Source organism: Pan troglodytes, chromosome 7, assembly GCF_028858775.2.
Source record: "Pan troglodytes isolate AG18354 chromosome 7, NHGRI_mPanTro3-v2.0_pri, whole genome shotgun sequence".
NCBI classification, from domain to species: domain Eukaryota; kingdom Metazoa; phylum Chordata; class Mammalia; order Primates; family Hominidae; genus Pan; species Pan troglodytes.
Window position 1 is genome coordinate 19,799,435 of NC_072405.2, and position 112,389 is coordinate 19,911,823.

Sequence of the window (112,389 nt, forward strand, 5' to 3'; positions counted from 1 at the left end):
CCATGGTCATCTGCAGCTGCACGACTTAGGGTCCATGTTCCTTGGACGGGAAGAGACAGGCAGGAGTCGGAATGATGAACCAGCACACTGGGGCATTTTCTCACGTAGCCCAAGTGACCCCATGGTGTTCTTGAGCTTTGGAACCAGTCGCGTCCCCTTTGACACTGCACCCGGCTCCCAGTCTCTCAATCGTGTTGGCCCTCCGGCGATCTCCCGTTGGATGAATTGCTCCTGCTGAAACTCGAGTCCCCTTTGATTTGCGCTTCATTAATTATTCATGATTCAGGTGGGAAGGCCTGCTGACGACCCCCTGTGGCCGTTCTCTGAGCTTTCCTGTCACATCGTTTCCTTCCACGCTCTTTGGTTCCTTATGGTCCTGCTCCTTCTGCTGTCAGAGGAGCAGAGAGTTGATCTTATTGATTCTGGATACGGATACTTTCTAGGTGATCTGGATAATCCAGATAACGACCCTCAACAGCGGCGGAAAGGGAGCAGCCATTTGGTGTGTCTCAGAAAATCCCGCTCAGTTCCGAGGCCCCCTAGATGTGGAATCCTGCTCAGAGTTGTTCCCAGGTCAGAGAATGGAGAGAGCCTGTGCATGATGGGATCTCCCTGCCTAGATCTTTCAGTGAGTCTCTACCTCAGCTACTCTTAGGATCAGGGGGAGAACCACGGTGTCAGACATCCGGAAAGAAGACGGGATGAATGTTTTACCTCTGAAGTACATCCCAAATGTGGGAGTTGACTTCAGCTTTGCTGGGGTCTATTTGGCCAGGGAAACTCTGCCTGGTTCATTCGCACATCCGGAAGCCACTTCACGGGGGGCCGTCGCAACTGGAACCACACACTTGGCATCGGCGGTTGAGCCAAATGGGGACTCGTGGTGCAAGCAACGCTCCCCACGTGTTAGCGTGGGTGAGATTCGGTTGGCGGAATTTTACTAGGTGCGTGTTAGTAGAGTGGGGCTGAGGTTTTCTTGCTCCTGTGGTTGTATACGAAGTCAAAGGTCCTGCCCAGCCCTGCGGTCCCCTCAGTCAACTCTGTTTCGGAGACATAACGATTTGGATTGCCAACAAGTCAAGAAATGTTCAAGCCCTTGGATGTAGGGTAAAGAAAGGGAGATCAGACTGTCACTGTGTCTATGTAGAAGGGGAAGACATAAGAGACTCCATTTTGAAAAAGACCTGTACTTTAAACAATTGCTTTGCTGAGATGTTGATCATTTGTAGCTTTGCCGCGGCCCCTTTGACCCAACTTGGAGCTCACAAAAACCTGTGTTGTATAACATCGAGGCTTAAGGGATCTAGGGCTGTGCAGGGCGTGCCTTGTTAACCAAATGTTTACGAGCAGTATACTTGGTAAAAGTCATTGCCATTCTCTAGTCTCAATAAACCAGGGGCACAATGCACCGTGGAAAGCCACAGGGACCTCTGCCCTTGAAAGCAGGGTATTGTCCAAGGTTTCTCCCCATGTGACAGTCTGAAATATGGCCTCGTGGGATGGGAAAGACCTGACTGTCCCCCAGCCTGACACCCGTAATGGGTCTGTGCTGAGGTGGATTAGTCAAAGAGGAAAGCCTCTTGCAGTTGAGATGCAGGAAGGCCACTGTCTCCTGCTTGCCCCTGGGAACTGAATGTCTCGGTGTAAAGCCCGATCGTACATTTGTTCAACTCTGAGCTCGGAGAAAAGCTGCCCTGTGGCGGGAGGCGAGACGTGTTGGCAGTAATGCTGCCTTGTTATTCTTTACTCCGCTGAGATGTTTGGGTGGAGAGAAACATAAATCTGGCCTACGTGCATGTCCAGGCATAGTACCTTCCCTTGAACTTAGTCATGATATAGATTCTTTGGCTCACGTGTGTGTTTTTTTGTTTTTGTTTTTGTTTTTGTTGTTGTTGACCTTCTCCTTATTATCACCCTGCTCTCCTACTACATTCCTTTTTGCTGAAATAATGAAAATCATAATCAATAAAAACTGAGGGAACTCAGAGGCCGGTGCCGGTGCAGGTCCTTGGTGTGCTGAGTGCCGGTCCCCTGGACCCACTGTTGTCTCCCTATACTTTGTCTCTGTGTCTTATTTCTTCTCTCCGTCTCTCATCCCACCCGACTAGAAACACCCACAGGTGTGGAGGGGCAGGCCACCCCTTCACTCGGAAAATCAGTTAAACACAAACACGGAATGAGAGTCAAAAGACAATATGTCATCTTTTTGAGAATTTTATTCACTTCAAAACCAATTAAACACACACATGTACAAAGGCATTCCACAGCCCAGTTTTCGAGGCTGAGGAAAGACCCCGAGAGCGCTCTGCACAGCACGCTTCCCAGCGTCCGAAACACTGCTCTCAGGGCGGGGCACAGCGGAAGGGCTGCACCTCTCAGGGTTCCCTAACTTTTCCCTTATTCAGTCATCTAGAGAGCAAATACACAGTAATTCCCCAGTTTCCTATTGACGTCCCAGCGGAAGTCTGACTCCTGCGCGTCACGCAGTTTCTGAGGCAACGAATCTCTGGCACGGAAGCTTTTCCTGGCGCGTTTCCGGAGAACCACGCGAACTACAACGTCCCTCACCAGAATTCAATGAGGCAGAGTCCCTGCATCTGCTCCCTGCCTGGCCTGGGCTCCCACATCCACAGAAGCGCCACAGCCGGGGAGCTTCGGAGTCACCGCACAGAGTCTGCTCTCTGCTCTGCACTCCTCAGTCCCACAGTCCCCTCCAAGTCACGGGAGCTGGAGGCCAAGGAGCCCCTGCCACCTGCAGTCTCACTCCAGGTCAGAATCGCTGTCCTCTGAGGAGGAGGAAACCTGAAGGTCCTCATAGAGGACGCTCGGTGGGACACGAACACGGGGACCCTCAGACTTCTCTGACACATGAGGGCTCTGAGCGAGGAAGGCTCCCGGCTTCTCAGGAGAGTGAAATGAGGGGGCCGCCAGGAGGCTGGAGCTCCAGCGTCCGTTTTCCAGTCTCCGGAAGAGCACTGTGAGAGGCTGGGCCCCATCATGGCTGGCCGCTGGGTGATGGGACATGGTGCAGGCCTGGGCAGTAGGCAGGCAAGGTCTGCTGTGCGGAGGCTGCCGGTCGACGCTGGGCACCTGGGCGGGTGTCCTCCTGCCCATCTGGGGCGACGTACTTGGTCCAAGTTCGGTTGCGGCTGGCGGAGGTTGGAGATTCTCCGGGGCCCCCAGCTCACCTCCCTGGATGGCGCTTTCGGGGATCTGGAAGGGACCCAGTCTCGGTTTCTTGGGGAAGTTCAGGCAAGCCTGAATCCGAGCCTGGGCAGGTCTCTTGGCTCCTGGCCCGAAGCTGAGATTGGAGCCTAGGCCCAAGCTGTGTGTGGCGGCTGGCGGGCAGGGCTGTGAGGTCACCGCAGGACGTATGTCTTGTGCCTGGGGTCTGATGGCCTGGAGCAGGCCGTGGGTTTTGGAGGCAGCCTGGGGAACTTCTCGGCAGCCACCCTCAGGGCTGCTGTGTGTCGGCTTCACCACGAGGAGAGGCTCGGGGCCCTGCTGCCTGACTGCAGGCTGAGGGATGTCGGCCGCAGCCCCTGTCTGTCTTTCCTTTGGTCCAAGACTTGAGGAGGAGCTCAGACTGGCTTTTCTGAGGGGAGACGGCGAAGCCAAGACGGAGCCCCTGTCAGACGTTTCGGTAGCTGAGCGATCAGCGAGGACAGGGCCCAGGCGCGGCCTCTTACTGGTTGTGTGGACCGGCATTGGCCCGCTTGCAACCTGAAAGAGAGGAAACAACACAGGTTAGAAGTTCCTCCGCATGGAGCCAACGTGAAAATCAAGCACATCCAAAGACAAGGTGCACACGCCATGAAATTCTTAGTACAGTATCGACAGGCGGTCCTTGGAAGTAGGGACAGACCCTCCACTTGAGTGCTGATCAGGACAAGACACATGAAAGATGCGCTCTCGAGCTATGTGTAGCTGATCTAAGCACACCATTGTTCAAAAGATCGCGTCTTGGGCATTAACTGGATCAAAGCGCCTCCACTCAGCCTTCCATGAAGTGGAACGGACTGAGGCCCTTCCGAAGGCAGGTTGGTGGCTCAAGGGTACTCAGGACGTCTTCTCTGAACACATGCATGTTCCTGGGTTTAGCCTTCTCCACGTTTGGGGCCTCTGAGGGACTAATTTCCTCATGCCGCTAGGAACATGTTGTTGGCAGGCTTGCCATAATTGGACAGAAAGAAAGCAACAGGAAATACGGCATCTTCAGATGCCTTCGCCTGGAATCAAATTGACCTGGAAGGATCGTGGAGTCCCTGACCCCAAGAAGGCAAGAAAGAGGGGTTCCCCGATTTCCTCCCGCAGACGGGAAGCTGAAAGGAAATCAACCAGGGTGACCTAGAGGAGAAAAGGACCAGGGGCCCGGGGTGACACTCACCCTCAGATAATCAGAAGATTCCGTGGATCCTTTTCGATTCGGCAGCGGCTTCTCTGGAGGTTTCCCAGAAAATATGTGGAGGAGAGCCTTCCTCTGCGGGTCTTGTTGCCTGCAGAACAGAAAAAGGTCAGGCCGTGCCCCCTGGTTTTCCCCAGGAGACAGGGAGAACCCTGTGTGGGGCCCAGCCCCGTTCCGTGTTTTGTGATACAGAAATGGACATCTGGTGCCCTTTCCGCCTCTGCACCTTCCCTCACGTGCCAACCTTCCCGTCCCCCAGGTGGCCCTCTAGGCTTCCCAACTAAGGACTGTGATTTGGATTCCATCGCTTTTCCCCCTGTCGTGGGGAACCTGCACGAAGCGCCCCCGCCTCTCCCCGTCCCTGAATCTCCCAGAGCCAAAGGAGCTCCTGGGTGTGGAACCCCGGAGGACACGGAGCTCCGGCCTATTTCTCTGCAGCGTTCCTTCCCTGGCCCGGAGACGGAAAGGCACACGGTGTGCAGGTGCAGAGACACCATGTCCTTAGGAGGCAGTACCCTAAGAGTGGTGAAAACCCCTCCCACTGCTCACCTTGGTCTCTCTTCCTTCTCTCCCTTATCCTTGTTCAAGGGCCCCGGGTTGGCTTCAACCTGGGGCTTCCATGGTTTCAGGTTTTCCTTCCCTTCCTTTTTCCCCAAGGTCGCTGGAACCAGGGCTGCCTTCCAGCACTTCATGGGGCACCTGGTACTTCTGGCCGTGTGGCCAAAGGCCCCGCAGTTTTTGCACTTGAGCTGTGGGTGGAAAGGAAGTGATGTCGGTGAGTGAGCTGAAGCCACAGGCAGCGATCCCACGTCCACATTGGGACGGATTGTGAATTCAGAGCTGAATAAGGATTCCAAAGAGGGGACACCGGCATGGGGGCCGTTAAGTGCTGGGAGAGTTCGGATACGATGTTCCCTCCCAAAGCCCACGTGACGGAGGAACTCTGAAAGGAAGGACTCAAGGTTCCAAGGGGCACGACGGTGAACCCGAAGTCAACAACACAGCCAAACGTGGCTACACAGGACTCTAAGTAGAAAGGGAGGTTGCCCCCAAGAGTCTCTCAAGGGACCTATCGGGCCGGGGAGAAGGTCCCAAGCCACGCCCACCTTGGATGGGAAAAGCAACCTGGGTGGTGGTGACAGAGCTCTTTGGAATCCAACCCAGTCTCTGAGGACCGTGTGACACCCCCTCCCCCCGTCCCCACCCCCACCCCGATACCCAAGAGATCCAGGGCTAGACTTACCCTGGGATCTTCTTCATCGGGCGGGGGAGCCCTTGGCCCAACTGGGGCCCTCCGCTGCTTCTGGAGGGTCTGGGCTCTCACCAGCCTCTTGGCCCAAGATTTGGGGTCCCGACGTGCCATCATCTTCGTCGCCTGGGGGTTTTGTGACCGCCTTTTTCAGGGGTTGACTGTTGGGTCACCTGAAACACACACAAACACACACATGTCGATGGTTAAGCACATTGGATATTCACACACCCACAGGAAGCCACCTGCTAACTCCCTGCCGGTGTGGTCATGAGGAGACCTCACCACCAGTCGGTCAAATCTGTAGAACACAATGTGCTGTGTGCATCCTCGGATACTGTGTGTTCCTCTGCCATGACTACCTAGTCCAAGAGTAAACCGCACCTGCCACAGGGCCCGTGGCCTAGGTATGGGGAGTTGAGCTTTCAACCCCAAACAAGCAACTGATTCTGGAGACTGGACTTAGGTCTCTCACGATTCACTCCGGTAGAAGACACGGTGATTCTATCTCCCTTGACGGACAGAATGATCGAAGACACAGGGCATGGCTTGCGCCACCCTTTGGCAGGTCTGTTTGAAGTCAGGGATAAGGGATGCTTCCTGTGACAACTTGAATCGCTACTCTGGCCATTTCATTAGGCAACTTCCAAACACAAATTCATAGAGAGAAGTTACCTTCCTCTCTACCACACTAGCAGGTGATGGTCTTTCCTGTTCTACCTTTTGGCTTTAGCTCCAGCCCCTCTTTACTTATTTATTTTTTCTGGTATTTTACGCATACCACACGAATTCATCTGAACAAACGGGGAACAAGTGCCACATCGCATCGACGTCTTACACGGCTGAAGGGCAAACCACCCTTTTTTCCAAAGTCCTTTTTCCATTTACCCACCAATTCAGCATGCTGCAGTACATTTCTTTTCGCATTCCCATCTTGGTCTTATCCCACATGTGGAAACGGATATGTTTTCTCGTTTTCTGTTGCAAGAATTACTAGTAACGAGAACACATCCTTCCCCACCAGCAAGCCCCAGTGTGATCGGTTTCTTTCGGCCTCCTGTGTCTCTTCCCCCCACCCCCACACCCCTCAGGGATTGCGTGAAAAAAACAATAGTTCAGTGAAACTAACCTGAAATTACGCGTCTACTTGCTTTCCCCGGCTGGCGCTGAGATGGGCAGGTGCTGGAGCAGCCCCGCTGGAAGCGATGCAGCATCCAGGACGACGGAGGAAGGGGCGGAGAGGGACCTCTGCTTTCCAGGCTGCCTTTTATACTGCCTCTGGTCACCTGACATGGAACGTACCCTAACCTAATCAGTTACCTGTACCTTAATTGCAATTAACTTAATCCAATTACGTGACCTGGAAAGGTCTATCTGCACAGCCCACTCTAACATCATGTCCACTGCTGACAGACATTCTAAAACCTACGTGTACAGCTGCAAGCTTTGAAGAATAGATGCTCCCCGTCAGACATGTAACACTGGTGCCTGTACCCCTGTCTTCTTTTCCATCTTTTTGTTTTGTTTTGTTTTGTTTTGTTTTGTTTTAAAAAATGTGGTAAAATAGACACCTTTTAATTGGACCACATTTAGTCTATCTCGACGTGGGCCTCAGTGTCATCAAGGAGATTCTCCTTGACGTGCAGTCACGGCCATGATCCATCTTCAGAGCTTCTCTTTCTTCCCCAAGGTAAGTCTGTCAGCAGAGAACCCTGACCGCACCCTCATGTGTTTTCTCCTCCAGGAGGCGCTTGGAAACCACCGTGAATTGGACCGCACTGGGAAACACAGATGAGGAACGTCAACAACGCTTTGTCCTTCAGTGCCTGGCTCCTTTTTCAGCTCGTCTTGCGACTCCAGGCATTATGCCTGAAAAGTGTCCCGGACGCCTGTGAGGCTCTAATTCCCTGGGTCCCATTGCCATGTCTCTGGATTTGCGAAGATCCACCGCACCTTCTGTGGAACTCCCGTGTCGGTGAACTTTTGTGCCACGGCCCCTAATTCTGCCCATGGTCATCTGCAGCTGCACGACTTAGGGTCCATGTTCCTTGGACGGGAAGAGACAGGCAGGAGTCGGAATGATGAACCAGCACACTGGGGCATTTTCTCACGTAGCCCAAGTGACCCCATGGTGTTCTTGAGCTTTGGAACCAGTCGCGTCCCCTTTGACACTGCACCCGGCTCCCAGTCTCTCAATCGTGTTGGCCCTCCGGCGATCTCCCGTTGGATGAATTGCTCCTGCTGAAACTCGAGTCCCCTTTGATTTGCGCTTCATTAATTATTCATGATTCAGGTGGGAAGGCCTGCTGACGACCCCCTGTGGCCGTTCTCTGAGCTTTCCTGTCACATCGTTTCCTTCCACGCTCTTTGGTTCCTTATGGTCCTGCTCCTTCTGCTGTCAGAGGAGCAGAGAGTTGATCTTATTGATTCTGGATACGGATACTTTCTAGGTGATCTGGATAATCCAGATAACGACCCTCAACAGCGGCGGAAAGGGAGCAGCCATTTGGTGTGTCTCAGAAAATCCCGCTCAGTTCCGAGGCCCCCTAGATGTGGAATCCTGCTCAGAGTTGTTCCCAGGTCAGAGAATGGAGAGAGCCTGTGCATGATGGGATCTCCCTGCCTAGATCTTTCAGTGAGTCTCTACCTCAGCTACTCTTAGGATCAGGGGGAGAACCACGGTGTCAGACATCCGGAAAGAAGACGGGATGAATGTTTTACCTCTGAAGTACATCCCAAATGTGGGAGTTGACTTCAGCTTTGCTGGGGTCTATTTGGCCAGGGAAACTCTGCCTGGTTCATTCGCACATCCGGAAGCCACTTCACGGGGGGCCGTCGCAACTGGAACCACACACTTGGCATCGGCGGTTGAGCCAAATGGGGACTCGTGGTGCAAGCAACGCTCCCCACGTGTTAGCGTGGGTGAGATTCGGTTGGCGGAATTTTACTAGGTGCGTGTTAGTAGAGTGGGGCTGAGGTTTTCTTGCTCCTGTGGTTGTATACGAAGTCAAAGGTCCTGCCCAGCCCTGCGGTCCCCTCAGTCAACTCTGTTTCGGAGACATAACGATTTGGATTGCCAACAAGTCAAGAAATGTTCAAGCCCTTGGATGTAGGGTAAAGAAAGGGAGATCAGACTGTCACTGTGTCTATGTAGAAGGGGAAGACATAAGAGACTCCATTTTGAAAAAGACCTGTACTTTAAACAATTGCTTTGCTGAGATGTTGATCATTTGTAGCTTTGCCGCGGCCCCTTTGACCCAACTTGGAGCTCACAAAAACCTGTGTTGTATAACATCGAGGCTTAAGGGATCTAGGGCTGTGCAGGGCGTGCCTTGTTAACCAAATGTTTACGAGCAGTATACTTGGTAAAAGTCATTGCCATTCTCTAGTCTCAATAAACCAGGGGCACAATGCACCGTGGAAAGCCACAGGGACCTCTGCCCTTGAAAGCAGGGTATTGTCCAAGGTTTCTCCCCATGTGACAGTCTGAAATATGGCCTCGTGGGATGGGAAAGACCTGACTGTCCCCCAGCCTGACACCCGTAATGGGTCTGTGCTGAGGTGGATTAGTCAAAGAGGAAAGCCTCTTGCAGTTGAGATGCAGGAAGGCCACTGTCTCCTGCTTGCCCCTGGGAACTGAATGTCTCGGTGTAAAGCCCGATCGTACATTTGTTCAACTCTGAGCTCGGAGAAAAGCTGCCCTGTGGCGGGAGGCGAGACGTGTTGGCAGTAATGCTGCCTTGTTATTCTTTACTCCGCTGAGATGTTTGGGTGGAGAGAAACATAAATCTGGCCTACGTGCATGTCCAGGCATAGTACCTTCCCTTGAACTTAGTCATGATATAGATTCTTTGGCTCACGTGTGTGTTTTTTTGTTTTTGCTTTTGTTTTTGTTGTTGTTGACCTTCTCCTTATTATCACCCTGCTCTCCTACTACATTCCTTTTTGCTGAAATAATGAAAATCATAATCAATAAAAACTGAGGGAACTCAGAGGCCGGTGCCGGTGCAGGTCCTTGGTGTGCTGAGTGCCGGTCCCCTGGACCCACTGTTGTCTCCCTATACTTTGTCTCTGTGTCTTATTTCTTCTCTCCGTCTCTCATCCCACCCGACTAGAAACACCCACAGGTGTGGAGGGGCAGGCCACCCCTTCACTCGGAAAATCAGTTAAACACAAACACGGAATGAGAGTCAAAAGACAATATGTCATCTTTTTGAGAATTTTATTCACTTCAAAACCAATTAAACACACACATGTACAAAGGCATTCCACAGCCCAGTTTTCGAGGCTGAGGAAAGACCCCGAGAGCGCTCTGCACAGCACGCTTCCCAGCGTCCGAAACACTGCTCTCAGGGCGGGGCACAGCGGAAGGGCTGCACCTCTCAGGGTTCCCTAACTTTTCCCTTATTCAGTCATCTAGAGAGCAAATACACAGTAATTCCCCAGTTTCCTATTGACGTCCCAGCGGAAGTCTGACTCCTGCGCGTCACGCAGTTTCTGAGGCAACGAATCTCTGGCACGGAAGCTTTTCCTGGCGCGTTTCCGGAGAACCACGCGAACTACAACGTCCCTCACCAGAATTCAATGAGGCAGAGTCCCTGCATCTGCTCCCTGCCTGGCCTGGGCTCCCACATCCACAGAAGCGCCACAGCCGGGGAGCTTCGGAGTCACCGCACAGAGTCTGCTCTCTGCTCTGCACTCCTCAGTCCCACAGTCCCCTCCAAGTCACGGGAGCTGGAGGCCAAGGAGCCCCTGCCACCTGCAGTCTCACTCCAGGTCAGAATCGCTGTCCTCTGAGGAGGAGGAAACCTGAAGGTCCTCATAGAGGACGCTCGGTGGGACACGAACACGGGGACCCTCAGACTTCTCTGACACATGAGGGCTCTGAGCGAGGAAGGCTCCCGGCTTCTCAGGAGAGTGAAATGAGGGGGCCGCCAGGAGGCTGGAGCTCCAGCGTCCATTTTCCAGTCTCCGGAAGAGCACTGTGAGAGGCTGGGCCCCATCATGGCTGGCCGCTGGGTGATGGGACATGGTGCAGGCCTGGGCAGTAGGCAGGCAAGGTCTGCTGTGCGGAGGCTGCCGGTCGACGCTGGGCACCTGGGCGGGTGTCCTCCTGCCCATCTGGGGCGACGTACTTGGTCCAAGTTCGGTTGCGGCTGGCGGAGGTTGGAGATTCTCCGGGGCCCCCAGCTCACCTCCCTGGATGGCGCTTTCGGGGATCTGGAAGGGACCCAGTCTCGGTTTCTTGGGGAAGTTCAGGCAAGCCTGAATCCGAGCCTGGGCAGGTCTCTTGGCTCCTGGCCCGAAGCTGAGATTGGAGCCTAGGCCCAAGCTGTGTGTGGCGGCTGGCGGGCAGGGCTGTGAGGTCACCGCAGGACGTTTGTCCTGTGCCTGGGGTCTGATGGCCTGGAGCAGGCCGTGGGTTTTGGAGGCAGCCTGGGGAACTTCTCGGCAGCCACCCTCAGGGCTGCTGTGTGTCGGCTTCACCACGAGGAGAGGCTCGGGGCCCTGCTGCCTGACTGCAGGCTGAGGGATGTCGGCCGCAGCCCCTGTCTGTCTTTCCTTTGGTCCAAGACTTGAGGAGGAGCTCAGACTGGCTTTTCTGAGGGGAGACGGCGAAGCCAAGACGGAGCCCCTGTCAGACGTTTCGGTAGCTGAGCGATCAGCGAGGACAGGGCCCAGGCGCGGCCTCTTACTGGTTGTGTGGACCGGCATTGGCCCGCTTGCAACCTGAAAGAGAGGAAACAACACAGGTTAGAAGTTCCTCCGCATGGAGCCAACGTGAAAATCAAGCACATCCAAAGACAAGGTGCACACGCCATGAAATTCTTAGTACAGTATCGACAGGCGGTCCTTGGAAGTAGGGACAGACCCTCCACTTGAGTGCTGATCAGGACAAGACACATGAAAGATGCGCTCTCGAGCTATGTGTAGCTGATCTAAGCACACCATTGTTCAAAAGATCGCGTCTTGGGCATTAACTGGATCAAAGCGCCTCCACTCAGCCTTCCATGAAGTGGAACGGACTGAGGCCCTTCCGAAGGCAGGTTGGTGGCTCAAGGGTACTCAGGACGTCTTCTCTGAACACATGCATGTTCCTGGGTTTAGCCTTCTCCACGTTTGGGGCCTCTGAGGGACTAATTTCCTCATGCCGCTAGGAACATGTTGTTGGCAGGCTTGCCATAATTGGACAGAAAGAAAGCAACAGGAAATACGGCATCTTCAGATGCCTTCGCCTGGAATCAAATTGACCTGGAAGGATCGTGGAGTCCCTGACCCCAAGAAGGCAAGAAAGAGGGGTTCCCCGATTTCCTCCCGCAGACGGGAAGCTGAAAGGAAATCAACCAGGGTGACCTAGAGGAGAAAAGGACCAGGGGCCCGGGGTGACACTCACCCTCAGATAATCAGAAGATTCCGTGGATCCTTTTCGATTCGGCAGCGGCTTCTCTGGAGGTTTCCCAGAAAATATGTGGAGGAGAGCCTTCCTCTGCGGGTCTTGTTGCCTGCAGAACAGAAAAAGGTCAGGCCGTGCCCCCTGGTTTTCCCCAGGAGACAGGGAGAACCCTGTGTGGGGCCCAGCCCCGTTCCGTGTTTTGTGATACAGAAATGGACATCTGGTGCCCTTTCCGCCTCTGCACCTTCCCTCACGTGCCAACCTTCCCGTCCCCCAGGTGGCCCTCTAGGCTTCCCAACTAAGGACTGTGATTTGGATTCCATCGCTTTTCCCCCTGTCGTGGGGAACCTGCACGAAGCGCCCCCGCCTCTCCCCGTCCCTGAATCTCCCAGAGCCAAAGGAGCTCCTGGGTGTGGAACCCCGGAGGACACGGAGCTCCGGCCTATTTCTCTGCAGCGTTCCTTCCCTGGCCCGGAGACGGAAAGGCACACGGTGTGCAGGTGCAGAGACACCATGTCCTTAGGAGGCAGTACCCTAAGAGTGGTGAAAACCCCTCCCACTGCTCACCTTGGTCTCTCTTCCTTCTCTCCCTTATCCTTGTTCAAGGGCCCCGGGTTGGCTTCAACCTGGGGCTTCCATGGTTTCAGGTTTTCCTTCCCTTCCTTTTTCCCCAAGGTCGCTGGAACCAGGGCTGCCTTCCAGCACTTCATGGGGCACCTGGTACTTCTGGCCGTGTGGCCAAAGGCCCCGCAGTTTTTGCACTTGAGCTGTGGGTGGAAAGGAAGTGATGTCGGTGAGTGAGCTGAAGCCACAGGCAGCGATCCCACGTCCACATTGGGACGGATTGTGAATTCAGAGCTGAATAAGGATTCCAAAGAGGGGACACCGGCATGGGGGCCGTTAAGTGCTGGGAGAGTTCGGATACGATGTTCCCTCCCAAAGCCCACGTGACGGAGGAACTCTGAAAGGAAGGACTCAAGGTTCCAAGGGGCACGACGGTGAACCCGAAGTCAACAACACAGCCAAACGTGGCTACACAGGACTCTAAGTAGAAAGGGAGGTTGCCCCCAAGAGTCTCTCAAGGGACCTATCGGGCCGGGGAGAAGGTCCCAAGCCACGCCCACCTTGGATGGGAAAAGCAACCTGGGTGGTGGTGACAGAGCTCTTTGGAATCCAACCCAGTCTCTGAGGACCGTGTGACACCCCCTCCCCCCGTCCCCACCCCCACCCCGATACCCAAGAGATCCAGGGCTAGACTTACCCTGGGATCTTCTTCATCGGGCGGGGGAGCCCTTGGCCCAACTGGGGCCCTCCGCTGCTTCTGGAGGGTCTGGGCTCTCACCAGCCTCTTGGCCCAAGATTTGGGGTCCCGACGTGCCATCATCTTCGTCGCCTGGGGGTTTTGTGACCGCCTTTTTCAGGGGTTGACTGTTGGGTCACCTGAAACACACACAAACACACACATGTCGATGGTTAAGCACATTGGATATTCACACACCCACAGGAAGCCACCTGCTAACTCCCTGCCGGTGTGGTCATGAGGAGACCTCACCACCAGTCGGTCAAATCTGTAGAACACAATGTGCTGTGTGCATCCTCGGATACTGTGTGTTCCTCTGCCATGACTACCTAGTCCAAGAGTAAACCGCACCTGCCACAGGGCCCGTGGCCTAGGTATGGGGAGTTGAGCTTTCAACCCCAAACAAGCAACTGATTCTGGAGACTGGACTTAGGTCTCTCACGATTCACTCCGGTAGAAGACGCGGTGATTCTATCTCCCTTGACGGACAGAATGATCGAAGACACAGGGCATGGCTTGCGCCACCCTTTGGCAGGTCTGTTTGAAGTCAGGGATAAGGGATGCTTCCTGTGACAACTTGACTCGCTACTCTGGCCATTTCATTAGGCAACTTCCAAACACAAATTCATAGAGAGAAGTTACCTTCCTCTCTACCACACTAGCAGGTGATGGTCTTTCCTGTTCTACCTTTTGGCTTTAGCTCCAGCCCCTCTTTACTTATTTATTTTTTCTGGTATTTTACGCATACCACACGAATTCATCTGAACAAACGGGGAACAAGTGCCACATCGTATCGACGTCTTACACGGCTGAAGGGCAAACCACCCTTTTTTCCAAAGTCCTTTTTCCATTTACCCACCAATTCAGCATGCTGCAGTACATTTCTTTTCGCATTCCCATCTTGGTCTTATCCCACATGTGGAGACGGATATGTTTTCTCGTTTTCTGTTGCAAGAATTACTAGTAACGAGAACACATCCTTCCCCACCAGCAAGCCCCAGTGTGATCGGTTTCTTTCGGCCTCCTGTGTCTCTTCCCCCCACCCCCACACCCCTCAGGGATTGCGTGAAAAAAACAATAGTTCAGTGAAACTAACCTGAAATTACACGTCTACTTGCTTTCCCCGGCTGGCGCTGAGATGGGCAGGTGCTGGAGCAGCCCCGCTGGAAGCGATGCAGCATCCAGGACGACGGAGGAAGGGGCGGAGAGGGACCTCTGCTTTCCAGGCTGCCTTTTATACTGCCTCTGGTCACCTGACATGGAACGTACCCTAACCTAATCAGTTACCTGTACCTTAATTGCAATTAACTTAATCCAACTACGTGACCTGGAAAGGTCTATCTGCACAGCCCACTCTAACATCATGTCCACTGCTGACAGACATTCTAAAACCTACGTGTACAGCTGCAAGCTTTGAAGAATAGATGCTCCCCGTCAGACATGTAACACTGGTGCCTGTACCCCTGTCTTCTTTTCCATCTTTTTGTTTTGTTTTGTTTTGTTTTGTTTTAAAAAATGTGGTAAAATAGACACCTTTTAATTGGACCACATTTAGTCTATCTCGACGTGGGCCTCAGTGTCATCAAGGAGATTCTCCTTGACGTGCAGTCACGGCCATGATCCATCTTCAGAGCTTCTCTTTCTTCCCCAAGGTAAGTCTGTCAGCAGAGAACCCTGACCGCACCCTCATGTGTTTTCTCCTCCAGGAGGCGCTTGGAAACCACCGTGAATTGGACCGCACTGGGAAACACAGATGAGGAACGTCAACAACGCTTTGTCCTTCAGTGCCTGGCTCCTTTTTCAGCTCGTCTTGCGACTCCAGGCATTATGCCTGAAAAGTGTCCCGGACGCCTGTGAGGCTCTAATTCCCTGGGTCCCATTGCCATGTCTCTGGATTTGCGAAGATCCACCGCACCTTCTGTGGAACTCCCGTGTCGGTGAACTTTTGTGCCACGGCCCCTAATTCTGCCCATGGTCATCTGCAGCTGCACGACTTAGGGTCCATGTTCCTTGGACGGGAAGAGACAGGCAGGAGTCGGAATGATGAACCAGCACACTGGGGCATTTTCTCACGTAGCCCAAGTGACCCCATGGTGTTCTTGAGCTTTGGAACCAGTCGCGTCCCCTTTGACACTGCACCCGGCTCCCAGTCTCTCAATCGTGTTGGCCCTCCGGCGATCTCCCGTTGGATGAATTGCTCCTGCTGAAACTCGAGTCCCCTTTGATTTGCGCTTCATTAATTCTTCATGATTCAGGTGGGAAGCCCTGCTGACGACCCCCTGTGGCCGTTCTCTGAGCTTTCCTGTCACATCGTTTCCTTCCACGCTCTTTGGTTCCTTATGGTCCTGCTCCTTCTGCTGTCAGAGGAGCAGAGAGTTGATCTTATTGATTCTGGATACGGATACTTTCTAGGTGATCTGGATAATCCAGATAACGACCCTCAACAGCGGCGGAAAGGGAGCAGCCATTTGGTGTGTCTCAGAAAATCCCGCTCAGTTCCGAGGCCCCCTAGATGTGGAATCCTGCTCAGAGTTGTTCCCAGGTCAGAGAATGGAGAGAGCCTGTGCATGATGGGATCTCCCTGCCTAGATCTTTCAGTGAGTCTCTACCTCAGCTACTCTTAGGATCAGGGGGAGAACCACGGTGTCAGACATCCGGAAAGAAGACGGGATGAATGTTTTACCTCTGAAGTACATCCCAAATGTGGGAGTTGACTTCAGCTTTGCTGGGGTCTATTTGGCCAGGGAAACTCTGCCTGGTTCATTCGCACATCCGGAAGCCACTTCACGGGGGGCCGTCGCAACTGGAACCACACACTTGGCATCGGCGGTTGAGCCAAATGGGGACTCGTGGTGCAAGCAACGCTCCCCACGTGTTAGCGTGGGTGAGATTCGGTTGGCGGAATTTTACTAGGTGCGTGTTAGTAGAGTGGGGCTGAGGTTTTCTTGCTCCTGTGGTTGTATACGAAGTCAAAGGTCCTGCCCAGCCCTGCGGTCCCCTCAGTCAACTCTGTTTCGGAGACATAACGATTTGGATTGCCAACAAGTCAAGAAATGTTCAAGCCCTTGGATGTAGGGTAAAGAAAGGGAGATCAGACTGTCACTGTGTCTATGTAGAAGGGGAAGACATAAGAGACTCCATTTTGAAAAAGACCTGTACTTTAAACAATTGCTTTGCTGAGATGTTGATCATTTGTAGCTTTGCCGCGGCCCCTTTGACCCAACTTGGAGCTCACAAAAACCTGTGTTGTATAACATCGAGGCTTAAGGGATCTAGGGCTGTGCAGGGCGTGCCTTGTTAACCAAATGTTTACGAGCAGTATACTTGGTAAAAGTCATTGCCATTCTCTAGTCTCAATAAACCAGGGGCACAATGCACCGTGGAAAGCCACAGGGACCTCTGCCCTTGAAAGCAGGGTATTGTCCAAGGTTTCTCCCCATGTGACAGTCTGAAATATGGCCTCGTGGGATGGGAAAGACCTGACTGTCCCCCAGCCTGACACCCGTAATGGGTCTGTGCTGAGGTGGATTAGTCAAAGAGGAAAGCCTCTTGCAGTTGAGATGCAGGAAGGCCACTGTCTCCTGCTTGCCCCTGGGAACTGAATGTCTCGGTGTAAAGCCCGATCGTACATTTGTTCAACTCTGAGCTCGGAGAAAAGCTGCCCTGTGGCGGGAGGCGAGACGTGTTGGCAGTAATGCTGCCTTGTTATTCTTTACTCCGCTGAGATGTTTGGGTGGAGAGAAACATAAATCTGGCCTACGTGCATGTCCAGGCATAGTACCTTCCCTTGAACTTAGTCATGATATAGATTCTTTGGCTCACGTGTGTGTTTTTTTTTGTTTGTTTTTTTTGTTTTGTTGTTGTTGACCTTCTCCTTATTATCACCCTGCTCTCCTACTACATTCCTTTTTGCTGAAATAATGAAAATCATAATCAATAAAAACTGAGGGAACTCAGAGGCCGGTGCCGGTGCAGGTCCTTGGTGTGCTGAGTGCCGGTCCCCTGGACCCACTGTTGTCTCCCTATACTTTGTCTCTGTGTCTTATTTCTTCTCTCCGTCTCTCATCCCACCCGACTAGAAACACCCACAGGTGTGGAGGGGCAGGCCACCCCTTCACTCGGAAAATCAGTTAAACACAAACACGGAATGAGAGTCAAAAGACAATATGTCATCTTTTTGAGAATTTTATTCACTTCAAAACCAATTAAACACACACATGTACAAAGGCATTCCACAGCCCAGTTTTCGAGGCTGAGGAAAGACCCCGAGAGCGCTCTGCACAGCACGCTTCCCAGCGTCCGAAACACTGCTCTCAGGGCGGGGCACAGCGGAAGGGCTGCACCTCTCAGGGTTCCCTAACTTTTCCCTTATTCAGTCATCTAGAGAGCAAATACACAGTAATTCCCCAGTTTCCTATTGACGTCCCAGCGGAAGTCTGACTCCTGCGCGTCACGCAGTTTCTGAGGCAACGAATCTCTGGCACGGAAGCTTTTCCTGGCGCGTTTCCGGAGAACCACGCGAACTACAACGTCCCTCACCAGAATTCAATGAGGCAGAGTCCCTGCATCTGCTCCCTGCCTGGCCTGGGCTCCCACATCCACAGAAGCGCCACAGCCGGGGAGCTTCGGAGTCACCGCACAGAGTCTGCTCTCTGCTCTGCACTCCTCAGTCCCACAGTCCCCTCCAAGTCACGGGAGCTGGAGGCCAAGGAGCCCCTGCCACCTGCAGTCTCACTCCAGGTCAGAATCGCTGTCCTCTGAGGAGGAGGAAACCTGAAGGTCCTCATAGAGGACGCTCGGTGGGACACGAACACGGGGACCCTCAGACTTCTCTGACACATGAGGGCTCTGAGCGAGGAAGGCTCCCGGCTTCTCAGGAGAGTGAAATGAGGGGGCCGCCAGGAGGCTGGAGCTCCAGCGTCCGTTTTCCAGTCTCCGGAAGAGCACTGTGAGAGGCTGGGCCCCATCATGGCTGGCCGCTGGGTGATGGGACATGGTGCAGGCCTGGGCAGTAGGCAGGCAAGGTCTGCTGTGCGGAGGCTGCCGGTCGACGCTGGGCACCTGGGCGGGTGTCCTCCTGCCCATCTGGGGCGACGTACTTGGTCCAAGTTCGGTTGCGGCTGGCGGAGGTTGGAGATTCTCCGGGGCCCCCAGCTCACCTCCCTGGATGGCGCTTTCGGGGATCTGGAAGGGACCCAGTCTCGGTTTCTTGGGGAAGTTCAGGCAAGCCTGAATCCGAGCCTGGGCAGGTCTCTTGGCTCCTGGCCCGAAGCTGAGATTGGAGCCTAGGCCCAAGCTGTGTGTGGCGGCTGGCGGGCAGGGCTGTGAGGTCACCGCAGGACGTATGTCTTGTGCCTGGGGTCTGATGGCCTGGAGCAGGCCGTGGGTTTTGGAGGCAGCCTGGGGAACTTCTCGGCAGCCACCCTCAGGGCTGCTGTGTGTCGGCTTCACCACGAGGAGAGGCTCGGGGCCCTGCTGCCTGACTGCAGGCTGAGGGATGTCGGCCGCAGCCCCTGTCTGTCTTTCCTTTGGTCCAAGACTTGAGGAGGAGCTCAGACTGGCTTTTCTGAGGGGAGACGGCGAAGCCAAGACGGAGCCCCTGTCAGACGTTTCGGTAGCTGAGCGATCAGCGAGGACAGGGCCCAGGCGCGGCCTCTTACTGGTTGTGTGGACCGGCATTGGCCCGCTTGCAACCTGAAAGAGAGGAAACAACACAGGTTAGAAGTTCCTCCGCATGGAGCCAACGTGAAAATCAAGCACATCCAAAGACAAGGTGCACACGCCATGAAATTCTTAGTACAGTATCGACAGGCGGTCCTTGGAAGTAGGGACAGACCCTCCACCTGAGTGCTGATCAGGACAAGACACATGAAAGATGCGCTCTCGAGCTATGTGTAGCTGATCTAAGCACACCATTGTTCAAAAGATCGCGTCTTGGGCATTAACTGGATCAAAGCGCCTCCACTCAGCCTTCCATGAAGTGGAACGGACTGAGGCCCTTCCGAAGGCAGGTTGGTGGCTCAAGGGTACTCAGGACGTCTTCTCTGAACACATGCATGTTCCTGGGTTTAGCCTTCTCCACGTTTGGGGCCTCTGAGGGACTAATTTCCTCATGCCGCTAGGAACATGTTGTTGGCAGGCTTGCCATAATTGGACAGAAAGAAAGCAACAGGAAATACGGCATCTTCAGATGCCTTCGCCTGGAATCAAATTGACCTGGAAGGATCGTGGAGTCCCTGACCCCAAGAAGGCAAGAAAGAGGGGTTCCCCGATTTCCTCCCGCAGACGGGAAGCTGAAAGGAAATCAACCAGGGTGACCTAGAGGAGAAAAGGACCAGGGGCCCGGGGTGACACTCACCCTCAGATAATCAGAAGATTCCGTGGATCCTTTTCGATTCGGCAGCGGCTTCTCTGGAGGTTTCCCAGAAAATATGTGGAGGAGAGCCTTCCTCTGCGGGTCTTGTTGCCTGCAGAACAGAAAAAGGTCAGGCCGTGCCCCCTGGTTTTCCCCAGGAGACAGGGAGAACCCTGTGTGGGGCCCAGCCCCGTTCCGTGTTTTGTGATACAGAAATGGACATCTGGTGCCCTTTCCGCCTCTGCACCTTCCCTCACGTGCCAACCTTCCCGTCCCCCAGGTGGCCCTCTAGGCTTCCCAACTAAGGACTGTGATTTGGATTCCATCGCTTTTCCCCCTGTCGTGGGGAACCTGCACGAAGCGCCCCCGCCTCTCCCCGTCCCTGAATCTCCCAGAGCCAAAGGAGCTCCTGGGTGTGGAACCCCGGAGGACACGGAGCTCCGGCCTATTTCTCTGCAGCGTTCCTTCCCTGGCCCGGAGACGGAAAGGCACACGGTGTGCAGGTGCAGAGACACCATGTCCTTAGGAGGCAGTACCCTAAGAGTGGTGAAAACCCCTCCCACTGCTCACCTTGGTCTCTCTTCCTTCTCTCCCTTATCCTTGTTCAAGGGCCCCGGGTTGGCTTCAACCTGGGGCTTCCATGGTTTCAGGTTTTCCTTCCCTTCCTTTTTCCCCAAGGTCGCTGGAACCAGGGCTGCCTTCCAGCACTTCATGGGGCACCTGGTACTTCTGGCCGTGTGGCCAAAGGCCCCGCAGTTTTTGCACTTGAGCTGTGGGTGGAAAGGAAGTGATGTCGGTGAGTGAGCTGAAGCCACAGGCAGCGATCCCACGTCCACATTGGGACGGATTGTGAATTCAGAGCTGAATAAGGATTCCAAAGAGGGGACACCGGCATGGGGGCCGTTAAGTGCTGGGAGAGTTCGGATACGATGTTCCCTCCCAAAGCCCACGTGACGGAGGAACTCTGAAAGGAAGGACTCAAGGTTCCAAGGGGCACGACGGTGAACCCGAAGTCAACAACACAGCCAAACGTGGCTACACAGGACTCTAAGTAGAAAGGGAGGTTGCCCCCAAGAGTCTCTCAAGGGACCTATCGGGCCGGGGAGAAGGTCCCAAGCCACGCCCACCTTGGATGGGAAAAGCAACCTGGGTGGTGGTGACAGAGCTCTTTGGAATCCAACCCAGTCTCTGAGGACCGTGTGACACCCCCTACCCCCGTCCCCAACCCCACCCCGATACCCAAGAGATCCAGGGCTAGACTTACCCTGGGATCTTCTTCATCGGGCGGGGGAGCCCTTGGCCCAACTGGGGCCCTCCGCTGCTTCTGGAGGGTCTGGGCTCTCACCAGCCTCTTGGCCCAAGATTTGGGGTCCCGACGTGCCATCATCTTCGTCGCCTGGGGGTTTTGTGACCGCCTTTTTCAGGGGTTGACTGTTGGGTCACCTGAAACACACACAAACACACACATGTCGATGGTTAAGCACATTGGATATTCACACACCCACAGGAAGCCACCTGCTAACTCCCTGCCGGTGTGGTCATGAGGAGACCTCACCACCAGTCGGTCAAATCTGTAGAACACAATGTGCTGTGTGCATCCTCGGATACTGTGTGTTCCTCTGCCATGACTACCTAGTCCAAGAGTAAACCGCACCTGCCACAGGGCCCGTGGCCTAGGTATGGGGAGTTGAGCTTTCAACCCCAAACAAGCAACTGATTCTGGAGACTGGACTTAGGTCTCTCACGATTCACTCCGGTAGAAGACGCGGTGATTCTATCTCCCTTGACGGACAGAATGATCGAAGACACAGGGCATGGCTTGCGCCACCCTTTGGCAGGTCTGTTTGAAGTCAGGGATAAGGGATGCTTCCTGTGACAACTTGACTCGCTACTCTGGCCATTTCATTAGGCAACTTCCAAACACAAATTCATAGAGAGAAGTTACCTTCCTCTCTACCACACTAGCAGGTGATGGTCTTTCCTGTTCTACCTTTTGGCTTTAGCTCCAGCCCCTCTTTACTTATTTATTTTTTCTGGTATTTTACGCATACCACACGAATTCATCTGAACAAACGGGGAACAAGTGCCACATCGTATCGACGTCTTACACGGCTGAAGGGCAAACCACCCTTTTTTCCAAAGTCCTTTTTCCATTTACCCACCAATTCAGCATGCTGCAGTACATTTCTTTTCGCATTCCCATCTTGGTCTTATCCCACATGTGGAGACGGATATGTTTTCTCGTTTTCTGTTGCAAGAATTACTAGTAACGAGAACACATCCTTCCCCACCAGCAAGCCCCAGTGTGATCGGTTTCTTTCGGCCTCCTGTGTCTCTTCCCCCCACCCCCACACCCCTCAGGGATTGCGTGAAAAAAACAATAGTTCAGTGAAACTAACCTGAAATTACACGTCTACTTGCTTTCCCCGGCTGGCGCTGAGATGGGCAGGTGCTGGAGCAGCCCCGCTGGAAGCGATGCAGCATCCAGGACGACGGAGGAAGGGGCGGAGAGGGACCTCTGCTTTCCAGGCTGCCTTTTATACTGCCTCTGGTCACCTGACATGGAACGTACCCTAACCTAATCAGTTACCTGTACCTTAATTGCAATTAACTTAATCCAACTACGTGACCTGGAAAGGTCTATCTGCACAGCCCACTCTAACATCATGTCCACTGCTGACAGACATTCTAAAACCTACGTGTACAGCTGCAAGCTTTGAAGAATAGATGCTCCCCGTCAGACATGTAACACTGGTGCCTGTACCCCTGTCTTCTTTTCCATCTTTTTGTTTTGTTTTGTTTTGTTTTGTTTTGTTTTAAAAAATGTGGTAAAATAGACACCTTTTAATTGGACCACATTTAGTCTATCTCGACGTGGGCCTCAGTGTCATCAAGGAGATTCTCCTTGACGTGCAGTCACGGCCATGATCCATCTTCAGAGCTTCTCTTTCTTCCCCAAGGTAAGTCTGTCAGCAGAGAACCCTGACCGCACCCTCATGTGTTTTCTCCTCCAGGAGGCGCTTGGAAACCACCGTGAATTGGACCGCACTGGGAAACACAGATGAGGAACGTCAACAACGCTTTGTCCTTCAGTGCCTGGCTCCTTTTTCAGCTCGTCTTGCGACTCCAGGCATTATGCCTGAAAAGTGTCCCGGACGCCTGTGAGGCTCTAATTCCCTGGGTCCCATTGCCATGTCTCTGGATTTGCGAAGATCCACCGCACCTTCTGTGGAACTCCCGTGTCGGTGAACTTTTGTGCCACGGCCCCTAATTCTGCCCATGGTCATCTGCAGCTGCACGACTTAGGGTCCATGTTCCTTGGACGGGAAGAGACAGGCAGGAGTCGGAATGATGAACCAGCACACTGGGGCATTTTCTCACGTAGCCCAAGTGACCCCATGGTGTTCTTGAGCTTTGGAACCAGTCGCGTCCCCTTTGACACTGCACCCGGCTCCCAGTCTCTCAATCGTGTTGGCCCTCCGGCGATCTCCCGTTGGATGAATTGCTCCTGCTGAAACTCGAGTCCCCTTTGATTTGCGCTTCATTAATTATTCATGATTCAGGTGGGAAGGCCTGCTGACGACCCCCTGTGGCCGTTCTCTGAGCTTTCCTGTCACATCGTTTCCTTCCACGCTCTTTGGTTCCTTATGGTCCTGCTCCTTCTGCTGTCAGAGGAGCAGAGAGTTGATCTTATTGATTCTGGATACGGATACTTTCTAGGTGATCTGGATAATCCAGATAACGACCCTCAACAGCGGCGGAAAGGGAGCAGCCATTTGGTGTGTCTCAGAAAATCCCGCTCAGTTCCGAGGCCCCCTAGATGTGGAATCCTGCTCAGAGTTGTTCCCAGGTCAGAGAATGGAGAGAGCCTGTGCATGATGGGATCTCCCTGCCTAGATCTTTCAGTGAGTCTCTACCTCAGCTACTCTTAGGATCAGGGGGAGAACCACGGTGTCAGACATCCGGAAAGAAGACGGGATGAATGTTTTACCTCTGAAGTACATCCCAAATGTGGGAGTTGACTTCAGCTTTGCTGGGGTCTATTTGGCCAGGGAAACTCTGCCTGGTTCATTCGCACATCCGGAAGCCACTTCACGGGGGGCCGTCGCAACTGGAACCACACACTTGGCATCGGCGGTTGAGCCAAATGGGGACTCGTGGTGCAAGCAACGCTCCCCACGTGTTAGCGTGGGTGAGATTCGGTTGGCGGAATTTTACTAGGTGCGTGTTAGTAGAGTGGGGCTGAGGTTTTCTTGCTCCTGTGGTTGTATACGAAGTCAAAGGTCCTGCCCAGCCCTGCGGTCCCCTCAGTCAACTCTGTTTCGGAGACATAACGATTTGGATTGCCAACAAGTCAAGAAATGTTCAAGCCCTTGGATGTAGGGTAAAGAAAGGGAGATCAGACTGTCACTGTGTCTATGTAGAAGGGGAAGACATAAGAGACTCCATTTTGAAAAAGACCTGTACTTTAAACAATTGCTTTGCTGAGATGTTGATCATTTGTAGCTTTGCCGCGGCCCCTTTGACCCAACTTGGAGCTCACAAAAACCTGTGTTGTATAACATCGAGGCTTAAGGGATCTAGGGCTGTGCAGGGCGTGCCTTGTTAACCAAATGTTTACGAGCAGTATACTTGGTAAAAGTCATTGCCATTCTCTAGTCTCAATAAACCAGGGGCACAATGCACCGTGGAAAGCCACAGGGACCTCTGCCCTTGAAAGCAGGGTATTGTCCAAGGTTTCTCCCCATGTGACAGTCTGAAATATGGCCTCGTGGGATGGGAAAGACCTGACTGTCCCCCAGCCTGACACCCGTAATGGGTCTGTGCTGAGGTGGATTAGTCAAAGAGGAAAGCCTCTTGCAGTTGAGATGCAGGAAGGCCACTGTCTCCTGCTTGCCCCTGGGAACTGAATGTCTCGGTGTAAAGCCCGATCGTACATTTGTTCAACTCTGAGCTCGGAGAAAAGCTGCCCTGTGGCGGGAGGCGAGACGTGTTGGCAGTAATGCTGCCTTGTTATTCTTTACTCCGCTGAGATGTTTGGGTGGAGAGAAACATAAATCTGGCCTACGTGCATGTCCAGGCATAGTACCTTCCCTTGAACTTAGTCATGATATAGATTCTTTGGCTCACGTGTGTGTTTTTTTTTGTTTGTTTTTTTTGTTTTGTTGTTGTTGACCTTCTCCTTATTATCACCCTGCTCTCCTACTACATTCCTTTTTGCTGAAATAATGAAAATCATAATCAATAAAAACTGAGGGAACTCAGAGGCCGGTGCCGGTGCAGGTCCTTGGTGTGCTGAGTGCCGGTCCCCTGGACCCACTGTTGTCTCCCTATACTTTGTCTCTGTGTCTTATTTCTTCTCTCCGTCTCTCATCCCACCCGACTAGAAACACCCACAGGTGTGGAGGGGCAGGCCACCCCTTCACTCGGAAAATCAGTTAAACACAAACACGGAATGAGAGTCAAAAGACAATATGTCATCTTTTTGAGAATTTTATTCACTTCAAAACCAATTAAACACACACATGTACAAAGGCATTCCACAGCCCAGTTTTCGAGGCTGAGGAAAGACCCCGAGAGCGCTCTGCACAGCACGCTTCCCAGCGTCCGAAACACTGCTCTCAGGGCGGGGCACAGCGGAAGGGCTGCACCTCTCAGGGTTCCCTAACTTTTCCCTTATTCAGTCATCTAGAGAGCAAATACACAGTAATTCCCCAGTTTCCTATTGACGTCCCAGCGGAAGTCTGACTCCTGCGCGTCACGCAGTTTCTGAGGCAACGAATCTCTGGCACGGAAGCTTTTCCTGGCGCGTTTCCGGAGAACCACGCGAACTACAACGTCCCTCACCAGAATTCAATGAGGCAGAGTCCCTGCATCTGCTCCCTGCCTGGCCTGGGCTCCCACATCCACAGAAGCGCCACAGCCGGGGAGCTTCGGAGTCACCGCACAGAGTCTGCTCTCTGCTCTGCACTCCTCAGTCCCACAGTCCCCTCCAAGTCACGGGAGCTGGAGGCCAAGGAGCCCCTGCCACCTGCAGTCTCACTCCAGGTCAGAATCGCTGTCCTCTGAGGAGGAGGAAACCTGAAGGTCCTCATAGAGGACGCTCGGTGGGACACGAACACGGGGACCCTCAGACTTCTCTGACACATGAGGGCTCTGAGCGAGGAAGGCTCCCGGCTTCTCAGGAGAGTGAAATGAGGGGGCCGCCAGGAGGCTGGAGCTCCAGCGTCCGTTTTCCAGTCTCCGGAAGAGCACTGTGAGAGGCTGGGCCCCATCATGGCTGGCCGCTGGGTGATGGGACATGGTGCAGGCCTGGGCAGTAGGCAGGCAAGGTCTGCTGTGCGGAGGCTGCCGGTCGACGCTGGGCACCTGGGCGGGTGTCCTCCTGCCCATCTGGGGCGACGTACTTGGTCCAAGTTCGGTTGCGGCTGGCGGAGGTTGGAGATTCTCCGGGGCCCCCAGCTCACCTCCCTGGATGGCGCTTTCGGGGATCTGGAAGGGACCCAGTCTCGGTTTCTTGGGGAAGTTCAGGCAAGCCTGAATCCGAGCCTGGGCAGGTCTCTTGGCTCCTGGCCCGAAGCTGAGATTGGAGCCTAGGCCCAAGCTGTGTGTGGCGGCTGGCGGGCAGGGCTGTGAGGTCACCGCAGGACGTATGTCTTGTGCCTGGGGTCTGATGGCCTGGAGCAGGCCGTGGGTTTTGGAGGCAGCCTGGGGAACTTCTCGGCAGCCACCCTCAGGGCTGCTGTGTGTCGGCTTCACCACGAGGAGAGGCTCGGGGCCCTGCTGCCTGACTGCAGGCTGAGGGATGTCGGCCGCAGCCCCTGTCTGTCTTTCCTTTGGTCCAAGACTTGAGGAGGAGCTCAGACTGGCTTTTCTGAGGGGAGACGGCGAAGCCAAGACGGAGCCCCTGTCAGACGTTTCGGTAGCTGAGCGATCAGCGAGGACAGGGCCCAGGCGCGGCCTCTTACTGGTTGTGTGGACCGGCATTGGCCCGCTTGCAACCTGAAAGAGAGGAAACAACACAGGTTAGAAGTTCCTCCGCATGGAGCCAACGTGAAAATCAAGCACATCCAAAGACAAGGTGCACACGCCATGAAATTCTTAGTACAGTATCGACAGGCGGTCCTTGGAAGTAGGGACAGACCCTCCACTTGAGTGCTGATCAGGACAAGACACATGAAAGATGCGCTCTCGAGCTATGTGTAGCTGATCTAAGCACACCATTGTTCAAAAGATCGCGTCTTGGGCATTAACTGGATCAAAGCGCCTCCACTCAGCCTTCCATGAAGTGGAACGGACTGAGGCCCTTCCGAAGGCAGGTTGGTGGCTCAAGGGTACTCAGGACGTCTTCTCTGAACACATGCATGTTCCTGGGTTTAGCCTTCTCCACGTTTGGGGCCTCTGAGGGACTAATTTCCTCATGCCGCTAGGAACATGTTGTTGGCAGGCTTGCCATAATTGGACAGAAAGAAAGCAACAGGAAATACGGCATCTTCAGATGCCTTCGCCTGGAATCAAATTGACCTGGAAGGATCGTGGAGTCCCTGACCCCAAGAAGGCAAGAAAGAGGGGTTCCCCGATTTCCTCCCGCAGACGGGAAGCTGAAAGGAAATCAACCAGGGTGACCTAGAGGAGAAAAGGACCAGGGGCCCGGGGTGACACTCACCCTCAGATAATCAGAAGATTCCGTGGATCCTTTTCGATTCGGCAGCGGCTTCTCTGGAGGTTTCCCAGAAAATATGTGGAGGAGAGCCTTCCTCTGCGGGTCTTGTTGCCTGCAGAACAGAAAAAGGTCAGGCCGTGCCCCCTGGTTTTCCCCAGGAGACAGGGAGAACCCTGTGTGGGGCCCAGCCCCGTTCCGTGTTTTGTGATACAGAAATGGACATCTGGTGCCCTTTCCGCCTCTGCACCTTCCCTCACGTGCCAACCTTCCCGTCCCCCAGGTGGCCCTCTAGGCTTCCCAACTAAGGACTGTGATTTGGATTCCATCGCTTTTCCCCCTGTCGTGGGGAACCTGCACGAAGCGCCCCCGCCTCTCCCCGTCCCTGAATCTCCCAGAGCCAAAGGAGCTCCTGGGTGTGGAACCCCGGAGGACACGGAGCTCCGGCCTATTTCTCTGCAGCGTTCCTTCCCTGGCCCGGAGACGGAAAGGCACACGGTGTGCAGGTGCAGAGACACCATGTCCTTAGGAGGCAGTACCCTAAGAGTGGTGAAAACCCCTCCCACTGCTCACCTTGGTCTCTCTTCCTTCTCTCCCTTATCCTTGTTCAAGGGCCCCGGGTTGGCTTCAACCTGGGGCTTCCATGGTTTCAGGTTTTCCTTCCCTTCCTTTTTCCCCAAGGTCGCTGGAACCAGGGCTGCCTTCCAGCACTTCATGGGGCACCTGGTACTTCTGGCCGTGTGGCCAAAGGCCCCGCAGTTTTTGCACTTGAGCTGTGGGTGGAAAGGAAGTGATGTCGGTGAGTGAGCTGAAGCCACAGGCAGCGATCCCACGTCCACATTGGGACGGATTGTGAATTCAGAGCTGAATAAGGATTCCAAAGAGGGGACACCGGCATGGGGGCCGTTAAGTGCTGGGAGAGTTCGGATACGATGTTCCCTCCCAAAGCCCACGTGACGGAGGAACTCTGAAAGGAAGGACTCAAGGTTCCAAGGGGCACGACGGTGAACCCGAAGTCAACAACACAGCCAAACGTGGCTACACAGGACTCTAAGTAGAAAGGGAGGTTGCCCCCAAGAGTCTCTCAAGGGACCTATCGGGCCGGGGAGAAGGTCCCAAGCCACGCCCACCTTGGATGGGAAAAGCAACCTGGGTGGTGGTGACAGAGCTCTTTGGAATCCAACCCAGTCTCTGAGGACCGTGTGACACCCCCTACCCCCGTCCCCAACCCCACCCCGATACCCAAGAGATCCAGGGCTAGACTTACCCTGGGATCTTCTTCATCGGGCGGGGGAGCCCTTGGCCCAACTGGGGCCCTCCGCTGCTTCTGGAGGGTCTGGGCTCTCACCAGCCTCTTGGCCCAAGATTTGGGGTCCCGACGTGCCATCATCTTCGTCGCCTGGGGGTTTTGTGACCGCCTTTTTCAGGGGTTGACTGTTGGGTCACCTGAAACACACACAAACACACACATGTCGATGGTTAAGCACATTGGATATTCACACACCCACAGGAAGCCACCTGCTAACTCCCTGCCGGTGTGGTCATGAGGAGACCTCACCACCAGTCGGTCAAATCTGTAGAACACAATGTGCTGTGTGCATCCTCGGATACTGTGTGTTCCTCTGCCATGACTACCTAGTCCAAGAGTAAACCGCACCTGCCACAGGGCCCGTGGCCTAGGTATGGGGAGTTGAGCTTTCAACCCCAAACAAGCAACTGATTCTGGAGACTGGACTTAGGTCTCTCACGATTCACTCCGGTAGAAGACACGGTGATTCTATCTCCCTTGACGGACAGAATGATCGAAGACACAGGGCATGGCTTGCGCCACCCTTTGGCAGGTCTGTTTGAAGTCAGGGATAAGGGATGCTTCCTGTGACAACTTGAATCGCTACTCTGGCCATTTCATTAGGCAACTTCCAAACACAAATTCATAGAGAGAAGTTACCTTCCTCTCTACCACACTAGCAGGTGATGGTCTTTCCTGTTCTACCTTTTGGCTTTAGCTCCAGCCCCTCTTTACTTATTTATTTTTTCTGGTATTTTACGCATACCACACGAATTCATCTGAACAAACGGGGAACAAGTGCCACATCGCATCGACGTCTTACACGGCTGAAGGGCAAACCACCCTTTTTTCCAAAGTCCTTTTTCCATTTACCCACCAATTCAGCATGCTGCAGTACATTTCTTTTCGCATTCCCATCTTGGTCTTATCCCACATGTGGAAACGGATATGTTTTCTCGTTTTCTGTTGCAAGAATTACTAGTAACGAGAACACATCCTTCCCCACCAGCAAGCCCCAGTGTGATCGGTTTCTTTCGGCCTCCTGTGTCTCTTCCCCCCACCCCCACACCCCTCAGGGATTGCGTGAAAAAAACAATAGTTCAGTGAAACTAACCTGAAATTACGCGTCTACTTGCTTTCCCCGGCTGGCGCTGAGATGGGCAGGTGCTGGAGCAGCCCCGCTGGAAGCGATGCAGCATCCAGGACGACGGAGGAAGGGGCGGAGAGGGACCTCTGCTTTCCAGGCTGCCTTTTATACTGCCTCTGGTCACCTGACATGGAACGTACCCTAACCTAATCAGTTACCTGTACCTTAATTGCAATTAACTTAATCCAATTACGTGACCTGGAAAGGTCTATCTGCACAGCCCACTCTAACATCATGTCCACTGCTGACAGACATTCTAAAACCTACGTGTACAGCTGCAAGCTTTGAAGAATAGATGCTCCCCGTCAGACATGTAACACTGGTGCCTGTACCCCTGTCTTCTTTTCCATCTTTTTGTTTTGTTTTGTTTTGTTTTGTTTTAAAAAATGTGGTAAAATAGACACCTTTTAATTGGACCACATTTAGTCTATCTCGACGTGGGCCTCAGTGTCATCAAGGAGATTCTCCTTGACGTGCAGTCACGGCCATGATCCATCTTCAGAGCTTCTCTTTCTTCCCCAAGGTAAGTCTGTCAGCAGAGAACCCTGACCGCACCCTCATGTGTTTTCTCCTCCAGGAGGCGCTTGGAAACCACCGTGAATTGGACCGCACTGGGAAACACAGATGAGGAACGTCAACAACGCTTTGTCCTTCAGTGCCTGGCTCCTTTTTCAGCTCGTCTTGCGACTCCAGGCATTATGCCTGAAAAGTGTCCCGGACGCCTGTGAGGCTCTAATTCCCTGGGTCCCATTGCCATGTCTCTGGATTTGCGAAGATCCACCGCACCTTCTGTGGAACTCCCGTGTCGGTGAACTTTTGTGCCACGGCCCCTAATTCTGCCCATGGTCATCTGCAGCTGCACGACTTAGGGTCCATGTTCCTTGGACGGGAAGAGACAGGCAGGAGTCGGAATGATGAACCAGCACACTGGGGCATTTTCTCACGTAGCCCAAGTGACCCCATGGTGTTCTTGAGCTTTGGAACCAGTCGCGTCCCCTTTGACACTGCACCCGGCTCCCAGTCTCTCAATCGTGTTGGCCCTCCGGCGATCTCCCGTTGGATGAATTGCTCCTGCTGAAACTCGAGTCCCCTTTGATTTGCGCTTCATTAATTATTCATGATTCAGGTGGGAAGGCCTGCTGACGACCCCCTGTGGCCGTTCTCTGAGCTTTCCTGTCACATCGTTTCCTTCCACGCTCTTTGGTTCCTTATGGTCCTGCTCCTTCTGCTGTCAGAGGAGCAGAGAGTTGATCTTATTGATTCTGGATACGGATACTTTCTAGGTGATCTGGATAATCCAGATAACGACCCTCAACAGCGGCGGAAAGGGAGCAGCCATTTGGTGTGTCTCAGAAAATCCCGCTCAGTTCCGAGGCCCCCTAGATGTGGAATCCTGCTCAGAGTTGTTCCCAGGTCAGAGAATGGAGAGAGCCTGTGCATGATGGGATCTCCCTGCCTAGATCTTTCAGTGAGTCTCTACCTCAGCTACTCTTAGGATCAGGGGGAGAACCACGGTGTCAGACATCCGGAAAGAAGACGGGATGAATGTTTTACCTCTGAAGTACATCCCAAATGTGGGAGTTGACTTCAGCTTTGCTGGGGTCTATTTGGCCAGGGAAACTCTGCCTGGTTCATTCGCACATCCGGAAGCCACTTCACGGGGGGCCGTCGCAACTGGAACCACACACTTGGCATCGGCGGTTGAGCCAAATGGGGACTCGTGGTGCAAGCAACGCTCCCCACGTGTTAGCGTGGGTGAGATTCGGTTGGCGGAATTTTACTAGGTGCGTGTTAGTAGAGTGGGGCTGAGGTTTTCTTGCTCCTGTGGTTGTATACGAAGTCAAAGGTCCTGCCCAGCCCTGCGGTCCCCTCAGTCAACTCTGTTTCGGAGACATAACGATTTGGATTGCCAACAAGTCAAGAAATGTTCAAGCCCTTGGATGTAGGGTAAAGAAAGGGAGATCAGACTGTCACTGTGTCTATGTAGAAGGGGAAGACATAAGAGACTCCATTTTGAAAAAGACCTGTACTTTAAACAATTGCTTTGCTGAGATGTTGATCATTTGTAGCTTTGCCGCGGCCCCTTTGACCCAACTTGGAGCTCACAAAAACCTGTGTTGTATAACATCGAGGCTTAAGGGATCTAGGGCTGTGCAGGGCGTGCCTTGTTAACCAAATGTTTACGAGCAGTATACTTGGTAAAAGTCATTGCCATTCTCTAGTCTCAATAAACCAGGGGCACAATGCACCGTGGAAAGCCACAGGGACCTCTGCCCTTGAAAGCAGGGTATTGTCCAAGGTTTCTCCCCATGTGACAGTCTGAAATATGGCCTCGTGGGATGGGAAAGACCTGACTGTCCCCCAGCCTGACACCCGTAATGGGTCTGTGCTGAGGTGGATTAGTCAAAGAGGAAAGCCTCTTGCAGTTGAGATGCAGGAAGGCCACTGTCTCCTGCTTGCCCCTGGGAACTGAATGTCTCGGTGTAAAGCCCGATCGTACATTTGTTCAACTCTGAGCTCGGAGAAAAGCTGCCCTGTGGCGGGAGGCGAGACGTGTTGGCAGTAATGCTGCCTTGTTATTCTTTACTCCGCTGAGATGTTTGGGTGGAGAGAAACATAAATCTGGCCTACGTGCATGTCCAGGCATAGTACCTTCCCTTGAACTTAGTCATGATATAGATTCTTTGGCTCACGTGTGTGTTTTTTTGTTTTTGCTTTTGTTTTTGTTGTTGTTGACCTTCTCCTTATTATCACCCTGCTCTCCTACTACATTCCTTTTTGCTGAAATAATGAAAATCATAATCAATAAAAACTGAGGGAACTCAGAGGCCGGTGCCGGTGCAGGTCCTTGGTGTGCTGAGTGCCGGTCCCCTGGACCCACTGTTGTCTCCCTATACTTTGTCTCTGTGTCTTATTTCTTCTCTCCGTCTCTCATCCCACCCGACTAGAAACACCCACAGGTGTGGAGGGGCAGGCCACCCCTTCACTCGGAAAATCAGTTAAACACAAACACGGAATGAGAGTCAAAAGACAATATGTCATCTTTTTGAGAATTTTATTCACTTCAAAACCAATTAAACACACACATGTACAAAGGCATTCCACAGCCCAGTTTTCGAGGCTGAGGAAAGACCCCGAGAGCGCTCTGCACAGCACGCTTCCCAGCGTCCGAAACACTGCTCTCAGGGCGGGGCACAGCGGAAGGGCTGCACCTCTCAGGGTTCCCTAACTTTTCCCTTATTCAGTCATCTAGAGAGCAAATACACAGTAATTCCCCAGTTTCCTATTGACGTCCCAGCGGAAGTCTGACTCCTGCGCGTCACGCAGTTTCTGAGGCAACGAATCTCTGGCACGGAAGCTTTTCCTGGCGCGTTTCCGGAGAACCACGCGAACTACAACGTCCCTCACCAGAATTCAATGAGGCAGAGTCCCTGCATCTGCTCCCTGCCTGGCCTGGGCTCCCACATCCACAGAAGCGCCACAGCCGGGGAGCTTCGGAGTCACCGCACAGAGTCTGCTCTCTGCTCTGCACTCCTCAGTCCCACAGTCCCCTCCAAGTCACGGGAGCTGGAGGCCAAGGAGCCCCTGCCACCTGCAGTCTCACTCCAGGTCAGAATCGCTGTCCTCTGAGGAGGAGGAAACCTGAAGGTCCTCATAGAGGACGCTCGGTGGGACACGAACACGGGGACCCTCAGACTTCTCTGACACATGAGGGCTCTGAGCGAGGAAGGCTCCCGGCTTCTCAGGAGAGTGAAATGAGGGGGCCGCCAGGAGGCTGGAGCTCCAGCGTCCGTTTTCCAGTCTCCGGAAGAGCACTGTGAGAGGCTGGGCCCCATCATGGCTGGCCGCTGGGTGATGGGACATGGTGCAGGCCTGGGCAGTAGGCAGGCAAGGTCTGCTGTGCGGAGGCTGCCGGTCGACGCTGGGCACCTGGGCGGGTGTCCTCCTGCCCATCTGGGGCGACGTACTTGGTCCAAGTTCGGTTGCGGCTGGCGGAGGTTGGAGATTCTCCGGGGCCCCCAGCTCACCTCCCTGGATGGCGCTTTCGGGGATCTGGAAGGGACCCAGTCTCGGTTTCTTGGGGAAGTTCAGGCAAGCCTGAATCCGAGCCTGGGCAGGTCTCTTGGCTCCTGGCCCGAAGCTGAGATTGGAGCCTAGGCCCAAGCTGTGTGTGGCGGCTGGCGGGCAGGGCTGTGAGGTCACCGCAGGACGTTTGTCCTGTGCCTGGGGTCTGATGGCCTGGAGCAGGCCGTGGGTTTTGGAGGCAGCCTGGGGAACTTCTCGGCAGCCACCCTCAGGGCTGCTGTGTGTCGGCTTCACCACGAGGAGAGGCTCGGGGCCCTGCTGCCTGACTGCAGGCTGAGGGATGTCGGCCGCAGCCCCTGTCTGTCTTTCCTTTGGTCCAAGACTTGAGGAGGAGCTCAGACTGGCTTTTCTGAGGGGAGACGGCGAAGCCAAGACGGAGCCCCTGTCAGACGTTTCGGTAGCTGAGCGATCAGCGAGGACAGGGCCCAGGCGCGGCCTCTTACTGGTTGTGTGGACCGGCATTGGCCCGCTTGCAACCTGAAAGAGAGGAAACAACACAGGTTAGAAGTTCCTCCGCATGGAGCCAACGTGAAAATCAAGCACATCCAAAGACAAGGTGCACACGCCATGAAATTCTTAGTACAGTATCGACAGGCGGTCCTTGGAAGTAGGGACAGACCCTCCACTTGAGTGCTGATCAGGACAAGACACATGAAAGATGCGCTCTCGAGCTATGTGTAGCTGATCTAAGCACACCATTGTTCAAAAGATCGCGTCTTGGGCATTAACTGGATCAAAGCGCCTCCACTCAGCCTTCCATGAAGTGGAACGGACTGAGGCCCTTCCGAAGGCAGGTTGGTGGCTCAAGGGTACTCAGGACGTCTTCTCTGAACACATGCATGTTCCTGGGTTTAGCCTTCTCCACGTTTGGGGCCTCTGAGGGACTAATTTCCTCATGCCGCTAGGAACATGTTGTTGGCAGGCTTGCCATAATTGGACAGAAAGAAAGCAACAGGAAATACGGCATCTTCAGATGCCTTCGCCTGGAATCAAATTGACCTGGAAGGATCGTGGAGTCCCTGACCCCAAGAAGGCAAGAAAGAGGGGTTCCCCGATTTCCTCCCGCAGACGGGAAGCTGAAAGGAAATCAACCAGGGTGACCTAGAGGAGAAAAGGACCAGGGGCCCGGGGTGACACTCACCCTCAGATAATCAGAAGATTCCGTGGATCCTTTTCGATTCGGCAGCGGCTTCTCTGGAGGTTTCCCAGAAAATATGTGGAGGAGAGCCTTCCTCTGCGGGTCTTGTTGCCTGCAGAACAGAAAAAGGTCAGGCCGTGCCCCCTGGTTTTCCCCAGGAGACAGGGAGAACCCTGTGTGGGGCCCAGCCCCGTTCCGTGTTTTGTGATACAGAAATGGACATCTGGTGCCCTTTCCGCCTCTGCACCTTCCCTCACGTGCCAACCTTCCCGTCCCCCAGGTGGCCCTCTAGGCTTCCCAACTAAGGACTGTGATTTGGATTCCATCGCTTTTCCCCCTGTCGTGGGGAACCTGCACGAAGCGCCCCCGCCTCTCCCCGTCCCTGAATCTCCCAGAGCCAAAGGAGCTCCTGGGTGTGGAACCCCGGAGGACACGGAGCTCCGGCCTATTTCTCTGCAGCGTTCCTTCCCTGGCCCGGAGACGGAAAGGCACACGGTGTGCAGGTGCAGAGACACCATGTCCTTAGGAGGCAGTACCCTAAGAGTGGTGAAAACCCCTCCCACTGCTCACCTTGGTCTCTCTTCCTTCTCTCCCTTATCCTTGTTCAAGGGCCCCGGGTTGGCTTCAACCTGGGGCTTCCATGGTTTCAGGTTTTCCTTCCCTTCCTTTTTCCCCAAGGTCGCTGGAACCAGGGCTGCCTTCCAGCACTTCATGGGGCACCTGGTACTTCTGGCCGTGTGGCCAAAGGCCCCGCAGTTTTTGCACTTGAGCTGTGGGTGGAAAGGAAGTGATGTCGGTGAGTGAGCTGAAGCCACAGGCAGCGATCCCACGTCCACATTGGGACGGATTGTGAATTCAGAGCTGAATAAGGATTCCAAAGAGGGGACACCGGCATGGGGGCCGTTAAGTGCTGGGAGAGTTCGGATACGATGTTCCCTCCCAAAGCCCACGTGACGGAGGAACTCTGAAAGGAAGGACTCAAGGTTCCAAGGGGCACGACGGTGAACCCGAAGTCAACAACACAGCCAAACGTGGCTACACAGGACTCTAAGTAGAAAGGGAGGTTGCCCCCAAGAGTCTCTCAAGGGACCTATCGGGCCGGGGAGAAGGTCCCAAGCCACGCCCACCTTGGATGGGAAAAGCAACCTGGGTGGTGGTGACAGAGCTCTTTGGAATCCAACCCAGTCTCTGAGGACCGTGTGACACCCCCTCCCCCCGTCCCCACCCCCACCCCGATACCCAAGAGATCCAGGGCTAGACTTACCCTGGGATCTTCTTCATCGGGCGGGGGAGCCCTTGGCCCAACTGGGGCCCTCCGCTGCTTCTGGAGGGTCTGGGCTCTCACCAGCCTCTTGGCCCAAGATTTGGGGTCCCGACGTGCCATCATCTTCGTCGCCTGGGGGTTTTGTGACCGCCTTTTTCAGGGGTTGACTGTTGGGTCACCTGAAACACACACAAACACACACATGTCGATGGTTAAGCACATTGGATATTCACACACCCACAGGAAGCCACCTGCTAACTCCCTGCCGGTGTGGTCATGAGGAGACCTCACCACCAGTCGGTCAAATCTGTAGAACACAATGTGCTGTGTGCATCCTCGGATACTGTGTGTTCCTCTGCCATGACTACCTAGTCCAAGAGTAAACCGCACCTGCCACAGGGCCCGTGGCCTAGGTATGGGGAGTTGAGCTTTCAACCCCAAACAAGCAACTGATTCTGGAGACTGGACTTAGGTCTCTCACGATTCACTCCGGTAGAAGACACGGTGATTCTATCTCCCTTGACGGACAGAATGATCGAAGACACAGGGCATGGCTTGCGCCACCCTTTGGCAGGTCTGTTTGAAGTCAGGGATAAGGGATGCTTCCTGTGACAACTTGAATCGCTACTCTGGCCATTTCATTAGGCAACTTCCAAACACAAATTCATAGAGAGAAGTTACCTTCCTCTCTACCACACTAGCAGGTGATGGTCTTTCCTGTTCTACCTTTTGGCTTTAGCTCCAGCCCCTCTTTACTTATTTATTTTTTCTGGTATTTTACGCATACCACACGAATTCATCTGAACAAACGGGGAACAAGTGCCACATCGCATCGACGTCTTACACGGCTGAAGGGCAAACCACCCTTTTTTCCAAAGTCCTTTTTCCATTTACCCACCAATTCAGCATGCTGCAGTACATTTCTTTTCGCATTCCCATCTTGGTCTTATCCCACATGTGGAAACGGATATGTTTTCTCGTTTTCTGTTGCAAGAATTACTAGTAACGAGAACACATCCTTCCCCACCAGCAAGCCCCAGTGTGATCGGTTTCTTTCGGCCTCCTGTGTCTCTTCCCCCCACCCCCACACCCCTCAGGGATTGCGTGAAAAAAACAATAGTTCAGTGAAACTAACCTGAAATTACGCGTCTACTTGCTTTCCCCGGCTGGCGCTGAGATGGGCAGGTGCTGGAGCAGCCCCGCTGGAAGCGATGCAGCATCCAGGACGACGGAGGAAGGGGCGGAGAGGGACCTCTGCTTTCCAGGCTGCCTTTTATACTGCCTCTGGTCACCTGACATGGAACGTACCCTAACCTAATCAGTTACCTGTACCTTAATTGCAATTAACTTAATCCAATTACGTGACCTGGAAAGGTCTATCTGCACAGCCCACTCTAACATCATGTCCACTGCTGACAGACATTCTAAAACCTACGTGTACAGCTGCAAGCTTTGAAGAATAGATGCTCCCCGTCAGACATGTAACACTGGTGCCTGTACCCCTGTCTTCTTTTCCATCTTTTTGTTTTGTTTTGTTTTGTTTTGTTTTGTTTTAAAAAATGTGGTAAAATAGACACCTTTTAATTGGACCACATTTAGTCTATCTCGACGTGGGCCTCAGTGTCATCAAGGAGATTCTCCTTGACGTGCAGTCACGGCCATGATCCATCTTCAGAGCTTCTCTTTCTTCCCCAAGGTAAGTCTGTCAGCAGAGAACCCTGACCGCACCCTCATGTGTTTTCTCCTCCAGGAGGCGCTTGGAAACCACCGTGAATTGGACCGCACTGGGAAACACAGATGAGGAAAGTCAACAACGCTTTGTCCTTCAGTGCCTGGCTCCTTTTTCAGCTCGTCTTGCGACTCCAGGCATTATGCCTGAAAAGTGTCCCGGACGCCTGTGAGGCTCTAATTCCCTGGGTCCCATTGCCATGTCTCTGGATTTGCGAAGATCCACCGCACCTTCTGTGGAACTCCCGTGTCGGTGAACTTTTGTGCCACGGCCCCTAATTCTGCCCATGGTCATCTGCAGCTGCACGACTTAGGGTCCATGTTCCTTGGACGGGAAGAGACAGGCAGGAGTCGGAATGATGAACCAGCACACTGGGGCATTTTCTCACGTAGCCCAAGTGACCCCATGGTGTTCTTGAGCTTTGGAACCAGTCGCGTCCCCTTTGACACTGCACCCGGCTCCCAGTCTCTCAATCGTGTTGGCCCTCCGGCGATCTCCCGTTGGATGAATTGCTCCTGCTGAAACTCGAGTCCCCTTTGATTTGCGCTTCATTAATTATTCATGATTCAGGTGGGAAGGCCTGCTGACGACCCCCTGTGGCCGTTCTCTGAGCTTTCCTGTCACATCGTTTCCTTCCACGCTCTTTGGTTCCTTATGGTCCTGCTCCTTCTGCTGTCAGAGGAGCAGAGAGTTGATCTTATTGATTCTGGATACGGATACTTTCTAGGTGATCTGGATAATCCAGATAACGACCCTCAACAGCGGCGGAAAGGGAGCAGCCATTTGGTGTGTCTCAGAAAATCCCGCTCAGTTCCGAGGCCCCCTAGATGTGGAATCCTGCTCAGAGTTGTTCCCAGGTCAGAGAATGGAGAGAGCCTGTGCATGATGGGATCTCCCTGCCTAGATCTTTCAGTGAGTCTCTACCTCAGCTACTCTTAGGATCAGGGGGAGAACCACGGTGTCAGACATCCGGAAAGAAGACGGGATGAATGTTTTACCTCTGAAGTACATCCCAAATGTGGGAGTTGACTTCAGCTTTGCTGGGGTCTATTTGGCCAGGGAAACTCTGCCTGGTTCATTCGCACATCCGGAAGCCACTTCACGGGGGGCCGTCGCAACTGGAACCACACACTTGGCATCGGCGGTTGAGCCAAATGGGGACTCGTGGTGCAAGCAACGCTCCCCACGTGTTAGCGTGGGTGAGATTCGGTTGGCGGAATTTTACTAGGTGCGTGTTAGTAGAGTGGGGCTGAGGTTTTCTTGCTCCTGTGGTTGTATACGAAGTCAAAGGTCCTGCCCAGCCCTGCGGTCCCCTCAGTCAACTCTGTTTCGGAGACATAACGATTTGGATTGCCAACAAGTCAAGAAATGTTCAAGCCCTTGGATGTAGGGTAAAGAAAGGGAGATCAGACTGTCACTGTGTCTATGTAGAAGGGGAAGACATAAGAGACTCCATTTTGAAAAAGACCTGTACTTTAAACAATTGCTTTGCTGAGATGTTGATCATTTGTAGCTTTGCCGCGGCCCCTTTGACCCAACTTGGAGCTCACAAAAACCTGTGTTGTATAACATCGAGGCTTAAGGGATCTAGGGCTGTGCAGGGCGTGCCTTGTTAACCAAATGTTTACGAGCAGTATACTTGGTAAAAGTCATTGCCATTCTCTAGTCTCAATAAACCAGGGGCACAATGCACCGTGGAAAGCCACAGGGACCTCTGCCCTTGAAAGCAGGGTATTGTCCAAGGTTTCTCCCCATGTGACAGTCTGAAATATGGCCTCGTGGGATGGGAAAGACCTGACTGTCCCCCAGCCTGACACCCGTAATGGGTCTGTGCTGAGGTGGATTAGTCAAAGAGGAAAGCCTCTTGCAGTTGAGATGCAGGAAGGCCACTGTCTCCTGCTTGCCCCTGGGAACTGAATGTCTCGGTGTAAAGCCCGATCGTACATTTGTTCAACTCTGAGCTCGGAGAAAAGCTGCCCTGTGGCGGGAGGCGAGACGTGTTGGCAGTAATGCTGCCTTGTTATTCTTTACTCCGCTGAGATGTTTGGGTGGAGAGAAACATAAATCTGGCCTACGTGCATGTCCAGGCATAGTACCTTCCCTTGAACTTAGTCATGATATAGATTCTTTGGCTCACGTGTGTGTTTTTTTGTTTTTGCTTTTGTTTTTGTTGTTGTTGACCTTCTCCTTATTATCACCCTGCTCTCCTACTACATTCCTTTTTGCTGAAATAATGAAAATCATAATCAATAAAAACTGAGGGAACTCAGAGGCCGGTGCCGGTGCAGGTCCTTGGTGTGCTGAGTGCCGGTCCCCTGGACCCACTGTTGTCTCCCTATACTTTGTCTCTGTGTCTTATTTCTTCTCTCCGTCTCTCATCCCACCCGACTAGAAACACCCACAGGTGTGGAGGGGCAGGCCACCCCTTCACTCGGAAAATCAGTTAAACACAAACACGGAATGAGAGTCAAAAGACAATATGTCATCTTTTTGAGAATTTTATTCACTTCAAAACCAATTAAACACACACATGTACAAAGGCATTCCACAGCCCAGTTTTCGAGGCTGAGGAAAGACCCCGAGAGCGCTCTGCACAGCACGCTTCCCAGCGTCCGAAACACTGCTCTCAGGGCGGGGCACAGCGGAAGGGCTGCACCTCTCAGGGTTCCCTAACTTTTCCCTTATTCAGTCATCTAGAGAGCAAATACACAGTAATTCCCCAGTTTCCTATTGACGTCCCAGCGGAAGTCTGACTCCTGCGCGTCACGCAGTTTCTGAGGCAACGAATCTCTGGCACGGAAGCTTTTCCTGGCGCGTTTCCGGAGAACCACGCGAACTACAACGTCCCTCACCAGAATTCAATGAGGCAGAGTCCCTGCATCTGCTCCCTGCCTGGCCTGGGCTCCCACATCCACAGAAGCGCCACAGCCGGGGAGCTTCGGAGTCACCGCACAGAGTCTGCTCTCTGCTCTGCACTCCTCAGTCCCACAGTCCCCTCCAAGTCACGGGAGCTGGAGGCCAAGGAGCCCCTGCCACCTGCAGTCTCACTCCAGGTCAGAATCGCTGTCCTCTGAGGAGGAGGAAACCTGAAGGTCCTCATAGAGGACGCTCGGTGGGACACGAACACGGGGACCCTCAGACTTCTCTGACACATGAGGGCTCTGAGCGAGGAAGGCTCCCGGCTTCTCAGGAGAGTGAAATGAGGGGGCCGCCAGGAGGCTGGAGCTCCAGCGTCCGTTTTCCAGTCTCCGGAAGAGCACTGTGAGAGGCTGGGCCCCATCATGGCTGGCCGCTGGGTGATGGGACATGGTGCAGGCCTGGGCAGTAGGCAGGCAAGGTCTGCTGTGCGGAGGCTGCCGGTCGACGCTGGGCACCTGGGCGGGTGTCCTCCTGCCCATCTGGGGCGACGTACTTGGTCCAAGTTCGGTTGCGGCTGGCGGAGGTTGGAGATTCTCCGGGGCCCCCAGCTCACCTCCCTGGATGGCGCTTTCGGGGATCTGGAAGGGACCCAGCCTCGGTTTCTTGGGGAAGTTCAGGCAAGCCTGAATCCGAGCCTGGGCAGGTCTCTTGGCTCCTGGCCCGAAGCTGAGATTGGAGCCTAGGCCCAAGCTGTGTGTAGCGGCTGGCGGGCAGGGCTGTGAGGTCACCGCAGGACGTTTGTCCTGTGCCTGGGGTCTGATGGCCTGGAGCAGGCCGTGGGTTTTGGAGGCAGCCTGGGGAACTTCTCGGCAGCCACCCTCAGGGCTGCTGTGTGTCGGCTTCACCACGAGGAGAGGCTCGGGGCCCTGCTGCCTGACTGCAGGCTGAGGGATGTCGGCCGCAGCCCCTGTCTGTCTTTCCTTTGGTCCAAGACTTGAGGAGGAGCTCAGACTGGCTTTTCTGAGGGGAGACGGCGAAGCCAAGACGGAGCCCCTGTCAGACGTTTCGGTAGCTGAGCGATCAGCGAGGACAGGGCCCAGGCGCGGCCTCTTACTGGTTGTGTGGACCGGCATTGGCCCGCTTGCAACCTGAAAGAGAGGAAACAACACAGGTTAGAAGTTCCTCCGCATGGAGCCAACGTGAAAATCAAGCACATCCAAAGACAAGGTGCACACGCCATGAAATTCTTAGTACAGTATCGACAGGCGGTCCTTGGAAGTAGGGACAGACCCTCCACTTGAGTGCTGATCAGGACAAGACACATGAAAGATGCGCTCTCGAGCTATGTGTAGCTGATCTAAGCACACCATTGTTCAAAAGATCGCGTCTTGGGCATTAACTGGATCAAAGCGCCTCCACTCAGCCTTCCATGAAGTGGAACGGACTGAGACCCTTCCGAAGGCAGGTTGGTGGCTCAAGGGTACTCAGGACGTCTTCTCTGAACACATGCATGTTCCTGGGTTTAGCCTTCTCCACGTTTGGGGCCTCTGAGGGACTAATTTCCTCATGCCGCTAGGAACATGTTGTTGGCAGGCTTGCCATAATTGGACAGAAAGAAAGCAACAGGAAATACGGCATCTTCAGATGCCTTCGCCTGGAATCAAATTGACCTGGAAGGATCGTGGAGTCCCTGACCCCAAGAAGGCAAGAAAGAGGGGTTCCCCGATTTCCTCCCGCAGACGGGAAGCTGAAAGGAAATCAACCAGGGTGACCTAGAGGAGAAAAGGACCAGGGGCCCGGGGTGACACTCACCCTCAGATAATCAGAAGATTCCGTGGATCCTTTTCGATTCGGCAGCGGCTTCTCTGGAGGTTTCCCAGAAAATATGTGGAGGAGAGCCTTCCTCTGCGGGTCTTGTTGCCTGCAGAACAGAAAAAGGTCAGGCCGTGCCCCCTGGTTTTCCCCAGGAGACAGGGAGAACCCTGTGTGGGGCCCAGCCCCGTTCCGTGTTTTGTGATACAGAAATGGACATCTGGTGCCCTTTCCGCCTCTGCACCTTCCCTCACGTGCCAACCTTCCCGTCCCCCAGGTGGCCCTCTAGGCTTCCCAACTAAGGACTGTGATTTGGATTCCATCGCTTTTCCCCCTGTCGTGGGGAACCTGCACGAAGCGCCCCCGCCTCTCCCCGTCCCTGAATCTCCCAGAGCCAAAGGAGCTCCTGGGTGTGGAACCCCGGAGGACACGGAGCTCCGGCCTATTTCTCTGCAGCGTTCCTTCCCTGGCCCGGAGACGGAAAGGCACACGGTGTGCAGGTGCAGAGACACCATGTCCTTAGGAGGCAGTACCCTAAGAGTGGTGAAAACCCCTCCCACTGCTCACCTTGGTCTCTCTTCCTTCTCTCCCTTATCCTTGTTCAAGGGCCCCGGGTTGGCTTCAACCTGGGGCTTCCATGGTTTCAGGTTTTCCTTCCCTTCCTTTTTCCCCAAGGTCGCTGGAACCAGGGCTGCCTTCCAGCACTTCATGGGGCACCTGGTACTTCTGGCCGTGTGGCCAAAGGCCCCGCAGTTTTTGCACTTGAGCTGTGGGTGGAAAGGAAGTGATGTCGGTGAGTGAGCTGAAGCCACAGGCAGCGATCCCACGTCCACATTGGGACGGATTGTGAATTCAGAGCTGAATAAGGATTCCAAAGAGGGGACACCGGCATGGGGGCCGTTAAGTGCTGGGAGAGTTCGGATACGATGTTCCCTCCCAAAGCCCACGTGACGGAGGAACTCTGAAAGGAAGGACTCAAGGTTCCAAGGGGCACGACGGTGAACCCGAAGTCAACAACACAGCCAAACGTGGCTACACAGGACTCTAAGTAGAAAGGGAGGTTGCCCCCAAGAGTCTCTCAAGGGACCTATCGGGCCGGGGAGAAGGTCCCAAGCCACGCCCACCTTGGATGGGAAAAGCAACCTGGGTGGTGGTGACAGAGCTCTTTGGAATCCAACCCAGTCTCTGAGGACCGTGTGACACCCCCTCCCCCCGTCCCCACCCCCACCCCGATACCCAAGAGATCCAGGGCTAGACTTACCCTGGGATCTTCTTCATCGGGCGGGGGAGCCCTTGGCCCAACTGGGGCCCTCCGCTGCTTCTGGAGGGTCTGGGCTCTCACCAGTCTCTTGGCCCAAGATTTGGGGTCCCGACGTGCCATCATCTTCGTCGCCTGGGGGTTTTGTGACCGCCTTTTTCAGGGGTTGACTGTTGGGTCACCTGAAACACACACAAACACACACATGTCGATGGTTAAGCACATTGGATATTCACACACCCACAGGAAGCCACCTGCTAACTCCCTGCCGGTGTGGTCATGAGGAGACCTCACCACCAGTCGGTCAAATCTGTAGAACACAATGTGCTGTGTGCATCCTCGGATACTGTGTGTTCCTCTGCCATGACTACCTAGTCCAAGAGTAAACCGCACCTGCCACAGGGCCCGTGGCCTAGGTATGGGGAGTTGAGCTTTCAACCCCAAACAAGCAACTGATTCTGGAGACTGGACTTAGGTCTCTCACGATTCACTCCGGTAGAAGACACGGTGATTCTATCTCCCTTGACGGACAGAATGATCGAAGACACAGGGCATGGCTTGCGCCACCCTTTGGCAGGTCTGTTTGAAGTCAGGGATAAGGGATGCTTCCTGTGACAACTTGAATCGCTACTCTGGCCATTTCATTAGGCAACTTCCAAACACAAATTCATAGAGAGAAGTTACCTTCCTCTCTACCACACTAGCAGGTGATGGTCTTTCCTGTTCTACCTTTTGGCTTTAGCTCCAGCCCCTCTTTACTTATTTATTTTTTCTGGTATTTTACGCATACCACACGAATTCATCTGAACAAACGGGGAACAAGTGCCACATCGCATCGACGTCTTACACGGCTGAAGGGCAAACCACCCTTTTTTCCAAAGTCCTTTTTCCATTTACCCACCAATTCAGCATGCTGCAGTACATTTCTTTTCGCATTCCCATCTTGGTCTTATCCCACATGTGGAGACGGATATGTTTTCTCGTTTTCTGTTGCAAGAATTACTAGTAACGAGAACACATCCTTCCCCACCAGCAAGCCCCAGTGTGATCGGTTTCTTTCGGCCTCCTGTGTCTCTTCCCCCCACCCCCACACCCCTCAGGGATTGCGTGAAAAAAACAATAGTTCAGTGAAACTAACCTGAAATTACGCGTCTACTTGCTTTCCCCGGCTGGCGCTGAGATGGGCAGGTGCTGGAGCAGCCCCGCTGGAAGCGATGCAGCATCCAGGACGACGGAGGAAGGGGCGGAGAGGGACCTCTGCTTTCCAGGCTGCCTTTTATACTGCCTCTGGTCACCTGACATGGAACGTACCCTAACCTAATCAGTTACCTGTACCTTAATTGCAATTAACTTAATCCAATTACGTGACCTGGAAAGGTCTATCTGCACAGCCCACTCTAACATCATGTCCACTGCTGACAGACATTCTAAAACCTACGTGTACAGCTGCAAGCTTTGAAGAATAGATGCTCCCCGTCAGACATGTAACACTGGTGCCTGTACCCCTGTCTTCTTTTCCATCTTTTTGTTTTGTTTTGTTTTGTTTTGTTTTTAAAAAATGTGGTAAAATAGACACCTTTTAATTGGACCACATTTAGTCTATCTCGACGTGGGCCTCAGTGTCATCAAGGAGATTCTCCTTGACGTGCAGTCACGGCCATGATCCATCTTCAGAGCTTCTCTTTCTTCCCCAAGGTAAGTCTGTCAGCAGAGAACCCTGACCGCACCCTCATGTGTTTTCTCCTCCAGGAGGCGCTTGGAAACCACCGTGAATTGGACCGCACTGGGAAACACAGATGAGGAAAGTCAACAACGCTTTGTCCTTCAGTGCCTGGCTCCTTTTTCAGCTCGTCTTGCGACTCCAGGCATTATGCCTGAAAAGTGTCCCGGACGCCTGTGAGGCTCTAATTCCCTGGGTCCCATTGCCATGTCTCTGGATTTGCGAAGATCCACCGCACCTTCTGTGGAACTCCCGTGTCGGTGAACTTTTGTGCCACGGCCCCTAATTCTGCCCATGGTCATCTGCAGCTGCACGACTTAGGGTCCATGTTCCTTGGACGGGAAGAGACAGGCAGGAGTCGGAATGATGAACCAGCACACTGGGGCATTTTCTCACGTAGCCCAAGTGACCCCATGGTGTTCTTGAGCTTTGGAACCAGTCGCGTCCCCTTTGACACTGCACCCGGCTCCCAGTCTCTCAATCGTGTTGGCCCTCCGGCGATCTCCCGTTGGATGAATTGCTCCTGCTGAAACTCGAGTCCCCTTTGATTTGCGCTTCATTAATTATTCATGATTCAGGTGGGAAGGCCTGCTGACGACCCGCTGTGGCCGTTCTCTGAGCTTTCCTGTCACATCGTTTCCTTCCACGCTCTTTGGTTCCTTATGGTCCTGCTCCTTCTGCTGTCAGAGGAGCAGAGAGTTGATCTTATTGATTCTGGATACGGATACTTTCTAGGTGATCTGGATAATCCAGATAACGACCCTCAACAGCGGCGGAAAGGGAGCAGCCATTTGGTGTGTCTCAGAAAATCCCGCTCAGTTCCGAGGCCCCCTAGATGTGGAATCCTGCTCAGAGTTGTTCCCAGGTCAGAGAATGGAGAGAGCCTGTGAATGATGGGATCTCCCTGCCTAGATCTTTCAGTGAGTCTCTACCTCAGCTACTCTTAGGATCAGGGGGAGAACCACGGTGTCAGACATCCGGAAAGAAGACGGGATGAATGTTTTACCTCTGAAGTACATCCCAAATGTGGGAGTTGACTTCAGCTTTGCTGGGGTCTATTTGGCCAGGGAAACTCTGCCTGGTTCATTCGCACATCCGGAAGCCACTTCACGGGGGGCCGTCGCAACTGGAACCACACACTTGGCATCGGCGGTTGAGCCAAATGGGGACTCGTGGTGCAAGCAACGCTCCCCACGTGTTAGCGTGGGTGAGATTCGGTTGGCGGAATTTTACTAGGTGCGTGTTAGTAGAGTGGGGCTGAGGTTTTCTTGCTCCTGTGGTTGTATACGAAGTCAAAGGTCCTGCCCAGCCCTGCGGTCCCCTCAGTCAACTCTGTTTCGGAGACATAACGATTTGGATTGCCAACAAGTCAAGAAATGTTCAAGCCCTTGGATGTAGGGTAAAGAAAGGGAGATCAGACTGTCACTGTGTCTATGTAGAAGGGAAGACATAAGAGACTCCATTTTGAAAAAGACCTGTACTTTAAACAATTGCTTTGCTGAGATGTTGATCATTTGTAGCTTTGCCGCGGCCCCTTTGACCCAACTTGGAGCTCACAAAAACCTGTGTTGTATAACATCGAGGCTTAAGGGATCTAGGGCTGTGCAGGGCGTGCCTTGTTAACCAAATGTTTACGAGCAGTATACTTGGTAAAAGTCATTGCCATTCTCTAGTCTCAATAAACCAGGGGCACAATGCACCGTGGAAAGCCACAGGGACCTCTGCCCTTGAAAGCAGGGTATTGTCCAAGGTTTCTCCCCATGTGACAGTCTGAAATATGGCCTCGTGGGATGGGAAAGACCTGACTGTCCCCCAGCCTGACACCCGTAATGGGTCTGTGCTGAGGTGGATTAGTCAAAGAGGAAAGCCTCTTGCAGTTGAGATGCAGGAAGGCCACTGTCTCCTGCTTGCCCCTGGGAACTGAATGTCTCGGTGTAAAGCCCGATCGTACATTTGTTCAACTCTGAGCTCGGAGAAAAGCTGCCCTGTGGCGGGAGGCGAGACGTGTTGGCAGTAATGCTGCCTTGTTATTCTTTACTCCGCTGAGATGTTTGGGTGGAGAGAAACATAAATCTGGCCTACGTGCATGTCCAGGCATAGTACCTTCCCTTGAACTTAGTCATGATATAGATTCTTTGGCTCACGTGTGTGTTTTTTTTTTGTTTGTTTTTTGTTTTGTTGTTGTTGACCTTCTCCTTATTATCACCCTGCTCTCCTACTACATTCCTTTTTGCTGAAATAATGAAAATCATAATCAATAAAAACTGAGGGAACTCAGAGGCCGGTGCCGGTGCAGGTCCTTGGTGTGCTGAGTGCCGGTCCCCTGGACCCACTGTTGTCTCCCTATACTTTGTCTCTGTGTCTTATTTCTTCTCTCCGTCTCTCATCCCACCCGACTAGAAACACCCACAGGTGTGGAGGGGCAGGCCACCCCTTCACTCGGAAAATCAGTTAAACACAAACACGGAATGAGAGTCAAAAGACAATATGTCATCTTTTTGAGAATTTTATTCACTTCAAAACCAATTAAACACACACATGTACAAAGGCATTCCACAGCCCAGTTTTCGAGGCTGAGGAAAGACCCCGAGAGCGCTCTGCACAGCACGCTTCCCAGCGTCCGAAACACTGCTCTCAGGGCGGGGCACAGCGGAAGGGCTGCACCTCTCAGGGTTCCCTAACTTTTCCCTTATTCAGTCATCTAGAGAGCAAATACACAGTAATTCCCCAGTTTCCTATTGACGTCCCAGCGGAAGTCTGACTCCTGCGCGTCACGCAGTTTCTGAGGCAACGAATCTCTGGCACGGAAGCTTTTCCTGGCGCGTTTCCGGAGAACCACGCGAACTACAACGTCCCTCACCAGAATTCAATGAGGCAGAGTCCCTGCATCTGCTCCCTGCCTGGCCTGGGCTCCCACATCCACAGAAGCGCCACAGCCGGGGAGCTTCGGAGTCACCGCACAGAGTCTGCTCTCTGCTCTGCACTCCTCAGTCCCACAGTCCCCTCCAAGTCACGGGAGCTGGAGGCCAAGGAGCCCCTGCCACCTGCAGTCTCACTCCAGGTCAGAATCGCTGTCCTCTGAGGAGGAGGAAACCTGAAGGTCCTCATAGAGGACGCTGGGTGGGACACGAACACGGGGACCCTCAGACTTCTCTGACACATGAGGGCTCTGAGCGAGGAAGGCTCCCGGCTTCTCAGGAGAGTGAAATGAGGGGGCCGCCAGGAGGCTGGAGCTCCAGCGTCCGTTTTCCAGTCTCCGGAAGAGCACTGTGAGAGGCTGGGCCCCATCATGGCTGGCCGCTGGGTGATGGGACATGGTGCAGGCCTGGGCAGTAGGCAGGCAAGGTCTGCTGTGCGGAGGCTGCCGGTCGACGCTGGGCACCTGGGCGGGTGTCCTCCTGCCCATCTGGGGCGACGTACTTGGTCCAAGTTCGGTTGCGGCTGGCGGAGGTTGGAGATTCTCCGGGGCCCCCAGCTCACCTCCCTGGATGGCGCTTTCGGGGATCTGGAAGGGACCCAGCCTCGGTTTCTTGGGGAAGTTCAGGCAAGCCTGAATCCGAGCCTGGGCAGGTCTCTTGGCTCCTGGCCCGAAGCTGAGATTGGAGCCTAGGCCCAAGCTGTGTGTAGCGGCTGGCGGGCAGGGCTGTGAGGTCACCGCAGGACGTTTGTCCTGTGCCTGGGGTCTGATGGCCTGGAGCAGGCCGTGGGTTTTGGAGGCAGCCTGGGGAACTTCTCGGCAGCCACCCTCAGGGCTGCTGTGTGTCGGCTTCACCACGAGGAGAGGCTCGGGGCCCTGCTGCCTGACTGCAGGCTGAGGGATGTCGGCCGCAGCCCCTGTCTGTCTTTCCTTTGGTCCAAGACTTGAGGAGGAGCTCAGACTGGCTTTTCTGAGGGGAGACGGCGAAGCCAAGACGGAGCCCCTGTCAGACGTTTCGGTAGCTGAGCGATCAGCGAGGACAGGGCCCAGGCGCGGCCTCTTACTGGTTGTGTGGACCGGCATTGGCCCGCTTGCAACCTGAAAGAGAGGAAACAACACAGGTTAGAAGTTCCTCCGCATGGAGCCAACGTGAAAATCAAGCACATCCAAAGACAAGGTGCACACGCCATGAAATTCTTAGTACAGTATCGACAGGCGGTCCTTGGAAGTAGGGACAGACCCTCCACTTGAGTGCTGATCAGGACAAGACACATGAAAGATGCGCTCTCGAGCTATGTGTAGCTGATCTAAGCACACCATTGTTCAAAAGATCGCGTCTTGGGCATTAACTGGATCAAAGCGCCTCCACTCAGCCTTCCATGAAGTGGAACGGACTGAGGCCCTTCCGAAGGCAGGTTGGTGGCTCAAGGGTACTCAGGACGTCTTCTCTGAACACATGCATGTTCCTGGGTTTAGCCTTCTCCACGTTTGGGGCCTCTGAGGGACTAATTTCCTCATGCCGCTAGGAACATGTTGTTGGCAGGCTTGCCATAATTGGACAGAAAGAAAGCAACAGGAAATACGGCATCTTCAGATGCCTTCGCCTGGAATCAAATTGACCTGGAAGGATCGTGGAGTCCCTGACCCCAAGAAGGCAAGAAAGAGGGGTTCCCCGATTTCCTCCCGCAGACGGGAAGCTGAAAGGAAATCAACCAGGGTGACCTAGAGGAGAAAAGGACCAGGGGCCCGGGGTGACACTCACCCTCAGATAATCAGAAGATTCCGTGGATCCTTTTCGATTCGGCAGCGGCTTCTCTGGAGGTTTCCCAGAAAATATGTGGAGGAGAGCCTTCCTCTGCGGGTCTTGTTGCCTGCAGAACAGAAAAAGGTCAGGCCGTGCCCCCTGGTTTTCCCCAGGAGACAGGGAGAACCCTGTGTGGGGCCCAGCCCCGTTCCGTGTTTTGTGATACAGAAATGGACATCTGGTGCCCTTTCCGCCTCTGCACCTTCCCTCACGTGCCAACCTTCCCGTCCCCCAGGTGGCCCTCTAGGCTTCCCAACTAAGGACTGTGATTTGGATTCCATCGCTTTTCCCCCTGTCGTGGGGAACCTGCACGAAGCGCCCCCGCCTCTCCCCGTCCCTGAATCTCCCAGAGCCAAAGGAGCTCCTGGGTGTGGAACCCCGGAGGACACGGAGCTCCGGCCTATTTCTCTGCAGCGTTCCTTCCCTGGCCCGGAGACGGAAAGGCACACGGTGTGCAGGTGCAGAGACACCATGTCCTTAGGAGGCAGTACCCTAAGAGTGGTGAAAACCCCTCCCACTGCTCACCTTGGTCTCTCTTCCTTCTCTCCCTTATCCTTGTTCAAGGGCCCCGGGTTGGCTTCAACCTGGGGCTTCCATGGTTTCAGGTTTTCCTTCCCTTCCTTTTTCCCCAAGGTCGCTGGAACCAGGGCTGCCTTCCAGCACTTCATGGGGCACCTGGTACTTCTGGCCGTGTGGCCAAAGGCCCCGCAGTTTTTGCACTTGAGCTGTGGGTGGAAAGGAAGTGATGTCGGTGAGTGAGCTGAAGCCACAGGCAGCGATCCCACGTCCACATTGGGACGGATTGTGAATTCAGAGCTGAATAAGGATTCCAAAGAGGGGACACCGGCATGGGGGCCGTTAAGTGCTGGGAGAGTTCGGATACGATGTTCCCTCCCAAAGCCCACGTGACGGAGGAACTCTGAAAGGAAGGACTCAAGGTTCCAAGGGGCACGACGGTGAACCCGAAGTCAACAACACAGCCAAACGTGGCTACACAGGACTCTAAGTAGAAAGGGAGGTTGCCCCCAAGAGTCTCTCAAGGGACCTATCGGGCCGGGGAGAAGGTCCCAAGCCACGCCCACCTTGGATGGGAAAAGCAACCTGGGTGGTGGTGACAGAGCTCTTTGGAATCCAACCCAGTCTCTGAGGACCGTGTGACACCCCCTCCCCCCGTCCCCACCCCCACCCCGATACCCAAGAGATCCAGGGCTAGACTTACCCTGGGATCTTCTTCATCGGGCGGGGGAGCCCTTGGCCCAACTGGGGCCCTCCGCTGCTTCTGGAGGGTCTGGGCTCTCACCAGTCTCTTGGCCCAAGATTTGGGGTCCCGACGTGCCATCATCTTCGTCGCCTGGGGGTTTTGTGACCGCCTTTTTCAGGGGTTGACTGTTGGGTCACCTGAAACACACACAAACACACACATGTCGATGGTTAAGCACATTGGATATTCACACACCCACAGGAAGCCACCTGCTAACTCCCTGCCGGTGTGGTCATGAGGAGACCTCACCACCAGTCGGTCAAATCTGTAGAACACAATGTGCTGTGTGCATCCTCGGATACTGTGTGTTCCTCTGCCATGACTACCTAGTCCAAGAGTAAACCGCACCTGCCACAGGGCCCGTGGCCTAGGTATGGGGAGTTGAGCTTTCAACCCCAAACAAGCAACTGATTCTGGAGACTGGACTTAGGTCTCTCACGATTCACTCCGGTAGAAGACACGGTGATTCTATCTCCCTTGACGGACAGAATGATCGAAGACACAGGGCATGGCTTGCGCCACCCTTTGGCAGGTCTGTTTGAAGTCAGGGATAAGGGATGCTTCCTGTGACAACTTGACTCGCTACTCTGGCCATTTCATTAGGCAACTTCCAAACACAAATTCATAGAGAGAAGTTACCTTCCTCTCTACCACACTAGCAGGTGATGGTCTTTCCTGTTCTACCTTTTGGCTTTAGCTCCAGCCCCTCTTTACTTATTTATTTTTTCTGGTATTTTACGCATACCACACGAATTCATCTGAACAAACGGGGAACAAGTGCCACATCGCATCGACGTCTTACACGGCTGAAGGGCAAACCACCCTTTTTTCCAAAGTCCTTTTTCCATTTACCCACCAATTCAGCATGCTGCAGTACATTTCTTTTCGCATTCCCATCTTGGTCTTATCCCACATGTGGAGACGGATATGTTTTCTCGTTTTCTGTTGCAAGAATTACTAGTAACGAGAACACATCCTTCCCCACCAGCAAGCCCCAGTGTGATCGGTTTCTTTCGGCCTCCTGTGTCTCTTCCCCCCACCCCCACACCCCTCAGGGATTGCGTGAAAAAAACAATAGTTCAGTGAAACTAACCTGAAATTACGCGTCTACTTGCTTTCCCCGGCTGGCGCTGAGATGGGCAGGTGCTGGAGCAGCCCCGCTGGAAGCGATGCAGCATCCAGGACGACGGAGGAAGGGGCGGAGAGGGACCTCTGCTTTCCAGGCTGCCTTTTATACTGCCTCTGGTCACCTGACATGGAACGTACCCTAACCTAATCAGTTACCTGTACCTTAATTGCAATTAACTTAATCCAATTACGTGACCTGGAAAGGTCTATCTGCACAGCCCACTCTAACATCATGTCCACTGCTGACAGACATTCTAAAACCTACGTGTACAGCTGCAAGCTTTGAAGAATAGATGCTCCCCGTCAGACATGTAACACTGGTGCCTGTACCCCTGTCTTCTTTTCCATCTTTTTGTTTTGTTTTGTTTTGTTTTGTTTTTAAAAAATGTGGTAAAATAGACACCTTTTAATTGGACCACATTTAGTCTATCTCGACGTGGGCCTCAGTGTCATCAAGGAGATTCTCCTTGACGTGCAGTCACGGCCATGATCCATCTTCAGAGCTTCTCTTTCTTCCCCAAGGTAAGTCTGTCAGCAGAGAACCCTGACCGCACCCTCATGTGTTTTCTCCTCCAGGAGGCGCTTGGAAACCACCGTGAATTGGACCGCACTGGGAAACACAGATGAGGAAAGTCAACAACGCTTTGTCCTTCAGTGCCTGGCTCCTTTTTCAGCTCGTCTTGCGACTCCAGGCATTATGCCTGAAAAGTGTCCCGGACGCCTGTGAGGCTCTAATTCCCTGGGTCCCATTGCCATGTCTCTGGATTTGCGAAGATCCACCGCACCTTCTGTGGAACTCCCGTGTCGGTGAACTTTTGTGCCACGGCCCCTAATTCTGCCCATGGTCATCTGCAGCTGCACGACTTAGGGTCCATGTTCCTTGGACGGGAAGAGACAGGCAGGAGTCGGAATGATGAACCAGCACACTGGGGCATTTTCTCACGTAGCCCAAGTGACCCCATGGTGTTCTTGAGCTTTGGAACCAGTCGCGTCCCCTTTGACACTGCACCCGGCTCCCAGTCTCTCAATCGTGTTGGCCCTCCGGCGATCTCCCGTTGGATGAATTGCTCCTGCTGAAACTCGAGTCCCCTTTGATTTGCGCTTCATTAATTATTCATGATTCAGGTGGGAAGGCCTGCTGACGACCCGCTGTGGCCGTTCTCTGAGCTTTCCTGTCACATCGTTTCCTTCCACGCTCTTTGGTTCCTTATGGTCCTGCTCCTTCTGCTGTCAGAGGAGCAGAGAGTTGATCTTATTGATTCTGGATACGGATACTTTCTAGGTGATCTGGATAATCCAGATAACGACCCTCAACAGCGGCGGAAAGGGAGCAGCCATTTGGTGTGTCTCAGAAAATCCCGCTCAGTTCCGAGGCCCCCTAGATGTGGAATCCTGCTCAGAGTTGTTCCCAGGTCAGAGAATGGAGAGAGCCTGTGAATGATGGGATCTCCCTGCCTAGATCTTTCAGTGAGTCTCTACCTCAGCTACTCTTAGGATCAGGGGGAGAACCACGGTGTCAGACATCCGGAAAGAAGACGGGATGAATGTTTTACCTCTGAAGTACATCCCAAATGTGGGAGTTGACTTCAGCTTTGCTGGGGTCTATTTGGCCAGGGAAACTCTGCCTGGTTCATTCGCACATCCGGAAGCCACTTCACGGGGGGCCGTCGCAACTGGAACCACACACTTGGCATCGGCGGTTGAGCCAAATGGGGACTCGTGGTGCAAGCAACGCTCCCCACGTGTTAGCGTGGGTGAGATTCGGTTGGCGGAATTTTACTAGGTGCGTGTTAGTAGAGTGGGGCTGAGGTTTTCTTGCTCCTGTGGTTGTATACGAAGTCAAAGGTCCTGCCCAGCCCTGCGGTCCCCTCAGTCAACTCTGTTTCGGAGACATAACGATTTGGATTGCCAACAAGTCAAGAAATGTTCAAGCCCTTGGATGTAGGGTAAAGAAAGGGAGATCAGACTGTCACTGTGTCTATGTAGAAGGGAAGACATAAGAGACTCCATTTTGAAAAAGACCTGTACTTTAAACAATTGCTTTGCTGAGATGTTGATCATTTGTAGCTTTGCCGCGGCCCCTTTGACCCAACTTGGAGCTCACAAAAACCTGTGTTGTATAACATCGAGGCTTAAGGGATCTAGGGCTGTGCAGGGCGTGCCTTGTTAACCAAATGTTTACGAGCAGTATACTTGGTAAAAGTCATTGCCATTCTCTAGTCTCAATAAACCAGGGGCACAATGCACCGTGGAAAGCCACAGGGACCTCTGCCCTTGAAAGCAGGGTATTGTCCAAGGTTTCTCCCCATGTGACAGTCTGAAATATGGCCTCGTGGGATGGGAAAGACCTGACTGTCCCCCAGCCTGACACCCGTAATGGGTCTGTGCTGAGGTGGATTAGTCAAAGAGGAAAGCCTCTTGCAGTTGAGATGCAGGAAGGCCACTGTCTCCTGCTTGCCCCTGGGAACTGAATGTCTCGGTGTAAAGCCCGATCGTACATTTGTTCAACTCTGAGCTCGGAGAAAAGCTGCCCTGTGGCGGGAGGCGAGACGTGTTGGCAGTAATGCTGCCTTGTTATTCTTTACTCCGCTGAGATGTTTGGGTGGAGAGAAACATAAATCTGGCCTACGTGCATGTCCAGGCATAGTACCTTCCCTTGAACTTAGTCATGATATAGATTCTTTGGCTCACGTGTGTGTTTTTTTTTTGTTTGTTTTTTGTTTTGTTGTTGTTGACCTTCTCCTTATTATCACCCTGCTCTCCTACTACATTCCTTTTTGCTGAAATAATGAAAATCATAATCAATAAAAACTGAGGGAACTCAGAGGCCGGTGCCGGTGCAGGTCCTTGGTGTGCTGAGTGCCGGTCCCCTGGACCCACTGTTGTCTCCCTATACTTTGTCTCTGTGTCTTATTTCTTCTCTCCGTCTCTCATCCCACCCGACTAGAAACACCCACAGGTGTGGAGGGGCAGGCCACCCCTTCACTCGGAAAATCAGTTAAACACAAACACGGAATGAGAGTCAAAAGACAATATGTCATCTTTTTGAGAATTTTATTCACTTCAAAACCAATTAAACACACACATGTACAAAGGCATTCCACAGCCCAGTTTTCGAGGCTGAGGAAAGACCCCGAGAGCGCTCTGCACAGCACGCTTCCCAGCGTCCGAAACACTGCTCTCAGGGCGGGGCACAGCGGAAGGGCTGCACCTCTCAGGGTTCCCTAACTTTTCCCTTATTCAGTCATCTAGAGAGCAAATACACAGTAATTCCCCAGTTTCCTATTGACGTCCCAGCGGAAGTCTGACTCCTGCGCGTCACGCAGTTTCTGAGGCAACGAATCTCTGGCACGGAAGCTTTTCCTGGCGCGTTTCCGGAGAACCACGCGAACTACAACGTCCCTCACCAGAATTCAATGAGGCAGAGTCCCTGCATCTGCTCCCTGCCTGGCCTGGGCTCCCACATCCACAGAAGCGCCACAGCCGGGGAGCTTCGGAGTCACCGCACAGAGTCTGCTCTCTGCTCTGCACTCCTCAGTCCCACAGTCCCCTCCAAGTCACGGGAGCTGGAGGCCAAGGAGCCCCTGCCACCTGCAGTCTCACTCCAGGTCAGAATCGCTGTCCTCTGAGGAGGAGGAAACCTGAAGGTCCTCATAGAGGACGCTCGGTGGGACACGAACACGGGGACCCTCAGACTTCTCTGACACATGAGGGCTCTGAGCGAGGAAGGCTCCCGGCTTCTCAGGAGAGTGAAATGAGGGGGCCGCCAGGAGGCTGGAGCTCCAGCGTCCGTTTTCCAGTCTCCGGAAGAGCACTGTGAGAGGCTGGGCCCCATCATGGCTGGCCGCTGGGTGATGGGACATGGTGCAGGCCTGGGCAGTAGGCAGGCAAGGTCTGCTGTGCGGAGGCTGCCGGTCGACGCTGGGCACCTGGGCGGGTGTCCTCCTGCCCATCTGGGGCGACGTACTTGGTCCAAGTTCGGTTGCGGCTGGCGGAGGTTGGAGATTCTCCGGGGCCCCCAGCTCACCTCCCTGGATGGCGCTTTCGGGGATCTGGAAGGGACCCAGTCTCGGTTTCTTGGGGAAGTTCAGGCAAGCCTGAATCCGAGCCTGGGCAGGTCTCTTGGCTCCTGGCCCGAAGCTGAGATTGGAGCCTAGGCCCAAGCTGTGTGTGGCGGCTGGCGGGCAGGGCTGTGAGGTCACCGCAGGACGTTTGTCCTGTGCCTGGGGTCTGATGGCCTGGAGCAGGCCGTGGGTTTTGGAGGCAGCCTGGGGAACTTCTCGGCAGCCACCCTCAGGGCTGCTGTGTGTCGGCTTCACCACGAGGAGAGGCTCGGGGCCCTGCTGCCTGACTGCAGGCTGAGGGATGTCGGCCGCAGCCCCTGTCTGTCTTTCCTTTGGTCCAAGACTTGAGGAGGAGCTCAGACTGGCTTTTCTGAGGGGAGACGGCGAAGCCAAGACGGAGCCCCTGTCAGACGTTTCGGTAGCTGAGCGATCAGCGAGGACAGGGCCCAGGCGCGGCCTCTTACTGGTTGTGTGGACCGGCATTGGCCCGCTTGCAACCTGAAAGAGAGGAAACAACACAGGTTAGAAGTTCCTCCGCATGGAGCCAACGTGAAAATCAAGCACATCCAAAGACAAGGTGCACACGCCATGAAATTCTTAGTACAGTATCGACAGGCGGTCCTTGGAAGTAGGGACAGACCCTCCACTTGAGTGCTGATCAGGACAAGACACATGAAAGATGCGCTCTCGAGCTATGTGTAGCTGATCTAAGCACACCATTGTTCAAAAGATCGCGTCTTGGGCATTAACTGGATCAAAGCGCCTCCACTCAGCCTTCCATGAAGTGGAACGGACTGAGGCCCTTCCGAAGGCAGGTTGGTGGCTCAAGGGTACTCAGGACGTCTTCTCTGAACACATGCATGTTCCTGGGTTTAGCCTTCTCCACGTTTGGGGCCTCTGAGGGACTAATTTCCTCATGCCGCTAGGAACATGTTGTTGGCAGGCTTGCCATAATTGGACAGAAAGAAAGCAACAGGAAATACGGCATCTTCAGATGCCTTCGCCTGGAATCAAATTGACCTGGAAGGATCGTGGAGTCCCTGACCCCAAGAAGGCAAGAAAGAGGGGTTCCCCGATTTCCTCCCGCAGACGGGAAGCTGAAAGGAAATCAACCAGGGTGACCTAGAGGAGAAAAGGACCAGGGGCCCGGGGTGACACTCACCCTCAGATAATCAGAAGATTCCGTGGATCCTTTTCGATTCGGCAGCGGCTTCTCTGGAGGTTTCCCAGAAAATATGTGGAGGAGAGCCTTCCTCTGCGGGTCTTGTTGCCTGCAGAACAGAAAAAGGTCAGGCCGTGCCCCCTGGTTTTCCCCAGGAGACAGGGAGAACCCTGTGTGGGGCCCAGCCCCGTTCCGTGTTTTGTGATACAGAAATGGACATCTGGTGCCCTTTCCGCCTCTGCACCTTCCCTCACGTGCCAACCTTCCCGTCCCCCAGGTGGCCCTCTAGGCTTCCCAACTAAGGACTGTGATTTGGATTCCATCGCTTTTCCCCCTGTCGTGGGGAACCTGCACGAAGCGCCCCCGCCTCTCCCCGTCCCTGAATCTCCCAGAGCCAAAGGAGCTCCTGGGTGTGGAACCCCGGAGGACACGGAGCTCCGGCCTATTTCTCTGCAGCGTTCCTTCCCTGGCCCGGAGACGGAAAGGCACACGGTGTGCAGGTGCAGAGACACCATGTCCTTAGGAGGCAGTACCCTAAGAGTGGTGAAAACCCCTCCCACTGCTCACCTTGGTCTCTCTTCCTTCTCTCCCTTATCCTTGTTCAAGGGCCCTGGGTTGGCTTCAACCTGGGGCTTCCATGGTTTCAGGTTTTCCTTCCCTTCCTTTTTCCCCAAGGTCGCTGGAACCAGGGCTGCCTTCCAGCACTTCATGGGGCACCTGGTACTTCTGGCCGTGTGGCCAAAGGCCCCGCAGTTTTTGCACTTGAGCTGTGGGTGGAAAGGAAGTGATGTCGGTGAGTGAGCTGAAGCCACAGGCAGCGATCCCACGTCCACATTGGGACGGATTGTGAATTCAGAGCTGAATAAGGATTCCAAAGAGGGGACACCGGCATGGGGGCCGTTAAGTGCTGGGAGAGTTCGGATACGATGTTCCCTCCCAAAGCCCACGTGACGGAGGAACTCTGAAAGGAAGGACTCAAGGTTCCAAGGGGCACGACGGTGAACCCGAAGTCAACAACACAGCCAAACGTGGCTACACAGGACTCTAAGTAGAAAGGGAGGTTGCCCCCAAGAGTCTCTCAAGGGACCTATCGGGCCGGGGAGAAGGTCCCAAGCCACGCCCACCTTGGATGGGAAAAGCAACCTGGGTGGTGGTGACAGAGCTCTTTGGAATCCAACCCAGTCTCTGAGGACCGTGTGACAACCCCTCCCCCCGTCCCCACCCCCACCCCGATACCCAAGAGATCCAGGGCTAGACTTACCCTGGGATCTTCTTCATCGGGCGGGGGAGCCCTTGGCCCAACTGGGGCCCTCCGCTGCTTCTGGAGGGTCTGGGCTCTCACCAGCCTCTTGGCCCAAGATTTGGGGTCCCGACGTGCCATCATCTTCGTCGCCTGGGGGTTTTGTGACCGCCTTTTTCAGGGGTTGACTGTTGGGTCACCTGAAACACACACAAACACACACATGTCGATGGTTAAGCACATTGGATATTCACACACCCACAGGAAGCCACCTGCTAACTCCCTGCCGGTGTGGTCATGAGGAGACCTCACCACCAGTCGGTCAAATCTGTAGAACACAATGTGCTGTGTGCATCCTCGGATACTGTGTGTTCCTCTGCCATGACTACCTAGTCCAAGAGTAAACCGCACCTGCCACAGGGCCCGTGGCCTAGGTATGGGGAGTTGAGCTTTCAACCCCAAACAAGCAACTGATTCTGGAGACTGGACTTAGGTCTCTCACGATTCACTCCGGTAGAAGACGCGGTGATTCTATCTCCCTTGACGGACAGAATGATCGAAGACACAGGGCATGGCTTGCGCCACCCTTTGGCAGGTCTGTTTGAAGTCAGGGATAAGGGATGCTTCCTGTGACAACTTGACTCGCTACTCTGGCCATTTCATTAGGCAACTTCCAAACACAAATTCATAGAGAGAAGTTACCTTCCTCTCTACCACACTAGCAGGTGATGGTCTTTCCTGTTCTACCTTTTGGCTTTAGCTCCAGCCCCTCTTTACTTATTTATTTTTTCTGGTATTTTACGCATACCACACGAATTCATCTGAACAAACGGGGAACAAGTGCCACATCGTATCGACGTCTTACACGGCTGAAGGGCAAACCACCCTTTTTTCCAAAGTCCTTTTTCCATTTACCCACCAATTCAGCATGCTGCAGTACATTTCTTTTCGCATTCCCATCTTGGTCTTATCCCACATGTGGAGACGGATATGTTTTCTCGTTTTCTGTTGCAAGAATTACTAGTAACGAGAACACATCCTTCCCCACCAGCAAGCCCCAGTGTGATCGGTTTCTTTCGGCCTCCTGTGTCTCTTCCCCCCACCCCCACACCCCTCAGGGATTGCGTGAAAAAAACAATAGTTCAGTGAAACTAACCTGAAATTACGCGTCTACTTGCTTTCCCCGGCTGGCGCTGAGATGGGCAGGTGCTGGAGCAGCCCCGCTGGAAGCGATGCAGCATCCAGGACGACGGAGGAAGGGGCGGAGAGGGACCTCTGCTTTCCAGGCTGCCTTTTATACTGCCTCTGGTCACCTGACATGGAACGTACCCTAACCTAATCAGTTACCTGTACCTTAATTGCAATTAACTTAATCCAATTACGTGACCTGGAAAGGTCTATCTGCACAGCCCACTCTAACATCATGTCCACTGCTGACAGACATTCTAAAACCTACGTGTACAGCTGCAAGCTTTGAAGAATAGATGCTCCCCGTCAGACATGTAACACTGGTGCCTGTACCCCTGTCTTCTTTTCCATCTTTTTGTTTTGTTTTGTTTTGTTTTGTTTTTAAAAAATGTGGTAAAATAGACACCTTTTAATTGGACCACATTTAGTCTATCTCGACGTGGGCCTCAGTGTCATCAAGGAGATTCTCCTTGACGTGCAGTCACGGCCATGATCCATCTTCAGAGCTTCTCTTTCTTCCCCAAGGTAAGTCTGTCAGCAGAGAACCCTGACCGCACCCTCATGTGTTTTCTCCTCCAGGAGGCGCTTGGAAACCACCGTGAATTGGACCGCACTGGGAAACACAGATGAGGAAAGTCAACAACGCTTTGTCCTTCAGTGCCTGGCTCCTTTTTCAGCTCGTCTTGCGACTCCAGGCATTATGCCTGAAAAGTGTCCCGGACGCCTGTGAGGCTCTAATTCCCTGGGTCCCATTGCCATGTCTCTGGATTTGCGAAGATCCACCGCACCTTCTGTGGAACTCCCGTGTCGGTGAACTTTTGTGCCACGGCCCCTAATTCTGCCCATGGTCATCTGCAGCTGCACGACTTAGGGTCCATGTTCCTTGGACGGGAAGAGACAGGCAGGAGTCGGAATGATGAACCAGCACACTGGGGCATTTTCTCACGTAGCCCAAGTGACCCCATGGTGTTCTTGAGCTTTGGAACCAGTCGCGTCCCCTTTGACACTGCACCCGGCTCCCAGTCTCTCAATCGTGTTGGCCCTCCGGCGATCTCCCGTTGGATGAATTGCTCCTGCTGAAACTCGAGTCCCCTTTGATTTGCGCTTCATTAATTATTCATGATTCAGGTTGGAAGGCCTGCTGACGACCCCCTGTGGCCGTTCTCTGAGCTTTCCTGTCACATCGTTTCCTTCCACGCTCTTTGGTTCCTTATGGTCCTGCTCCTTCTGCTGTCAGAGGAGCAGAGAGTTGATCTTATTGATTCTGGATACGGATACTTTCTAGGTGATCTGGATAATCCAGATAACGACCCTCAACAGCGGCGGAAAGGGAGCAGCCATTTGGTGTGTCTCAGAAAATCCCGCTCAGTTCCGAGGCCCCCTAGATGTGGAATCCTGCTCAGAGTTGTTCCCAGGTCAGAGAATGGAGAGAGCCTGTGAATGATGGGATCTCCCTGCCTAGATCTTTCAGTGAGTCTCTACCTCAGCTACTCTTAGGATCAGGGGGAGAACCACGGTGTCAGACATCCGGAAAGAAGACGGGATGAATGTTTTACCTCTGAAGTACATCCCAAATGTGGGAGTTGACTTCAGCTTTGCTGGGGTCTATTTGGCCAGGGAAACTCTGCCTGGTTCATTCGCACATCCGGAAGCCACTTCACGGGGGGCCGTCGCAACTGGAACCACACACTTGGCATCGGCGGTTGAGCCAAATGGGGACTCGTGGTGCAAGCAACGCTCCCCACGTGTTAGCGTGGGTGAGATTCGGTTGGCGGAATTTTACTAGGTGCGTGTTAGTAGAGTGGGGCTGAGGTTTTCTTGCTCCTGTGGTTGTATACGAAGTCAAAGGTCCTGCCCAGCCCTGCGGTCCCCTCAGTCAACTCTGTTTCGGAGACATAACGATTTGGATTGCCAACAAGTCAAGAAATGTTCAAGCCCTTGGATGTAGGGTAAAGAAAGGGAGATCAGACTGTCACTGTGTCTATGTAGAAGGGAAGACATAAGAGACTCCATTTTGAAAAAGACCTGTACTTTAAACAATTGCTTTGCTGAGATGTTGATCATTTGTAGCTTTGCCGCGGCCCCTTTGACCCAACTTGGAGCTCACAAAAACCTGTGTTGTATAACATCGAGGCTTAAGGGATCTAGGGCTGTGCAGGGCGTGCCTTGTTAACCAAATGTTTACGAGCAGTATACTTGGTAAAAGTCATTGCCATTCTCTAGTCTCAATAAACCAGGGGCACAATGCACCGTGGAAAGCCACAGGGACCTCTGCCCTTGAAAGCAGGGTATTGTCCAAGGTTTCTCCCCATGTGACAGTCTGAAATATGGCCTCGTGGGATGGGAAAGACCTGACTGTCCCCCAGCCTGACACCCGTAATGGGTCTGTGCTGAGGTGGATTAGTCAAAGAGGAAAGCCTCTTGCAGTTGAGATGCAGGAAGGCCACTGTCTCCTGCTTGCCCCTGGGAACTGAATGTCTCGGTGTAAAGCCCGATCGTACATTTGTTCAACTCTGAGCTCGGAGAAAAGCTGCCCTGTGGCGGGAGGCGAGACGTGTTGGCAGTAATGCTGCCTTGTTATTCTTTACTCCGCTGAGATGTTTGGGTGGAGAGAAACATAAATCTGGCCTACGTGCATGTCCAGGCATAGTACCTTCCCTTGAACTTAGTCATGATATAGATTCTTTGGCTCACGTGTGTGTTTTTTTTTTGTTTGTTTTTTGTTTTGTTGTTGTTGACCTTCTCCTTATTATCACCCTGCTCTCCTACTACATTCCTTTTTGCTGAAATAATGAAAATCATAATCAATAAAAACTGAGGGAACTCAGAGGCCGGTGCCGGTGCAGGTCCTTGGTGTGCTGAGTGCCGGTCCCCTGGACCCACTGTTGTCTCCCTATACTTTGTCTCTGTGTCTTATTTCTTCTCTCCGTCTCTCATCCCACCCGACTAGAAACACCCACAGGTGTGGAGGGGCAGGCCACCCCTTCACTCGGAAAATCAGTTAAACACAAACACGGAATGAGAGTCAAAAGACAATATGTCATCTTTTTGAGAATTTTATTCACTTCAAAACCAATTAAACACACACATGTACAAAGGCATTCCACAGCCCAGTTTTCGAGGCTGAGGAAAGACCCCGAGAGCGCTCTGCACAGCACGCTTCCCAGCGTCCGAAACACTGCTCTCAGGGCGGGGCACAGCGGAAGGGCTGCACCTCTCAGGGTTCCCTAACTTTTCCCTTATTCAGTCATCTAGAGAGCAAATACACAGTAATTCCCCAGTTTCCTATTGACGTCCCAGCGGAAGTCTGACTCCTGCGCGTCACGCAGTTTCTGAGGCAACGAATCTCTGGCACGGAAGCTTTTCCTGGCGCGTTTCCGGAGAACCACGCGAACTACAACGTCCCTCACCAGAATTCAATGAGGCAGAGTCCCTGCATCTGCTCCCTGCCTGGCCTGGGCTCCCACATCCACAGAAGCGCCACAGCCGGGGAGCTTCGGAGTCACCGCACAGAGTCTGCTCTCTGCTCTGCACTCCTCAGTCCCACAGTCCCCTCCAAGTCACGGGAGCTGGAGGCCAAGGAGCCCCTGCCACCTGCAGTCTCACTCCAGGTCAGAATCGCTGTCCTCTGAGGAGGAGGAAACCTGAAGGTCCTCATAGAGGACGCTCGGTGGGACACGAACACGGGGACCCTCAGACTTCTCTGACACATGAGGGCTCTGAGCGAGGAAGGCTCCCGGCTTCTCAGGAGAGTGAAATGAGGGGGCCGCCAGGAGGCTGGAGCTCCAGCGTCCGTTTTCCAGTCTCCGGAAGAGCACTGTGAGAGGCTGGGCCCCATCATGGCTGGCCGCTGGGTGATGGGACATGGTGCAGGCCTGGGCAGTAGGCAGGCAAGGTCTGCTGTGCGGAGGCTGCCGGTCGACGCTGGGCACCTGGGCGGGTGTCCTCCTGCCCATCTGGGGCGACGTACTTGGTCCAAGTTCGGTTGCGGCTGGCGGAGGTTGGAGATTCTCCGGGGCCCCCAGCTCACCTCCCTGGATGGCGCTTTCGGGGATCTGGAAGGGACCCAGTCTCGGTTTCTTGGGGAAGTTCAGGCAAGCCTGAATCCGAGCCTGGGCAGGTCTCTTGGCTCCTGGCCCGAAGCTGAGATTGGAGCCTAGGCCCAAGCTGTGTGTGGCGGCTGGCGGGCAGGGCTGTGAGGTCACCGCAGGACGTTTGTCCTGTGCCTGGGGTCTGATGGCCTGGAGCAGGCCGTGGGTTTTGGAGGCAGCCTGGGGAACTTCTCGGCAGCCACCCTCAGGGCTGCTGTGTGTCGGCTTCACCACGAGGAGAGGCTCGGGGCCCTGCTGCCTGACTGCAGGCTGAGGGATGTCGGCCGCAGCCCCTGTCTGTCTTTCCTTTGGTCCAAGACTTGAGGAGGAGCTCAGACTGGCTTTTCTGAGGGGAGACGGCGAAGCCAAGACGGAGCCCCTGTCAGACGTTTCGGTAGCTGAGCGATCAGCGAGGACAGGGCCCAGGCGCGGCCTCTTACTGGTTGTGTGGACCGGCATTGGCCCGCTTGCAACCTGAAAGAGAGGAAACAACACAGGTTAGAAGTTCCTCCGCATGGAGCCAACGTGAAAATCAAGCACATCCAAAGACAAGGTGCACACGCCATGAAATTCTTAGTACAGTATCGACAGGCGGTCCTTGGAAGTAGGGACAGACCCTCCACTTGAGTGCTGATCAGGACAAGACACATGAAAGATGCGCTCTCGAGCTATGTGTAGCTGATCTAAGCACACCATTGTTCAAAAGATCGCGTCTTGGGCATTAACTGGATCAAAGCGCCTCCACTCAGCCTTCCATGAAGTGGAACGGACTGAGGCCCTTCCGAAGGCAGGTTGGTGGCTCAAGGGTACTCAGGACGTCTTCTCTGAACACATGCATGTTCCTGGGTTTAGCCTTCTCCACGTTTGGGGCCTCTGAGGGACTAATTTCCTCATGCCGCTAGGAACATGTTGTTGGCAGGCTTGCCATAATTGGACAGAAAGAAAGCAACAGGAAATACGGCATCTTCAGATGCCTTCGCCTGGAATCAAATTGACCTGGAAGGATCGTGGAGTCCCTGACCCCAAGAAGGCAAGAAAGAGGGGTTCCCCGATTTCCTCCCGCAGACGGGAAGCTGAAAGGAAATCAACCAGGGTGACCTAGAGGAGAAAAGGACCAGGGGCCCGGGGTGACACTCACCCTCAGATAATCAGAAGATTCCGTGGATCCTTTTCGATTCGGCAGCGGCTTCTCTGGAGGTTTCCCAGAAAATATGTGGAGGAGAGCCTTCCTCTGCGGGTCTTGTTGCCTGCAGAACAGAAAAAGGTCAGGCCGTGCCCCCTGGTTTTCCCCAGGAGACAGGGAGAACCCTGTGTGGGGCCCAGCCCCGTTCCGTATTTTGTGATACAGAAATGGACATCTGGTGCCCTTTCCGCCTCTGCACCTTCCCTCACGTGCCAACCTTCCCGTCCCCCAGGTGGCCCTCTAGGCTTCCCAACTAAGGACTGTGATTTGGATTCCATCGCTTTTCCCCCTGTCGTGGGGAACCTGCACGAAGCGCCCCCGCCTCTCCCCGTCCCTGAATCTCCCAGAGCCAAAGGAGCTCCTGGGTGTGGAACCCCGGAGGACACGGAGCTCCGGCCTATTTCTCTGCAGCGTTCCTTCCCTGGCCCGGAGACGGAAAGGCACACGGTGTGCAGGTGCAGAGACACCATGTCCTTAGGAGGCAGTACCCTAAGAGTGGTGAAAACCCCTCCCACTGCTCACCTTGGTCTCTCTTCCTTCTCTCCCTTATCCTTGTTCAAGGGCCCTGGGTTGGCTTCAACCTGGGGCTTCCATGGTTTCAGGTTTTCCTTCCCTTCCTTTTTCCCCAAGGTCGCTGGAACCAGGGCTGCCTTCCAGCACTTCATGGGGCACCTGGTACTTCTGGCCGTGTGGCCAAAGGCCCCGCAGTTTTTGCACTTGAGCTGTGGGTGGAAAGGAAGTGATGTCGGTGAGTGAGCTGAAGCCACAGGCAGCGATCCCACGTCCACATTGGGACGGATTGTGAATTCAGAGCTGAATAAGGATTCCAAAGAGGGGACACCGGCATGGGGGCCGTTAAGTGCTGGGAGAGTTCGGATACGATGTTCCCTCCCAAAGCCCACGTGACGGAGGAACTCTGAAAGGAAGGACTCAAGGTTCCAAGGGGCACGACGGTGAACCCGAAGTCAACAACACAGCCAAACGTGGCTACACAGGACTCTAAGTAGAAAGGGAGGTTGCCCCCAAGAGTCTCTCAAGGGACCTATCGGGCCGGGGAGAAGGTCCCAAGCCACGCCCACCTTGGATGGGAAAAGCAACCTGGGTGGTGGTGACAGAGCTCTTTGGAATCCAACCCAGTCTCTGAGGACCGTGTGACACCCCCTCCCCCCGTCCCCACCCCCACCCCGATACCCAAGAGATCCAGGGCTAGACTTACCCTGGGATCTTCTTCATCGGGCGGGGGAGCCCTTGGCCCAACTGGGGCCCTCCGCTGCTTCTGGAGGGTCTGGGCTCTCACCAGTCTCTTGGCCCAAGATTTGGGGTCCCGACGTGCCATCATCTTCGTCGCCTGGGGGTTTTGTGACCGCCTTTTTCAGGGGTTGACTGTTGGGTCACCTGAAACACACACAAACACACACATGTCGATGGTTAAGCACATTGGATATTCACACACCCACAGGAAGCCACCTGCTAACTCCCTGCCGGTGTGGTCATGAGGAGACCTCACCACCAGTCGGTCAAATCTGTAGAACACAATGTGCTGTGTGCATCCTCGGATACTGTGTGTTCCTCTGCCATGACTACCTAGTCCAAGAGTAAACCGCACCTGCCACAGGGCCCGTGGCCTAGGTATGGGGAGTTGAGCTTTCAACCCCAAACAAGCAACTGATTCTGGAGACTGGACTTAGGTCTCTCACGATTCACTCCGGTAGAAGACACGGTGATTCTATCTCCCTTGACGGACAGAATGATCGAAGACACAGGGCATGGCTTGCGCCACCCTTTGGCAGGTCTGTTTGAAGTCAGGGATAAGGGATGCTTCCTGTGACAACTTGAATCGCTACTCTGGCCATTTCATTAGGCAACTTCCAAACACAAATTCATAGAGAGAAGTTACCTTCCTCTCTACCACACTAGCAGGTGATGGTCTTTCCTGTTCTACCTTTTGGCTTTAGCTCCAGCCCCTCTTTACTTATTTATTTTTTCTGGTATTTTACGCATACCACACGAATTCATCTGAACAAACGGGGAACAAGTGCCACATCGCATCGACGTCTTACACGGCTGAAGGGCAAACCACCCTTTTTTCCAAAGTCCTTTTTCCATTTACCCACCAATTCAGCATGCTGCAGTACATTTCTTTTCGCATTCCCATCTTGGTCTTATCCCACATGTGGAGACGGATATGTTTTCTCGTTTTCTGTTGCAAGAATTACTAGTAACGAGAACACATCCTTCCCCACCAGCAAGCCCCAGTGTGATCGGTTTCTTTCGGCCTCCTGTGTCTCTTCCCCCCACCCCCACACCCCTCAGGGATTGCGTGAAAAAAACAATAGTTCAGTGAAACTAACCTGAAATTACGCGTCTACTTGCTTTCCCCGGCTGGCGCTGAGATGGGCAGGTGCTGGAGCAGCCCCGCTGGAAGCGATGCAGCATCCAGGACGACGGAGGAAGGGGCGGAGAGGGACCTCTGCTTTCCAGGCTGCCTTTTATACTGCCTCTGGTCACCTGACATGGAACGTACCCTAACCTAATCAGTTACCTGTACCTTAATTGCAATTAACTTAATCCAATTACGTGACCTGGAAAGGTCTATCTGCACAGCCCACTCTAACATCATGTCCACTGCTGACAGACATTCTAAAACCTACGTGTACAGCTGCAAGCTTTGAAGAATAGATGCTCCCCGTCAGACATGTAACACTGGTGCCTGTACCCCTGTCTTCTTTTCCATCTTTTTGTTTTGTTTTGTTTTGTTTTGTTTTTAAAAAATGTGGTAAAATAGACACCTTTTAATTGGACCACATTTAGTCTATCTCGACGTGGGCCTCAGTGTCATCAAGGAGATTCTCCTTGACGTGCAGTCACGGCCATGATCCATCTTCAGAGCTTCTCTTTCTTCCCCAAGGTAAGTCTGTCAGCAGAGAACCCTGACCGCACCCTCATGTGTTTTCTCCTCCAGGAGGCGCTTGGAAACCACCGTGAATTGGACCGCACTGGGAAACACAGATGAGGAAAGTCAACAACGCTTTGTCCTTCAGTGCCTGGCTCCTTTTTCAGCTCGTCTTGCGACTCCAGGCATTATGCCTGAAAAGTGTCCCGGACGCCTGTGAGGCTCTAATTCCCTGGGTCCCATTGCCATGTCTCTGGATTTGCGAAGATCCACCGCACCTTCTGTGGAACTCCCGTGTCGGTGAACTTTTGTGCCACGGCCCCTAATTCTGCCCATGGTCATCTGCAGCTGCACGACTTAGGGTCCATGTTCCTTGGACGGGAAGAGACAGGCAGGAGTCGGAATGATGAACCAGCACACTGGGGCATTTTCTCACGTAGCCCAAGTGACCCCATGGTGTTCTTGAGCTTTGGAACCAGTCGCGTCCCCTTTGACACTGCACCCGGCTCCCAGTCTCTCAATCGTGTTGGCCCTCCGGCGATCTCCCGTTGGATGAATTGCTCCTGCTGAAACTCGAGTCCCCTTTGATTTGCGCTTCATTAATTATTCATGATTCAGGTGGGAAGGCCTGCTGACGACCCCCTGTGGCCGTTCTCTGAGCTTTCCTGTCACATCGTTTCCTTCCACGCTCTTTGGTTCCTTATGGTCCTGCTCCTTCTGCTGTCAGAGGAGCAGAGAGTTGATCTTATTGATTCTGGATACGGATACTTTCCAGGTGATCTGGATAATCCAGATAACGACCCTCAACAGCGGCGGAAAGGGAGCAGCCATTTGGTGTGTCTCAGAAAATCCCGCTCAGTTCCGAGGCCCCCTAGATGTGGAATCCTGCTCAGAGTTGTTCCCAGGTCAGAGAATGGAGAGAGCCTGTGAATGATGGGATCTCCCTGCCTAGATCTTTCAGTGAGTCTCTACCTCAGCTACTCTTAGGATCAGGGGGAGAACCACGGTGTCAGACATCCGGAAAGAAGACGGGATGAATGTTTTACCTCTGAAGTACATCCCAAATGTGGGAGTTGACTTCAGCTTTGCTGGGGTCTATTTGGCCAGGGAAACTCTGCCTGGTTCATTCGCACATCCGGAAGCCACTTCACGGGGGGCCGTCGCAACTGGAACCACACACTTGGCATCGGCGGTTGAGCCAAATGGGGACTCGTGGTGCAAGCAACGCTCCCCACGTGTTAGCGTGGGTGAGATTCGGTTGGCGGAATTTTACTAGGTGCGTGTTAGTAGAGTGGGGCTGAGGTTTTCTTGCTCCTGTGGTTGTATACGAAGTCAAAGGTCCTGCCCAGCCCTGCGGTCCCCTCAGTCAACTCTGTTTCGGAGACATAACGATTTGGATTGCCAACAAGTCAAGAAATGTTCAAGCCCTTGGATGTAGGGTAAAGAAAGGGAGATCAGACTGTCACTGTGTCTATGTAGAAGGGAAGACATAAGAGACTCCATTTTGAAAAAGACCTGTACTTTAAACAATTGCTTTGCTGAGATGTTGATCATTTGTAGCTTTGCCGCGGCCCCTTTGACCCAACTTGGAGCTCACAAAAACCTGTGTTGTATAACATCGAGGCTTAAGGGATCTAGGGCTGTGCAGGGCGTGCCTTGTTAACCAAATGTTTACGAGCAGTATACTTGGTAAAAGTCATTGCCATTCTCTAGTCTCAATAAACCAGGGGCACAATGCACCGTGGAAAGCCACAGGGACCTCTGCCCTTGAAAGCAGGGTATTGTCCAAGGTTTCTCCCCATGTGACAGTCTGAAATATGGCCTCGTGGGATGGGAAAGACCTGACTGTCCCCCAGCCTGACACCCGTAATGGGTCTGTGCTGAGGTGGATTAGTCAAAGAGGAAAGCCTCTTGCAGTTGAGATGCAGGAAGGCCACTGTCTCCTGCTTGCCCCTGGGAACTGAATGTCTCGGTGTAAAGTCCGATCGTACATTTGTTCAACTCTGAGCTCGGAGAAAAGCTGCCCTGTGGCGGGAGGCGAGACGTGTTGGCAGTAATGCTGCCTTGTTATTCTTTACTCCGCTGAGATGTTTGGGTGGAGAGAAACATAAATCTGGCCTACGTGCATGTCCAGGCATAGTACCTTCCCTTGAACTTAGTCATGATATAGATTCTTTGGCTCACGTGTGTGTTTTTTTTTTGTTTGTTTTTTGTTTTGTTGTTGTTGACCTTCTCCTTATTATCACCCTGCTCTCCTACTACATTCCTTTTTGCTGAAATAATGAAAATCATAATCAATAAAAACTGAGGGAACTCAGAGGCCGGTGCCGGTGCAGGTCCTTGGTGTGCTGAGTGCCGGTCCCCTGGACCCACTGTTGTCTCCCTATACTTTGTCTCTGTGTCTTATTTCTTCTCTCCGTCTCTCATCCCACCCGACTAGAAACACCCACAGGTGTGGAGGGGCAGGCCACCCCTTCACTCGGAAAATCAGTTAAACACAAACACGGAATGAGAGTCAAAAGACAATATGTCATCTTTTTGAGAATTTTATTCACTTCAAAACCAATTAAACACACACATGTACAAAGGCATTCCACAGCCCAGTTTTTGAGGCTGAGGAAAGACCCCGAGAGCGCTCTGCACAGCACGCTTCCCAGCGTCCGAAACACTGCTCTCAGGGCGGGGCACAGCGGAAGGGCTGCACCTCTCAGGGTTCCCTAACTTTTCCCTTATTCAGTCATCTAGAGAGCAAATACACAGTAATTCCCCAGTTTCCTATTGACGTCCCAGCGGAAGTCTGACTCCTGCGCGTCACGCAGTTTCTGAGGCAACGAATCTCTGGCACGGAAGCTTTTCCTGGCGCGTTTCCGGAGAACCACGCGAACTACAACGTCCCTCACCAGAATTCAATGAGGCAGAGTCCCTGCATCTGCTCCCTGCCTGGCCTGGGCTCCCACATCCACAGAAGCGCCACAGCCGGGGAGCTTCGGAGTCACCGCACAGAGTCTGCTCTCTGCTCTGCACTCCTCAGTCCCACAGTCCCCTCCAAGTCACGGGAGCTGGAGGCCAAGGAGCCCCTGCCACCTGCAGTCTCACTCCAGGTCAGAATCGCTGTCCTCTGAGGAGGAGGAAACCTGAAGGTCCTCATAGAGGACGCTCGGTGGGACACGAACACGGGGACCCTCAGACTTCTCTGACACATGAGGGCTCTGAGCGAGGAAGGCTCCCGGCTTCTCAGGAGAGTGAAATGAGGGGGCCGCCAGGAGGCTGGAGCTCCAGCGTCCGTTTTCCAGTCTCCGGAAGAGCACTGTGAGAGGCTGGGCCCCATCATGGCTGGCCGCTGGGTGATGGGACATGGTGCAGGCCTGGGCAGTAGGCAGGCAAGGTCTGCTGTGCGGAGGCTGCCGGTCGACGCTGGGCACCTGGGCGGGTGTCCTCCTGCCCATCTGGGGCGACGTACTTGGTCCAAGTTCGGTTGCGGCTGGCGGAGGTTGGAGATTCTCCGGGGCCCCCAGCTCACCTCCCTGGATGGCGCTTTCGGGGATCTGGAAGGGACCCAGTCTCGGTTTCTTGGGGAAGTTCAGGCAAGCCTGAATCCGAGCCTGGGCAGGTCTCTTGGCTCCTGGCCCGAAGCTGAGATTGGAGCCTAGGCCCAAGCTGTGTGTGGCGGCTGGCGGGCAGGGCTGTGAGGTCACCGCAGGACGTTTGTCCTGTGCCTGGGGTCTGATGGCCTGGAGCAGGCCGTGGGTTTTGGAGGCAGCCTGGGGAACTTCTCGGCAGCCACCCTCAGGGCTGCTGTGTGTCGGCTTCACCACGAGGAGAGGCTCGGGGCCCTGCTGCCTGACTGCAGGCTGAGGGATGTCGGCCGCAGCCCCTGTCTGTCTTTCCTTTGGTCCAAGACTTGAGGAGGAGCTCAGACTGGCTTTTCTGAGGGGAGACGGCGAAGCCAAGACGGAGCCCCTGTCAGACGTTTCGGTAGCTGAGCGATCAGCGAGGACAGGGCCCAGGCGCGGCCTCTTACTGGTTGTGTGGACCGGCATTGGCCCGCTTGCAACCTGAAAGAGAGGAAACAACACAGGTTAGAAGTTCCTCCGCATGGAGCCAACGTGAAAATCAAGCACATCCAAAGACAAGGTGCACACGCCATGAAATTCTTAGTACAGTATCGACAGGCGGTCCTTGGAAGTAGGGACAGACCCTCCACTTGAGTGCTGATCAGGACAAGACACATGAAAGATGCGCTCTCGAGCTATGTGTAGCTGATCTAAGCACACCATTGTTCAAAAGATCGCGTCTTGGGCATTAACTGGATCAAAGCGCCTCCACTCAGCCTTCCATGAAGTGGAACGGACTGAGGCCCTTCCGAAGGCAGGTTGGTGGCTCAAGGGTACTCAGGACGTCTTCTCTGAACACATGCATGTTCCTGGGTTTAGCCTTCTCCACGTTTGGGGCCTCTGAGGGACTAATTTCCTCATGCCGCTAGGAACATGTTGTTGGCAGGCTTGCCATAATTGGACAGAAAGAAAGCAACAGGAAATACGGCATCTTCAGATGCCTTCGCCTGGAATCAAATTGACCTGGAAGGATCGTGGAGTCCCTGACCCCAAGAAGGCAAGAAAGAGGGGTTCCCCGATTTCCTCCCGCAGACGGGAAGCTGAAAGGAAATCAACCAGGGTGACCTAGAGGAGAAAAGGACCAGGGGCCCGGGGTGACACTCACCCTCAGATAATCAGAAGATTCCGTGGATCCTTTTCGATTCGGCAGCGGCTTCTCTGGAGGTTTCCCAGAAAATATGTGGAGGAGAGCCTTCCTCTGCGGGTCTTGTTGCCTGCAGAACAGAAAAAGGTCAGGCCGTGCCCCCTGGTTTTCCCCAGGAGACAGGGAGAACCCTGTGTGGGGCCCAGCCCCGTTCCGTGTTTTGTGATACAGAAATGGACATCTGGTGCCCTTTCCGCCTCTGCACCTTCCCTCACGTGCCAACCTTCCCGTCCCCCAGGTGGCCCTCTAGGCTTCCCAACTAAGGACTGTGATTTGGATTCCATCGCTTTTCCCCCTGTCGTGGGGAACCTGCACGAAGCGCCCCCGCCTCTCCCCGTCCCTGAATCTCCCAGAGCCAAAGGAGCTCCTGGGTGTGGAACCCCGGAGGACACGGAGCTCCGGCCTATTTCTCTGCAGCGTTCCTTCCCTGGCCCGGAGACGGAAAGGCACACGGTGTGCAGGTGCAGAGACACCATGTCCTTAGGAGGCAGTACCCTAAGAGTGGTGAAAACCCCTCCCACTGCTCACCTTGGTCTCTCTTCCTTCTCTCCCTTATCCTTGTTCAAGGGCCCCGGGTTGGCTTCAACCTGGGGCTTCCATGGTTTCAGGTTTTCCTTCCCTTCCTTTTTCCCCAAGGTCGCTGGAACCAGGGCTGCCTTCCAGCACTTCATGGGGCACCTGGTACTTCTGGCCGTGTGGCCAAAGGCCCCGCAGTTTTTGCACTTGAGCTGTGGGTGGAAAGGAAGTGATGTCGGTGAGTGAGCTGAAGCCACAGGCAGCGATCCCACGTCCACATTGGGACGGATTGTGAATTCAGAGCTGAATAAGGATTCCAAAGAGGGGACACCGGCATGGGGGCCGTTAAGTGCTGGGAGAGTTCGGATACGATGTTCCCTCCCAAAGCCCACGTGACGGAGGAACTCTGAAAGGAAGGACTCAAGGTTCCAAGGGGCACGACGGTGAACCCGAAGTCAACAACACAGCCAAACGTGGCTACACAGGACTCTAAGTAGAAAGGGAGGTTGCCCCCAAGAGTCTCTCAAGGGACCTATCGGGCCGGGGAGAAGGTCCCAAGCCACGCCCACCTTGGATGGGAAAAGCAACCTGGGTGGTGGTGACAGAGCTCTTTGGAATCCAACCCAGTCTCTGAGGACCGTGTGACACCCCCTCCCCCCGTCCCCACCCCCACCCCGATACCCAAGAGATCCAGGGCTAGACTTACCCTGGGATCTTCTTCATCGGGCGGGGGAGCCCTTGGCCCAACTGGGGCCCTCCGCTGCTTCTGGAGGGTCTGGGCTCTCACCAGTCTCTTGGCCCAAGATTTGGGGTCCCGACGTGCCATCATCTTCGTCGCCTGGGGGTTTTGTGACCGCCTTTTTCAGGGGTTGACTGTTGGGTCACCTGAAACACACACAAACACACACATGTCGATGGTTAAGCACATTGGATATTCACACACCCACAGGAAGCCACCTGCTAACTCCCTGCCGGTGTGGTCATGAGGAGACCTCACCACCAGTCGGTCAAATCTGTAGAACACAATGTGCTGTGTGCATCCTCGGATACTGTGTGTTCCTCTGCCATGACTACCTAGTCCAAGAGTAAACCGCACCTGCCACAGGGCCCGTGGCCTAGGTATGGGGAGTTGAGCTTTCAACCCCAAACAAGCAACTGATTCTGGAGACTGGACTTAGGTCTCTCACGATTCACTCCGGTAGAAGACACGGTGATTCTATCTCCCTTGACGGACAGAATGATCGAAGACACAGGGCATGGCTTGCGCCACCCTTTGGCAGGTCTGTTTGAAGTCAGGGATAAGGGATGCTTCCTGTGACAACTTGAATCGCTACTCTGGCCATTTCATTAGGCAACTTCCAAACACAAATTCATAGAGAGAAGTTACCTTCCTCTCTACCACACTAGCAGGTGATGGTCTTTCCTGTTCTACCTTTTGGCTTTAGCTCCAGCCCCTCTTTACTTATTTATTTTTTCTGGTATTTTACGCATACCACACGAATTCATCTGAACAAACGGGGAACAAGTGCCACATCGCATCGACGTCTTACACGGCTGAAGGGCAAACCACCCTTTTTTCCAAAGTCCTTTTTCCATTTACCCACCAATTCAGCATGCTGCAGTACATTTCTTTTCGCATTCCCATCTTGGTCTTATCCCACATGTGGAGACGGATATGTTTTCTCGTTTTCTGTTGCAAGAATTACTAGTAACGAGAACACATCCTTCCCCACCAGCAAGCCCCAGTGTGATCGGTTTCTTTCGGCCTCCTGTGTCTCTTCCCCCCACCCCCACACCCCTCAGGGATTGCGTGAAAAAAACAATAGTTCAGTGAAACTAACCTGAAATTACGCGTCTACTTGCTTTCCCCGGCTGGCGCTGAGATGGGCAGGTGCTGGAGCAGCCCCGCTGGAAGCGATGCAGCATCCAGGACGACGGAGGAAGGGGCGGAGAGGGACCTCTGCTTTCCAGGCTGCCTTTTATACTGCCTCTGGTCACCTGACATGGAACGTACCCTAACCTAATCAGTTACCTGTACCTTAATTGCAATTAACTTAATCCAATTACGTGACCTGGAAAGGTCTATCTGCACAGCCCACTCTAACATCATGTCCACTGCTGACAGACATTCTAAAACCTACGTGTACAGCTGCAAGCTTTGAAGAATAGATGCTCCCCGTCAGACATGTAACACTGGTGCCTGTACCCCTGTCTTCTTTTCCATCTTTTTGTTTTGTTTTGTTTTGTTTTGTTTTTAAAAAATGTGGTAAAATAGACACCTTTTAATTGGACCACATTTAGTCTATCTCGACGTGGGCCTCAGTGTCATCAAGGAGATTCTCCTTGACGTGCAGTCACGGCCATGATCCATCTTCAGAGCTTCTCTTTCTTCCCCAAGGTAAGTCTGTCAGCAGAGAACCCTGACCGCACCCTCATGTGTTTTCTCCTCCAGGAGGCGCTTGGAAACCACCGTGAATTGGACCGCACTGGGAAACACAGATGAGGAAAGTCAACAACGCTTTGTCCTTCAGTGCCTGGCTCCTTTTTCAGCTCGTCTTGCGACTCCAGGCATTATGCCTGAAAAGTGTCCCGGACGCCTGTGAGGCTCTAATTCCCTGGGTCCCATTGCCATGTCTCTGGATTTGCGAAGATCCACCGCACCTTCTGTGGAACTCCCGTGTCGGTGAACTTTTGTGCCACGGCCCCTAATTCTGCCCATGGTCATCTGCAGCTGCACGACTTAGGGTCCATGTTCCTTGGACGGGAAGAGACAGGCAGGAGTCGGAATGATGAACCAGCACACTGGGGCATTTTCTCACGTAGCCCAAGTGACCCCATGGTGTTCTTGAGCTTTGGAACCAGTCGCGTCCCCTTTGACACTGCACCCGGCTCCCAGTCTCTCAATCGTGTTGGCCCTCCGGCGATCTCCCGTTGGATGAATTGCTCCTGCTGAAACTCGAGTCCCCTTTGATTTGCGCTTCATTAATTATTCATGATTCAGGTTGGAAGGCCTGCTGACGACCCCCTGTGGCCGTTCTCTGAGCTTTCCTGTCACATCGTTTCCTTCCACGCTCTTTGGTTCCTTATGGTCCTGCTCCTTCTGCTGTCAGAGGAGCAGAGAGTTGATCTTATTGATTCTGGATACGGATACTTTCTAGGTGATCTGGATAATCCAGATAACGACCCTCAACAGCGGCGGAAAGGGAGCAGCCATTTGGTGTGTCTCAGAAAATCCCGCTCAGTTCCGAGGCCCCCTAGATGTGGAATCCTGCTCAGAGTTGTTCCCAGGTCAGAGAATGGAGAGAGCCTGTGAATGATGGGATCTCCCTGCCTAGATCTTTCAGTGAGTCTCTACCTCAGCTACTCTTAGGATCAGGGGGAGAACCACGGTGTCAGACATCCGGAAAGAAGACGGGATGAATGTTTTACCTCTGAAGTACATCCCAAATGTGGGAGTTGACTTCAGCTTTGCTGGGGTCTATTTGGCCAGTGAAACTCTGCCTGGTTCATTCGCACATCCGGAAGCCACTTCACGGGGGGCCGTCGCAACTGGAACCACACACTTGGCATCGGCGGTTGAGCCAAATGGGGACTCGTGGTGCAAGCAACGCTCCCCACGTGTTAGCGTGGGTGAGATTCGGTTGGCGGAATTTTACTAGGTGCGTGTTAGTAGAGTGGGGCTGAGGTTTTCTTGCTCCTGTGGTTGTATACGAAGTCAAAGGTCCTGCCCAGCCCTGCGGTCCCCTCAGTCAACTCTGTTTCGGAGACATAACGATTTGGATTGCCAACAAGTCAAGAAATGTTCAAGCCCTTGGATGTAGGGTAAAGAAAGGGAGATCAGACTGTCACTGTGTCTATGTAGAAGGGAAGACATAAGAGACTCCATTTTGAAAAAGACCTGTACTTTAAACAATTGCTTTGCTGAGATGTTGATCATTTGTAGCTTTGCCGCGGCCCCTTTGACCCAACTTGGAGCTCACAAAAACCTGTGTTGTATAACATCGAGGCTTAAGGGATCTAGGGCTGTGCAGGGCGTGCCTTGTTAACCAAATGTTTACGAGCAGTATACTTGGTAAAAGTCATTGCCATTCTCTAGTCTCAATAAACCAGGGGCACAATGCACCGTGGAAAGCCACAGGGACCTCTGCCCTTGAAAGCAGGGTATTGTCCAAGGTTTCTCCCCATGTGACAGTCTGAAATATGGCCTCGTGGGATGGGAAAGACCTGACTGTCCCCCAGCCTGACACCCGTAATGGGTCTGTGCTGAGGTGGATTAGTCAAAGAGGAAAGCCTCTTGCAGTTGAGATGCAGGAAGGCCACTGTCTCCTGCTTGCCCCTGGGAACTGAATGTCTCGGTGTAAAGCCCGATCGTACATTTGTTCAACTCTGAGCTCGGAGAAAAGCTGCCCTGTGGCGGGAGGCGAGACGTGTTGGCAGTAATGCTGCCTTGTTATTCTTTACTCCGCTGAGATGTTTGGGTGGAGAGAAACATAAATCTGGCCTACGTGCATGTCCAGGCATAGTACCTTCCCTTGAACTTAGTCATGATATAGATTCTTTGGCTCACGTGTGTGTTTTTTTTTTGTTTGTTTTTTGTTTTGTTGTTGTTGACCTTCTCCTTATTATCACCCTGCTCTCCTACTACATTCCTTTTTGCTGAAATAATGAAAATCATAATCAATAAAAACTGAGGGAACTCAGAGGCCGGTGCCGGTGCAGGTCCTTGGTGTGCTGAGTGCCGGTCCCCTGGACCCACTGTTGTCTCCCTATACTTTGTCTCTGTGTCTTATTTCTTCTCTCCGTCTCTCATCCCACCCGACTAGAAACACCCACAGGTGTGGAGGGGCAGGCCACCCCTTCACTCGGAAAATCAGTTAAACACAAACACGGAATGAGAGTCAAAAGACAATATGTCATCTTTTTGAGAATTTTATTCACTTCAAAACCAATTAAACACACACATGTACAAAGGCATTCCACAGCCCAGTTTTCGAGGCTGAGGAAAGACCCCGAGAGCGCTCTGCACAGCACGCTTCCCAGCGTCCGAAACACTGCTCTCAGGGCGGGGCACAGCGGAAGGGCTGCACCTCTCAGGGTTCCCTAACTTTTCCCTTATTCAGTCATCTAGAGAGCAAATACACAGTAATTCCCCAGTTTCCTATTGACGTCCCAGCGGAAGTCTGACTCCTGCGCGTCACGCAGTTTCTGAGGCAACGAATCTCTGGCACGGAAGCTTTTCCTGGCGCGTTTCCGGAGAACCACGCGAACTACAACGTCCCTCACCAGAATTCAATGAGGCAGAGTCCCTGCATCTGCTCCCTGCCTGGCCTGGGCTCCCACATCCACAGAAGCGCCACAGCCGGGGAGCTTCGGAGTCACCGCACAGAGTCTGCTCTCTGCTCTGCACTCCTCAGTCCCACAGTCCCCTCCAAGTCACGGGAGCTGGAGGCCAAGGAGCCCCTGCCACCTGCAGTCTCACTCCAGGTCAGAATCGCTGTCCTCTGAGGAGGAGGAAACCTGAAGGTCCTCATAGAGGACGCTCGGTGGGACACGAACACGGGGACCCTCAGACTTCTCTGACACATGAGGGCTCTGAGCGAGGAAGGCTCCCGGCTTCTCAGGAGAGTGAAATGAGGGGGCCGCCAGGAGGCTGGAGCTCCAGCGTCCGTTTTCCAGTCTCCGGAAGAGCACTGTGAGAGGCTGGGCCCCATCATGGCTGGCCGCTGGGTGATGGGACATGGTGCAGGCCTGGGCAGTAGGCAGGCAAGGTCTGCTGTGCGGAGGCTGCCGGTCGACGCTGGGCACCTGGGCGGGTGTCCTCCTGCCCATCTGGGGCGACGTACTTGGTCCAAGTTCGGTTGCGGCTGGCGGAGGTTGGAGATTCTCCGGGGCCCCCAGCTCACCTCCCTGGATGGCGCTTTCGGGGATCTGGAAGGGACCCAGTCTCGGTTTCTTGGGGAAGTTCAGGCAAGCCTGAATCCGAGCCTGGGCAGGTCTCTTGGCTCCTGGCCCGAAGCTGAGATTGGAGCCTAGGCCCAAGCTGTGTGTGGCGGCTGGCGGGCAGGGCTGTGAGGTCACCGCAGGACGTTTGTCCTGTGCCTGGGGTCTGATGGCCTGGAGCAGGCCGTGGGTTTTGGAGGCAGCCTGGGGAACTTCTCGGCAGCCACCCTCAGGGCTGCTGTGTGTCGGCTTCACCACGAGGAGAGGCTCGGGGCCCTGCTGCCTGACTGCAGGCTGAGGGATGTCGGCCGCAGCCCCTGTCTGTCTTTCCTTTGGTCCAAGACTTGAGGAGGAGCTCAGACTGGCTTTTCTGAGGGGAGACGGCGAAGCCAAGACGGAGCCCCTGTCAGACGTTTCGGTAGCTGAGCGATCAGCGAGGACAGGGCCCAGGCGCGGCCTCTTACTGGTTGTGTGGACCGGCATTGGCCCGCTTGCAACCTGAAAGAGAGGAAACAACACAGGTTAGAAGTTCCTCCGCATGGAGCCAACGTGAAAATCAAGCACATCCAAAGACAAGGTGCACACGCCATGAAATTCTTAGTACAGTATCGACAGGCGGTCCTTGGAAGTAGGGACAGACCCTCCACTTGAGTGCTGATCAGGACAAGACACATGAAAGATGCGCTCTCGAGCTATGTGTAGCTGATCTAAGCACACCATTGTTCAAAAGATCGCGTCTTGGGCATTAACTGGATCAAAGCGCCTCCACTCAGCCTTCCATGAAGTGGAACGGACTGAGGCCCTTCCGAAGGCAGGTTGGTGGCTCAAGGGTACTCAGGACGTCTTCTCTGAACACATGCATGTTCCTGGGTTTAGCCTTCTCCACGTTTGGGGCCTCTGAGGGACTAATTTCCTCATGCCGCTAGGAACATGTTGTTGGCAGGCTTGCCATAATTGGACAGAAAGAAAGCAACAGGAAATACGGCATCTTCAGATGCCTTCGCCTGGAATCAAATTGACCTGGAAGGATCGTGGAGTCCCTGACCCCAAGAAGGCAAGAAAGAGGGGTTCCCCGATTTCCTCCCGCAGACGGGAAGCTGAAAGGAAATCAACCAGGGTGACCTAGAGGAGAAAAGGACCAGGGGCCCGGGGTGACACTCACCCTCAGATAATCAGAAGATTCCGTGGATCCTTTTCGATTCGGCAGCGGCTTCTCTGGAGGTTTCCCAGAAAATATGTGGAGGAGAGCCTTCCTCTGCGGGTCTTGTTGCCTGCAGAACAGAAAAAGGTCAGGCCGTGCCCCCTGGTTTTCCCCAGGAGACAGGGAGAACCCTGTGTGGGGCCCAGCCCCGTTCCGTGTTTTGTGATACAGAAATGGACATCTGGTGCCCTTTCCGCCTCTGCACCTTCCCTCACGTGCCAACCTTCCCGTCCCCCAGGTGGCCCTCTAGGCTTCCCAACTAAGGACTGTGATTTGGATTCCATCGCTTTTCCCCCTGTCGTGGGGAACCTGCACGAAGCGCCCCCGCCTCTCCCCGTCCCTGAATCTCCCAGAGCCAAAGGAGCTCCTGGGTGTGGAACCCCGGAGGACACGGAGCTCCGGCCTATTTCTCTGCAGCGTTCCTTCCCTGGCCCGGAGACGGAAAGGCACACGGTGTGCAGGTGCAGAGACACCATGTCCTTAGGAGGCAGTACCCTAAGAGTGGTGAAAACCCCTCCCACTGCTCACCTTGGTCTCTCTTCCTTCTCTCCCTTATCCTTGTTCAAGGGCCCCGGGTTGGCTTCAACCTGGGGCTTCCATGGTTTCAGGTTTTCCTTCCCTTCCTTTTTCCCCAAGGTCGCTGGAACCAGGGCTGCCTTCCAGCACTTCATGGGGCACCTGGTACTTCTGGCCGTGTGGCCAAAGGCCCCGCAGTTTTTGCACTTGAGCTGTGGGTGGAAAGGAAGTGATGTCGGTGAGTGAGCTGAAGCCACAGGCAGCGATCCCACGTCCACATTGGGACGGATTGTGAATTCAGAGCTGAATAAGGATTCCAAAGAGGGGACACCGGCATGGGGGCCGTTAAGTGCTGGGAGAGTTCGGATACGATGTTCCCTCCCAAAGCCCACGTGACGGAGGAACTCTGAAAGGAAGGACTCAAGGTTCCAAGGGGCACGACGGTGAACCCGAAGTCAACAACACAGCCAAACGTGGCTACACAGGACTCTAAGTAGAAAGGGAGGTTGCCCCCAAGAGTCTCTCAAGGGACCTATCGGGCCGGGGAGAAGGTCCCAAGCCACGCCCACCTTGGATGGGAAAAGCAACCTGGGTGGTGGTGACAGAGCTCTTTGGAATCCAACCCAGTCTCTGAGGACCGTGTGACACCCCCTCCCCCCGTCCCCACCCCCACCCCGATACCCAAGAGATCCAGGGCTAGACTTACCCTGGGATCTTCTTCATCGGGCGGGGGAGCCCTTGGCCCAACTGGGGCCCTCCGCTGCTTCTGGAGGGTCTGGGCTCTCACCAGTCTCTTGGCCCAAGATTTGGGGTCCCGACGTGCCATCATCTTCGTCGCCTGGGGGTTTTGTGACCGCCTTTTTCAGGGGTTGACTGTTGGGTCACCTGAAACACACACAAACACACACATGTCGATGGTTAAGCACATTGGATATTCACACACCCACAGGAAGCCACCTGCTAACTCCCTGCCGGTGTGGTCATGAGGAGACCTCACCACCAGTCGGTCAAATCTGTAGAACACAATGTGCTGTGTGCATCCTCGGATACTGTGTGTTCCTCTGCCATGACTACCTAGTCCAAGAGTAAACCGCACCTGCCACAGGGCCCGTGGCCTAGGTATGGGGAGTTGAGCTTTCAACCCCAAACAAGCAACTGATTCTGGAGACTGGACTTAGGTCTCTCACGATTCACTCCGGTAGAAGACACGGTGATTCTATCTCCCTTGACGGACAGAATGATCGAAGACACAGGGCATGGCTTGCGCCACCCTTTGGCAGGTCTGTTTGAAGTCAGGGATAAGGGATGCTTCCTGTGACAACTTGAATCGCTACTCTGGCCATTTCATTAGGCAACTTCCAAACACAAATTCATAGAGAGAAGTTACCTTCCTCTCTACCACACTAGCAGGTGATGGTCTTTCCTGTTCTACCTTTTGGCTTTAGCTCCAGCCCCTCTTTACTTATTTATTTTTTCTGGTATTTTACGCATACCACACGAATTCATCTGAACAAACGGGGAACAAGTGCCACATCGCATCGACGTCTTACACGGCTGAAGGGCAAACCACCCTTTTTTCCAAAGTCCTTTTTCCATTTACCCACCAATTCAGCATGCTGCAGTACATTTCTTTTCGCATTCCCATCTTGGTCTTATCCCACATGTGGAGACGGATATGTTTTCTCGTTTTCTGTTGCAAGAATTACTAGTAACGAGAACACATCCTTCCCCACCAGCAAGCCCCAGTGTGATCGGTTTCTTTCGGCCTCCTGTGTCTCTTCCCCCCACCCCCACACCCCTCAGGGATTGCGTGAAAAAAACAATAGTTCAGTGAAACTAACCTGAAATTACGCGTCTACTTGCTTTCCCCGGCTGGCGCTGAGATGGGCAGGTGCTGGAGCAGCCCCGCTGGAAGCGATGCAGCATCCAGGACGACGGAGGAAGGGGCGGAGAGGGACCTCTGCTTTCCAGGCTGCCTTTTATACTGCCTCTGGTCACCTGACATGGAACGTACCCTAACCTAATCAGTTACCTGTACCTTAACTGCAATTAACTTAATCCAATTACGTGACCTGGAAAGGTCTATCTGCACAGCCCACTCTAACATCATGTCCACTGCTGACAGACATTCTAAAACCTACGTGTACAGCTGCAAGCTTTGAAGAATAGATGCTCCCCGTCAGACATGTAACACTGGTGCCTGTACCCCTGTCTTCTTTTCCATCTTTTTGTTTTGTTTTGTTTTGTTTTGTTTTAAAAAATGTGGTAAAATAGACACCTTTTAATTGGACCACATTTAGTCTATCTCGACGTGGGCCTCAGTGTCATCAAGGAGATTCTCCTTGACGTGCAGTCACGGCCATGATCCATCTCCAGAGCTTCTCTTTCTTCCCCAAGGTAAGTCTGTCAGCAGAGAACCCTGACCGCACCCTCATGTGTTTTCTCCTCCAGGAGGCGCTTGGAAACCACCGTGAATTGGACCGCACTGGGAAACACAGATGAGGAAAGTCAACAACGCTTTGTCCTTCAGTGCCTGGCTCCTTTTTCAGCTCGTCTTGCGACTCCAGGCATTATGCCTGAAAAGTGTCCCGGACGCCTGTGAGGCTCTAATTCCCTGGGTCCCATTGCCATGTCTCTGGATTTGCGAAGATCCACCGCACCTTCTGTGGAACTCCCGTGTCGGTGAACTTTTGTGCCACGGCCCCTAATTCTGCCCATGGTCATCTGCAGCTGCACGACTTAGGGTCCATGTTTCTTGGACGGGAAGAGACAGGCAGGAGTCGGAATGATGAACCAGCACACTGGGGCATTTTCTCACGTAGCCCAAGTGACCCCATGGTGTTCTTGAGCTTTGGAACCAGTCGCGTCCCCTTTGACACTGCACCCGGCTCCCAGTCTCTCAATCGTGTTGGCCCTCCGGCGATCTCCCGTTGGATGAATTGCTCCTGCTGAAACTCGAGTCCCCTTTGATTTGCGCTTCATTAATTATTCATGATTCAGGTGGGAAGGCCTGCTGACGACCCCCTGTGGCCGTTCTCTGAGCTTTCCTGTCACATCGTTTCCTTCCACGCTCTTTGGTTCCTTATGGTCCTGCTCCTTCTGCTGTCAGAGGAGCAGAGAGTTGATCTTATTGATTCTGGATACAGATACTTTCTAGGTGATCTGGATAATCCAGATAACGACCCTCAACAGCGGCGGAAAGGGAGCAGCCATTTGGTGTGTCTCAGAAAATCCCGCTCAGTTCCGAGGCCCCCTAGATGTGGAATCCTGCTCAGAGTTGTTCCCAGGTCAGAGAATGGAGAGAGCCTGTGCATGATGGGATCTCCCTGCCTAGATCTTTCAGTGAGTCTCTACCTCAGCTACTCTTAGGATCAGGGGGAGAACCACGGTGTCAGACATCCGGAAAGAAGACGGGATGAATGTTTTACCTCTGAAGTACATCCCAAATGTGGGAGTTGACTTCAGCTTTGCTGGGGTCTATTTGGCCAGGGAAACTCTGCCTGGTTCATTCGCACATCCGGAAGCCACTTCACGGGGGGCCGTCGCAACTGGAACCACACACTTGGCATCGGCGGTTGAGCCAAATGGGGACTCGTGGTGCAAGCAACGCTCCCCACGTGTTAGCGTGGGTGAGATTCGGTTGGCGGAATTTTACTAGGTGCGTGTTAGTAGAGTGGGGCTGAGGTTTTCTTGCTCCTGTGGTTGTATACGAAGTCAAAGGTCCTGCCCAGCCCTGCGGTCCCCTCAGTCAACTCTGTTTCGGAGACATAACGATTTGGATTGCCAACAAGTCAAGAAATGTTCAAGCCCTTGGATGTAGGGTAAAGAAAGGGAGATCAGACTGTCACTGTGTCTATGTAGAAGGGGAAGACATAAGAGACTCCATTTTGAAAAAGACCTGTACTTTAAACAATTGCTTTGCTGAGATGTTGATCATTTGTAGCTTTGCCGCGGCCCCTTTGACCCAACTTGGAGCTCACAAAAACCTGTGTTGTATAACATCGAGGCTTAAGGGATCTAGGGCTGTGCAGGGCGTGCCTTGTTAACCAAATGTTTACGAGCAGTATACTTGGTAAAAGTCATTGCCATTCTCTAGTCTCAATAAACCAGGGGCACAATGCACCGTGGAAAGCCACAGGGACCTCTGCCCTTGAAAGCAGGGTATTGTCCAAGGTTTCTCCCCATGTGACAGTCTGAAATATGGCCTCGTGGGATGGGAAAGACCTGACTGTCCCCCAGCCTGACACCCGTAATGGGTCTGTGCTGAGGTGGATTAGTCAAAGAGGAAAGCCTCTTGCAGTTGAGATGCAGGAAGGCCACTGTCTCCTGCTTGCCCCTGGGAACTGAATGTCTCGGTGTAAAGCCCGATCGTACATTTGTTCAACTCTGAGCTCGGAGAAAAGCTGCCCTGTGGCGGGAGGCGAGACGTGTTGGCAGTAATGCTGCCTTGTTATTCTTTACTCCGCTGAGATGTTTGGGTGGAGAGAAACATAAATCTGGCCTACGTGCATGTCCAGGCATAGTACCTTCCCTTGAACTTAGTCATGATATAGATTCTTTGGCTCACGTGTGTGTTTTTTTTTTGTTTGTTTTTTGTTTTGTTGTTGTTGACCTTCTCCTTATTATCACCCTGCTCTCCTACTACATTCCTTTTTGCTGAAATAATGAAAATCATAATCAATAAAAACTGAGGGAACTCAGAGGCCGGTGCCGGTGCAGGTCCTTGGTGTGCTGAGTGCCGGTCCCCTGGACCCACTGTTGTCTCCCTATACTTTGTCTCTGTGTCTTATTTCTTCTCTCCGTCTCTCATCCCACCCGACTAGAAACACCCACAGGTGTGGAGGGGCAGGCCACCCCTTCACTCGGAAAATCAGTTAAACACAAACACGGAATGAGAGTCAAAAGACAATATGTCATCTTTTTGAGAATTTTATTCACTTCAAAACCAATTAAACACACACATGTACAAAGGCATTCCACAGCCCAGTTTTCGAGGCTGAGGAAAGACCCCGAGAGCGCTCTGCACAGCACGCTTCCCAGCGTCCGAAACACTGCTCTCAGGGCGGGGCACAGCGGAAGGGCTGCACCTCTCAGGGTTCCCTAACTTTTCCCTTATTCAGTCATCTAGAGAGCAAATACACAGTAATTCCCCAGTTTCCTATTGACGTCCCAGCGGAAGTCTGACTCCTGCGCGTCACGCAGTTTCTGAGGCAACGAATCTCTGGCACGGAAGCTTTTCCTGGCGCGTTTCCGGAGAACCACGCGAACTACAACGTCCCTCACCAGAATTCAATGAGGCAGAGTCCCTGCATCTGCTCCCTGCCTGGCCTGGGCTCCCACATCCACAGAAGCGCCACAGCCGGGGAGCTTCGGAGTCACCGCACAGAGTCTGCTCTCTGCTCTGCACTCCTCAGTCCCACAGTCCCCTCCAAGTCACGGGAGCTGGAGGCCAAGGAGCCCCTGCCACCTGCAGTCTCACTCCAGGTCAGAATCGCTGTCCTCTGAGGAGGAGGAAACCTGAAGGTCCTCATAGAGGACGCTCGGTGGGACACGAACACGGGGACCCTCAGACTTCTCTGACACATGAGGGCTCTGAGCGAGGAAGGCTCCCGGCTTCTCAGGAGAGTGAAATGAGGGGGCCGCCAGGAGGCTGGAGCTCCAGCGTCCGTTTTCCAGTCTCCGGAAGAGCACTGTGAGAGGCTGGGCCCCATCATGGCTGGCCGCTGGGTGATGGGACATGGTGCAGGCCTGGGCAGTAGGCAGGCAAGGTCTGCTGTGCGGAGGCTGCCGGTCGACGCTGGGCACCTGGGCGGGTGTCCTCCTGCCCATCTGGGGCGACGTACTTGGTCCAAGTTCGGTTGCGGCTGGCGGAGGTTGGAGATTCTCCGGGGCCCCCAGCTCACCTCCCTGGATGGCGCTTTCGGGGATCTGGAAGGGACCCAGCCTCGGTTTCTTGGGGAAGTTCAGGCAAGCCTGAATCCGAGCCTGGGCAGGTCTCTTGGCTCCTGGCCCGAAGCTGAGATTGGAGCCTAGGCCCAAGCTGTGTGTAGCGGCTGGCGGGCAGGGCTGTGAGGTCACCGCAGGACGTTTGTCCTGTGCCTGGGGTCTGATGGCCTGGAGCAGGCCGTGGGTTTTGGAGGCAGCCTGGGGAACTTCTCGGCAGCCACCCTCAGGGCTGCTGTGTGTCGGCTTCACCACGAGGAGAGGCTCGGGGCCCTGCTGCCTGACTGCAGGCTGAGGGATGTCGGCCGCAGCCCCTGTCTGTCTTTCCTTTGGTCCAAGACTTGAGGAGGAGCTCAGACTGGCTTTTCTGAGGGGAGACGGCGAAGCCAAGACGGAGCCCCTGTCAGACGTTTCGGTAGCTGAGCGATCAGCGAGGACAGGGCCCAGGCGCGGCCTCTTACTGGTTGTGTGGACCGGCATTGGCCCGCTTGCAACCTGAAAGAGAGGAAACAACACAGGTTAGAAGTTCCTCCGCATGGAGCCAACGTGAAAATCAAGCACATCCAAAGACAAGGTGCACACGCCATGAAATTCTTAGTACAGTATCGACAGGCGGTCCTTGGAAGTAGGGACAGACCCTCCACTTGAGTGCTGATCAGGACAAGACACATGAAAGATGCGCTCTCGAGCTATGTGTAGCTGATCTAAGCACACCATTGTTCAAAAGATCGCGTCTTGGGCATTAACTGGATCAAAGCGCCTCCACTCAGCCTTCCATGAAGTGGAACGGACTGAGGCCCTTCCGAAGGCAGGTTGGTGGCTCAAGGGTACTCAGGACGTCTTCTCTGAACACATGCATGTTCCTGGGTTTAGCCTTCTCCACGTTTGGGGCCTCTGAGGGACTAATTTCCTCATGCCGCTAGGAACATGTTGTTGGCAGGCTTGCCATAATTGGACAGAAAGAAAGCAACAGGAAATACGGCATCTTCAGATGCCTTCGCCTGGAATCAAATTGACCTGGAAGGATCGTGGAGTCCCTGACCCCAAGAAGGCAAGAAAGAGGGGTTCCCCGATTTCCTCCCGCAGACGGGAAGCTGAAAGGAAATCAACCAGGGTGACCTAGAGGAGAAAAGGACCAGGGGCCCGGGGTGACACTCACCCTCAGATAATCAGAAGATTCCGTGGATCCTTTTCGATTCGGCAGCGGCTTCTCTGGAGGTTTCCCAGAAAATATGTGGAGGAGAGCCTTCCTCTGCGGGTCTTGTTGCCTGCAGAACAGAAAAAGGTCAGGCCGTGCCCCCTGGTTTTCCCCAGGAGACAGGGAGAACCCTGTGTGGGGCCCAGCCCCGTTCCGTATTTTGTGATACAGAAATGGACATCTGGTGCCCTTTCCGCCTCTGCACCTTCCCTCACGTGCCAACCTTCCCGTCCCCCAGGTGGCCCTCTAGGCTTCCCAACTAAGGACTGTGATTTGGATTCCATCGCTTTTCCCCCTGTCGTGGGGAACCTGCACGAAGCGCCCCCGCCTCTCCCCGTCCCTGAATCTCCCAGAGCCAAAGGAGCTCCTGGGTGTGGAACCCCGGAGGACACGGAGCTCCGGCCTATTTCTCTGCAGCGTTCCTTCCCTGGCCCGGAGACGGAAAGGCACACGGTGTGCAGGTGCAGAGACACCATGTCCTTAGGAGGCAGTACCCTAAGAGTGGTGAAAACCCCTCCCACTGCTCACCTTGGTCTCTCTTCCTTCTCTCCCTTATCCTTGTTCAAGGGCCCCGGGTTGGCTTCAACCTGGGGCTTCCATGGTTTCAGGTTTTCCTTCCCTTCCTTTTTCCCCAAGGTCGCTGGAACCAGGGCTGCCTTCCAGCACTTCATGGGGCACCTGGTACTTCTGGCCGTGTGGCCAAAGGCCCCGCAGTTTTTGCACTTGAGCTGTGGGTGGAAAGGAAGTGATGTCGGTGAGTGAGCTGAAGCCACAGGCAGCGATCCCACGTCCACATTGGGACGGATTGTGAATTCAGAGCTGAATAAGGATTCCAAAGAGGGGACACCGGCATGGGGGCCGTTAAGTGCTGGGAGAGTTCGGATACGATGTTCCCTCCCAAAGCCCACGTGACGGAGGAACTCTGAAAGGAAGGACTCAAGGTTCCAAGGGGCACGACGGTGAACCCGAAGTCAACAACACAGCCAAACGTGGCTACACAGGACTCTAAGTAGAAAGGGAGGTTGCCCCCAAGAGTCTCTCAAGGGACCTATCGGGCCGGGGAGAAGGTCCCAAGCCACGCCCACCTTGGATGGGAAAAGCAACCTGGGTGGTGGTGACAGAGCTCTTTGGAATCCAACCCAGTCTCTGAGGACCGTGTGACACCCCCTCCCCCCGTCCCCACCCCCACCCCGATACCCAAGAGATCCAGGGCTAGACTTACCCTGGGATCTTCTTCATCGGGCGGGGGAGCCCTTGGCCCAACTGGGGCCCTCCGCTGCTTCTGGAGGGTCTGGGCTCTCACCAGTCTCTTGGCCCAAGATTTGGGGTCCCGACGTGCCATCATCTTCGTCGCCTGGGGGTTTTGTGACCGCCTTTTTCAGGGGTTGACTGTTGGGTCACCTGAAACACACACAAACACACACATGTCGATGGTTAAGCACATTGGATATTCACACACCCACAGGAAGCCACCTGCTAACTCCCTGCCGGTGTGGTCATGAGGAGACCTCACCACCAGTCGGTCAAATCTGTAGAACACAATGTGCTGTGTGCATCCTCGGATACTGTGTGTTCCTCTGCCATGACTACCTAGTCCAAGAGTAAACCGCACCTGCCACAGGGCCCGTGGCCTAGGTATGGGGAGTTGAGCTTTCAACCCCAAACAAGCAACTGATTCTGGAGACTGGACTTAGGTCTCTCACGATTCACTCCGGTAGAAGACACGGTGATTCTATCTCCCTTGACGGACAGAATGATCGAAGACACAGGGCATGGCTTGCGCCACCCTTTGGCAGGTCTGTTTGAAGTCAGGGATAAGGGATGCTTCCTGTGACAACTTGAATCGCTACTCTGGCCATTTCATTAGGCAACTTCCAAACACAAATTCATAGAGAGAAGTTACCTTCCTCTCTACCACACTAGCAGGTGATGGTCTTTCCTGTTCTACCTTTTGGCTTTAGCTCCAGCCCCTCTTTACTTATTTATTTTTTCTGGTATTTTACGCATACCACACGAATTCATCTGAACAAACGGGGAACAAGTGCCACATCGCATCGACGTCTTACACGGCTGAAGGGCAAACCACCCTTTTTTCCAAAGTCCTTTTTCCATTTACCCACCAATTCAGCATGCTGCAGTACATTTCTTTTCGCATTCCCATCTTGGTCTTATCCCACATGTGGAGACGGATATGTTTTCTCGTTTTCTGTTGCAAGAATTACTAGTAACGAGAACACATCCTTCCCCACCAGCAAGCCCCAGTGTGATCGGTTTCTTTCGGCCTCCTGTGTCTCTTCCCCCCACCCCCACACCCCTCAGGGATTGCGTGAAAAAAACAATAGTTCAGTGAAACTAACCTGAAATTACGCGTCTACTTGCTTTCCCCGGCTGGCGCTGAGATGGGCAGGTGCTGGAGCAGCCCCGCTGGAAGCGATGCAGCATCCAGGACGACGGAGGAAGGGGCGGAGAGGGACCTCTGCTTTCCAGGCTGCCTTTTATACTGCCTCTGGTCACCTGACATGGAACGTACCCTAACCTAATCAGTTACCTGTACCTTAATTGCAATTAACTTAATCCAATTACGTGACCTGGAAAGGTCTATCTGCACAGCCCACTCTAACATCATGTCCACTGCTGACAGACATTCTAAAACCTACGTGTACAGCTGCAAGCTTTGAAGAATAGATGCTCCCCGTCAGACATGTAACACTGGTGCCTGTACCCCTGTCTTCTTTTCCATCTTTTTGTTTTGTTTTGTTTTGTTTTGTTTTTAAAAAATGTGGTAAAATAGACACCTTTTAATTGGACCACATTTAGTCTATCTCGACGTGGGCCTCAGTGTCATCAAGGAGATTCTCCTTGACGTGCAGTCACGGCCATGATCCATCTTCAGAGCTTCTCTTTCTTCCCCAAGGTAAGTCTGTCAGCAGAGAACCCTGACCGCACCCTCATGTGTTTTCTCCTCCAGGAGGCGCTTGGAAACCACCGTGAATTGGACCGCACTGGGAAACACAGATGAGGAAAGTCAACAACGCTTTGTCCTTCAGTGCCTGGCTCCTTTTTCAGCTCGTCTTGCGACTCCAGGCATTATGCCTGAAAAGTGTCCCGGACGCCTGTGAGGCTCTAATTCCCTGGGTCCCATTGCCATGTCTCTGGATTTGCGAAGATCCACCGCACCTTCTGTGGAACTCCCGTGTCGGTGAACTTTTGTGCCACGGCCCCTAATTCTGCCCATGGTCATCTGCAGCTGCACGACTTAGGGTCCATGTTCCTTGGACGGGAAGAGACAGGCAGGAGTCGGAATGATGAACCAGCACACTGGGGCATTTTCTCACGTAGCCCAAGTGACCCCATGGTGTTCTTGAGCTTTGGAACCAGTCGCGTCCCCTTTGACACTGCACCCGGCTCCCAGTCTCTCAATCGTGTTGGCCCTCCGGCGATCTCCCGTTGGATGAATTGCTCCTGCTGAAACTCGAGTCCCCTTTGATTTGCGCTTCATTAATTATTCATGATTCAGGTTGGAAGGCCTGCTGACGACCCCCTGTGGCCGTTCTCTGAGCTTTCCTGTCACATCGTTTCCTTCCACGCTCTTTGGTTCCTTATGGTCCTGCTCCTTCTGCTGTCAGAGGAGCAGAGAGTTGATCTTATTGATTCTGGATACGGATACTTTCTAGGTGATCTGGATAATCCAGATAACGACCCTCAACAGCGGCGGAAAGGGAGCAGCCATTTGGTGTGTCTCAGAAAATCCCGCTCAGTTCCGAGGCCCCCTAGATGTGGAATCCTGCTCAGAGTTGTTCCCAGGTCAGAGAATGGAGAGAGCCTGTGAATGATGGGATCTCCCTGCCTAGATCTTTCAGTGAGTCTCTACCTCAGCTACTCTTAGGATCAGGGGGAGAACCACGGTGTCAGACATCCGGAAAGAAGACGGGATGAATGTTTTACCTCTGAAGTACATCCCAAATGTGGGAGTTGACTTCAGCTTTGCTGGGGTCTATTTGGCCAGGGAAACTCTGCCTGGTTCATTCGCACATCCGGAAGCCACTTCACGGGGGGCCGTCGCAACTGGAACCACACACTTGGCATCGGCGGTTGAGCCAAATGGGGACTCGTGGTGCAAGCAACGCTCCCCACGTGTTAGCGTGGGTGAGATTCGGTTGGCGGAATTTTACTAGGTGCGTGTTAGTAGAGTGGGGCTGAGGTTTTCTTGCTCCTGTGGTTGTATACGAAGTCAAAGGTCCTGCCCAGCCCTGCGGTCCCCTCAGTCAACTCTGTTTCGGAGACATAACGATTTGGATTGCCAACAAGTCAAGAAATGTTCAAGCCCTTGGATGTAGGGTAAAGAAAGGGAGATCAGACTGTCACTGTGTCTATGTAGAAGGGGAAGACATAAGAGACTCCATTTTGAAAAAGACCTGTACTTTAAACAATTGCTTTGCTGAGATGTTGATCATTTGTAGCTTTGCCGCGGCCCCTTTGACCCAACTTGGAGCTCACAAAAACCTGTGTTGTATAACATCGAGGCTTAAGGGATCTAGGGCTGTGCAGGGCGTGCCTTGTTAACCAAATGTTTACGAGCAGTATACTTGGTAAAAGTCATTGCCATTCTCTAGTCTCAATAAACCAGGGGCACAATGCACCGTGGAAAGCCACAGGGACCTCTGCCCTTGAAAACAGGGTATTGTCCAAGGTTTCTCCCCATGTGACAGTCTGAAATATGGCCTTGTGGGATGGGAAAGACCTGACTGTCCCCCAGCCTGACACCCGTAATGGGTCTGTGCTGAGGTGGATTAGTCAAAGAGGAAAGCCTCTTGCAGTTGAGATGCAGGAAGGCCACTGTCTCCTGCTTGCCCCTGGGAACTGAATGTCTCGGTGTAAAGCCCGATCGTACATTTGTTCAACTCTGAGCTCGGAGAAAAGCTGCCCTGTGGCGGGAGGCGAGACGTGTTGGCAGTAATGCTGCCTAGTTATTCTTTACTCCGCTGAGATGTTTGGGTGGAGAGAAACATAAATCTGGCCTACGTGCACATCCAGGCATAGTACCTTCCCTTGAACTTAGTCATGATATAGATTCTTTGGCTCACGTGTGGTTTTTTTTGTTTGTTTGTTGTTGACCTTCTCCTTATTATCACCCTGCTCTCCTACTACATTCCTTTTTGCTGAAATAATGAAAATCATAATCAACAAAAACTGAGGGAACTCAGAGGCCGGTGCCGGTGCAGGTCCTTGGTGTGCTGAGTGCCGGTCCCCTGGACCCACTGTTGTCTCCCTATACTTTGTCTCTGTGTCTTATTTCTTCTCTCCGTCTCTCATCCCACCCGACTAGAAACACCCACAGGTGTGGAGGGGCAGGCCACCCCTTCACTCGGAAAATCAGTTAAACACAAACACGGAATGAGAGTCAAAAGACAATATGTCATCTTTTTGAGAATTTTATTCACTTCAAAACCAATTAAACACACACATGTACAAAGGCATTCCACAGCCCAGTTTTCGAGGCTGAGGAAAGACCCCGAGAGCGCTCTGCACAGCACGCTTCCCAGCGTCCGAAACACTGCTCTCAGGGCGGGGCACAGCGGAAGGGCTGCACCTCTCAGGGTTCCCTAACTTTTCCCTTATTCAGTCATCTAGAGAGCAAATACACAGTAATTCCCCAGTTTCCTATTGACGTCCCAGCGGAAGTCTGACTCCTGCGCGTCACGCAGTTTCTGAGGCAACGAATCTCTGGCACGGAAGCTTTTCCTGGCGCGTTTCCGGAGAACCACGCGAACTACAACGTCCCTCACCAGAATTCAATGAGGCAGAGTCCCTGCATCTGCTCCCTGCCTGGCCTGGGCTCCCACATCCACAGAAGCGCCACAGCCGGGGAGCTTCGGAGTCACCGCACAGAGTCTGCTCTCTGCTCTGCACTCCTCAGTCCCACAGTCCCCTCCAAGTCACGGGAGCTGGAGGCCAAGGAGCCCCTGCCACCTGCAGTCTCACTCCAGGTCAGAATCGCTGTCCTCTGAGGAGGAGGAAACCTGAAGGTCCTCATAGAGGACGCTCGGTGGGACACGAACACGGGGACCCTCAGACTTCTCTGACACATGAGGGCTCTGAGCGAGGAAGGCTCCCGGCTTCTCAGGAGAGTGAAATGAGGGGGCCGCCAGGAGGCTGGAGCTCCAGCGTCCGTTTTCCAGTCTCCGGAAGAGCACTGTGAGAGGCTGGGCCCCATCATGGCTGGCCGCTGGGTGATGGGACATGGTGCAGGCCTGGGCAGTAGGCAGGCAAGGTCTGCTGTGCGGAGGCTGCCGGTCGACGCTGGGCACCTGGGCGGGTGTCCTCCTGCCCATCTGGGGCGACGTACTTGGTCCAAGTTCGGTTGCGGCTGGCGGAGGTTGGAGATTCTCCGGGGCCCCCAGCTCACCTCCCTGGATGGCGCTTTCGGGGATCTGGAAGGGACCCAGTCTCGGTTTCTTGGGGAAGTTCAGGCAAGCCTGAATCCGAGCCTGGGCAGGTCTCTTGGCTCCTGGCCCGAAGCTGAGATTGGAGCCTAGGCCCAAGCTGTGTGTGGCGGCTGGCGGGCAGGGCTGTGAGGTCACCGCAGGACGTATGTCTTGTGCCTGGGGTCTGATGGCCTGGAGCAGGCCGTGGGTTTTGGAGGCAGCCTGGGGAACTTCTCGGCAGCCACCCTCAGGGCTGCTGTGTGTCGGCTTCACCACGAGGAGAGGCTCGGGGCCCTGCTGCCTGACTGCAGGCTGAGGGATGTCGGCCGCAGCCCCTGTCTGTCTTTCCTTTGGTCCAAGACTTGAGGAGGAGCTCAGACTGGCTTTTCTGAGGGGAGACGGCGAAGCCAAGACGGAGCCCCTGTCAGACGTTTCGGTAGCTGAGCGATCAGCGAGGACAGGGCCCAGGCGCGGCCTCTTACTGGTTGTGTGGACCGGCATTGGCCCGCTTGCAACCTGAAAGAGAGGAAACAACACAGGTTAGAAGTTCCTCCGCATGGAGCCAACGTGAAAATCAAGCACATCCAAAGACAAGGTGCACACGCCATGAAATTCTTAGTACAGTATCGACAGGCGGTCCTTGGAAGTAGGGACAGACCCTCCACTTGAGTGCTGATCAGGACAAGACACATGAAAGATGCGCTCTCGAGCTATGTGTAGCTGATCTAAGCACACCATTGTTCAAAAGATCGCGTCTTGGGCATTAACTGGATCAAAGCGCCTCCACTCAGCCTTCCATGAAGTGGAACGGACTGAGGCCCTTCCGAAGGCAGGTTGGTGGCTCGAGGGTACTCAGGACGTCTTCTCTGAACACATGCATGTTCCTGGGTTTAGCCTTCTCCACGTTTGGGGCCTCTGAGGGACTAATTTCCTCATGCCGCTAGGAACATGTTGTTGGCAGGCTTGCCATAATTGGACAGAAAGAAAGCAACAGGAAATACGGCATCTTCAGATGCCTTCGCCTGGAATCAAATTGACCTGGAAGGATCGTGGAGTCCCTGACCCCAAGAAGGCAAGAAAGAGGGGTTCCCCGATTTCCTCCCGCAGACGGGAAGCTGAAAGGAAATCAACCAGGGTGACCTAGAGGAGAAAAGGACCAGGGGCCCGGGGTGACACTCACCCTCAGATAATCAGAAGATTCCGTGGATCCTTTTCGATTCGGCAGCGGCTTCTCTGGAGGTTTCCCAGAAAATATGTGGAGGAGAGCCTTCCTCTGCGGGTCTTGTTGCCTGCAGAACAGAAAAAGGTTTTCTGTTCTCCTGGTTTTCCCCAGGAGACAGGGAGAACCCTGTGTGGGGCCCAGCCCCGTTCCGTGTTTTGTGATACAGAAATGGACATCTGGTGCCCTTTCCGCCTCTGCACCTTCCCTCACGTGCCAACCTTCCCGTCCCCCAGGTGGCCCTCTAGGCTTCCCAACTAAGGACTGTGATTTGGATTCCATCGCTTTTCCCCCTGTCGTGGGGAACCTGCACGAAGCGCCCCCGCCTCTCCCCGTCCCTGAATCTCCCAGAGCCAAAGGAGCTCCTGGGTGTGGAACCCCGGAGGACACGGAGCTCCGGCCTATTTCTCTGCAGCGTTCCTTCCCTGGCCCGGAGACGGAAAGGCACACGGTGTGCAGGTGCAGAGACACCATGTCCTTAGGAGGCAGTACCCTAAGAGTGGTGAAAACCCCTCCCACTGCTCACCTTGGTCTCTCTTCCTTCTCTCCCTTATCCTTGTTCAAGGGCCCCGGGTTGGCTTCAACCTGGGGCTTCCATGGTTTCAGGTTTTCCTTCCCTTCCTTTTTCCCCAAGGTCGCTGGAACCAGGGCTGCCTTCCAGCACTTCATGGGGCACCTGGTACTTCTGGCCGTGTGGCCAAAGGCCCCGCAGTTTTTGCACTTGAGCTGTGGGTGGAAAGGAAGTGATGTCGGTGAGTGAGCTGAAGCCACAGGCAGCGATCCCACGTCCACATTGGGACGGATTGTGAATTCAGAGCTGAATAAGGATTCCAAAGAGGGGACACCGGCATGGGGGCCGTTAAGTGCTGGGAGAGTTCGGATACGATGTTCCCTCCCAAAGCCCACGTGACGGAGGAACTCTGAAAGGAAGGACTCAAGGTTCCAAGGGGCACGACGGTGAACCCGAAGTCAACAACACAGCCAAACGTGGCTACACAGGACTCTAAGTAGAAAGGGAGGTTGCCCCCAAGAGTCTCTCAAGGGACCTATCGGGCCGGGGAGAAGGTCCCAAGCCACGCCCACCTTGGATGGGAAAAGCAACCTGGGTGGTGGTGACAGAGCTCTTTGGAATCCAACCCAGTCTCTGAGGACCGTGTGACAACCCCTCCCCCCGTCCCCAACCCCACCCCGATACCCAAGAGATCCAGGGCTAGACTTACCCTGGGATCTTCTTCATCGGGCGGGGGAGCCCTTGGCCCAACTGGGGCCCTCCGCTGCTTCTGGAGGGTCTGGGCTCTCACCAGTCTCTTGGCCCAAGATTTGGGGTCCCGACGTGCCATCATCTTCGTCGCCTGGGGGTTTTGTGACCGCCTTTTTCAGGGGTTGACTGTTGGGTCACCTGAAACACACACAAACACACACATGTCGATGGTTAAGCACATTGGATATTCACACACCCACAGGAAGCCACCTGCTAACTCCCTGCCGGTGTGGTCATGAGGAGACCTCACCACCAGTCGGTCAAATCTGTAGAACACAATGTGCTGTGTGCATCCTCGGATACTGTGTGTTCCTCTGCCATGACTACCTAGTCCAAGAGTAAACCGCACCTGCCACAGGGCCCGTGGCCTAGGTATGGGGAGTTGAGCTTTCAACCCCAAACAAGCAACTGATTCTGGAGACTGGACTTAGGTCTCTCACGATTCACTCCGGTAGAAGACACGGTGATTCTATCTCCCTTGACGGACAGAATGATCGAAGACACAGGGCATGGCTTGCGCCACCCTTTGGCAGGTCTGTTTGAAGTCAGGGATAAGGGATGCTTCCTGTGACAACTTGAATCGCTACTCTGGCCATTTCATTAGGCAACTTCCAAACACAAATTCATAGAGAGAAGTTACCTTCCTCTCTACCACACTAGCAGGTGATGGTCTTTCCTGTTCTACCTTTTGGCTTTAGCTCCAGCCCCTCTTTACTTATTTATTTTTTCTGGTATTTTACGCATACCACACGAATTCATCTGAACAAACGGGGAACAAGTGCCACATCGCATCGACGTCTTACACGGCTGAAGGGCAAACCACCCTTTTTTCCAAAGTCCTTTTTCCATTTACCCACCAATTCAGCATGCTGCAGTACATTTCTTTTCGCATTCCCATCTTGGTCTTATCCCACATGTGGAGACGGATATGTTTTCTCGTTTTCTGTTGCAAGAATTACTAGTAACGAGAACACATCCTTCCCCACCAGCAAGCCCCAGTGTGATCGGTTTCTTTCGGCCTCCTGTGTCTCTTCCCCCCACCCCCACACCCCTCAGGGATTGCGTGAAAAAAACAATAGTTCAGTGAAACTAACCTGAAATTACGCGTCTACTTGCTTTCCCCGGCTGGCGCTGAGATGGGCAGGTGCTGGAGCAGCCCCGCTGGAAGCGATGCGGCATCCAGGACGACGGAGGAAGGGGCGGAGAGGGACCTCTGCTTTCCAGGCTGCCTTTTATACTGCCTCTGGTCACCTGACATGGAACGTACCCTAACCTAATCAGTTACCTGTACCTTAATTGCAATTAACTTAATCCAATTACGTGACCTGGAAAGGTCTATCTGCACAGCCCACTCTAACATCATGTCCACTGCTGACAGACATTCTAAAACCTACGTGTACAGCTGCAAGCTTTGAAGAATAGATGCTCCCCGTCAGACATGTAACACTGGTGCCTGTACCCCTGTCTTCTTTTCCATCTTTTTGTTTTGTTTTGTTTTGTTTTGTTTTTAAAAAATGTGGTAAAATAGACACCTTTTAATTGGACCACATTTAGTCTATCTCGACGTGGGCCTCAGTGTCATCAAGGAGATTCTCCTTGACGTGCAGTCACGGCCATGATCCATCTTCAGAGCTTCTCTTTCTTCCCCAAGGTAAGTCTGTCAGCAGAGAACCCTGACCACACCCTCATGTGTTTTCTCCTCCAGGAGGCGCTTGGAAACCACCGTGAATTGGACCGCACTGGGAAACACAGATGAGGAAAGTCAACAACGCTTTGTCCTTCAGTGCCTGGCTCCTTTTTCAGCTCGTCTTGCGACTCCAGGCATTATGCCTGAAAAGTGTCCCGGACGCCTGTGAGGCTCTAATTCCCTGGGTCCCATTGCCATGTCTCTGGATTTGCGAAGATCCACCGCACCTTCTGTGGAACTCCCGTGTCGGTGAACTTTTGTGCCACGGCCCCTAATTCTGCCCATGGTCATCTGCAGCTGCACGACTTAGGGTCCATGTTCCTTGGACGGGAAGAGACAGGCAGGAGTCGGAATGATGAACCAGCACACTGGGGCATTTTCTCACGTAGCCCAAGTGACCCCATGGTGTTCTTGAGCTTTGGAACCAGTCGCGTCCCCTTTGACACTGCACCCGGCTCCCAGTCTCTCAATCGTGTTGGCCCTCCGGCGATCTCCCGTTGGATGAATTGCTCCTGCTGAAACTCGAGTCCCCTTTGATTTGCGCTTCATTAATTATTCATGATTCAGGTTGGAAGGCCTGCTGACGACCCCCTGTGGCCGTTCTCTGAGCTTTCCTGTCACATCGTTTCCTTCCACGCTCTTTGGTTCCTTATGGTCCTGCTCCTTCTGCTGTCAGAGGAGCAGAGAGTTGATCTTATTGATTCTGGATACGGATACTTTCTAGGTGATCTGGATAATCCAGATAACGACCCTCAACAGCGGCGGAAAGGGAGCAGCCATTTGGTGTGTCTCAGAAAATCCCGCTCAGTTCCGAGGCCCCCTAGATGTGGAATCCTGCTCAGAGTTGTTCCCAGGTCAGAGAATGGAGAGAGCCTGTGAATGATGGGATCTCCCTGCCTAGATCTTTCAGTGAGTCTCTACCTCAGCTACTCTTAGGATCAGGGGGAGAACCACGGTGTCAGACATCCGGAAAGAAGACGGGATGAATGTTTTACCTCTGAAGTACATCCCAAATGTGGGAGTTGACTTCAGCTTTGCTGGGGTCTATTTGGCCAGTGAAACTCTGCCTGGTTCATTCGCACATCCGGAAGCCACTTCACGGGGGGCCGTCGCAACTGGAACCACACACTTGGCATCGGCGGTTGAGCCAAATGGGGACTCGTGGTGCAAGCAACGCTCCCCACGTGTTAGCGTGGGTGAGATTCGGTTGGCGGAATTTTACTAGGTGCGTGTTAGTAGAGTGGGGCTGAGGTTTTCTTGCTCCTGTGGTTGTATACGAAGTCAAAGGTCCTGCCCAGCCCTGCGGTCCCCTCAGTCAACTCTGTTTCGGAGACATAACGATTTGGATTGCCAACAAGTCAAGAAATGTTCAAGCCCTTGGATGTAGGGTAAAGAAAGGGAGATCAGACTGTCACTGTGTCTATGTAGAAGGGGAAGACATAAGAGACTCCATTTTGAAAAAGACCTGTACTTTAAACAATTGCTTTGCTGAGATGTTGATCATTTGTAGCTTTGCCGCGGCCCCTTTGACCCAACTTGGAGCTCACAAAAACCTGTGTTGTATAACATCGAGGCTTAAGGGATCTAGGGCTGTGCAGGGCGTGCCTTGTTAACCAAATGTTTACGAGCAGTATACTTGGTAAAAGTCATTGCCATTCTCTAGTCTCAATAAACCAGGGGCACAATGCACCGTGGAAAGCCACAGGGACCTCTGCCCTTGAAAGCAGGGTATTGTCCAAGGTTTCTCCCCATGTGACAGTCTGAAATATGGCCTCGTGGGATGGGAAAGACCTGACTGTCCCCCAGCCTGACACCCGTAATGGGTCTGTGCTGAGGTGGATTAGTCAAAGAGGAAAGCCTCTTGCAGTTGAGATGCAGGAAGGCCACTGTCTCCTGCTTGCCCCTGGGAACTGAATGTCTCGGTGTAAAGCCCGATCGTACATTTGTTCAACTCTGAGCTCGGAGAAAAGCTGCCCTGTGGCGGGAGGCGAGACGTGTTGGCAGTAATGCTGCCTAGTTATTCTTTACTCCGCTGAGATGTTTGGGTGGAGAGAAACATAAATCTGGCCTACGTGCACATCCAGGCATAGTACCTTCCCTTGAACTTAGTCATGATATAGATTCTTTGGCTCACGTGTGGTTTTTTTTGTTTGTTTGTTGTTGACCTTCTCCTTATTATCACCCTGCTCTCCTACTACATTCCTTTTTGCTGAAATAATGAAAATCATAATCAACAAAAACTGAGGGAACTCAGAGGCCGGTGCCGGTGCAGGTCCTTGGTGTGCTGAGTGCCGGTCCCCTGGACCCACTGTTGTCTCCCTATACTTTGTCTCTGTGTCTTATTTCTTCTCTCCGTCTCTCATCCCACCCGACTAGAAACACCCACAGGTGTGGAGGGGCAGGCCACCCCTTCACTCGGAAAATCAGTTAAACACAAACACGGAATGAGAGTCAAAAGACAATATGTCATCTTTTTGAGAATTTTATTCACTTCAAAACCAATTAAACACACACATGTACAAAGGCATTCCACAGCCCAGTTTTCGAGGCTGAGGAAAGACCCCGAGAGCGCTCTGCACAGCACGCTTCCCAGCGTCCGAAACACTGCTCTCAGGGCGGGGCACAGCGGAAGGGCTGCACCTCTCAGGGTTCCCTAACTTTTCCCTTATTCAGTCATCTAGAGAGCAAATACACAGTAATTCCCCAGTTTCCTATTGACGTCCCAGCGGAAGTCTGACTCCTGCGCGTCACGCAGTTTCTGAGGCAACGAATCTCTGGCACGGAAGCTTTTCCTGGCGCGTTTCCGGAGAACCACGCGAACTACAACGTCCCTCACCAGAATTCAATGAGGCAGAGTCCCTGCATCTGCTCCCTGCCTGGCCTGGGCTCCCACATCCACAGAAGCGCCACAGCCGGGGAGCTTCGGAGTCACCGCACAGAGTCTGCTCTCTGCTCTGCACTCCTCAGTCCCACAGTCCCCTCCAAGTCACGGGAGCTGGAGGCCAAGGAGCCCCTGCCACCTGCAGTCTCACTCCAGGTCAGAATCGCTGTCCTCTGAGGAGGAGGAAACCTGAAGGTCCTCATAGAGGACGCTCGGTGGGACACGAACACGGGGACCCTCAGACTTCTCTGACACATGAGGGCTCTGAGCGAGGAAGGCTCCCGGCTTCTCAGGAGAGTGAAATGAGGGGGCCGCCAGGAGGCTGGAGCTCCAGCGTCCGTTTTCCAGTCTCCGGAAGAGCACTGTGAGAGGCTGGGCCCCATCATGGCTGGCCGCTGGGTGATGGGACATGGTGCAGGCCTGGGCAGTAGGCAGGCAAGGTCTGCTGTGCGGAGGCTGCCGGTCGACGCTGGGCACCTGGGCGGGTGTCCTCCTGCCCATCTGGGGCGACGTACTTGGTCCAAGTTCGGTTGCGGCTGGCGGAGGTTGGAGATTCTCCGGGGCCCCCAGCTCACCTCCCTGGATGGCGCTTTCGGGGATCTGGAAGGGACCCAGTCTCGGTTTCTTGGGGAAGTTCAGGCAAGCCTGAATCCGAGCCTGGGCAGGTCTCTTGGCTCCTGGCCCGAAGCTGAGATTGGAGCCTAGGCCCAAGCTGTGTGTAGCGGCTGGCGGGCAGGGCTGTGAGGTCACCGCAGGACGTTTGTCCTGTGCCTGGGGTCTGATGGCCTGGAGCAGGCCGTGGGTTTTGGAGGCAGCCTGGGGAACTTCTCGGCAGCCACCCTCAGGGCTGCTGTGTGTCGGCTTCACCACGAGGAGAGGCTCGGGGCCCTGCTGCCTGACTGCAGGCTGAGGGATGTCGGCCGCAGCCCCTGTCTGTCTTTCCTTTGGTCCAAGACTTGAGGAGGAGCTCAGACTGGCTTTTCTGAGGGGAGACGGCGAAGCCAAGACGGAGCCCCTGTCAGACGTTTCGGTAGCTGAGCGATCAGCGAGGACAGGGCCCAGGCGCGGCCTCTTACTGGTTGTGTGGACCGGCATTGGCCCGCTTGCAACCTGAAAGAGAGGAAACAACACAGGTTAGAAGTTCCTCCGCATGGAGCCAACGTGAAAATCAAGCACATCCAAAGACAAGGTGCACACGCCATGAAATTCTTAGTACAGTATCGACAGGCGGTCCTTGGAAGTAGGGACAGACCCTCCACCTGAGTGCTGATCAGGACAAGACACATGAAAGATGCGCTCTCGAGCTATGTGTAGCTGATCTAAGCACACCATTGTTCAAAAGATCGCGTCTTGGGCATTAACTGGATCAAAGCGCCTCCACTCAGCCTTCCATGAAGTGGAACGGACTGAGGCCCTTCCGAAGGCAGGTTGGTGGCTCAAGGGTACTCAGGACGTCTTCTCTGAACACATGCATGTTCCTGGGTTTAGCCTTCTCCACGTTTGGGGCCTCTGAGGGACTAATTTCCTCATGCCGCTAGGAACATGTTGTTGGCAGGCTTGCCATAATTGGACAGAAAGAAAGCAACAGGAAATACGGCATCTTCAGATGCCTTCGCCTGGAATCAAATTGACCTGGAAGGATCGTGGAGTCCCTGACCCCAAGAAGGCAAGAAAGAGGGGTTCCCCGATTTCCTCCCGCAGACGGGAAGCTGAAAGGAAATCAACCAGGGTGACCTAGAGGAGAAAAGGACCAGGGGCCCGGGGTGACACTCACCCTCAGATAATCAGAAGATTCCGTGGATCCTTTTCGATTCGGCAGCGGCTTCTCTGGAGGTTTCCCAGAAAATATGTGGAGGAGAGCCTTCCTCTGCGGGTCTTGTTGCCTGCAGAACAGAAAAAGGTTTTCTGTTCTCCTGGTTTTCCCCAGGAGACAGGGAGAACCCTGTGTGGGGCCCAGCCCCGTTCCGTGTTTTGTGATACAGAAATGGACATCTGGTGCCCTTTCCGCCTCTGCACCTTCCCTCACGTGCCAACCTTCCCGTCCCCCAGGTGGCCCTCTAGGCTTCCCAACTAAGGACTGTGATTTGGATTCCATCGCCTTTCCCCCTGTCGTGGGGAACCTGCACGAAGCGCCCCCGCCTCTCCCCGTCCCTGAATCTCCCAGAGCCAAAGGAGCTCCTGGGTGTGGAACCCCGGAGGACACGGAGCTCCGGCCTATTTCTCTGCAGCGTTCCTTCCCTGGCCCGGAGACGGAAAGGCACACGGTGTGCAGGTGCAGAGACACCATGTCCTTAGGAGGCAGTACCCTAAGAGTGGTGAAAACCCCTCCCACTGCTCACCTTGGTCTCTCTTCCTTCTCTCCCTTATCCTTGTTCAAGGGCCCCGGGTTGGCTTCAACCTGGGGCTTCCATGGTTTCAGGTTTTCCTTCCCTTCCTTTTTCCCCAAGGTCGCTGGAACCAGGGCTGCCTTCCAGCACTTCATGGGGCACCTGGTACTTCTGGCCGTGTGGCCAAAGGCCCCGCAGTTTTTGCACTTGAGCTGTGGGTGGAAAGGAAGTGATGTCGGTGAGTGAGCTGAAGCCACAGGCAGCGATCCCACGTCCACATTGGGACGGATTGTGAATTCAGAGCTGAATAAGGATTCCAAAGAGGGGACACCGGCATGGGGGCCGTTAAGTGCTGGGAGAGTTCGGATACGATGTTCCCTCCCAAAGCCCACGTGACGGAGCAACACTGAAAGGAAGGACTCAAGGTTCCAAGGGGCACGACGGTGAACCCGATGTCAACAACGCAGCCAAACGTGGCTACGCAGGACTCTAAGTAGAAAGGGAGGTTGCCCCCAAGAGTCTCTCAAGGGACCTATCGGGCCGGGGAGAAGGTCCCAAGCCACGCCCACCTTGGATGGGAAAAGCAACCTGGGTGGTGGTGACAGAGCTCTTTGGAATCCAACCCAGTCTCTGAGGACCGTGTGACACCCCCTCCCCCCGTCCCCACCCCCACCCCGATACCCAAGAGATCCAGGGCTAGACTTACCCTGGGATCTTCTTCATCGGGCGGGGGAGCCCTTGGCCCAACTGGGGCCCTCCGCTGCTTCTGGAGGGTCTGGGCTCTCACCAGTCTCTTGGCCCAAGATTTGGGGTCCCGACGTGCCATCATCTTCGTCGCCTGGGGGTTTTGTGACCGCCTTTTTCAGGGGTTGACTGTTGGGTCACCTGAAACACACACAAACACACACATGTCGATGGTTAAGCACATTGGATATTCACACACCCACAGGAAGCCACCTGCTAACTCCCTGCCGGTGTGGTCATGAGGAGACCTCACCACCAGTCGGTCAAATCTGTAGAACACAATGTGCTGTGTGCATCCTCGGATACTGTGTGTTCCTCTGCCATGACTACCTAGTCCAAGAGTAAACCGCACCTGCCACAGGGCCCGTGGCCTAGGTATGGGGAGTTGAGCTTTCAACCCCAAACAAGCAACTGATTCTGGAGACTGGACTTAGGTCTCTCACGATTCACTCCGGTAGAAGACACGGTGATTCTATCTCCCTTGACGGACAGAACGATCGAAGACACAGGGCATGGCTTGCGCCACCCTTTGGCAGGTCTGTTTGAAGTCAGGGATAAGGGATGCTTCCTGTGACAACTTGAATCGCTACTCTGGCCATTTCATTAGGCAACTTCCAAACACAAATTCATAGAGAGAAGTTACCTTCCTCTCTACCACACTAGCAGGTGATGGTCTTTCCTGTTCTACCTTTTGGCTTTAGCTCCAGCCCCTCTTTACTTATTTATTTTTTCTGGTATTTTACGCATACCACACGAATTCATCTGAACAAACGGGGAACAAGTGCCACATCGCATCGACGTCTTACACGGCTGAAGGGCAAACCACCCTTTTTTCCAAAGTCCTTTTTCCATTTACCCACCAATTCAGCATGCTGCAGTACATTTCTTTTCGCATTCCCATCTTGGTCTTATCCCACATGTGGAGACGGATATGTTTTCTCGTTTTCTGTTGCAAGAATTACTAGTAACGAGAACACATCCTTCCCCACCAGCAAGCCCCAGTGTGATCGGTTTCTTTCGGCCTCCTGTGTCTCTTCCCCCCACCCCCACACCCCTCAGGGATTGCGTGAAAAAAACAATAGTTCAGTGAAACTAACCTGAAATTACGCGTCTACTTGCTTTCCCCGGCTGGCGCTGAGATGGGCAGGTGCTGGAGCAGCCCCGCTGGAAGCGATGCGGCATCCAGGACGACGGAGGAAGGGGCGGAGAGGGACCTCTGCTTTCCAGGCTGCCTTTTATACTGCCTCTGGTCACCTGAGATGGAACGTACCCTAACCTAATCAGTTACCTGTGCCTTAATTGCAATTAACTTAATCCAATTACGTGACCTGGAAAGGTCTATCTGCACAGCCCACTCTAACATCATGTCCACTGCTGACAGACATTCTAAAACCTACGTGTACAGCTGCAAGCTTTGAAGAATAGATGCTCCCCGTCAGACATGTAACACTGGTGCCTGTACCCCTGTCTTCTTTTCCATCTTTTTGTTTTGTTTTGTTTTGTTTTGTTTTAAAAAAATGTGGTAAAATAGACACCTTTTAATTGGACCACATTTAGTCTATCTCGACGTGGGCCTCAGTGTCATCAAGGAGATTCTCCTTGACGTGCAGTCACGGCCATGATCCATCTTCAGAGCTTCTCTTTCTTCCCCAAGGTAAGTCTGTCAGCAGAGAACCCTGACCGCACCCTCATGTGTTTTCTCCTCCAGGAGGCGCTTGGAAACCACCGTGAATTGGACCGCACTGGGAAACACAGATGAGGAAAGTCAACAACGCTTTGTCCTTCAGTGCCTGGCTCCTTTTTCAGCTCGTCTTGCGACTCCAGGCATTATGCCTGAAAAGTGTCCCGGACGCCTGTGAGGCTCTAATTCCCTGGGTCCCATTGCCATGTCTCTGGATTTGCGAAGATCCACCGCACCTTCTGTGGAACTCCCGTGTCGGTGAACTTTTGTGCCACGGCCCCTAATTCTGCCCATGGTCATCTGCAGCTGCACGACTTAGGGTCCATGTTCCTTGGACGGGAAGAGACAGGCAGGAGTCGGAATGATGAACCAGCACACTGGGGCATTTTCTCACGTAGCCCAAGTGACCCCATGGTGTTCTTGAGCTTTGGAACCAGTCGCGTCCCCTTTGACACTGCACCCGGCTCCCAGTCTCTCAATCGTGTTGGCCCTCCGGCGATCTCCCGTTGGATGAATTGCTCCTGCTGAAACTCGAGTCCCCTTTGATTTGCGCTTCATTAATTATTCATGATTCAGGTGGGAAGGCCTGCTGACGACCCCCTGTGGCCGTTCTCTGAGCTTTCCTGTCACATCGTTTCCTTCCACGCTCTTTGGTTCCTTATGGTCCTGCTCCTTCTGCTGTCAGAGGAGCAGAGAGTTGATCTTATTGATTCTGGATACGGATACTTTCTAGGTGATCTGGATAATCCAGATAACGACCCTCAACAGCGGCGGAAAGGGAGCAGCCATTTGGTGTGTCTCAGAAAATCCCGCTCAGTTCCGAGGCCCCCTAGATGTGGAATCCTGCTCAGAGTTGTTCCCAGGTCAGAGAATGGAGAGAGCCTGTGAATGATGGGATCTCCCTGCCTAGATCTTTCAGTGAGTCTCTACCTCAGCTACTCTTAGGATCAGGGGGAGAACCACGGTGTCAGACATCCGGAAAGAAGACGGGATGAATGTTTTACCTCTGAAGTACATCCCAAATGTGGGAGTTGACTTCAGCTTTGCTGGGGTCTATTTGGCCAGTGAAACTCTGCCTGGTTCATTCGCACATCCGGAAGCCACTTCACGGGGGGCCATCGCAACTGGAACCACACACTTGGCATCGGCGGTTGAGCCAAATGGGGACTCGTGGTGCAAGCAACGCTCCCCACGTGTTAGCGTGGGTGAGATTCGGTTGGCGGAATTTTACTAGGTGCGTGTTAGTAGAGTGGGGCTGAGGTTTTCTTGCTCCTGTGGTTGTATACGAAGTCAAAGGTCCTGCCCAGCCCTGCGGTCCCCTCAGTCAACTCTGTTTCGGAGACATAACGATTTGGATTGCCAACAAGTCAAGAAATGTTCAAGCCCTTGGATGTAGGGTAAAGAAAGGGAGATCAGACTGTCACTGTGTCTATGTAGAAGGGGAAGACATAAGAGACTCCATTTTGAAAAAGACCTGTACTTTAAACAATTGCTTTGCTGAGATGTTGATCATTTGTAGCTTTGCCGCGGCCCCTTTGACCCAACTTGGAGCTCACAAAAACCTGTGTTGTATAACATCGAGGCTTAAGGGATCTAGGGCTGTGCAGGGCGTGCCTTGTTAACCAAATGTTTACGAGCAGTATACTTGGTAAAAGTCATTGCCATTCTCTAGTCTCAATAAACCAGGGGCACAATGCACCGTGGAAAGCCACAGGGACCTCTGCCCTTGAAAGCAGGGTATTGTCCAAGGTTTCTCCCCATGTGACAGTCTGAAATATGGCCTCGTGGGATGGGAAAGACCTGACTGTCCCCCAGCCTGACACCCGTAATGGGTCTGTGCTGAGGTGGATTAGTCAAAGAGGAAAGCCTCTTGCAGTTGAGATGCAGGAAGGCCACTGTCTCCTGCTTGCCCCTGGGAACTGAATGTCTCGGTGTAAAGCCCGATCGTACATTTGTTCAACTCTGAGCTCGGAGAAAAGCTGCCCTGTGGCGGGAGGCGAGACGTGTTGGCAGTAATGCTGCCTAGTTATTCTTTACTCCGCTGAGATGTTTGGGTGGAGAGAAACATAAATCTGGCCTACGTGCACGTCCAGGCATAGTACCTTCCCTTGAACTTAGTCATGATATAGATTCTTTGACTCACGTGTGGTTTTTTTTTTTTGTTTGTTGTTGACCTTCTCCTTATTATCACCCTGCTCTCCTACTACATTCCTTTTTGCTGAAATAATGAAAATCATAATCAACAAAAACTGAGGGAACTCAGAGGCCGGTGCCGGTGCAGGTCCTTGGTGTGCTGAGTGCCGGTCCCCTGGACCCACTGTTGTCTCCCTATACTTTGTCTCTGTGTCTTATTTCTTCTCTCCGTCTCTCATCCCACCCGACTAGAAACACCCACAGGTGTGGAGGGGCAGGCCACCCCTTCACTCGGAAAATCAGTTAAACACAAACACGGAATGAGAGTCAAAAGACAATATGTCATCTTTTTGAGAATTTTATTCACTTCAAAACCAATTAAACACACACATGTACAAAGGCATTCCACAGCCCAGTTTTCGAGGCTGAGGAAAGACCCCGAGAGCGCTCTGCACAGCACGCTTCCCAGCGTCCGAAACACTGCTCTCAGGGCGGGGCACAGCGGAAGGGCTGCACCTCTCAGGGTTCCCTAACTTTTCCCTTATTCAGTCATCTAGAGAGCAAATACACAGTAATTCCCCAGTTTCCTATTGACGTCCCAGCGGAAGTCTGACTCCTGCGCGTCACGCAGTTTCTGAGGCAACGAATCTCTGGCACGGAAGCTTTTCCTGGCGCGTTTCCGGAGAACCACGCGAACTACAACGTCCCTCACCAGAATTCAATGAGGCAGAGTCCCTGCATCTGCTCCCTGCCTGGCCTGGGCTCCCACATCCACAGAAGCGCCACAGCCGGGGAGCTTCGGAGTCACCGCACAGAGTCTGCTCTCTGCTCTGCACTCCTCAGTCCCACAGTCCCCTCCAAGTCACGGGAGCTGGAGGCCAAGGAGCCCCTGCCACCTGCAGTCTCACTCCAGGTCAGAATCGCTGTCCTCTGAGGAGGAGGAAACCTGAAGGTCCTCATAGAGGACGCTCGGTGGGACACGAACACGGGGACCCTCAGACTTCTCTGACACATGAGGGCTCTGAGCGAGGAAGGCTCCCGGCTTCTCAGGAGAGTGAAATGAGGGGGCCGCCAGGAGGCTGGAGCTCCAGCGTCCGTTTTCCAGTCTCCGGAAGAGCACTGTGAGAGGCTGGGCCCCATCATGGCTGGCCGCTGGGTGATGGGACATGGTGCAGGCCTGGGCAGTAGGCAGGCAAGGTCTGCTGTGCGGAGGCTGCCGGTCGACGCTGGGCACCTGGGCGGGTGTCCTCCTGCCCATCTGGGGCGACGTACTTGGTCCAAGTTCGGTTGCGGCTGGCGGAGGTTGGAGATTCTCCGGGGCCCCCAGCTCACCTCCCTGGATGGCGCTTTCGGGGATCTGGAAGGGACCCAGTCTCGGTTTCTTGGGGAAGTTCAGGCAAGCCTGAATCCGAGCCTGGGCAGGTCTCTTGGCTCCTGGCCCGAAGCTGAGATTGGAGCCTAGGCCCAAGCTGTGTGTAGCGGCTGGCGGGCAGGGCTGTGAGGTCACCGCAGGACGTTTGTCCTGTGCCTGGGGTCTGATGGCCTGGAGCAGGCCGTGGGTTTTGGAGGCAGCCTGGGGAACTTCTCGGCAGCCACCCTCAGGGCTGCTGTGTGTCGGCTTCACCACGAGGAGAGGCTCGGGGCCCTGCTGCCTGACTGCAGGCTGAGGGATGTCGGCCGCAGCCCCTGTCTGTCTTTCCTTTGGTCCAAGACTTGAGGAGGAGCTCAGACTGGCTTTTCTGAGGGGAGACGGCGAAGCCAAGACGGAGCCCCTGTCAGACGTTTCGGTAGCTGAGCGATCAGCGAGGACAGGGCCCAGGCGCGGCCTCTTACTGGTTGTGTGGACCGGCATTGGCCCGCTTGCAACCTGAAAGAGAGGAAACAACACAGGTTAGAAGTTCCTCCGCATGGAGCCAACGTGAAAATCAAGCACATCCAAAGACAAGGTGCACACGCCATGAAATTCTTAGTACAGTATCGACAGGCGGTCCTTGGAAGTAGGGACAGACCCTCCACCTGAGTGCTGATCAGGACAAGACACATGAAAGATGCGCTCTCGAGCTATGTGTAGCTGATCTAAGCACACCATTGTTCAAAAGATCGCGTCTTGGGCATTAACTGGATCAAAGCGCCTCCACTCAGCCTTCCATGAAGTGGAACGGACTGAGGCCCTTCCGAAGGCAGGTTGGTGGCTCAAGGGTACTCAGGACGTCTTCTCTGAACACATGCATGTTCCTGGGTTTAGCCTTCTCCACGTTTGGGGCCTCTGAGGGACTAATTTCCTCATGCCGCTAGGAACATGTTGTTGGCAGGCTTGCCATAATTGGACAGAAAGAAAGCAACAGGAAATACGGCATCTTCAGATGCCTTCGCCTGGAATCAAATTGACCTGGAAGGATCGTGGAGTCCCTGACCCCAAGAAGGCAAGAAAGAGGGGTTCCCCGATTTCCTCCCGCAGACGGGAAGCTGAAAGGAAATCAACCAGGGTGACCTAGAGGAGAAAAGGACCAGGGGCCCGGGGTGACACTCACCCTCAGATAATCAGAAGATTCCGTGGATCCTTTTCGATTCGGCAGCGGCTTCTCTGGAGGTTTCCCAGAAAATATGTGGAGGAGAGCCTTCCTCTGCGGGTCTTGTTGCCTGCAGAACAGAAAAAGGTTTTCTGTTCTCCTGGTTTTCCCCAGGAGACAGGGAGAACCCTGTGTGGGGCCCAGCCCCGTTCCGTGTTTTGTGATACAGAAATGGACATCTGGTGCCCTTTCCGCCTCTGCACCTTCCCTCACGTGCCAACCTTCCCGTCCCCCAGGTGGCCCTCTAGGCTTCCCAACTAAGGACTGTGATTTGGATTCCATCGCCTTTCCCCCTGTCGTGGGGAACCTGCACGAAGCGCCCCCGCCTCTCCCCGTCCCTGAATCTCCCAGAGCCAAAGGAGCTCCTGGGTGTGGAACCCCGGAGGACACGGAGCTCCGGCCTATTTCTCTGCAGCGTTCCTTCCCTGGCCCGGAGACGGAAAGGCACACGGTGTGCAGGTGCAGAGACACCATGTCCTTAGGAGGCAGTACCCTAAGAGTGGTGAAAACCCCTCCCACTGCTCACCTTGGTCTCTCTTCCTTCTCTCCCTTATCCTTGTTCAAGGGCCCCGGGTTGGCTTCAACCTGGGGCTTCCATGGTTTCAGGTTTTCCTTCCCTTCCTTTTTCCCCAAGGTCGCTGGAACCAGGGCTGCCTTCCAGCACTTCATGGGGCACCTGGTACTTCTGGCCGTGTGGCCAAAGGCCCCGCAGTTTTTGCACTTGAGCTGTGGGTGGAAAGGAAGTGATGTCGGTGAGTGAGCTGAAGCCACAGGCAGCGATCCCACGTCCACAT

General features: G+C 53.7%; 10 protein-coding genes across 10 annotated transcripts; all 10 read right to left on the reverse strand.

Moving 5' to 3' along the window:
- Nucleotides 1–2,760: 2,760 nt before the first annotated feature.
- Nucleotides 2,761–5,827, reverse strand: LOC134810725 (protein FAM90A15-like). The gene is made up of 4 exons (XM_063816773.1): nt 5,649–5,827; nt 4,955–5,154; nt 4,388–4,496; nt 2,761–3,723 (listed from the first exon to the last, which is right to left on the reverse strand). The coding sequence occupies exons 1-4, from the start codon at nt 5,769–5,771 to the stop codon at nt 2,761–2,763; spliced, it is 1,395 nt and encodes a 464-aa protein (XP_063672843.1). The 5' UTR covers nt 5,772–5,827.
- Nucleotides 5,828–10,421: 4,594 nt separating this feature from the next.
- LOC134810726 (protein FAM90A15) lies at nt 10,422–13,488 on the reverse strand. Its single transcript, XM_063816774.1, has 4 exons — nt 13,310–13,488; nt 12,616–12,815; nt 12,049–12,157; nt 10,422–11,384 (listed from the first exon to the last, which is right to left on the reverse strand). The coding sequence occupies exons 1-4, from the start codon at nt 13,430–13,432 to the stop codon at nt 10,422–10,424; spliced, it is 1,395 nt and encodes a 464-aa protein (XP_063672844.1). The 5' UTR covers nt 13,433–13,488.
- Nucleotides 13,489–17,527: 4,039 nt separating this feature from the next.
- LOC134810727 (protein FAM90A15-like) lies at nt 17,528–21,146 on the reverse strand. Its single transcript, XM_063816775.1, has 4 exons — nt 20,968–21,146; nt 20,274–20,473; nt 19,707–19,815; nt 17,528–19,042 (listed from the first exon to the last, which is right to left on the reverse strand). The coding sequence occupies exons 1-4, from the start codon at nt 21,088–21,090 to the stop codon at nt 18,080–18,082; spliced, it is 1,395 nt and encodes a 464-aa protein (XP_063672845.1). The 5' UTR covers nt 21,091–21,146; the 3' UTR covers nt 17,528–18,079.
- Nucleotides 21,147–33,398: 12,252 nt separating this feature from the next.
- LOC129135831 (protein FAM90A15) lies at nt 33,399–36,465 on the reverse strand. The gene is made up of 4 exons (XM_054657644.2): nt 36,287–36,465; nt 35,593–35,792; nt 35,026–35,134; nt 33,399–34,361 (listed from the first exon to the last, which is right to left on the reverse strand). The coding sequence occupies exons 1-4, from the start codon at nt 36,407–36,409 to the stop codon at nt 33,399–33,401; spliced, it is 1,395 nt and encodes a 464-aa protein (XP_054513619.1). The 5' UTR covers nt 36,410–36,465.
- A 4,037-nt stretch (nt 36,466–40,502) lies between these two features.
- LOC129135830 (protein FAM90A15) lies at nt 40,503–45,842 on the reverse strand. Its single transcript, XM_054657643.2, has 5 exons — nt 45,083–45,842; nt 43,948–44,126; nt 43,254–43,453; nt 42,687–42,795; nt 40,503–42,022 (listed from the first exon to the last, which is right to left on the reverse strand). Exons 2-5 carry the CDS (start codon nt 44,068–44,070, stop codon nt 41,060–41,062), a joined length of 1,395 nt encoding a protein of 464 aa, XP_054513618.1. The 5' UTR covers nt 44,071–44,126; nt 45,083–45,842; the 3' UTR covers nt 40,503–41,059.
- Nucleotides 45,843–48,716: 2,874 nt separating this feature from the next.
- On the reverse strand, nt 48,717–51,779 carry LOC129135829 (protein FAM90A15). The gene is made up of 4 exons (XM_054657642.2): nt 51,605–51,779; nt 50,911–51,110; nt 50,344–50,452; nt 48,717–49,679 (listed from the first exon to the last, which is right to left on the reverse strand). The coding sequence occupies exons 1-4, from the start codon at nt 51,725–51,727 to the stop codon at nt 48,717–48,719; spliced, it is 1,395 nt and encodes a 464-aa protein (XP_054513617.1). The 5' UTR covers nt 51,728–51,779.
- Nucleotides 51,780–55,816: 4,037 nt separating this feature from the next.
- LOC129135828 (protein FAM90A15) lies at nt 55,817–60,509 on the reverse strand. The gene is made up of 5 exons (XM_054657641.2): nt 60,397–60,509; nt 59,262–59,440; nt 58,568–58,767; nt 58,001–58,109; nt 55,817–57,336 (listed from the first exon to the last, which is right to left on the reverse strand). The coding sequence occupies exons 2-5, from the start codon at nt 59,382–59,384 to the stop codon at nt 56,374–56,376; spliced, it is 1,395 nt and encodes a 464-aa protein (XP_054513616.1). The 5' UTR covers nt 59,385–59,440; nt 60,397–60,509; the 3' UTR covers nt 55,817–56,373.
- Nucleotides 60,510–78,793: 18,284 nt separating this feature from the next.
- LOC134810728 (protein FAM90A15-like) lies at nt 78,794–82,017 on the reverse strand. Its single transcript, XM_063816776.1, has 3 exons — nt 81,539–82,017; nt 80,972–81,080; nt 78,794–80,307 (listed from the first exon to the last, which is right to left on the reverse strand). The coding sequence occupies exons 1-3, from the start codon at nt 81,679–81,681 to the stop codon at nt 79,345–79,347; spliced, it is 1,215 nt and encodes a 404-aa protein (XP_063672846.1). The 5' UTR covers nt 81,682–82,017; the 3' UTR covers nt 78,794–79,344.
- A 4,427-nt stretch (nt 82,018–86,444) lies between these two features.
- LOC134810729 (protein FAM90A15) lies at nt 86,445–91,784 on the reverse strand. The gene is made up of 5 exons (XM_063816777.1): nt 91,025–91,784; nt 89,890–90,068; nt 89,196–89,395; nt 88,629–88,737; nt 86,445–87,964 (listed from the first exon to the last, which is right to left on the reverse strand). Exons 2-5 carry the CDS (start codon nt 90,010–90,012, stop codon nt 87,002–87,004), a joined length of 1,395 nt encoding a protein of 464 aa, XP_063672847.1. The 5' UTR covers nt 90,013–90,068; nt 91,025–91,784; the 3' UTR covers nt 86,445–87,001.
- Nucleotides 91,785–102,287: 10,503 nt separating this feature from the next.
- LOC134810730 (protein FAM90A15) lies at nt 102,288–105,348 on the reverse strand. Its single transcript, XM_063816778.1, has 4 exons — nt 105,174–105,348; nt 104,480–104,679; nt 103,915–104,023; nt 102,288–103,250 (listed from the first exon to the last, which is right to left on the reverse strand). Exons 1-4 carry the CDS (start codon nt 105,294–105,296, stop codon nt 102,288–102,290), a joined length of 1,395 nt encoding a protein of 464 aa, XP_063672848.1. The 5' UTR covers nt 105,297–105,348.
- Nucleotides 105,349–112,389: the final 7,041 nt, after the last annotated feature.

Bases quoted from the DNA above. Each gene is read 5' to 3' on its own strand.
- LOC134810725 (XM_063816773.1), bottom strand. From the start codon at position 5,771: ATGATGGCACGTCGGGACCCCAAATCTTGGGCCAAGAGGCTGGTGAGA. The intron at 5,155-5,648 runs GTAAGTCTAGCC...TTCCACCCACAG, and splicing joins CCGATGAAGAAGATCCCAGG to CTCAAGTGCAAAAACTGCGG. The intron at 3,724-4,387 runs GTGAGTGTCACC...CCTCTCTTTCAG, and splicing joins AATCTTCTGATTATCTGAGG to GTTGCAAGCGGGCCAATGCC.
- LOC134810726 (XM_063816774.1), bottom strand. From the start codon at position 13,432: ATGATGGCACGTCGGGACCCCAAATCTTGGGCCAAGAGGCTGGTGAGA. The intron at 12,816-13,309 runs GTAAGTCTAGCC...TTCCACCCACAG, and splicing joins CCGATGAAGAAGATCCCAGG to CTCAAGTGCAAAAACTGCGG. The intron at 12,158-12,615 runs GTGAGCAGTGGG...TCTGTTCTGCAG, and splicing joins GAGAAGGAAGAGAGACCAAG to GCAACAAGACCCGCAGAGGA.
- LOC134810727 (XM_063816775.1), bottom strand. From the start codon at position 21,090: ATGATGGCACGTCGGGACCCCAAATCTTGGGCCAAGAGGCTGGTGAGA. The intron at 20,474-20,967 runs GTAAGTCTAGCC...TTCCACCCACAG, and splicing joins CCGATGAAGAAGATCCCAGG to CTCAAGTGCAAAAACTGCGG. The intron at 19,043-19,706 runs GTGAGTGTCACC...CCTCTCTTTCAG, and splicing joins AATCTTCTGATTATCTGAGG to GTTGCAAGCGGGCCAATGCC.
- LOC129135831 (XM_054657644.2), bottom strand. From the start codon at position 36,409: ATGATGGCACGTCGGGACCCCAAATCTTGGGCCAAGAGGCTGGTGAGA. The intron at 35,135-35,592 runs GTGAGCAGTGGG...TCTGTTCTGCAG, and splicing joins GAGAAGGAAGAGAGACCAAG to GCAACAAGACCCGCAGAGGA. The intron at 34,362-35,025 runs GTGAGTGTCACC...CCTCTCTTTCAG, and splicing joins AATCTTCTGATTATCTGAGG to GTTGCAAGCGGGCCAATGCC.
- LOC129135830 (XM_054657643.2), bottom strand. From the start codon at position 44,070: ATGATGGCACGTCGGGACCCCAAATCTTGGGCCAAGAGACTGGTGAGA. The intron at 43,454-43,947 runs GTAAGTCTAGCC...TTCCACCCACAG, and splicing joins CCGATGAAGAAGATCCCAGG to CTCAAGTGCAAAAACTGCGG. The intron at 42,796-43,253 runs GTGAGCAGTGGG...TCTGTTCTGCAG, and splicing joins GAGAAGGAAGAGAGACCAAG to GCAACAAGACCCGCAGAGGA.
- LOC129135829 (XM_054657642.2), bottom strand. From the start codon at position 51,727: ATGATGGCACGTCGGGACCCCAAATCTTGGGCCAAGAGACTGGTGAGA. The intron at 51,111-51,604 runs GTAAGTCTAGCC...TTCCACCCACAG, and splicing joins CCGATGAAGAAGATCCCAGG to CTCAAGTGCAAAAACTGCGG. The intron at 50,453-50,910 runs GTGAGCAGTGGG...TCTGTTCTGCAG, and splicing joins GAGAAGGAAGAGAGACCAAG to GCAACAAGACCCGCAGAGGA.
- LOC129135828 (XM_054657641.2), bottom strand. From the start codon at position 59,384: ATGATGGCACGTCGGGACCCCAAATCTTGGGCCAAGAGGCTGGTGAGA. The intron at 58,110-58,567 runs GTGAGCAGTGGG...TCTGTTCTGCAG, and splicing joins GAGAAGGAAGAGAGACCAAG to GCAACAAGACCCGCAGAGGA. The intron at 57,337-58,000 runs GTGAGTGTCACC...CCTCTCTTTCAG, and splicing joins AATCTTCTGATTATCTGAGG to GTTGCAAGCGGGCCAATGCC.
- LOC134810728 (XM_063816776.1), bottom strand. From the start codon at position 81,681: ATGAAGTGCTGGAAGGCAGCCCTGGTTCCAGCGACCTTGGGGAAAAAG. The intron at 81,081-81,538 runs GTGAGCAGTGGG...TCTGTTCTGCAG, and splicing joins GAGAAGGAAGAGAGACCAAG to GCAACAAGACCCGCAGAGGA. The intron at 80,308-80,971 runs GTGAGTGTCACC...CCTCTCTTTCAG, and splicing joins AATCTTCTGATTATCTGAGG to GTTGCAAGCGGGCCAATGCC.
- LOC134810729 (XM_063816777.1), bottom strand. From the start codon at position 90,012: ATGATGGCACGTCGGGACCCCAAATCTTGGGCCAAGAGACTGGTGAGA. The intron at 89,396-89,889 runs GTAAGTCTAGCC...TTCCACCCACAG, and splicing joins CCGATGAAGAAGATCCCAGG to CTCAAGTGCAAAAACTGCGG. The intron at 87,965-88,628 runs GTGAGTGTCACC...CCTCTCTTTCAG, and splicing joins AATCTTCTGATTATCTGAGG to GTTGCAAGCGGGCCAATGCC.
- LOC134810730 (XM_063816778.1), bottom strand. From the start codon at position 105,296: ATGATGGCACGTCGGGACCCCAAATCTTGGGCCAAGAGACTGGTGAGA. The intron at 104,024-104,479 runs GTGAGCAGTGGG...TCTGTTCTGCAG, and splicing joins GAGAAGGAAGAGAGACCAAG to GCAACAAGACCCGCAGAGGA. The intron at 103,251-103,914 runs GTGAGTGTCACC...CCTCTCTTTCAG, and splicing joins AATCTTCTGATTATCTGAGG to GTTGCAAGCGGGCCAATGCC.